This window comes from Misgurnus anguillicaudatus, chromosome 6 (assembly GCF_027580225.2).
Source record: "Misgurnus anguillicaudatus chromosome 6, ASM2758022v2, whole genome shotgun sequence".
In the NCBI taxonomy this organism is placed as follows: Eukaryota; Metazoa; Chordata; class Actinopteri; order Cypriniformes; family Cobitidae; genus Misgurnus; species Misgurnus anguillicaudatus.
Genome location: NC_073342.2, coordinates 837,286 through 968,768, shown reverse-complemented (window position 1 = coordinate 968,768; position 131,483 = coordinate 837,286). Strand labels below are relative to the sequence as shown.

The window sequence follows — 131,483 nt, the reverse complement described above, 5'->3', positions numbered from 1 at the left end:
GGCAAACGGGTCTATATTGCATGCTATTTACAAGATCATGAGAAAACGCCAACATCGCAACCTGGCCATACGTGCCAACCCGTTTGACTAAGGCTGGAGGCCCCACTGTCGTCGTTAATGCAGGTTCAGTGGCAAACGGGTCTGTATGGCATACTATTCACAAGACACAAAAAAGCGCCAAAATCGCAACCCGACCATACGTGCCAACCCGTCTGACTAAGGCTGGAAGCCCCACTGTCGTCCTTAACGCAGGCTCAGTGGCAAACGGCTCTTTATGGCACACTATTCCCAATATACAGCCACCTCCCAAATCGCAACCCCACCATACGTGCCAACCCGTTTGACTAAGGCTGGATGCCCCACTGACGCCGTTAATGCACGATCAGTGGCAAACGGGTTTGTATGGCATACTATTCACAAGAACACGAAAGTTCCAAAATCGCAATCCGACTATACGTTAAGATAAGGTTTTTATTTATTTATTTGGTTGGTCTGTTTTATGACCGCGAGTGCTTTGTTCGGTGCAAATAACTATTTCGAGTTAAGTACTTTTACTAGACAAATTATGCGAATGCTTTGTTGAAGAGAAAAGTTTTAAGTCTAGATTTAAAATTATCGACTGTGTCTGATTCTCGGACATCGGTTGGTAAATCATTCCAGAGCTTAGGGGCTAAGTAGGAAAATGACCTTCCACTTTTAGACACTTTTGATAGTCTAGGGATAATCAAGAGACCAGAATTTTGTGACCGTAGTGTGCGTGATGGATTGTATTCTGATAGTAATTCTCTAAGGTATGAGGGTGCTAGGCCATTTAAAGCTTTGTAGGTGAGTAGTGATATTTTAAATTGTATGCGATATTTAACTGGTAGCCAGTGTAAAGATGCCAGAATTGGGCTTATGTGGTCGTACTTTTTAGATCGAGTAAGTACCCTTGCGGAAGCGTTTTGAACTAGCTGAAGCTTGTTTACTTGATTTGCATGGCATCCCCCGAGTAGCGAGTTACAATAGTCTATTCTAGAGGTCATAAAAGCATGGATAAGCTTCTCTGCGTCAGATGTAGACAGTATATGGCGTATTTTCGAGATATTTCTAAGGTGGAAGAAAGCTGTACGGCAGACGTTGGTGATATGACTATCGAAGGATAAGTTGCTGTCGAACATCACACCTAAGTTCCTTACCGTGGAAGATGGCACCACAGTGCAGCCATCTATGTGCAACGTGTAATCTGACATATTATGTTTGTAGCGATTCGGTTCAATAATAAGTATCTCTGTCTTATTGGAGTTCAGCTTAAGAAAGTTATGTGCCATCCAGTCACTAACATCGCTAAGGCAGTCTGTTAGCTTAGAAAACGTGTGTGTTTCGCTGGGATGTGAGGAGATGTAAAGCTGGGTATCATCCGCATAGCAGTGAAAACTTATGTTATGTTTCCTGATAATGTCTCCTAGAGGTAACATGTATAACGAGAACAGGATAGGACCTAAAACCGATCCCTGCGGTACACCGTATTTAACCAGGGAGTGATATGACTCTTCCTCGTTTACATAAACAAAGTGATAGCGATTGGTTAGATACGACCTAAACCATGCTAGCGCCTGACCACTGATACCAACATAGTTTTCTAGTCTATTGAGTAAGATTGTATGATCTATTGTGTCAAAGGCTGCACTAAGGTCTAATAATATAAGAATTGAGATTTCACCACGATCGGATGTTAATAGAAGGTCATTTGTAACTCTAAGCAACGCTGTCTCTGTGCTATGGTGGGGCCTGAATCCTGATTGGAACTTTTCATATGTACTATTATTTGTCAAAAATGTGCGTAACTGGCTTGCCACTACCTTTTCTAATATTTTCGAAAGAAAAGGGAGATTTGAGATTGGTCTAAAGTTATTAAGCTCTCCCTGATCAAGCTGTGGTTTTTTAATCAGCGGTTTAATAACTGCTAGTTTGAAAGATGTTGGAACGTATCCTATTTCTAGCGATGAGTTAAAGATATTTAGAACCGGGGTTGACACTACAGGAAATACCTCTTTAAGTAGTTTTGTGGGAACGGGGTCTAATATACAGGACGATGATTTGGATGACGTTACTAGTTTAGAGAGCTCTTCTATTGTAGTAGGTTTAAATGAATCAAGATGTTCGTGTGGTAGTCTAGTGTTAAGTGAACTAACGGGTAGAGTGGTGGCTGCCTGTGTAGCTACGATGTTTTCCCTTATAGCCGTAATTTTGTTAGAAAAGAAGTTCATGAAGTCGTTACTATTGTGTTGGAGTTTACTATTGGTTTCTGTTTGTTCTTTGTTTCTAGTCAGTTTTGCAACGGTGCCAAAGAGGAAACGAGGGTTATTATGATTCTCATTTATAAGCTTGCTAAGATAGGTAGATCTGGCGGTTTTAATAGCCTGTCTGTAGTGTTTAACACTATCTTTCCATGCTGCACGCCATACTTCTAAATTTGTGCTTCTATAATTTCTTTCCATTTTCCTAGTTGCCTTTTTAAGAGCTGCGGTGTGATGATCATACCATGGAGCTGGCGGCTTTTCTTTGATTCTCTTTTTTCGAATGGGAGCAACGGCATCCAATGTGTTAGAACAGACATTGTTTAGGTTTTCTATTACAATATCTAGATCATCACAGTTATCTGCATGTTTAATTTGGGTCAGGTCTGGAAGAGTGCTAATAAAGCTATCTTTAGTGGTGGAAATTATTGTTCTGGCTAATCTGTAGCATGTTGTGGATTGAGTGATCCTATCTAGAAGTACAGTGTATGACACAAGGTAATGGTCAGAAACTGCATCACTCTGAGGTGATATTTTGATGTCATTAATATTAAGCCCGAGTGACAGAATTAAGTCTAATGTGTGCTTACGAGTATGCGTTGGCCCTGTCACGTTTTGTCTAATATTGAGAGAATTTAGAACATCCATAAACGCACGTCCTAATGCATCTTTATGGTTATCCACATGAATATTAAAATCACCAACGATAAGAGCTTTATCTACAGTGACTACAAGCTCAGACAGAAAATCTGCTATTTCTTTAAGGAAATCTGCATGGTGGCCCGGAGGTCTATAGATTGTAGCTAAGGCAAAAGAGAGCTGTTTGTGGTTACGATCAGTTATTTCCATATTTAACAACATTAGTTCAAATGATTTAAATTTTAGTTCAGATTTTTGGTTTACTTTAAAAATTTTGTTGTATATTGTAGCTACACCACCCCCTCTCCCCTTTAACCGAGGTTCGTGTTTATAATAATAGTCTTGTGGGGTGGATTCGTTTAAACTAATGTAGTCGTCTGCTTTAAGCCAGGTTTCTGTTAAACAGAGTGCATCTAAGTTTTGGTCATTAATTATTTCATTAACAATAGGTTCTTTATTGGTAAGCGATCTAATGTTAAGAAGGCCGAATTTTAACATTCGAGGTTCATCTTGTAATGTATTGTTTTCTAATTTTATGTTGGTCAAATTTGTACGTGATGTGGCAAGCGGTGCTCTGTATTTGCTTGTTCGGGGAACAGATACAGTTGAAATCTGTTGATATTCTGGTAAGATCGACTCGAAGTTCTGGGATATATGTGATCTAGACATATCATGCCAGCTAACAGACGGACAGTTAAGCTGATCCGTCTGTTTCCTGACCTGGGCCCTGGATAGTCATACTATATCAGAATTAAGAATATTAATCAGATTTCTGGTGAGTATAGCACTTCCTTCTGATGTCGGATGAAGGCCATCTCGGGTTAGGAGAAATGGTCTACCCCAGAAATGCTTCCAATTGTCTATAAACCCTACATTATGCTGAGGGCACCACTTTGACATCCAGCCATTGAGAGACACTAATCTACTATGTGTTTCATCTCCCCGGTAGGCGGGGAGGGGACCAGAGCATATTACATTGTCTGACATTGTTTTTGCAATTTCACACATCTCCTTAATATTATCTTTGGTGATTTCCGACTGTCGGAGTCTGGTGTCATTTGTTCCGGCGTGAATAACAATCTTAGAAAACTTCCGTTTAGCATTAGCCAGCACTTTAAGTTTGGATCTAATGTCAGACGTTCTGGCTCCCGGTATACAGTCGACTAGGGTGTTTGGTGCCTCAATGTTAGTGTTCCTGAGTATAGAATCTCCAATGACCAGGGCACTTTTAACAGGTGTTTCAGCTAGTGTATTCCTTAGGGGATCGAATCTGTTAGAAAGTACCGTAACGTTATGGGTCTTAGATGGACGCCGTGTATGACTATGCCGCCTGACAGTCACCCAGTTAGACCGCCGACTTGACTCTGATGTCGGAACCGAGCCATGTGTATTATGATAAACACTATGCGCGCTCGATACAGTATTTATAATGTTTACATTAGCATCTGATGTCGGAACACTATGTGCGCTCGATACATGTTTGTAATGTTTACATTAGCATCTGATGTCGGAACCGAGCCATTAGTCTTTTCGCTCGATACAGTATTTACAACAGTAACATTAGCGGTTTTGCTATCCTCAACTAGCGTTCGGATGCGCGATTCTAGTTCAGCAACCTTCTCAGTTAATCTTAATACTTCAATACACTTAGTGCATGTAAACCCATCTATGCTAACGGCAGAAGCTAAACTATACATGTAGCAAGTAGTACATGTTACAATAACAAGCGGAGTCTTACCGCTTTCATGCTGGGCGATGGCGTCTTTGTTTACCCGAACGCGCTCCGCGGAGCTGCATCGCGTTGGGGGTTTGGTTGTGGTACGCCTCAGTCGCCTGCGAACGTCTGGGTCCAGGGTGATGTTGGGCATGCTGAATCTGCGAAGGCCGGGCAACGGCTCCCCCACAGCTTCCCGATCGCTTTCATGTTGGGCAATGGCGTCTCCGTTCACTCGCTTACGGTCCGTAAAGCTGCATCGCGTGGAGTACTCGTTTGTCGCATTCCTCGGTCGCTTGTGGACGTCCGGAGACATGGTGAAGTGGGCGCTGTAGCTCGCGTTGGATCTGCTCAAACCGATCAACTCCTTCGTAGCTTCCCGCTCAGGCGAGGACAGGTCAGAAAAGCATATATCAGATGAATCCGCCATTAGATCGGAAAATGCTAGCTTCAGTCGGCAGCGTTTGTTGAAGCTAGCGGGCTATATGCTAACACTGTGGGTGTTTATTAGTGATAAATAGTTTCACGTGGTAGTACTGCTCAATAATCCTCACGGTAAAGTATTCCTAGGTAAAACTTAATATATAAATAGGAATAAGATAGTAAAAAAAAGGCTTTTAGATGAAGAACTCGACGGAGCTCCGATTAATTGAAGTAACACATAAAACATTGAGTAAATACTTAAATTTTAATTGACAGAGTCTTTGCTGTAAGTTTTTAAAGATTCAATTGATTAAAACATTTTAGTTGAATGAACTATAAAGCTAATTGAGCCAACATACTTTTTTATATTTGAGTCAAATTTGGGCCAACTAAAAAACATCAATCTAGGTAACACTTTGGAGACAGAAATTGAGTGAACGTAAAATTTCTGTGGAACTAGTTACTAAAAAATAATTCATTGAGCCAACAATTTATTTTTTACAGTGTAGGATTGAGAATATCAATAAAGCTTAGTCAGCCGAATCACTGATATTTTTCGCAATCACTGAACTATAAAGAACTTGCTTGCGCATGATGTCATAATATAAAACCACTGTGGCACCATATTTGTGCCGATTTGCACCCAAACATTCTACACTGCAAAATAAAAGCTGGATCAACTTTAAAAATAGGCCTACATCAATTGGTAAAGCCGTTTTTCAATTAAAATTTTCTCACTTACTGTTGAGAACATAATAAGGTTAAATGCTTAGCATACGATAACACTCGGTTGTAGACTCAAGAAGGATTCATTTTAATTTGAAATGTTAATTTACTGTAGATTACAAACTGTCCTATGGAAACCCATTGTACAATACAGCATGCAAAGAACACAGACAATACTATACATAATAGAGACAAACATACAGTATATAATGGGCACTCTAAGAAAGAATGTGTTAATTTTAAACACAATGTTTTGTGTTATCCTATTTAACACATTATGTGTTATTTTAAAGGAACACGCCCAGATTTTGGGAATTTAGCTTATTCACCGTGTCCACCAGAGTTGGATGGGTCCATGCATACCTTTCTCATCTTTGTGCGTGCTGGGACTCTGTCTGGCGCGGCGCCCGCTGGCTTGGCTTGGCACGGGGACTGGAGGTGAGTGGCTCCAGCTAGCAAACTGCTCCCAATAAGTGACAAAATAATGTGAACATTTTCCTATTTATGTGTTGTGATTTGTAAAGTCACACCGTGTACAAATAACAAGGTGATATGAGACACACCGATCTTTTAACAGTATACATACTGGGAATTATATTCTCTGAAAACGAAGCACTGCTACATGGGCGGGTTTGCTAGCTGGAGCCATTCACTTCCAGACTTTTGTGCTAAGCTAAGCTAAGCTAGCGGGGGCTGTGTCAGACAGAGTTATAGATGAGAAGGGTATGTATGGACTTATCTTACTCTGGGGGATACGGTGAATAAGCTAAATTCCCAAAATCTGGGCGTGTTCCTTTAACACAATATGTGTCATTTTGTGTTGATTTTGAATTCAAATAAATAAAGGGACAACACAAGATGTGTTAAAATAACACAATGGGCCCTATTTTAATGATCTAAGTGCATGGTCTAAAGCACACGGCGCACAGTCTAAAGGGATGTGTCCAAATCCACTTTTGCTAATTTAAAGACGGGATAAATGGTTTGTGTGCTGAGCGCATGGTCGAAAAGGGTTGTTTCCTTTTCTCATAATGTGCTTTGGGCATAACGTGCAATAAACCAATGAGAATCTTTTCTCTCATCCCCTTTAACCCCACATGAGCAGCTCTGTTGTGTATTAGTTTCTTAGTTTATACAAGTTAAGTTTTGGAATAGGGTTTGTTTCCAAATAAACTGAAAATATCCCACTGACCTTAATTTCTATTTTGATTATATTGTTAACTTCTTTATAAATCACAAACAAACATGTATATATTTCTTTTGTCCTCACTTTCTTAACTGTAGTTCCCTCTCACATTCCTGCCTAAAGGCTCATTATGCAGCTCATTATGCAAGCCTTTTGTTTCCTTAGCTGTCAATCAATCCTTCTCGCACACGGCCCTCTAAACAAAAAAAGTGTCTTACAATTTCTAAATCAATATATTGTTTTATGTGAATGAGTAGGCAGAATGATTTTCACATCATTTTAAAGAAAAAAACTCTGATCTAGATGATGGACTTTGTAAACTGCAAAGCTAAGCGGAGGAAGAAGACCACCAGTTTAAGATTCATGTTAAATAATTGTGTTGTTTTCATTCGTATTGATTTTTTTAAAAAACCTTTAAAAGCCGTTTCTTTTAGTTATGGAAGTAAAAATAGCAGGCTTTTAATTGCTGCAAATGTATGGATATCCAACATCATCAAAAAATTATTTCCAAGTATGTAAGAAAATGTTTGGACTCTAAAAATACTTTATTTGTAACAAACAAGAGATAAAGAATGTACAAACGTGCGGAGAGCCGTTTCAGCACTTGGACAGCGCCATGAGTTTTTTTTAAAGCATTACTTTAAAAATGTTTTTCATCTCACCATATCCACAGGTACAGTGTCAACATATACATTGTGTCATGTCAGTAAAAATTAACTATACTTGTGAATGCTGAATAGTCATTACATATTAAACTAATAGTCCTCATGTCATTGCTTTAGTCATTACATACAAAAATGTTGAACTGGTTGACAAAATCTGTAAAGCTAATTTTACACTGTTTTTTAAATATTTTTTTTCCTGAAAATGTCTCCTAAATTGATCATTTTCTCTCAGTTGAATCTCAACTTTAACTTATGAGAAGGGGTGTGTGAAGTATTAGTTGCAACCAGTGAAAAGCCACTTCTCTACAATCACTGTCAGAGCTGAATTCCATAAACCCCCACTTTACAATCATATATGAACCAAGCAGGATTGTGTATTGTCACAGGATTGTCACAGTATTGTGCACCATTTCTACAATACTGTGACACAGAAATAGAAGGTCAGCCACATGGAAGAGGGGTGAGTGTGCGGGGAGGAGGGGGGCAAAACAGGGAAAGAGAAAGAAGAGGCCAAGTAAGCGGATCCCTGATGAAATCAGGGCTACAATTGTGGATTGTCAATCGGCTGAGGCTGGTCGAAGGGTGCAGCCAAATGTTGGGAGAACCAGTGTAAAATCATTTATTCAAACATTTTGTTGGGGGAACAGGTGTGTATAAATGGACAAAGAACAACCATTGATGTCCCAGGCCAAGGAGAAGAAATATTACAGTTTTTCTCAGTCGCTTTGGTACATTTCTCAGATCAGAATTGAAATTCTCAAAACTCATTGTGTCACTTGTGCACATCAAAAAAGCAGTTTCTCATTTCTTTGAACAAGTTGCAAATGCTTTGGTACATCCATGCAAATGATTATGTACAATTCTCTGCTTTTTCCTACATATTAAGTTGCTTCTGTCATGTTGATCAAAATGTATTAGAATTGGTCTCTGTTGAATAGTCTGCACTTCACACAACATTTAGTCAGTAGTTCATAGTATAAGTCTTTACATGCAAAATGGTTGAACAAGTTGTCATAATACAGGGTATGGTCAAACATATTTCGATACATTTCCATTAGACATTTTTTCTAAATATCTCCCCCCTACTCACCATTCCTAAATCCAATAGAGGAGTTTTTCTCTTCCTGGAGGAGGTGGAAGGTATATGACCGACCGGCATCCACATACCCAAATGGCCCTGCTAACGGCCATGGATGCAGCATGTCATGACATGAGGTCTGCAGAGGGTGGATTCGCCACTCGAGGAGATACTTTCCTCGCTGCATTGCAAGAGATGATATTCGCTGTGATGTAGATGAAATTATGTGGCCAGACAGAGAGGAATGTCTGGATGTGCAAGAATGATTACAGTACTACATGTATGTTCAGTTCATATGTACTGCAATATTGTTTACAGTTGTGTACACCTCTACCCAAAGGGAGTTTATGTTTGTTGTAAATAAGGGTGTATTTTTTCTTTTGCACAAAATTTTGAGGTATGCAGTGCAGTAAAAGTGTGAAACAAACATAGTGTCTTGTACTTGATTACCTCTCTAAATACAGTAATGTGTAACTTTATTGTATTTTTCAAATGGCTGTGCAAACAGTATAGTGCCTTCTACCAGCATTTTCAGGTAGTGTCACCAAGATCTGACTTTTTTGCATTGGAAAACATTTACAGAGTAAACTGTCATAATGAAAACATGAGCCAAAACAAAGCCATTTGACTATCTTGTTCATAAACAATGGTGTCAGGATTTTTCATCTTGATTACACTTTCACTGACATGAATACTTGCTTTTGAGGAATGAACTATCCATTTTGAGCAAGTGACATGCATTTGCAGGTTATCAACTAGGTTTTGCAATTTGTAATAATTGCTTTGAGAACTGCATTAACTGTTGTGCAAATGTAAATAGTGATGTGAGAAATGCACCAAAGCGACTGAGAAAAACTAAAAGAAAACTATATAAGGCCTGCGTGCGCCCTCTTGAGGGGGAAGATATATTGCACGTGAATCTCCTCTGTGCATTTGTGAATTTCAGTCTGTGAGTTTTTTGTATGAATTTGTGGATTTCAGTGTTTGGATCTTCTGTGTGCATTCGTGATTCTCCCGCACGCAATGTGAATTAGCGTGCGTGCATCTTTATTTATTTTGTGCATTATGGTGCACGTGTGTGTACTTTTGTGGGCATTTGTGGGAGGTTTTGGTACTGTTTTTACTCCATACATAATTTAATCATGAACAGTTATAAACAAAGTAAAACATTAAAGGACAATAATTTAAATGCATTGTAACGATATGGCTTGGCATGTGTAGGCTATTGTAAAACAGAAACATGGTTGTAATAGTGAACAGGATATTTTAGGAGCAGATGTTCCACGACAAGACTGCAAGATCATAATGTCAGGATTTCATCTAGGAGTCTGTAAACATAGCTTGTTTAAATGTTAACATGTTATCAAACTCTAAAATGGGATGCAGTGTTCTTCCCACGATCTGTTTTAATCCAGGGTCAAATCTCTCTGGGATTCAACCACTCAAGAGAAACAGCTATGATAATTACAAACACAACAAATCACTACAATATTAAAATGAACAGATAGACAGACAGACAGACACATAGATAGATAGATAGATAGATAGATAGATAGATAGATAGATAGATAGATAGATAGATAGATAGATAGATAGATAGATAGATAGATAGATAGATAGATAGATAGATGGACAGAGAGACGGACAGAGAGACGGACAGATAATAATTTAGTTCAGTGGAGAACACGTGACGAGCGTCGCGCACACTATCTGTCTTCTAGTAAAGAGTCGCGTGCAGAGGGACACAGTCATGTCTTTCGGACGCGCATCACCTGTAGACTGTTACTGGATATCAGGACATTTGACTCAGTTTGCATCAGGTAACGTTAAAATAAAACCATATTTACACTACAACAAAACTTTCTGTTAACTTCGTTGTTTTTCGTCATATAGTTGTATTTACATCACTGTTTGTATCTTATATTCATTTCTAACAGTTTAATAATGTCTGCGGCATGTTTCCTTTTTCATTTCATTATGTAACTTCTTAATTCATACTTAAAGAATTAACCACTTCATAGAAAATATTATGAAACATATTACACATTTGAATATTCACTGGGTTTGATTTATTGTTAAAGTTTGGTTCCAAAACCAGATAACGTTTTTTACATGTTTTAAAAATCTCGTTTTTTGATTATGGATTCCAGTTAACATCAATCAAACTGCAGTTGGTTTGTTTTGATATAAGCCTGCATAACTAAAAAAATACAGCAAAGTAGCACAATAAAACACAATAAAAACTTGTATAAACATGTTTTGACAAAAAATAAAAACGGAGTTATCTCGTTTTCGGAACCAAACTCCTCATATGTTGTTGTTAATTCAAATGTTTCTTTTTAGACACAGACATTTGTGATGTTTATTATCAATATATCGGGTCGCTGCTTTTCCCGTAAAACCAAAAAGATATAATGTGTTGTAAATTGCAAAATAGCTATCAGTCATTTTAAAGAAATAGCCTACAAAATAGAAATGACTCAAGCAGACAAAACCCACACCGATTCAGAGCACTATTTATGAATGAATAAACTAACATTGTTTCTTATCTCCATATAATATGATGCATAGATGTATATGAAGATCTAGAATTTAGCTTTACTGATAAAAACTACTATTATTTACCCAATAATATTTATTAATTATTTATATATTTATTTATGTTTTATGTACATGATGATTGATTGATTTGATCCAAATCACTGTATAAACTCAAAAGTACTAAATTCCAATAAAGTGAAACTATTAACATAATAATTTAATATTTCATATTTATATTTATATTTATAAGACAAACAGATTTATAGGAATAGTTAAATGCTAACTAAACATTCCATCTGTCCTTTGTTTGCTTGGTCATTATATTAGCATATTGCAGCTTAAAACCATTTCTGTGTTTTGTGTCATTCAAACATTATCCTTTCAGAAGTTTCTGCACTGTAACTTGGATAAAAGTGTTTGCCTGATTCATAATATTTTAAAAGACATGCTAGAAAAACATGCCAGCCTTCTGTTTCATAATATTTTTATATAATTATTATGTCTTTTCCTTTATTATGTCTTATTAAATCTTTTTGATTTGAGATTGTTTTCCAGTAGAATATTTGGCGTCATTCATTTATTCTATCACACTTTATATCAAGCGTCTTCAACTATTATGTAACTTACATACAAATGTATACAATATATTGATTATGTACATAAATACAGGTTGGTACACTGTACTTGCATTCAAAGTTTGTAATTATTGACTCCAACCACAAACCTACCCAGAACATCATGTATGTACACAATAAGTACAATCAAATAAACGCTTTAATATTATTGTAATATTATGTAAGAACACAGCAGTTTTTTAATATAAAGTAGGAGTATTATTAATTTCATTTTAATTTACCATTCATTTTATTTTATAGCGCTTTTGATCTAACGAATTTCCGTGGGATAGTCACAGAATTTTTTGCACATTTTTCCGTGGCATTCTCACGGATTGGTTACTCAACTGTTTTGTCCTATTTTCTTACCATTTCCCTACCCAAACCCAACTCTAACCCCAACACCAGGCGACAATTGTTTAAAGTTTAGAAAATATAGGGGCAGTTTCACAGACAAGGATTAGACTAGTCCTAGACTAAAGTAAATGTAAGAGCTGTTCAAACTGAAAACTACTTGCACTGACATATCTTAAAATACACCAGTGCCCTTTGTTTTGCCTCAAAATGCACACAAGCAGTGTTGGGAATGTTACTTTAAAAAAGTAATTAGTTATAGTTACTAATTACTTCTCACAAATAGTAACTGAGTTAGTAACTCCGTTACATCATTATAAAAGTAACTAATTACCAGGAAAAGTAATTACTGCATTACTTAAAAATATTATAATATTTCAAATAACTTGGATGCCCCTTAAAATTAAATATGTTAAATGAATAAAATGGATACTAAAGAGAAACGTCTCGGGTTACGTATGTAACCCTTGTTCCCTGAGAAGGGAACTCATGCTGCGTCAACATAGTGACGCTTTGGGAACGCCTCCAGGTGTGAGTGCGTCTGAATGTTCAAATTCAACCAATAGTGGGGCGTGACGTCACCGGCGGAGTGACGCAGGAGCCGGAAGGCATAAAAGGCGACGTAAAACACGCCCCCACTATCTGAAATATTGCCGAAGACGGCTTACAGGTACACAGGAAGTATGGCAAAGGAGACGCAGCGTCTTGTTCCCTTCTCAGGGAACAAGGGTTACATACGTAAACCGAGACGTTCCCTTTCGAGGGAACTCGCGCTGCGTCACCATAGAGACGCTTTGGGAACGCTATACCCAATCCGCCAGACTACGAGTGCCTGTCTGTGTGTAAAAAGCACAACTAATACCTAAGCACCAAAGATCCAGGAGTAGGAGTGAGATCCAACTCATAAAACTGTACAAAAGTGAGCGGTGAGGACCAGCCTGCCGCATCACAGACATCCTGGACAGAGGCACCTGCCCACAGGGCTTCAGATGCTGCCATACCTCTAGTTGAATGCACTCTGACGGTTAAAGGAGAGGGCCGTCCAGAGGCTTTATAAGCAAAAGAGATCTATCCATTTACTCAAAGTTTGCTTTGTGGCCGGGAAACCTTTCCGGGCCGACCCAAAGCACAAAAATAACTGCTCTGCTTTCCTGAACTCCGCTGTTAAGCTTCCTTTGGCTCGCGTCCTTAAATGGTGGAGGGCAGAACGCCTGCAAGACTATGGGGCGTGGTATGTTGCTCAAAACTTTTGGAACGTAGCCCGACCTAGGGTATAGAAAAGCCTTAAACATGCCTGGAGCGAACTCGAGACAGGTTGGCGAAACTGAGAGAGCCTCTAAATCTCCTACCCTCTTAAGGGAGGTAATAGCTAGGAGAAATATAGTTTTTAGTGTAAGGAACTTCTCAGACACTGTATCCAATGGCTCAAATGGTGCCCCAGATAAACCCTCCACCAGCACCACGGACAGATCCCATGCAGGGATCCTAGAATGACTCGCCGGACAAGCACATGGTGGCCCCTTAGGGCTGGGAGAAAGTGCTTGAGTGCTCTGAACACCTCCAGTGTGTTTATATGCCATGACTGATGGTGGCTGTTCCACAGGCCCTGGGCTGAACGGCCTTCCATAACTGCCCCCCAGCCTGAGAGAGATGCGTCTGTCGTTAACGTCATGCGGCGACAGACTACACCTAGATTCGGGCCTTGTGACAGAAACCCGACATCTTTCCATATTCGTAGGGCACGTAGACATGAGCGCGTAACCCTGAACATGCGAAAAGGATTGCCCCTTGGGGAAAAACCCTTGCTTTTGAGCCACCACTGCAGGGGTCTCATGTACAAAAGACCGAGCAGAATTATATTGGCTGCGGATGCCATGAGCCCCAGCAGTCTCTGGAAATATTTGCTGGTGTGTAATTGACCTAGCCTCCTTTTGTTCACTTCTGTGAAAATGGAGGTGACACGAGCAGGTGACATCCGTGCCTGCATCGCTGTCGAATTCCATATTATCCCCAAAAATGTAATCACATGTGTTGGGACTAACGTACTCTTCTTGGCATTCAGTCTCAACCCTAGGTGTCTCAGATGTGCAAGCACAACATCTCGATGCTGTGCTGCCATCTGTGCTGACTGTACTAATATTAGCCAATCGTCTATATAATTTAGTATGCGAATGCCCTGGAGGCGCAGTGGCAGCATCTACACATTTTGTAAATGTGCGGGGGGATAGAAATAGGCCAAAAGGAAGGACACGATACTGGTATGCCACCCCCCCAAGGGCAAACCTGAGGTAGTTTCTGTGTGCAGGAAGAATCGAAATGTGAAAATAGGCGTCCTTTAAATCTATTGTCACAAACCAGTCCTCGGACCTGATTTGTGACACAATGTGAGGGACCGTCAGCATTTTGAATTTTAGTTTTCTGATGGCTCTGTTTAGGCGGCGCAGGTCTAAAATTGGACGCAGCCCGCCGTCTTTCTTTGGCACTATGAAGTACCTGCTGTAAAAGCCTGTATCCCTGTGTGCTGGCGTAACTGTCTCTATGACGCCTTTTAGCAGAAGGGATTCCACTTCCTGCTCTAAAATTAGGGACTGTTCTGACCCTATAGTTGTACTCAGCACCCCTTCGAATCTGGGGGGAAACTGTGCTCCTTACTACGAGAGGTGGAGTGTTCACAGTTAACATCAGAGGGCACTGAGGAGTGTGGAAACCCATAAACTGCGGAAAAATCCCGCACTCCCCGGGAGCGCATGCCCCCTTTAACTCGTCTGGTTTCACTGTGCTCCGTACTACAAGAGGCGTACTGTTCACAGTTAACGTCGGAGGGCACTGAGGAGTGTGGAAACCCGTAAACTGCGGAAAAATCCCGCACTCCCCAGGAGGGCATGCCCCCCTTTAACAGCTCTGTAGCCCTCTGGTCAGGGCTGTTTTTTAGAGCTCTTTTTCGCTTGAATTACCATCCTCAGATCGGGTTTCTTTTGGGGTTTTTGAGCACGCCAACCTGACCCCCAGTCTCTACGAGGGGGGGCACGAGTGCTAACGCTCTCTTTCTGCACTTGTCTATGCTGATGGGTTTGCGGGTTCGGCCGTGATGAGGAAGCATAAGCTCTCCGAGGATGAAAGGTTCTAAAGGCTGCCACCTGCCTTCGCGCTTCCTGGTGTCTCTCGACAACGCTATTCACAGCGTCGCCAAACAGCCCAGAGGAAGACAAAGGAGAATCTAATAAAACTGACTTATCCGCAGATTTAATGTCCGTCAGATTAAGCCACAAATGTCTATCAGTTGTCACCATCAGTGGCATAGATCTCCCAATAGCTCTAGCTGTCTCTCTTATAACTCTGAGCGAAATATCTGATGCCCTACGTAACTCATGTAACCCATCAGAATCGCCCGCTGATGTCACGGAAAAATGTGGAGATCCGTGAGAATGCCACGGAAAAATGCGCAAAAAATTCCGTGACTATCCCACGGAACTTTAATTCCCTTCAGATGGGGCGACACTCTAAATACTGTCCAAAACTTCCTGCCCAATATCAACTGGCTGTAAACATGTGTCTATAAACACACAGTGTTGTTAGCGGCTTTATAAAAAACAACTTAGAACAAGTAGAGACATAAAAAACTTTAAAAATAAGAAAAGTAAAAATGTACATTAGCATTAATAGCAGTAAAATAATTCTCTGTTGTACTGTATTCAAACCAATATAATCATGAGACAATTAAAATGTACTATTATCCGATTAATGATTTTACTTTGGTGTATAAGTGTGTATTCGTACATGCTAATTATATGCAAAAAGTACAAATCCCAAACGCAGATTGTAGGCAACAGTTTACTTCCTGGGCCTGTTGACTTGGACGTGGTGGTCATTATTATTATCCCGCCCACTTCTGACTCACAGCCAAAGTAGTCTATCTTTTCATATTTAAAGAATTTACTACTGACTAAACCATGACTCAAACATAAGTTTTGAGCAGTGCAGAGTAGCACTTGTTGTTTGTCGTTTCTACGATCACAAATGCATACATGTTTTAGTATCCTTACCTTACCAATATGTTACATCCTGCTAAGCCACACTGGCAAAGTTGATCAATCTTGGTCATTTGCATTTTCTGGATCAGATTTGGCTCATATTAATAAGGTTGTAAAGATGATATTAACTTCTGTCAGTATTGGGAGCTGATCTTCCAAACATGTCTGCGCAGCCATCTGTTCAGCCTTAGCCCTTACAGCCACTGCTCCAGGATAGACCATTGCTCAAGCCTCCCTGGATTCCTTACTGGAACCTTTTTCATCATCCCTTTAAACTTTAATTCTTAGTGTTCAGTTTCTGTTGATCACATTTGAACTTTGTTTTTCTTGTTTGTTTCGTGAATCTGTTGTGTCATTTGTCATGGTCTGTGTCATACTCTTGTCATGTCCATTGTCTTGTGTACCCCTTGTGGAACGATTGGATTTGTCCCTTTGGGCGGTCTGATCCTGACAGCTATTTAAGGCCCCAGTGTAGTCCTTTGCTGAATCGTTTTGGTTTGTTTGGTATTGTTTGATTGTCAGAGTTGTCATAATCAAGTAAGTCTAGTTTAGTTTAGTCTAGTATAATTTCTAATAGTGGGGCGGTTTCCCGGACCAGGATTAGCTTAATCCAGGACTAAGCCTTAGTTTAATTAGGAAATATAACTAGTTTTAACAAACATGCCTTACTTAAAACATTACCTGTGTGCATTTTGAGGTAAAACAAAAGGTACTGATGTATTTTAAGATATGTCAGTGCAAGTTGTTTTCAGTTTTGAGAGCTCTTAAAAGTGTTTAAGTCTAGGACTAGTCTAATCCCTGTCCGGGAAACCGCCCCAGTGTGTGTCACGTCTTAGTCTTGTAATTGTTATCTGTTCCTGTGATGACATTTCCCCCACATGGACTTTTGTGCTATATGGACTTTTGTAGTCCATATAGCATAAACAGGGAAAACGTCTCAAGTTGCAAATGTAACGAGATGCTCTGCGTGATTGCGTATGAAGCAGGTATGTCAAATCAATCCAATGGTCAAGTGACATGTCATGGGCAGGTGACATGGGAACCAGGATGTTATAAATAATGAAAAGGCTTTAGCTAAATTGTGCTGAAGCAATGCATGACAGCATGGTCCCAGGCTGTGACCCTGGGACGGACCACAGGCCTCCGAGTGCCACGAAGTAAGCAAACTACCAGTGGGTCTCTCCCGAGTGACTGCCCACCCAAAGGGACATGGTAGGCTGATATGGCCGCCACATACACCAGTGAACATACACCAGTGAACTGTTAACAGGGTCATACAGGTGTTTGCTGCACCATGAAGTGAACACTCTCCACTAAAGGGCATAAAGCTTCCTCGTGGAGGGAGCTCTGGAGTGAAGAATGGTCTCCACAGTCTCAGCTATGAGTCTGGTCCCCTCAAAGGCCAGACTCACAGTTTCCATAGCTCTGAAACTATGAAATGTAAACCCCTGACTCCATGTTGTGAGGAGGAACATATTCTATGGCTTCCTTGCAAAAGAGAGTTTCTACTTCTCGTTCCCTGGGGGCTGCCCTTGAGAACACAAGGACTTATTTTTCCCTGAAGCCTTCCTAGCCATAATAACTGCCCTGAGGTCTGTTTTCTGTTTGGGGGTTTTCTGAATGTGGCTGTCCGAGCCCCAGTTTCTCTGATAGGGAGCACAGGAGGCAACACTCTGCTTTGAGATGCTCTATATGATGTAGAGGGCTGCTCCTGCCCAGGCGGCCTCCTTGAATCTGTGGCTGCGCTGTCTGTGTCTGTTGCAATGCAAAGACGAGAGGAGCTACAGTAGGCGGCAGTGCAGAGACAGGGAGTTCTGCAGCAGGCTGTGGAACTGATGCCTCCTTCTTCCTCTTCTTTTATCAAGGCTGTGGCACAGAAGCTGTGCCAGGTGAGGTGGGCACTGCGGTGGGGGTGACAGGCTCTGTGGAGAACTCCACGGAGGCCGACTCCCATGACATCCTCTGTTCTGGAATGATGAATTTTATGTCCTCCTGCGTTGCAACTCCCACAACGCGACCCTCTGGGATAGAATGCAATGTAGCTGGGGTGCAACCTTGGCTGAGACCATGGGTTCAGTCTGGTTCATCTTATACCGGACCATGTCTATGAAGCCCAAGGGCTTTAGCATCTCCACCTCTCTGGAGCTGAGAGGTTCATCGAGGCAGCTATTCAAAATTACCTTTAATTCATTGAACCTTGCTTGGTATGCCTTCCTCAAGAAATTCCGGGTGAGGGACCAAACATCCGCGCCCTTCTGCCGCATGCCAAATAGTAAGGGGCATGGCAGCTGCGGTGGGCAATCCAGGAAGAGTCCATTGTCTGCTGGGTTCTATATTGGCTTGTTCGTTCTGCCAGGGATGTGGCGGATTAACCCAAGCGCAGACACGATTAGAAAAATACTGCTATTTATTAAACAAACAAAAAACCCATGGGGGCAAACAACAACAACAAGAAAGCTAAACACTAATAGGGCTAGACTGGACCATATAACACTTAACAATAAACAGGACTAAACTAGACTTACCTTAGACAGGATATTCGCAGGGAAAAAACAAGAACTCTACAATGCAGGAACAAAGTAAAACGAACAAGCACAGAACAACAAACACGGACTTTAAATAGGGAAAAACTAGTAGTAAAAGGATCTACCACCTTTAGACATTTAATTAAGTGACCATAATTTTGCACCCGCAGTTTACGCAATGGATTGTACTCTGATAGTAATTCTTGAAGATACGAGGTGCAGTGCCATTTAAGGCTTAATAGGTAATAAGCAATATTTTTAAAAGTTTGTGATATTTTACCGGTAGCCAGTGTAAAGATGACAAAATTGGGCTTATGTGATCAAATTTCTTTGAGTAAGCACTCTTGCAGCAGCGTTTTAAACCAACTGAGGCTTGTTTACTTGATTTGCATGACACACCCCCAAGTAAAGATTTACAATAGTCAATTCTTGAGGTAATATAAGCGTACATAAGCTTCTCTGCATCTGATGCAGACAACATATGCCGTATTTTTAGATATTTTAAGATAGAATAATGATGTGTGGCAGACTATCAAATGATAGATTGCTGTCGAACATCACGCGTAGGTTCTTGACTGTGGAAGGTGGCACAACAGTGCAACTGTCAAGATGCTGCCAAAAGTTTTGTTTAATATTCATGTCTTGTCATGATGGCAGGGTTCTGGCAGTACCATGTTCTATGTGGAGGCTCATGTCCTTGTGTATCAGGTCACGTGCCTTCAGTGACTTGTTTCTTGTCCCCGCCCCCTCGTTCTCCTGCTTATTGTTAATCATTAGTTCATTCCCATCACCTGTTTCCTTTTGTTACCTTGTTTAGTTTTTCTTATTTATTGTCATTGTTTCCTTAGCCCTGTGCAGGATCATTTTGTGCTGTCTGTGTGTCTTAGTGTGAATTTTTCAAAGTCAAAGTATCCAGTCTAGTCTAGTCCAGTCCAGTCTTTATTGTCACTTGTGTTGTTTAATGTTGTTGCCCCCACGTGGGCTTTTGTTTTTTATTGTCGTAAATAAAGTGTTTTCTGTTGTTCACTGACATCGTCTACGCATGAGTTCTTCTGCGATTCCTGACAGCAACCATCTATAGACAACTTGTAATCTGACATATTTTGTTTGAGCTATTCATCTCTGTCTTGTTGGAGTAATAAGCATAAGGAAATTATTTGCCATCCAGTTACTAATGTTGCTAATACAGCCTAGAAAACTGGTGAGTTTCGCTAGGATACGAGGAGATGTAATGCTCATAACAACAAAAACTGATGTAATGTAATGTTGTGTGATCTTTTGTGTCAAAGGCTACACTAAAGTCTAGTAATATAAGAATTGAGATTGCACCATGATCGGATGTTAAAAGGAGGTCATTTGTAAGGTTGTAACAGCCTGAATCCTGATGGGAACTTTTTTATAAGTACTACTTTTCACTAAGAATGTGCATAGTTGGCTAGTGACAAATATTTTCAAAAGAAAATGGAGATTGTTAAAGGCTCTCTAAGCGAATTCACGCGTTTTAGACCATAAAACATTTTTTGTTACATACAGCAAACATCTCCTCACTATCTGCTTGCTGCCTGTCCGCTGATCAAGCTGTAATTGTGTTGATTTAAAGATATATTAAAATTGTAATAACTGTAGTAAATATGTACTTACAGAAATCATAAATATTCAGGATTTACTTATTGTGAAGTAATATTTCTGTAATTACACCAGCCTGATGATGTTATGAAGCAGTTAAAATTTAGTAAATACAAGATTGCATGGTGTGGGTCGAGTGATCCTACCTAGAAGTACCATGTATGAGACAAGGGAATGATCTGAGAAAGCATCTTTCTGAGGTGATATTTCTAGATCAAGACAATCTCCTGAACTCCAAACCGAATGTCAGAATGGGAAAGAAAGGTTATTTAAGCAATTTTGAGCGTGGCATGGTTGTTGGTATTTCACAATCTGCTCAGTTACTGGGATTTCTACGCACAACCATGTCTAGGGTTTAGAAAGAATGGTGTGGAGGGAAAGGGAAAAACATCCAGTATGTAGCAGTCATGTGGGCACAAATGTTGATGCTAGAGGTCAGTAGAGAATGGGCCGACTTTTTCAAGCTGATACAAGAACAACTTTGACTGAAATAAGCACTCGTTACAACCGAGGTATGCAGCAAAGCATTTGTGAAGCCACAACACGCACAACCTTGAGGTGAATGGGCTACAACAGCACAAGACCCCACCGGGTACCACTCATCTCCACTACAAATAGGAAAAAGAGGCTACAATTTGCACAAGCTCACCAAAATTGGACAGTTGAAGACTGGAAAAATGTTGCCTGGTCTGATGAATCTCGATTTCTGTTGAGACATTCAGATGGTAGAGTCAAACTTTGGTGTAAACAGAATGAGAACATGGATCCATCATGCCTTGTTACCACTGTGCAGGCCAGTGGTAGTGGTGTAATATGTGGGGGATGTTTTCTTGGCACACTTTAGGCCCCTTAGTGCCAATTGGGCATCATTTAAATGCCACAGCCTACCTGTGCATTGTCATCTATCCTCTGATGGCTACTTCCAGCAGGATAATGCACCATGTCACAAAGCTCGAATCATTTCAAATTGGTTTCTGTTCTGAAGGCGAAAGGGGGTCAAACACAGTATTAGTATGGTAATAATAATTCTTTAGGTGAGTGTATGTGTTCTGTCTGTTTGTTTCCTAACCTGTGCCCTGGTTAGTCAGACATTATCATTATTAAGACTATTGGTCAGTTTTTTAGAGAGTACAGTATTTCGTTCTGGGAGGGATTGAGGTCATCTCTCTTTAGCAGGTCAGGTCTCCTCCAAAAATTATTCCGCTTGTGAGTCTTCTCCAGCGTCCCAGTCAGCTTGTGGGTTTTCTCCAGAGCCTCAATAAACTTGTGACTCTTCTCCAGAGGTTAGATCTCAATCCGAGTCAGCTCCAGAAACCATGTCTCCGTTATCAGTTTTGATGCCTGCCTCGTGCCCTGGGAATCTGGGATCTTTTGGGCTTGGCCATGGATCTCCTGGTTCTGCTCTTCATTTCCCTGTTCCTTCTTGGCCTGTATTTCCTGTTCTGCCCTGCCCAGATTACCATCCCTCCTAGAACTGTCACTCCAGATTTTTCTACTGGGACGAGGCCGGTCAGGTCCATCTGGGCCTTCATGAAAGACAAAGACTCCATCCCCACCCTGCCCCACCTCTCTGGGACTGTACCATTTTGGCCCCTTCCCTCCCATTGATGTTTTTGGTGTGCCACTCCATCCATTTATTGTACATACAAAAATATATCATCCCTGCGGCACTCTATCGCAAAAATGTGTGACAATTATTTAGATTCTTAACTGCAGAAGACAATGCAACAGTACAGCCAGGGCCTGAAATTAACACCCGACCACGCGCCAAATGCGGGTCGATTTTGCAATTAGCGGGTAACACTGTCAATCTACCAGCCACATTGGCGGGTAGCCAATGCGAATCAGTGATGCGCGGGTCAATGTATAAACAACCCCCTCCCGACCGACATTTTCAACTAACCCGCCCGCAATTGTTCAAAATAGTTTTTAAACCCGACCGACTGACCGCGGCCAGAATATCATTAAAATATTTGTTTGGGTAACCGGCACCCGCTCATTTCTTATCAACCTGCGCATATCACTGATGCAAATTGAGTGATTCATTGAGGGTGCGACTGCTGTTTCGCAATGTTCATGCGATTGGAAAGAAGATGAGGCACTTCTCTGACTACGTTTGGATGTGCAAGTAAGTATTAAACTGTTGGTGAGATGGGATGTGAACGCAATGCTGACATAGGCTACAGTATAATCGCAGTTTCACAGATGTGTAGTGCTGCTGTGACGGATCAGAACTCTTGATGTGTAAACTTTAGAGAGAGTTGCGCTACTGTGTCTTATACTGTAGTACATTAACATACATTTTGCGAATAGAGTAATAAAAACCATGTATGTGGGGCGTTTATGTGCGCAGTTTGTGCCCCCTCCGTCTCTGTTTAAGGGCACTCAATAGGGCACATCGGAGAGACGCGTTCCTAAAAGCAAGCGTACATAAAATCTTTCTGCTCTTGACAGGGCACATATAAACAAAATGATCTCAACCGTATTCTTATTCTAATAAAACATTTCGTTATGTCTTAAAGTGTATGTATAGAGACTAGAGAGTCAAAAACTGTGTCTGTGCTGGTCTTAAAGAGATAGTAACTCAATTAACCTCCTTAAGTCTGTGTCATTAATGTTAATCAAACAACCTAAGACAACGAGAAATTCACTTTTGTAGCTCTAAAAAATAATTATATTTAATTCATACATTAAAAACAGTGTTATCATTCACTATTCAGGCAAAAAAAAACCTGGCTGGTAAAAAGTCACTGTGGCAGGTGGTCAAAAAAGTTAACTTTAGGCCCTGAGTACAGCCATCAAGAGACATATTTATTATCTAGAGTTGGAATAATTAAGACCTCTTTTTTTTGTCAGAATTTGATTAAAGGGAAATAATAAATATCCAGTGATATCAGTAAATAGAAAAATATGTAGTTGTGAGTAATTGACATAACAATGAAATCTGATTCTGATTATTTTTTTAATAACCTAAAGAGAACCTTCCCAGAACGTTCTCTGCAGGTTATTTAGGTTACCTAACGGGAACCTTCCAAGAACGTTCCCTGCAGATTATATTTTAGGTAACCTAACAGTAACCTTCCCAGAATGTTCCCTGCAGGTTTTATTTTTATTACCTAACGGGAACCTAAATCATTTATTGTTATAAATAAATAAAATTAATAAATTATTGTTCAATAAAAGGTGTATAAATTGTATTATGTAAATTAATGTACATTTTATGAGATGTTTTTAAAAATAATGTTTTATTTCAAATATCATTAAGTATTTTTATGTAATTTATATTTGTTTTTAATATAATTAAATTCATGGTTTATCAAATTCTTATTATGAACAATAAAAGCAATGTAGAGAAAACGTTTGTTGATTGATTATTTATGCACAGGCAATCAGAATGTAGAGGTTAGGAGAATCTTCTGGGAACGTTCCCTGCTGGTTAGCCAATAAAATTTTCTTAACATAAATAAAACATTCCATTTAAATTCTGAGAACGTTCCCGGAACCTAAAAGGAACGTTCTATTTACATTAAGAAAACATTCCTGGCTAATCAGCAGAAAACGTTCTTGGGAACGTTCTGGGAACAAAAACAAACATTCCCAGGACGTTCTGGGAACCAGAAATCGTTTGCTGGGTAATACTGATCCATTTGGCACTCTGTATGTAACCTGATTTTAATCTAATGTCTCTTTATTAACACCCAAATGGTAACACTTTAGGTTGTATTAGTAAAATTTGTAAATGCACTAACTAACTGTAACGGTTTCTATGTGGTGAGGATAAAGGAGGACGAGGAAGGTAGATAAACTTTATAAACTTTAATTATAAAACAAGAAAAGGGCATACAGACAGATAATCCACACTGACACAACGGCATATAACAAACTAGGTTTAACACATTACCAGTAGATTAGACGAGCTATTGAAGACAGGCAGCGCATATATACACAAGACAGATAATTAAATGAAACAAGACACAGGTGAAGACAATGGGAGATAACAAGAACTGAAATTGAATAATTAACAAGATAATGACTAAATGAACATGAGGATGAATACAAGGGAAACATGATTAAAACACTAACAAACCAGAATGATATTGTGAGACTGACATGAACAAACAATATAGTTTTCAGTATGTTTTAATCTTTGTTATTGTTAGTTAGTGTCAATACAGTTATTCATGTTAGTTCATTGTGCATTAGTTAATGTTAGATTTACATTTGGCAGACGCTTTTATCCAAAGCGACTTGCAGTGCATTACAAGGTATACATTTCTTCTTCTTTTATAAGTATGTATGTGTATTTTTTGGGTTCAATCCCATGACCTTTTACGCTGCTAACGCAATGCTCTACCACTGAGCTATACAGGAGCACATTGCAAACAATGAACAATATGATAACAGTTACAACACCTGATTTTGCAGAAGTATTAATATATGCCAAAATTAACATGAAAAATTTATAAATTCTGTAGAAGTATTGTTCATTGTTAGTTTATGTTAGCTAATGCATAGTTGCCCCCCATGCATAATGCATAGCTAACTAATTGTTAAAAAATACAACCTTATTGTAAAGTGTTATCACAGAAATTTATAATGATCAGATACTACGTAGGACATAAGCCTCCCCAATAAAAACAACATTGTTTTAATTTAATCTTTTTTAAAGCATATATGTACAATTAAGTGAATTATAAACATTTCTAAATGTAATTTTTTAATGTTTGCCAAATATAAATGATATGTTATGTTGTTTTATATCTTCAGATTAAACTCCAATCCCAAATCTATTAAAGGACTTCATTGCTTTCCTCACAACTGCCATAATGAAAAATGAGCAGAATCACTCTGTAATAAACAAAGAGCAGCAAGTTATCGTCAGTATCAAATCCATAGATGATATTGGTTATGATCTCCAAGATTCAATGGTAAGTCTCTTTATTTAGTTTTAGAAAGTTAACTCCATGTGGCAACAAGAACAATGTGGCACACAATACTTTGAAATGTCTTGGTGGAAAATCTGAACTGTATAACTAATAACTAACTATAAAACAGTTTGAAGTCATAAAACACAGACATTGTGCTTTTAAATCATGCTTCCTTCCCAACATAATCAGTTTTGGAGCAGCTGTTCGTCGTCTTCCATTGAAACTGCTTCCATTGAAATCAATGGGATCGTGTCGCTCTGCTACTGCTAGTCGCTGCTAGTCTGAATGCAGCTTTAGGCGGCTAGCGTCGGAATCGCCCCACAGTTGCCGCTTTTCTTGGCGCCTGCCATGAAACGGCAGTATTTTTTGGTTCCACGTAACACAAGCATCTGCATGTGGAAAGTTTATGCTCCACCTGTGGATCTGTATGCGGTTTTTCACTTTCTAGACACTCACTCATGACTGCAGCGTCCCACCTGAAAGTTTTTTTTAAAAAGCATTTATTATTTAATTATGCTGTATAAATCATCATGCGTGTCAGTTGAGACACCTTTGTGGGACGTGTTCCCCTGGTTTAGAGGAATTGCAGTGTGGGAAAAATTATTATTTTTTTAAATAATAAATTGTGGTTTAGTCAAAGAAGCAGTTTAGTTTACTCAAGTGCATGACTACTGAAGGTTGTTTTCTTTCACTTGTGATATCTTTCTTTGTAACAACATACATAGCCTATAAATGCATTTCTGACTAAGCTGATTAACCGTAGCTCAGACACACATAGCTGTGCCTTAATCACAAATAAAGTTCAACAAACTAAGGATTAAAAGATCGGTTTTAGCTTGACAACCAGGCTTCATTAGGTTTGATGGTAGGACCGTATTTCTGTCAAAACTGTGATTTTTGCATAAGTATGTGCATATAAAATCATGTGAAACCTGGACAGAGAGAGCACAAGTTACTTGTCTTACATGCTAAGATCTATTTACAGGTTGCTATCTGAAATGTAAAAATACTTTATTAAATAGGCCTTTGCTATTCAACACCAACAAATCTAAAATCAACATACAAAGTATGTTTAGACAAACACCTCATTATACAATGAACACTTCATTAAATAGATGCATAAGACTTGAGTAAGGGATCTTGGAGAGTTTGATGTATGGCTTTATAGTTGAATCTAATATTAGCTCTTGGCTCCTCTTACTCCTCTCAAATATCAACAGGGTTCAGTTCATGACTTTAGGCTTACTTCATTTTGAAAGACCGAAAGCAGAACAGAAAGCAGGGTTAAAAATTAAGAGAGAGCGAGAGCAGGTTGGAGGCAGGATCAAACTGCGATTGGGAGATGAATTTATCTGAGAGTGAAAGTCAAGGGTCTCAACTACAAAGCGTCTGCAAATCAAGGCACTTTTTAAAGGATGTAGTTTTTCATGGAAAATTCCAAGTGAGTGTGGCATGAATCAATGTTTTTTTGAAAACTTCTAGACATATTTGATACCTGCAAGAATGCACACCTGATCCTATGAATTACTGCTATTAATAGCTCTTTCATTGACTTGAATTTGATTGAAATATGAATATATCTACAGCACAGTACAGATTGAATTATACAGATGAAAACATGGCAGGTCTATATTTACTTATGTGTCATAAAGCATGAGCAAATGTTCCTGTAAGATGTAGATCGACACCAGAGGAAATGTTATACTGCAGAACAGGCTCTGCAGTTGCTGGATCACTTGCAGGAGCTGTACAAAAAAAGCTGACCTCATAAATAAAGACTTCAAAAACATAAACTTTTATGTCATATCTAAAACTGACCCAGACCACATGCCTTATGCATATATGTACAGGCATGTTTGTAATATGATGTGTTCGCTATCAATTGCCTTCTTGACCAGCACACACAAATACAATATGTAAGTCTTTTGGCCTTTTTCCTACAAATGATTCAGCAACTGCAGAGTATATTATATACATGTCATGTTAATGTAAAGAATAATAATTGTTTATCCAAGGTTGTACAATTTGAAAGTCATTTTAAAGAAAAGTGTTTGGTTACTTTATTTTAGGGTGTCACTGTATACAGTGTAATTATACATTTAAGTACTGAGTAAGAACAACATGTTATTCGCATGTAATTGTGCTTAATTTACTGGTATTACTATAGTAATTACATAACTGATAAACTGGGAATAAATTCGATTTTTTTAAAGTTGCTTATAATGGACACTTTTGATTTAAAAAATGCATTAGTTTATGCAGAAAGAAGATGGACTAAGATTAGTAAATGTTCTAGAAGGATTGTTAACTAATGCATTTACAAATACAACCTTATTCAAGTGTTAACAAGTTGATTTAAGGTTGTATTTACAGGTATTTTGACATTTTACACTCCCAGAGATACAGAGGTACAAAAGTTGTCACCGTGAGGCGGTACCCTTTTAAATAAGACACATTTTTACCTAAATTTGCCTACTGGTACCAAATCTCTACCTTTATGGTACATATTAGGCCTTTTTTAATGAGATCTGCCCCAGAGACAGCGTTTGTACCTTTATTTCTGACAGTTTATGATCTTACAGTATTACAGTGCAGTGATTCTAGTCAGTGTTTTGAGCAACCCAGCCTGAACTAATGCTTTGACTAATGTGTTACCTTATATTGATGTGAATGTTTATAAAAATGTTAATAAAAGTTTAATTGTACTTTTACTGTAAGATGATACAGTTTATGAAACATTTTATACATGGTCTTGTTTGATAGCATTATGAATATAACAGATTGTTTTAAGCAGTTGACTAATTCACTTGTTTGTTTGTTTGTTTGTTTGTTTTTTATAAAAAATATCCTGTTTATTTCTTTTTCTACTGCAATTCGACATTCCATAGACGTAATGGTTTTAACTATTTATTCTATTCCCTTCCCCTAACCCAAACCCAAACCCCAACAGAAAACTATTTCAGATCAAGAAACATCATTCTGTTTGATTCATAAGCTTGTTTCCTCACAGGGGACCTTAAAATGTCCCCACGAGGTCACAAAAATACTGGTATTCCTATCTGATAATTACGAGGTACACACACACAAACAAACACACACACAGTGACTGCTCAGTGCTGATGTTGTCCCCTTTCCTCTCCCCTCAGCTCCTGAAAGCTCTCAGTCCAGAGGAGAACACACTTTGTCGGCGTGGTCTGTACTTCCAGGATGGCAAGAGACGGGTAGACTACATCCTCACTTACCAGATCAAAAAGACCAGTAGCTCAAGACGGCATACGATACATCTTATTGACAACGCCTTCACTCGTACCCTGCGCCGTGGTCGAGGGCCACCACCACCCAAAAATGACCCTGAAGCAGGCTCTCGTGCTCACAACATGAACCACCACGATGATGACAAGTGTTTACGGCGTGAGGAGTTTGAGATTAACCTGATGGAGATGGGCCTGGAGCTGGAGAGAGAAGAGGAGGTATGTGTCTATTTCTTCATGATTACTTTGGGAACGTGATTGGAAGGGAACCACATTCCCACACCATAGGGCTTTTGTGGGCAATAGATCTGTTTTTCTTTTTGGCTGAGCTCAGTTAAATTCAAATGAGCACTCACCGTGAAAATGGACAAAAGACACATTGTCATGTTGCAAAGCACTATATATGACCACAACACAGTTTTAAGCTAAACATCGACTCTTTTCTCTTTTAGTTATTGTAAAACACACACACACACAAACATCACTATAAAAGTGAATGTAACTGTGTTACTTAAAAAATATGTTTAAATATGTCAAATAACTTGGATGCCCCCAGTATTAAATATGTTAAATTAATGAAATGGACACTAAAGAGAAACCACTAATTTTGTGGCAGCATGTGACGATGTGAGGTGCTTCATTAGATCAGAATAGCTTGCCACAGAAGTGGAGAGACTTCTTTCTTCTCTTTTTTCTGAGTTGCACGGTACATAAACATACTTACCTTTCACCTCAACGATGGAAAAGTAGTGCTTATTATACTTGCAGTGTTTGCGAACGCTACCTTTAAGCTTGTTGTACTTGCCATCAATCTGTCGTTGTCGGTGTGTGTGACTTGGAGGGACTGCTGTAAGAGGACCGGGTTTTCTTTGAGTGGTTTGGGATGGGAATAGGGACCACAGCAGCAGCAGCACCCTCTGCTCGTTGAGAAGAGAGAATGATAAATGCTTTCACATCAGTTTTCAAAAGTCTCCAACCACACCAGTAAAGGTCACTAGATTTATCCTTGTCGCTTTTTTTTTAAATAAGTTCGCTAAAAGGGTCTAGAAAGTTGCTAAATCTAGCGACAAAGTCGCCAAGATTACACCACTGCTCGGACTGTACATGTGCTCAGACATGTGTGTAATCAAACAACATGTGTCCCACCCCCAAAACACACACCAAAGAAAAAAAACAATGCAGGTCTACTGTCTGGTTGAGACTTGAGAGAGAGCCTACTTGAATGAAAATTGCTTCAGTGAGATCAATTATATTGATGTGCAGCATTGTATTGTCAGTAATGGTAACAGCATTGTAACAGGGGGAAACAGTAATTGGTTTGATTACTCTTTACTGAAAAAAGCAATGCCATTATCAACGCCGTTTATTTATAACACTGTTATTCCCATCACTTGTCAGGATCATAAATATTTGGACACATTTTTTGTTAGTTTAGTTGTTATTTAATATGTGTTTAAAGTATACACACTCAGCTTTAATTTAAAGGTATTCACATTCAAATTGGACATAAGATTTAGGAATAACAGCTCTTTAACATGTAGCACCTTCTTTCAAGGGACCAAAAGTAATTGGACAATTGACTTAAAAGATGATTTTTTGTAGGTGTGGGCAAGTCCTTCTTTGTTATTTTTTCTTCAGTTCAGCAGGCAAAAGTTCTGGAGTTGATTCTAAGTCTGGCATTTGCATGCAGACACTGTTGCTGTAAATCTTCATCATGCAGTAAAAGAAGCTCTCCGTGCATTGTTCGATTTTAGAAATGAAACAAATCCATCAGAGAGATAGCAGCAACATTGGAAGTGGTCAACAATATGGTTCAATCTGAGAAATAAAAATGAATACACTGGAGAGTTAAGCAACAATTTAAAAAAACATGGACATCCATGGAAGACAACAGCGGTGGATGAATGCAGGATTTTCTCCTCTCCAAGAAAAACCCATTTACAACATCAGTTAAGTGGAGAACACTTTTAAGGAAGGAGGCATGTCATTGTCAAAGTCTACAATGAAGAGACTTCAAAAGAGCAAATACAGAGGGTTCAACACAAGGTGCAAACCATTCATAAACCTCAAGAATAGAAAAGCCAAATTGCTCTTTGATAAAGAACATTTAAAAAATCCAAACCAGTTCTGAATCTTTTTCCAACCTGTACCAAAATGGCTGGAGGTATAAAGTATGACAAAGATTTGAAACAACTCATGATCCAAAGCATACATCATCCTCTGCTTCGCATCATTTATTACCACCTTGTGCATTATTTTCGAATAATTCAACGTCCCTTCGTCAATTATTCCTCACGTTTATACAGTGCATATATAATGCATTCTAGATATTTAAATATGTTCTTAAAAATATAAAAGGAAAATGAGACATTTGTTGTGGTTCTTTGTAAGTGGTTTCTGCTATAGAGAATACTTTTTCCTTTGAAGTGAACTTTAATTTTTCATCTTTTTATAATCAAACAGTAATATTACACAAAAAAATTTAACTGAAAACATGAAAAAACATAGAAGGAGCCCTTCAAATGCACACATGACTGACAGAGAAAAACCTTTAAATCTTTTCAGACAAAGACTCCTGGTGTCGGCTTTGTGAAGATTCACGCTCCGTGGGGTGTTCTCTGTCGAGAGGCAGAGTTTATGAAAATGAAGATGCCTACCAAAAAAGTTCAGTTTGTATAACTCTCAAAAGACTCACTATGTGCTCTAACATTACATTTGCAGTTTGTGATCAGTATTTGTGATGTTGTGCTGTTACTGTATAGGTTTATGAGGTCAAGAAGAGTAGAGGTGTATTGGAAAAGATCAATACATTTGTCTGCAAACTGACAGATCCCCTTCACCCAAACGTGGATGAACACAAAATACACAACGTGAAGCATCTTTCGTACCCATTCTCCAGAGAAAAGCAACATTTGTAAGTGTCTGCACATAATCTTCACATTGGAATGTTCAAAACACAGCCTTCCATAACATAATAATTCATATATATTTGGGTTTTCAGCGTGAATGTACTGTAGGAATTGATAGAAGTATGCCAAAAAATGTTGTTTTTGTCTTAATAGATTCGATTTGTCTGACAGAGATTCCTTTTTCGATAGTAAAACAAGAAGTTCATTAGTAAGTATAAATTGTTCTTTAAATATGTTGTATTAATCATGGATTGTATCTTTTTTAAGGTTTACTATGTATGTCGTTTTAGGTATTTGAAGTTTTAAAACGAACCAAGTGCACAAAAGCTAAATTTAGCATGGGTAAGTCTCTACTATTAAGAATGTTTGTGCACAAATATTTTTGTGTATTTAGTCACTGTGTTTCATGTTAACAACACAATCCAGTTAATCTACACTGTAAAAAGTTTTTCGTGGTGCTGCTGTTTCAACTAATTTTTTAAAATAGGTTTTACTGTCTCATCTACACAAAAATTGTTTTAATTCACAATTTTCTTTGCTTAATCCCACAAAAAAATAATTGTTATAGTTCACATCTGAATCTCAACAATGGTGACAAAGAAATGCAAAGCTTCATGCTCAATGCATGCTGGGTATGTACAAATTACAAATCACATCCAGGATTCCCAGCATGCACTGCGGTGTGAATAAATTTCTCAAGTATCAGATATTAACCACCATTGTAGTTATTACATTATTGGCTTCTTTTACCACAACAAACGTCTTTTAAACACAAAGGGCTCTATCTTACACCCGGCGCAATGCGCGACGCGTCTTTTGCTAGTTTCCACCCTGCGCAATTATAATTTTCACGTTTAGCGCCGCGTTGTTTAAATAGCAAATGCATTTGCGTCCCCTTTTGCTCCCATGGGCGTTCTGGTCTGAAAACGAGGTGTGTTCAGGTGCATTGTTTGCGCGTTGCTATTTTGAGGCAACTAAAATAGACTCCGCCATTGACCAACAAAAACCTGGTCTAAAGTCTAAAGTTAATGGTGCAATATGTTTTTTTTTTTTTGTTATTTAAAGAGCGCATTAGTATTAGTATGCGCCTAAACGGGACGACAACGCGGGTTTTCTTAACACATACATGAATGCGCAGCAGCACAAAAATGCTTTTAAATATGAAAGATTAAAGGATTGAATGTAAAAGATTATTATTGAGTCTCTTGGACATAATGAGGACTAATTATGAGATGTTAGAAGGCACAAAGAGCTGCTTCACTTGTAGCCTGGTAAGTAAATAAATGCTTTGCTTTAAACAAATGCTTTAATCTGTTTTTAAATGTTTTTTTTTAATGCTACCTCACGATTTATTGTATATGATGACTCTGTACCTGTGGATATGATGAGATGAGAAACATTTTTAAGTAATGCTTAAAAAAAACTGACGCTGTCCAAGTGCTGAACCTTGCGGAGAGTCGTTTGTAAATTCTTTATCTCCTGTTTGTTACAAATAAAGTATTTTTAAAGTACAAACCTTTTCTTTCATACTTGCGAATTATTTTTTTATGATATTGGATAGCCATTTAAAGCAATTAAAAGCCTGCTTTTTTTCTTCCATGACTAAAAGAAAATGGGTTTTAATGAAAAAATAACAATTTCAATACAAGTGAAAAACAACACAATTATTTAACATTAATCTTAAACTGGGGATCTTCTTCCTCCGCTTAGTTTTTCAGTTTACAAAGTCCGTCATCTAAATAGGGATTAGACATAACGCCAGCGCAACTGGCTTTTAAATGGGATTAGAGCTGAGACTCTCATTGGTTTATTGCACGTTACACCCAAAATACTCCCATTAATCATTAAAAAAATAGGACCAACCCTTTTCGACCATGCACTCGGCGCACAAACCATTTTTCCTGTCGTTAGCAAAAGTGGATTTGGACACGACCACTTAGACGTTGCGCTGTGCGCTTTAGACAATGCGCTTAGATCGTTAAAATAGGGCCCAAAGAGTCAAAAGCCATCTTAAACAAACACTGATCACCATAATGGTGACTTTAAATTAAACAAAACTAACATATAAACCTAATAAGTGAATAGTGTTTTCTACAGCAATGTTTAGAGGACATTCAGAAATATTTTGTTTTGTAACAGTTTGAAATGTATAAATTGTAACATTCCTCTAACATTCACACAACCAACCCTAAATTTTTCAAGTGAACGAAAACTATTTTTTGTGTGTAGATGAGACAGTAAAACATTACGATTTTAAGTTGAAATGAAGTAAAACAATTATGACTTAAATTTTGCATTATGGATCCATAACTTAACTATCTTTGTTCATTTAACTTATTAACTTACAAAAACCATAAACTTGAGGAATGTGAGGTGAGGAATACCCATTAGCCCTTGCGCATGAAAATTTTGAATGATTTAATTTTGGTCAAAGAAAAACAACTGATGGGACATATGAATTATCTTACACTCTTTGTAGCATTGTGCAGTTTGTGTGCTTCTGTAGAGAATTAAGTTCATTCATTGATTGACATAGAGTCAGTCCTGAATACCTTTCATTACAAATTGTTATATAAAGTTAAATGACAATTTAAGTTCAGTCTTTATGAACACCACATGAACTTAATTGGTTAAGTGCACTGTAAAAACTCCAAATTTGGTGAACTTAGCAATTTTAGTTCAGTCTATGTGGCCACCAAGTTAAGTGAACTTGAAAACGTTTTTGGGAGATCCATTACTTAATTGAATTCAGGCAACGAGTTTACTTAATGAAATGAGTTCAGTGAACTTATTAGGGTCTTCAGTGAACTTATGATTATAACACAAATTATAAATCAAGCATTAATCTATCATATTTTTTTTAAATATTGTTTAGGAATAACTAGTCTACTGGGCAGCGGAGTTTATACAGCAGCTTATCCATTACATGATGTAAGTATTTTTCTGTATTCTTAAACTTGTTTAAATGGGTAGATGGTAATCTGTTCTTTAGATCTTATTATGTAGCTATTAATCTGTACGGAACTGATTGATTATTGTAGTAACAATCTTATCTAGATGTACGTTCAGATCAGTGTCCAACTTTCTTTGAATAATGTGCATGTAACAGAAGGGCATCCAGCAGCAACACATATTTTTTACAAAATAAGTCTCACTGATTTTATTATCATTATCATTACAGGGTGATGTTGCTGGAGAAAGCGCAGAACCAAACGACAGAAAAGTAAGTTTTTCTCTAGGTCAGGGATGGGCAACTATAATTAAACACACCTGAAGCAGCCAATTAAGGTCTTAACAGGCATACTAGAAACATTTAGGCAGGTGTGCTGAGGCAAGTTGGAGCTAAACTCTGCAGGACAACGGCCCTCCAGGACCGAAGTTATTATTACAGAAATGTAATAAGTAGTCTTCCATTCCAGGCCATATTATGAATTTTATGGTCTAGGATGGAGTGCATGGAGGCATTTATTATTGTTAGAAGTAGATCAGTTTAGCATGTAATAACTATTCCAAACTATGCTAGTATTAGCATATTTCCTAAAGAAATTCTTAGGCTAAGATACTATCAAAGAAAGAAGTTTCAAAATCACTAGGGTTAAGAATGAAACCATATTAATAAGAGCAGTTTGCTGTAATGTATAAATAAAAGTTATAAGTTAAACTGTTATCAGTAGTCACACAGTATGCAAGCCTACAGGCAGGCTGTGGTCAAGGGGTTTAAAAAACTCTTTAGGAGAAAGAATCCAGTGGTAGAAAAATTTCTTCGAAGAAAAAAAACGTGTTAGAGGACCATAATTAGCTAGGAGGGCCAGTTCTGCAATCTGTGACAACGCTGCAATCTCGAAAGGAGGATTAACTATAACTCAAAACTCCTAAGAAGGCCAGACTCTGAACTGTGGTTCGATGCATAAACACCAACAACAAAAATCAATTTAATTCAAGTTTCCACTTAATTCAATAACATAAATTCAATCGAACATTTTAAACCAGTAGTAGAGATTTACTTGTTTTAAATGTAAACATTTCCAAAAAGCCAAACTTAGTATCTTAATTTTGCTTCTCAAGTAAATGTATCTTAGTTTAAGATTTTTGTAGTTCTTTATTTTGTAGTTTCTCTTCAAATCTCTTAGATTCCCAGATCTCATCAGTTCTTTACAGATTAACAGATCTCTTTAGTTCTTTAGTGGTTCACAGATCTCTTCATTTCTTTACAGATTCACAGATCACTTCAGTTCTTTATAGATTAACAGATCTCTTCATTTCTTTACAGATTCACAGATCACTTCAGTTCTTTATAGATTAACAGATCTCTTCAGTTCTTTACAGATTCACATATTACTATAGTTCTTCACAGATTCTCAAATCACTTCAGTTATACACAGATTCACAAATCACTTCAGTTATACACAGATTCGCAGATCCCTTCTGTTCTTTACAGATTCACAGTTCTCCAAATATCTCTTTGGTTCTTCACAGATACTTTGATCTCTTCAGTTCTTTACATCTTAACAGATCTTTTTAGTTCTTTACAGATTCACAGATCACTTCAGTTCTTTACAGATTAACATATCTCTTTAGTTCTTTACAGATTTACAAATCTTTTCAATTCTTAGATTCACATATATTTTTAGTTCTTTACAGATTAACAGATCACTTCAGTTCTTCACAGATTTGCAGATCACTTCAGTTTTACAGATTCATAGATCTCTTCAGTTCTTCACAGATTTCTTCTGTTCTTTACAGATTCACAGATTCGTTCTGTTTTTTACAGATTCACAGATCTTTTTAGTTCTTTACAGATTCACAGATAACTTCAGTTATTCACAGATTCACAGATCACTTTAGATCTCTTTAGTTTTTCACAAATTTAGGGATATCGTCAGTTCTTCTCAGATTCACAGATCTTATTTCCTTACAGATTCATTACCTAGAATCACCATAGCACACATGAAATAAATACATGTGTAAATAAATATTTTCAGTTTCTTATTAGTCAATGCAGCTCAAAATTTTTTAAATGTGTGCAGACACAATAACTGAGAATACCTTTAGAATGATGGTTACATTAAGCTGTGTCTGTTATCTTTATTATTTCAGTTGCTGTATGAAGAGTGGGCCAGCTATAGTGTCTTTTATAAGTATCAGCCTGTTGGTTTGATCAGGTAAATCACAAAGTCCTATTATTCTCCATTGTTGTGGGATCATTGTTAATATCTTTTAGTTATCTTACAGGAAGTACTTTGGAGAGAAGATCGGTCTATACTTTGCTTGGCTTGGGGTCTACACACAGATGCTGATCCCTGCCTCTTTAGTCGGGGTCTTTGTGTTCCTCTATGGATGTGTTACTGTTGATGATGACATTCCCAGGTGAGTGTACACGTCACTTTGAGCTAATGCACTTTTCCAATGGACAAGACTTTATTACATTCCAGATCTTATGCCGTTATTAATATTAATTGTTTTATTCAGTATTACAATTCATTACAATAAGACATTACAATCAAAAACATTGCTGCAATTTTAACTTTATTTTTTAAAGCAACTCATCACTAGCCAAATTAAAAAACAGTAAGATGAAAGTTGATTATATTTAAAGGTGCTGTAGAATAAAAAACTGTATTTATAGTAAAAAACTGGTCGGGTTGCTCTTACATATATTTTAGTCTAGGACTAGTCAAATCCCTGTCCAGGAAATCGCCCCATATGGTTTGTTTACTAATGTGAGCTACTGGCATGAGCCTCAGAGCAGATCAATCAGAGCAGAGCTCAACATTATTATTCATTACCCTTTCATGGTAATAATAGACCATTTAATTCAAAGGGGGAATCCTAGGGTTGTAAATGGACAAGTAAAACGTTTCTGGATAATTTTTATACTTAATAAAGTTACATACCATATCAGAGGACAACTGACCAAATTATTTCAACTTTTAAAACTTTAAGGCAACCAGGAATTTTTGAAAACGTATACATGTGCTAATATGTTCTTCCCATAATGCACAGCACAGCTGACTACGGCATCTAGTCCAAAATTACGCAGTACTTTTATAGTTAGGTTTTTAGATCTCGGATTGCGTTCTAACCATAAACAAACCGCTACAGAGTTCCCTTGAAAGAGTACCGAGACCACCTCCTAAAGGAGGTCTCGGTCCGCTTGTTTGGTCCAGTTTTGGTGCGCACCCGAATTCAAAAGCTGCATTCTCACCTGCCCAAACGAACCGCACCAAGTGAGCTATCGAACTATAATCTATTTATGATGACAATATATTATTTTCTATATACTATATTTTTAAGGGCATGTTTACACAACAACAAATGTAATAAAAAAGTTTTTCTTTGCGTTAAAAAAATTGCATACACACGGAAATGAGAAAACTATTTAAAACGCTGAATTATGTGTGCCAGGCCAGTAGATGCCGCTGTGTTTTTAGTCGCTGAAACACATGCATTTTTTTACAGAGCGATAAATACAAACAATTGCAATGTTGAAAGCATCGAGCAGTTTTGTTTAGACAGATGATGAGGTTAGTCGCTGCAACTTTGTACACTGTAAAAAAGTGCTAGAAGATTAGAAATAATCACTTTTATATTAATTTTGGTATAATCAAAATTATTATTATTAGTAGTAGTATTAATACTTAAAGAATAACCGAATACACAACACATGCTTTGGTGAGCTTCTTAAAAGAAATACAGTATTTTTTGGATATGCTTGTGATGTCCATTTGCTTAAAGGAATAATGTAGTCAATAAATACAATGGAGTATCCATGAATGAGCACTTAGTTCCCCAAAACATCTGTCCTAGGGTCTATTTTAAGTAAGTAAAGTAAAAACATCGTCAATAACTCATGTCTAAGTTAAACACAGTTGCATAACAGTTCATCAACCTTTATCACATTTTTGTCTAAAAATACTGCAGGCTAATAAAGTATGAGTCTCTCATCCTAAGTTTAAACTCTGGATCTGTGAAAGAGGAAGTGTATACTGTGAGAAAGAACATATAAAAGCAAACATCTGTCTAAAAATTCCCTCTGGAGTTTCTCACTGTCAGGATATTATGACAAATTCTGTAAATGACCTTTTGGACCCATTTCTACAGTTTTTACACTTAACCTTGTTTTTAGAATAGAAATAATAAAACAATAAATTTTTATCATGTTTAAATTAGTATCTAAATAAATATTTACTTTGGTATGATGCCCATAATCAGATATCTTTTAGGGTTTGAAACTGCTCAACAGGCTCAATACTTAAAACTATGTGACCTGTGTAAACAAAGCAAAAATCGTTTTTAGTGATTGACTATTTCATAAAATAATGTGAAAAACATTATGTGTAAATACAATCTTGAAATCTTTACTATTAATTGACTAAGATCATGTCAAAGATTGAAATCAATGAAAAATCAATGAGTAAAATCAATCTTTAGGGATTCATTGCAGCATTTTGTATTAATATTTTAAAGTTTTTTGCCCTTCAATTTTTTATGTTTATGTGTTTAAAATTAAAGTTAAATGAACTAAGATTTTAAAGCATAGGTCCAATACACAACAATGTAAGTGATTAAGTTTACTTTAAGTTTACCAATATATAAATCAAAACTAAGATTTCTGTGACTTTATCATTTAAAGCTTGAGTAGATTAGTATTGCATATCTGAAGAGTTTTTAGTTTTATCCGATTTAGAGAGATCAGGTCTTGTGATTGTTTCTGAAGAAGCACAAAATCCCAGAAGTGTCCAGTGGGAGGAGTGAGTCACAAAGCAAGCAACATACTCAAAACATTATCCCACTATCTCTGGATAACTTAATGATTCAATACATGTTCGTTCTGTTTACATTATATGCACTTACGTGCCAATTGCCAACAAAACACACTCATTTGATGTAGTTGAACTTACTGTCTGCAACTCCTCTGCTACCCCAGATAAACAAACTATATTCATTATTTCAATAATGCCCGCCATTGTTGAGTCTTGTTAAAAAAAAAACTGTCGCGTGCAGTGATGTCCGTGACTTCTACTCGAAGGAAGCTAATGAGCGGGGTACCCATGTTCGGAAAAAAAACTTTCTGAAGGAAAGAGAAGGCATTTGTTTGGCCAAAAAATACTCTGTCGCAAGCTCTCATGTTTTTTCACACTTTGCATTTGTTTAACATGAGGATTATAACTCTTTAAGTGTGTTAATAAGCCACCAGAGTGCATGAAGTACCATGTCCCCCCTTTAAGGGGACATTTTACAAGACTTTTTAAAGATGTAAAATAAATCTTTGGTGTGCCCAGAGTATTTATGTGAAGTTTTAGCTCAAAATACCATATAGATAATTTATTATAACATGTTATAACGTGAGCAAAAATGTGCCGGTTAAATGCAAATGAGCTGATCTCTTTACTAAATGGCAGTGCCGTGGTTCGATTAAGGGGCGGTATATCCTTTTTTGACATCATAAGGAGAGCCAGATATTAATGGCCTATTTTTTCACACGCTTGCAGAGAATGGTTTACCAAAACTAAGTTACTGGGTTGATCTTTTTCACATTTTCTAGGTTGATAGAAGCACTGGGCACTCAATTATAGCATCTAAACATAGGAAAAGTCAGATTTTCATGATATGTCCTCTTTAATGAATGTAAGCAAGAAATACACAGCTAAACAATATGTTTAGGTAAATAAATAAAGTAAAAGGTTTTTTTTTTTTGATGGATTTGCATGTGATGTCCATTATATGCACTTTATATTATTAACTTTAAAAAAGGTATATAGGCATGGTTCTCTATCTAAAGAACATAAATTTGCCCTTTATTATTTTATAAACTATTATGCGACACCAATTAAATGAAGTGTTACTGAGATTCAAAATAGTTTATTGGCATGATAAAAATGATCTTGACATTGCCAATTGGTTTTATGCCCAGCTGCACTACTTCCTGAACTTCGGCCGGCTCCTTGTTTCCTGTCTGCCATTGTTGGACAGACTGATTAATCCAGGTGTGTCTGATTATTGTTGTTGTGACTACTGAGGTCAGGCACACCTGGATTAATCAGTTTGTTTGTGACTACTGGGGTCAGGCACACCTGGATTAATCAGCTTGCCAATAATGGCAGACAAGAAACAAGGAGCTGGCTGAAGTTCAGGAAGTAGTGCAGCTGGACATAAAGCCTATTGCATTCAAATGTGAAATAAATATACATGTTAGAAACCAAGGTATAAATGATATCTACGATAATAAATTGGCTGAGGTGGCTTTTCTCTGGGATTAATTCTTAATGCTTTGTAGTGGAGATTTTGTGAATTGCTGGTTTTTAGGTAAGCGTGGAATTAAATGGCTTTTTTGTATTTTAATAGTGGGTACACAGTCCTAATTCAGCTCCACAAGCATTGTTTGGGTTTTTTCGCTGAGCATGTATTTTTTAGATTTCAGTCTGCAGAGTCTCTATTGGGTGTTTATTTGGGGCCAGGTATACTAAACGGGGCATCACAACTCAAAGGATTATGACTGTATAAACACCATTCTAGCATCTATCAATAAAGTTAATTCACACACAAGTTAGGTGAAGGGCAATTTAGTATATCCAATTCAGCTAAAAGCATGATTTTGGACTGTGGGAGTAAACCCACACTGCCACAGAGAGAACATGCAAACACAGAAAGGTCTCCTGACCAAAGCAACTGTGCTCCCCTCTCAACTAAACACATGATTGTTATCAATCATGGTAACAATGAACAAACATTCTATCAAAAAGAAGTTTAAATTAGGGCTGTCAGGTGATTACATTTTTTAATCAAATTAATTACTGTGCCAATTAATTAATAATTAGAGACTTCATTTATGTTTGTCCGGATGTTGCTGTAGTAGACCCTCTTTTGTAGGTGACAGCAGCCCCAGATCACCTGCAAAGAGGTTGGACGAGATGCTGGTGACTATCTTGCAAATTCAATTGATCTATATATTGAATAGCGTGGGGCTTAGACTAAAACCCTGCCTCACTCTGCGACTCTGTAAGAGAAAATCAGTGTTTATTCCCAATTTTAAACAGCAAATTAGTTGTTAGTGTACATTGATTTAATAATGTCATATGTTTTCCTGCCGATGCTACATTAAGTCAACTGAAGTAAAAGTCCCTCTTGCCAGATTGAGACAAAAGCTTTTTTGAAGTCAGCAAAGCATGATAAGCATTTCCTTTAATTTTGGTTGCTTTCCTTGTCAATAAGGTTATGTAGAGTGTACTGTATAAGTGGTCTGATGTGCTGTATTTTAATTGAAAACCAGTTGTCAGTAAGGTAATGGAGAGTCTGCTGTTTAAAATGTTGCAGAAAAGTTTACCTCAATTGCTGTTTACACAATATTCACGCGTTATTCGGGTCAGATTTGTCACTGCTTTAATGAATTGGTCTAATGAGACCTTGGTTCCAGATGTAGGAAAATACACCTGCACTAAAAATGATATTAAAGAGTTTAAGAATGGCTATAGTTTAAATGTGTGATCTGTGTATAAGATCATCTCATGTCTTTACCACATGCATTTTTGGGTTTAAGTGTGGCATAATTTATCCAGTGTAAATAAAGTGTTTTGATCATTTTTAATAGTTGACACTTAGTTTGTTGTATAGACCGTTTCAGCAGTAACAACATAAACAAGCGGCTGCACGTAACTTCCGGTAAACTCCGCTAAGAATAAATAACAACAAAGTTCTTTAAACGTAGTTTATTTATATAACAAGCAAGAGAACAACACATTGGAAACCAATACATTTGTTATTTTCGACGAGGCATTTGTTCAAGAGATCAGTTTAGCAACTAGTCAGACCTTAAAAAAAACGAAACCGGAAGTAAGGTTCGGATCCAGATTTGTATCACCTGCCTCCGATGAAACGGTCTATATGGTGATTTGTTCATGGTTTTATTTGTATTGGTTTGTTTCTAGAGATTGTTCAGTTTCTCTTAATTGGTTTTGTATTTCTTTTTCCTTCTTCGGGTATTTTTAAAGTTTTTGTTTCTCATGGTAATGTTCTCTATAATTCTGATTTAATAGAGTTCTCACTTCTTTTCGAAGATGTTTTGCAATCATTGTCAAACCATTTCTTGTTAATATTGATCGCTCTCTCTCTCTCTCTTTATTTCTTTTGTCAGTATGGAAATCTGTGATCCGCGGAAGAACGTCACCATGTGTCCGCTTTGTGATCGAGTGTGCAGTTACTGGAATCTGAGCACAGCGTGCGGGACGGCTCGGGCCAGTCATCTGTTTGATAATCCTGCCACCGTCTTCTTCTCTATCTTCATGGCGCTGTGGGGTGAGATCAGCACTGTCTTCATGACACAATCACTGTCCCGTTTCACATCTGGATATACACTCTTCCCCGGCTCTCCTTCACTACTGTATATCTTTCTCTTTCCGGCTCATTTTGAACTCTATATCCTTTAGTTCATCTTGGCGTCTTTAACATTTGCTTCCTGCGTGTCTCTGTGACTATAGGCAGATCTGCAGATTTCTGTAATGTTCCTCTGTTCTGTTCAGTGTCGTCTGCTGAGGGATTTTGGGCAGGAAGTCATTGACTTCCACCCTGTTTAAGGGCATGGAGTTCACACAGCAGATTTACAGTGCTTTCCATTTGTTTGCAAAGAGCCTGAAGACAGTTTTGGTCTTTTATAGGTATAAATGTAAGGTACATTGTACATAATGTACCCAAACCTCTTCTTTTAAGAGCCATTGTCTTTATTTCTTCCGTCACTTAGACTCTTATGTGGATATAAGTACTCTACAGATTTAAATTTATGTGTCTAAAGTTCACGTCATCTTCACAATACTGAACGATTCTGAAAACACTTTCGGATCCATCAGAATGCTCTGTTTAGTATACTGCATAGACCAAAAATAGACCAAAAACAAACAAAGCAGTACACAAGAACGCATCCTGTGAGAACAACCACTAACAGTGAGAGAAACAGAAAACTCTATGTAGTCATTATTTACTTAACCTTGTGTCACTTAAATCCCCTAAGGCTTTCTTTGTTCTTCAAAACCAAAACAAATTTAAAAAAGCTTGTTCTCCTTACAATGGATAGTGAACGACTCAGTAGCATAAAAGCTTTATAAAAGAATTGTGTATCACCCATGTTGTATTTTCTAAGGCCATGTTTACATTAATGTGTTTATCCTTTAAAACGCGTTACTTTTGCTACGTTTACGCCTTTCATGTACACTACACCACCGTTTTCGACCCTCATAAACGGATTCGTTCGAAAGCGCTGAAGACCCTGTTCTAGTTTGAGAACTCAGACGTTGTGCTGCAGTGTAAATGAACGAAGACGAAGTCTTATGTAAACGAACAGCTGATGTTAACGTGACAGACATAATAAACATAGTAAACAACCACCTATTATAAACGCTATATCAGATTGTTTTAACATGTATCTTTATAGATAATGTCTGTTTTATATTTATCTTTGAGTATTGTTAGGTTTAAATATTGTTGTAATGTTGTTTATGTTTTGTTTAAATTTAGGTAGCTTCTTACGAAAGATAGACTGTAATTTTAACTGCCATATAGGGCTTTGTTAAGGTCAATATGAAGGGAAAATTGTAATGGGTCAGACATTGTTTTCGAGTTTAATTTAGGTTTTGTTTGCTACTTTAATGAATTTCGTTTCATATAATTTGTCTCTTAATTTTAATCGATGTTTTGTTGATAAGTTTTGTGAATATAAATTAATAAAAACAATAAAATCAACGTCATATTAATATTTAGTTTTGCTACTTCTGTGTTGCTAGTGGAAGACGTGCACGGACATCTCACACTTTTAAAAATTAACGTCATAATAATTTTTTATTAAATAATTGCACACTGAACAGCGACAGGTAAGGGAAGATAAGTTGAAGTTTGCATTTGCTGAAATTTATTTTTGCTTCAAGTTTGCTTCTGTTTAGTACTGTTCACTTGAATGCTTCCTTTTAAAATCATAAAGACCTTTCTGTTTGGTTTATAACATCAACATAAACCTATTAATCAAATGAATATGTTGTAGGGGGGAGCTAGAACAATATATTTTTATAGGTTCAAAATAGTGTCTGTTGTAGTTGCTGGGAAAAATGATCCAGGTATGAATTTTTGTCAATATCGCACACCCCTAGGCTGCATGAATGCGCAAAGGTAAGCTATTATTAGAGTAATAGGTTATTTTACACTTTTATGCGCATGCCCAGTTACGTGATTGGTCATGTTTCATGCGTTTATGGTCGTGTATAGTGTGGATGAAGATTCTTTTTAAAATGCCAGTATAAACGAGGATCGTTTTCATTTTAAAATGCCGTTTTAAAACGCAAATGCTCTAATGTAAACAGGGCCTAAGAGTGTTCTGCATGCATACTAAGGGGTTTGGTGAAAAAAATTATTTTAAGAAAATATTGACCTGTGCTTTTCCTCTTCTTGTGTATTCTCAAAATAATGAAGAACCAGAACATACTGTATCAGTGATGTCTCTATAACAGGAGAGAAGACACAAACTGTGTTGGGTGCATCCTCTCGAATATTTAAATTTCATTTTACTTTATCCAAGCTTCTGTGCAAATGTTTTGTGGATGTTACTGATGTAGTTTTAGTAGTTACGGTAATAATGAGAAAAGTTTGAATGTGAGCTTCCTGAACTGTGTTGTTTGTGTGCATGTATAGAAGAGACATGAGTCAAGATTAGTAATTTTTTAAGCTTTATTTTGGCAGAAGAGATGTGCACTGCAAAAGACACACAAACCAGAACACACAAATGAAACGTGGCTGTTTAAATGTATAATATGTCTGCAGCTTCACCCAAAGACAGATTTAGCTTCTTTCCTCATGCACACATGATTATTAATAATCTCTTTAATGAAAATGTTAATATTTCATCAGATTCTGCTACATTTAGCATCTTTTCTCCTAATAGTTTCTCAGGTGTAATGAAGTCATCTGAGTGTTCATTTCCTTTTAAACGTGAAGCGGAACATAACTCATCCACTATGAATACAATTGGACTAAATGAATTCTGTGTTTCATCTCTTGTGTGTGTTTCAGCCGCTTTCTTCATGGAGCACTGGAAGAGACGGCAGATGTGTCTGAACTATGAGTGGGATCTCACAGGCTTTGAGGAGGAGGAGGTCTGATCACGTGACACTTTAACATACAGTATAACGCATATAGTCATTAAGGCTGTCATTGTGTATTCAAGGTCATTTCATCGGTCTGTAAGTTAATGTTGTCATCCTCTTCTTCCCCCTGGTGTTTATAGGAAGCACTGAAGGTTTGGAACAAATTCAAAACTCTTGTAATCAACTCCAATCTCTCACTATGCTTCCAACATTCCCGCTGTCTCTTACAACAACTTTCTTTATCCACAAATCTTCCTGAACTGCATTGAAATACATTTGTTTTATATAGTCCTCCTGCCGGTGTCTCTCAATAACTGGATTTAAACTTTATTTTTTTCTCTTTCGTTCTGTCTTCTCTTTCTCTTCCTGTTATGTTTTCGTATGTATGATCATGTGTTGATGTGTTTTTGTCTCAGGATCACCCGCGAGCTGAGTATGAATTCAGAGTCATGCAGAAATCCCTAAAGAAAGAGCACAGATCACCAAAGGTGAACATTTTCATTCTGTGATGATGTTTCTCATTGGTGATGCTTGAAATTTAGCTGCCTACATTTCAAAATACTGTTTTAATCTGTTATCTTATGGTTATATATATAACATACGTTGAAATACAGCATCTGTATGTTCCGGTGGTGTTTTATTCTGACACATCTGTCTTCAGGCCTGACTTTACATCTTGTTACTTTGTTTTTTTTTAATTATCATTTGATGGATTCTCAGCGCAACTGTATTCTAATCCCATTTTTTCAGCAGAGCATAGATGCATGTAAATGATCAAGGGCTGCTGACTGTATAGACACACACACACACAGCACGCATATCTTCACAAAATCCTGTAGAATTCAACCAAACCGATAAACTTCAAAACTCCTGTTGTGTTCTTAGGCATTGGATGTTTAGCCATTTTCAGAGATGCAAAAACTATTTTCATGCCTTTGCAGCTTAAATGTGTTTGGTTTCTAGTACCAGTAATTTTACGTGCCTGTTGCTGCTGTCTGTCTTTAAGCGGAGAAGCTTTCTGGCACAAATAAAAACATATCAATTACAGTCACTGCAGTAATGTTAAAGGCATATGCACAGTTTTCACTCTTTTTTACATTGTAGAAACTGTCTATTCACACACATTTGTTTCTGGTATTTTTATCTATTTAGCCAGAGAAAGAAAAGCTGACCTTTAAAGACAGATTTCCTGCATACATGACTAATTTCATCATGATGTTATTAATGGTAAGCCAGTCTCACACTCACTCTCAGTTCATAAGACTTTCTAACTCTCATGTGATTGTATCCATAAAATAAATCACATTTTAATGCACATCAGCGCAGGGAGAACACACTGATGTTTCTTTAAGCTTTTGATTCATGAAATCCACTACAACAGTCTTCTTGTATATCATTACATACATTTAAATAACATAAAATCAACATTGTGGTAAAAAATACCTCTAGAACAGTACTACTCTTTGAGGGCCAGTTTTAAAAATGTAAATATGATGCGGGCCAAACTTTTATCCCTATTTTAACATGATATATTTTTTACTTTTACTTACAAACACACACACATTTATATATATGACCTATAACAAAAAGTAACAAAAACAACATAAGTTATATATTATATTCGATGTTAAATGAGTTAATCAGCATTATATTAGGTCCGTATTTAAAAGTAAATTCTTAATTTTACGCAAAATACAATATCCGTCGTGTTATTCTGTGATCTTTTCTCCTTTTTTTCCCAAAACGCAATAAACGCCATTCCTCCTTTTCTGCAGAATTCAATAAATCCGCTCAACAAATCACAGCGCACCATTCCACGCATTGTAAACAACAATGGCGGCGCGTTGAATACAAAGACTCCAAGTTTTCCTCATCTTGTACTTAGTGATCAACAAACAAACAAAAACAAAATAATACTTTGATGGCATTGATAAACCTGTGGTGGTTTCCTGTGAGGGGAAAGAAACGTAAGCCATCAACATCTAATAATTTACGTGAGAGGCACCCGGGAGATGGAGACTTGATCAGCATCAAACTTCTCTCATGCTCACACTTATATGAAAAACTTTCCATTATTTTACGCGAAGCCAATGAAATCGAACAGAACCAAAACATTTTACAGCTGATTGCTGTGAAAAAAGTTCAGCGACAACGTCCCAAGTATAACAGCAGCAATCTTAATATGACAAAGTGTTTTGGTTAATGACATTAATGTTTAATCAGTGTAAACCACTAGTCAACTAAATAAATATAAAATGGCAAAGATGAATGCACATTTATACATTTTTATAATAAATCTTTGAAAATCAAATTATGAATTTAAATTTTTTATGTTTTTATAACCTAAAGATGCTATGTGAACAGAAAATAGTGGTTTTCATCTTGTCACTTTCTTGGTATAGAAAACATTTTTTTACCGAAATTAGTCAAAATAGATTTATTGCGTTTTGGAACCAAACTCTTCATATATAATCTCATAAGGGTCTCATATCCCTTTAGGGTATGTCTCCACCATCCCACGCCCCCCCCCCCCCCTTGTGGCCCCGAGTACTATCGTTCCTCTAGAGCCCCTGTTGCGCTTCTTGGGGGCATGGCTTGCACTGCCCAACCCATCACTGTGGCTCATCAGGACCATTCGGTTCGGCTATATGATCCAGTTCGCCAGACGGCCGCACAGGTTCAGCGGCATACTTTTCCTCTGTGAGTGGAGAGAAGGCCGCAGTTTTTCGGGTAATATTGATGACCTTCTTTCACTTCAAAGACTGGAGCCCCCCTGGAGCGGCTCTACAACATCAAGTGGCTTTTTTTCATGGACTGGTGCTCCTCCCATGGTGAGGACCCGCAGAGATGTCCAATGTAATCAGTGCATACCTTTCTACAACAAAGGTTGAACAGACATTTGTCCCCCTCAACCCTGAAGGTTTATGTTGCAGCTATTTCGGCCCACCACATATTACTGGATAGGAAATATGTAGGGAAGCACAACCTGGTTTTCAGGTTCCTCGGAGGTGCTATGAAGCTAACCCTCCTAGGTCTAGCCCCATCCTCGCTCTTGGGACCTTTCTGTTGTTTTTTCTGGACTCCAGAATTCTCCTTTTGTGCCATTGGAATCAGTCGAGCTCAGTGCTCTCTCTCAGACGACGGCTCTCCTGATGGCGTTCACTTCTATTAAGAGGACCTGTTAGCTTTCTCTGTGATCAGTGGGTGCCATGAGTTTAGGCTTCTCTCACGTTGTCCAGAGACCCCCGGCCCAGTTATGTGCCCAGGGTTCCTACCATTCCCTTTCGAAACCAAGTAGTGAACCTCCAGGCTTTAACTGATGATGGTGATTAAGCCCTGTCATTCTTGTGTCCAGTATGTGCCCTTCCAGTTTACATGGACCGCACCCAGAGCTTCAGAACTTCTGATCAGCTTTTCGTCTGTTTTGGAGGTCAGCAGAAGGGGAAGGTTGTCTCCAAACAGAGGTTCGCCGGTTGGATCTTGATGCCATTTCTTTGGCATACAGGTCCCAGAATTTGCCCTGTCCTCTGGGGGTGAGGGTTTATTCTACTAGGCAAGGCAAGTTCATTTGCATAGCACATTTAATATACAGAGGTCATTCAAATTGCTTTACAAAGAAATGAGAAAACAATATATAAGAGAACAATATGTAAAAATAAGAGACACACAATAATAATCCTGGGCGCTGGCTAATGGCCACTCAGCTTGGATATTTGCCAAGCTGTGGGAGGGGCCACTCCTAACACCTTTGGAAGGTTTTATAACCTAAGGGGACAGGCAGTCTTATCCCGGGTGGTTGTGCCCTTCCTTTTTTCATGGCACATTTTTCCAAGTTGGGTTCCTCCTTTTCTGGGTAAACTTTCCTCTTTAATTTTTTGAGTTTAGCTGGCTTTGAACTTTATTTTTGGCTAACCCCCTCCCCTTGGGTTTCTTGCTTTTTTATTCCCCTACAGTTTCCCTTAAATGAACCCTGGGTCTTCCCCGTAAGAGCTTTTTGCCATTTGTCTTGAGTGTAGTTGAGCCCTGTTTCGCAGTTCTCAGCTTTTGGGTTATATTTCTCCTCCGTTCATTCGGACCTTCACTTAATACCTCCCTCTGGTAGGTTGTGGTCTCCGTCTGTCTTAGAGACTTTCTAATGCCTGGCTAGTATTTTTACTATTCTGTAGTTGGAGTCTCTTTTTCCAGCTCTCTGGTACGCGACTTCTCTAGTGCACTGGAAGGTTATTAACCTTGGCAGGCTCCCCTGTATGCTTTGCTTATGGGGTTCACCTGGCTAAAGGTTTCTAACACAGTCAATTTCTGTGGCGTTTTTCAGAGGGACCCCTAGAGTCATGTCATCGACACAACGTCAGTTAAGTGACAGAAAGGGAATGTCTCGGTTATGTATGTAACCTCCATTCCCTGAGGGAATGTTGTGTCCGTCCTGCTACATTACTGACTGACCGCTGACTGGCTGTTCCTAATTCGGCTCCTCAGCACTAAATCTGAATGAATGAGCATTTCGGCCTACCTTTTATACCCAGATCTCAGTCACAGTATGCAAATTTTGTTCCCTAATGTTCACTGATCATTCATTGGCCATTTTCAGATAGTATCAGAGTGATTGGTCTTCCAAGGTTGAATTTGAAACTGTTTAGCTGTGCACAATTTAAAGATCACTTGCGATTTATAGATTTATAAATGAAAAATAATAGTTTGATCAAATTTCGGATGGTTTCTATACAGTATTTTATAAATGAGGCCCCTGTCTGTCCTAAAACGGAGAAGAGCTGAGGACACTGAGTTGAAGGGGAATGCCCAGAGGGGGTGGGTGCCACACTCTAAGGTTCCATTCACACTGGGTGTCAGCTAGCCTGGGTGCCAGCCGATCTTAGCCCCGCCCACCACATTTTGAAAAACGGGAAGATCGGTCTGGCGTTTTTCCGTTGAGGAGCTACTATGCGAGTCCCAAAACTGGCCAGTAACGTATCAACCATGTCACCAAAGAGCGCGTGTGTTCAATCTGTTTACAATGAAATGGCTGCCGCTGGAGAATTCAGATGTGTGGAATCTGACATTGAGTCTGTTCTAAAAGATATCGACAGAGCATTGATTTAAAAAGAGGAACAGGGAAACGCGATCAAGGCATTTGTTTATGTTTTCGCCGTCCTTCCTACGGGATTCGGCAAAAGTTGGTCGCACTTATAGAGGACAAAGTTAAAGAAGCAACTGAAATGGGTATCACGGCGATGCAACTCGGCGTGCATGACGAGATGGATATAATTAGCGGTCGTTGCCAGCTTCTTTTCGGAAGCCCGGAATCGTGACTGCTGAATAAGTGGAGGGACATGCTAGGCTCTGATATTTTTCAAGCCAACGTAATGGGTAGCTATCGTCATGGATGAAGTTCACCTAACGTACAAATGGTAAGAGATAGTCTTACTGTATGACTTAGTAAATACTTAATGTTGTGATATAAATGAAATGTTATAAACATAGTAGGTGTTGATGTACGTTCGCTAACTCAGACTTAGTATAATTACAATGATGTTAGTATCATTGTAGCGAAATTACTAGCAGTTCGGTCAGGCTGCAGAAGACGACATTTCAACATAGGTCACACACTCCGTTGCTCTGATTGGTCATAGGTCTATCCAATTGAGTGGAGAGGCATTTTTCGGTTGAGACACGCCTCATAATTTTAGCTCAATGGAGCAGTATCAGACTCAAATTCTGACTAGAATTGAGTATGACAACGTCAGGCTAGGTGTCAGCATTAACGCTTCTCATTTACTTTGAATAGGTGACTTCATGCGTTGCCATACTGAATTGCGGCTCCGTCGGTGTTGTGTCAAACGTACCCACACTGATAAGAACTTTATAAAGCCATCACATGTGCCTATCCATAAAAAGTGTAGTGACCGAATATCCTCAGGTGTCTGACGCGCTGTACAATTACTTCATCCATTCTCCTCGTATTATCTGTGTTTGAGCTTTACATCATGTTTTGTTAAATGTACTCCCTACTGCAGTGGTTCTCTACTCCAGTCCTCGGGCCCCCCTCCCAGAAAATTTTTGATGTCTCCTTATATGAAATAACTGAATCCACTCATCAGGCTCCTGCCAGAATGTTTGAAACGTTTCCCTAATTAACACACTAACAAGCTGATAAACTGAATCAGGTGTTTTATATGGAGACATCTAAAATGTTCTGGAAGGGGGGGGCCCGAGGACTGGAGTTGAGAACCACTGTCCTACTGAATAACTATTTGTCATCATTTATAGATTGGTGTTACGTTCGCAATAGTGTTTGGTGTGATTTTATACCGGATATCAACCAAAGCTGCTCTTGCTATGAGCTCAAACCCGATGACCCGCTCGAATGTGAAGCTGACAGTTAAAACCACAGCAGCCATCATAAACCTTGTGGTGATACTCATCCTCGATGAGGTGTACAGCGCTGTTGCACGCTGGCTCACCATCCTTGGTGAGTCACCCTATTAATACTTATTATAGTTAATTATAAGTAATATATCAATGGTAACGTTTTAATTTCATAATATCTTTGACTTCTCAGAGGTTCCTAAAACAGACAAGAGCTTCGAAGAGCGTCTGATCTTCAAAACCTTCATCCTTAAGTTTGTGAACGCGTTCACCCCTATCATATACATCGCTTTCTTTAGAGGCAGGTGAGTAAGAGATATCCAGAACAACCTCAAAGGTTAAAGAAGCTCAACATACTTTTGCATATAATTACATACATGACATATTTATTCTTATTTTAAGATAGGAGTTATTGATCTGGTTTTAATTAGTGAAAGCTTTTATAACATAAATAAGGTCAAATGTTGATAATTCTGTTGTCTTACAGACTCGGTGGACGTCCTGGAAGTTACCTCTATGTGTTTGAGTCCTATCGTATGGAGGAGGTAAGAAACAAGGAGCATTCAGTCTCTCTGTGAAGTGTGAAGTTTTATATCCATGCTATAGATGATTGACGTTTTTGCACTTGTCAGTGTACTCAAGGTGGCTGTTTAATGGAGCTCTGTATTCAGCTCAGTATCACCATGCTGGGCAAACAACTCATCCAGAACAATCTCTTTGAGATAGGCATACCGTGAGTCTCATACAACTTTAGCCGTATTTAAAGATGACCCCATATGTGATGAATGGCTTTTGGTGTCTGCATAAGTGAGTGTTTCTGGTTTTATTGCAGTAAACTGAAAAAGTTAATCAGGTTCATCAAATCCAAAAGAGGATCTTTCCAAGAGGAGGAATATGAGAAGAAGTTACAGCGTTATGAGACAGATTATTTCTTGGAGCCGTTTGTTGGCCTTACGCCCGAGTACATGGAGATGAGTGAGTCTTTTTTAACATCAGTTTATAAACTAAATAGGGTGAATAACATCCTAATTTGTATATTTAATATTATAAGTGTCACACATATTGTTAATATGTATAGCTTTTAACGTAAGTTGCATTGAAAGAAGACACCTGCCGAATGCATAATCTATACGGATGTTTGTTTCTGCAGTAATCCAGTTTGGTTTTGTGACTCTCTTTGTGGCATCCTTTCCATTGGCACCTCTGTTTGCTCTCCTAAACAACATTATTGAAATTCGTCTGGATGCCAAGAAGTTTGTTGCAGAGCTCAGGCGACCTGTTGCAGCCAGAGCCAAAGACATTGGTCTGTATTTTAACCATCAGCTTCTTAAATCATATAATAGACTTTAGGTATGATCATTTCAGTTGACAGCATTAGTGACATGATAAAGAACAATTTGAAATTGGTACAGGAAAAGTTATAATCATTGTTGTGAAGTATTGTTTTATTATGACATTAGCACGTGATTTTAAAGATTACAGTCAACCTTCATTTAAGTAGTTATGTCTTGACTGAAATAGCTGTCCAGAGGCTGTTGACCAAGTGCAATGACTTTCCTTAAAGATGTTTTGACAGATAGCTGAAGTACTGTATTACATGTTTCACATAATATCAAGACTTTCTTTGCATTAGCTCACATTCCTGATAAGTTGAGAAATTTCATTTTGTGAACCTTCATCTTTCACAGGAATCTGGTATAATCTTCTCAGAGGAGTCGCAAAAGTGGCAGTTATAGTCAATGTAAGTCTAATCATTTGTGATGTGTTTCCTTATGTCAGAAAAAATCATTCAGTGTTTTTCACCATCATTCATTTACTCGTAGTAACTGTACAACCACTGTATAACTGCAAAAAGAAAACAAAGAAAAAACAATAGAAACCATCACTAAAATTGGATTTAATGGTTTTAATGGGAAGTTTATTGGTTGTAATGGTAACTATAATGGGTCTCTGCCATGTGTTGGGTTCTGTTGGTGGGGCCATTAAATCCTACAGGAATAAAAAACACTACATAAAGGAATTTTGTAATCATTTTAATGGTAAAAGTTAATGGTATTTTAATATAATTTCTGTGATGGTTTCTATTGTTTTTTCAGCAGGGAGGACAGTTCATGTGATTGAACATTGGTCAGTTTTGTTTTAATTTTGTTTTCCAATAATGTGTTATTTGCCAAGACACAGTTACTCATTCCAATGAAATATGTTTTTGTAGGCATTCGTGATCTCCTTTACTTCAGACTTTATTCCACGGCTGGTCTATCAGTATATGTACAGTCCAGATGGATCAATGCACGGCTTTGTCAACCACACTCTCTCATACTTTAATGTCAGTCACTTTCAGAACAGCACCTCACCGCTGGAGCCCTTATATCTGGGCTTTCATGTGGACATCTGCAGGTAAAGATCAATAAAATAAAAAATAGGAAGATAAAAAGCTTTATTTATAACCTCAGTTATACCGTCCTGCTCACCATTATTGGCACCCATGAAGTTTATGTACATATTGTGGAATATCTACTGAAGGAAATTTATCAAGTGAAACAACATATTACTACAGATAGCAAAATAGAAACAAAATAGCAAGACCTACAAAGTGTATAAGGGGATCTCCAAAGACCTTGGTATCCCTGTTTCAACGGTGCGTAATGTTATTGAGAAGTTTTCCAGGCATGAAACTGTCAAGAACCTCCCTGGATGTGGGGGGAAGAGAAAAATTGATGATAGAAGTCTTCGAAGGTTGGTGCGAATGGTGGAAAAAACACCACGTCAAACATCTAAAGACCTGAAGACCAACCTGGAGAAGTCTGGTGTAATTGTTTCAACAAGTACCATACGCTGCACACTAAACAAAGCGGGGATTTATGGACGGAGGCCAAGAAAGACCCCATTGCTGAAGAAAATACATAAAAAGGAACGATTGATCTTTGCAAAAGAGAACCTGGACAAATCTCAAAAACCTCAAAAGTGGAGCTTTTTGCCAATGCACACAAACAGTATGTTTACAGACTGTTTTTAAGAAAAAAAGAACACCATACCAACAGTCAAGCATGGTGGAGGCCTTGACGTATCACAGGCATCAGGAAATCCAAAGATAATCAAGCAATTCTAGAGCAAAATGTCTTGCCAGTGCCAGGAAACTTGGTTTGAGGCGAAGATCATGGGTCCTCCAGCAAGATAAAGACCCAAAGCACACCTCCAAAACCAGGAATGGTTGAAAGGGAAAACATTGACTGTTTTAAAATGGCCAGCAATGAGTCCTGATCTCAATCCAATTAAAAATCTTGGGGGGAGCTGAAATCTGCCATTGGAGAAAGGAACCCTGCAAATGTTTGAGCATATTGCAAAGGAAGTGTGGGAGAAAATACTTGCCGAGAAGTGCAAGAAGCTTATAGATGGATATAAGAAAAGTTTGGAGGCTGTCATCGCTTCCAAAGGGTGTGCAACCAAATATTAAGGAGGGGTGCCAATATTAGTGCACATCCTGGTTTTCTGATTTTGCCTTTGGAATTACAATTTCTACTGTATGTTGAAATAACAATTGTTTTTGTTAAATTACTTTGAACCTCCATTTAAAACATGAAGGGGTGCCAGTAATGGCGAGCAGGGGACTCATTTATAAAGCTTGCGCACAAAACAGGTCTGGAAACATGCGTACGCCACTTCCCAATGCAAAGGTTGTGATCTATAAAAAACAAACTTGATAGGCGAATGGGCTTGCAGGGTGGGATCTGATGATGATTCATGTATGCACACTTGCCGGTGATCTGTGATTTATAAAGGGAAAATTGCTTTGTTTTAATATTTTAAAGTGTTTTAAAGTCTTAATATTTTTTGGCGTATGCCATTTTTGGCTTTTGTACGTACATAGATTTTGGTAAGGATTTTATAAATGAGATCCAAGGACTGTAGTTGCATTATTACGTATACAGGTAACTAAAGGGGGTCGCACACCAGGCGTGCAGCTCAGCGCCGCGCCGTTCTAAAAAAATCGAACACATTGTTTTCTATGAGAATACACACACCGGCGCCGACAGGTGGCGCCTGTCTGTGCCGCCCAGCTACTACTCAGGAAGTTGATCAAATCCCTGTCGTGCCACAGAGCGCCACTCACATAATTTAACATTAAATAACATCATATTTGTCCCAAATCAAAACCGATTAACATTGGCTGCTAACGTATATTTTGCATTTTGAAGTAGACGCTGTCTGACAAAGCTCGCGCTATTTAATGTGCACTTCTGATTAACGATACCTCTGAGTTGTTCTAGACGTGACGCGGCGCTGAGCTGCGCATCCGGTGTGCGACCCCCTTAACTGTGATTTAACTCCACTAAATTTAAAGAAATGGTCCACCCAAAAATTCTGCTGTTATTTTCACACCCTTAATTCGTTTCAAAGCTAAAATGTTGAATGCAAAAGATGTTTTGGTAAGGCTGTATTTGAACAATTAGTTCAATGAATGATCTCCCAGAAAAGTCTATAGTGGTCTGTAGTGGTTTTAAACTGAAGATGTTAATAACATCATTGTACTCCATTATCTGTTGGTTCTTTTTTGTAATAACATAAATCGGGCACTGTTACAGTAGGTGAAATCAAGACAAAGATATTGACAAAAAGAAAACTACTGGTGTGATTTAACTGAAGAGACAATTTTGCATATTGATATAATATTATGATAACTTTAATTTGGATAAAAATGCTCATAAAAACAATTCAGCTATTAACCCAGTCTACAGCTCACATATTTTTAACAGTCAACTATTTTATTTTTTGCTCAAGGTATAAAGACTACAGAGAGCCTCCTTGGTCTCCAACACCTTACGAAATCTCCAAACAGTTCTGGACCGTTTTAGCAGCCAGACTAGCATTTGTCATTGTCTTTCAGGTCAGTAATAAGATAGTTCATAGTAACCGTGCAGTAACTTCCTAAATGATTCACACTTCAAATAAACCTCATATGTGAGTCATTTGGATAAAGAAACCCTTAAGAGAGAGCCAGACATAGTTGTTTGATTCTATAGAGGATATATTATTAACCCTCATTCACACGGCACTTTGATCCCAGAAAATACCCCTAAAATTGGCAGACAGGCTTCTGTGAAGGAAGGTATACAACAATACCAAATACAGTTTGCATGTACCCTAAACATTGCAATCTGATTAAAATGTTTCTTTACATGTACATTCTATGTAGCCCAAACCAAATGTCTGCGCAAGCAAACAGCCAGCGTTGCCAGATTCGTGTATCAAAACCAGCCCCATGGCCATTCACAACTAGCACCAAAGCATCCCGATGACTATTCACAGACTATTCAAATGCCAATAACTTTAATTTTTAACCCACAGAAAAAAATCTAATTTGTAAAAACAGTTTAGGGGTCTTCAACCTATTTTGAGCAAGGTCTACAATGGATAAAACAATCTGGAGGGCTACTTTTTTGATATAGTCTATTCATATATAACATATTTTTATATTAACTTTTATATGAGTAATAAATAAATATTAAAATTGAGGCTATTAATAGCAGTGTGCCTTTCAAAAAGTGTCAAAAAGTGCAACTGTTTAGGCCAGTGGTGTCCAACATGGTCTGAATCTGTAATTGCCCCTATAGCACATTCTATTTTGTTGCTTTACGTAATGTTAAGACATGAATGCTGCAGAATGTACAGCGCGTGACCCTGTTATCCTAATAATGCGTGTCAAATAAAACTTGACACTAGCTCTTTTTACTCATTCCCTGATTGGGTCTGTTGTTCACACTATAATCAGTATTAATCTTAACAACTCCCCAAGTGAAAAGTCAACTTAAATGTACAAAAAATGTACTTGCTGGTATATATTTTAGTACTTTTTTGCTAAAAAAAATGTAAAAGTTAAACACTACAAATATACTAATTAAGAAGTATAGTTTAACTTGTGCACTTGAATAAAGTACATTAAATAAAAGTTTATCTTATGAAATACTAAAGACTCATTCTTTGTGGATTAATTGCAATATCAGTGCATGAAAATACATTTACCAAGTGAACTTTAATACAATATATTATAGTGCACTTTTTCCACCTGAAAGATTCGCCAATCACTGTTTCATCTCTTATCTCCTCTTGTCCTGTGTAGAACGTGGTCATGTTGATGAGTGATGTGGTGGACTGGATCATCCCAGATATTCCCAAAGACATCAGTTTACAGATCCATAAAGAAAAGGTCCTCATGATGGATCTGTTTATGAAAGAGGAACAGGGAAAGACACAGCGATCGGAGAGCGGCTTTAAGGAGTCACTAACACGCTCCCGCTCCGTCTCTCACACGCCCTACAAAAACTACTAACATCACATAAAACTTAATCGTTACATTCCAGTGACGAACAATAAACCATATCGCCAGTCTCCACTGCCTTTCCTCCCATACTGTACATTACTTTTGTTTTTTCTAGTGTGATATTTCTTTTTGTAACACTTAATAGAGATTTTCTTCATTCTGTCAGTGAAGTTCATGTTTTCTGATCATAGCTGTGGTGAATTTTTTAATGACAGCGGTGGACATGAGCTCCTCTTCACATTGGTAAATACAGTTTGATAAGAGTCTTGCTGAGCAAGTTATACTTCAACTGTTGATGTGTTTAAAGTTTGCGAACATGTCTTATATAGTGGTCTTATATAGTGACAGTTTAAAGTAACACTATTTATTAGCCCCCCCCCCAAAAAAAAAAAGTATTGAGGCTATCGATTGGCACAATAGCACATTTTCGAATTACATTAACAACAAACAACATGTAATAGTGGTTATACAGAAGTGTGTTTTGTTTCTCGAACAAGTTGCATGTGTAAATATTTTGTGCAGAAGTTTGATTTAAAACACCAAATAGATGACACTTTAATGTCTTATCAGTGCATATAAACACTTCTTAGTCAAATTTATCATTATACATTAATTTCCCAGACAGGGCTTGTTCTAGTCCCAGATTAAAATGCATGTTTGAGCTGCCTTAATTTAACAATCTTAACATATCAGTGCCATTGTCTTGTCTCAAGATGAACACCAGTATTGTTTTTTATGTATTTCCTTAAGGTTCCAGTGCCTTTTGGCAGTTCTCATACAAATACACAGATTTTTACAAATTATAAAAATGCATTTGTCGAAAAACGTTATATCCACAGGATTTTTTTCTTGGCAGAGAGCTTTCATTTAGGCTTATATGATTCAGTTATTGGAGCAAAATCACATTATCTTTATCTACATGATACACATTTGCAAATATTTCATTACACAGTTGTATAATAGTTCATTTTTATATTGCCATAAATTATTTCTACATCTGACACTTTTCATGTTTAGCTTTAATTGATATTAAATGTATTGTGTGCCTGTATTTGATCAAAGCATCATAGTTAGGTTATTGACATCTGATAATCCCATCATTCATCCAATTCATACATATAGTCTGCAATACTGCTAGGATATCTGCAATACTTGTGTATTTTTAAACAAACTGATACTGTACAGTAAACGCCTCAGCTTTATAAAGCAGTTAATGCTCTGTGCTTGGATATTTTTAAGGTTTTTAAAAGAGTAGAATAGTTTTTAAATATTGTACAATGTTGCTTTTTTGAAACAAAGCAAATGTGTGTCAATTTTGAATACTGAGGTAGGCAAAATGTAAATGCCTTGCTTCCTACACTAGAAACACTTTGTATTTATTGAAATCAGCAGCAGTGTAGTCATGTAACTATACAGAACATCTACAATAAAGACTGCTTATTTAATCAAGTGTTACTAATGTTTATAACCATATTCTAAAAATGTTGTTTAACATAAACTTTCTTGCTATAACACACTACAAATGTAGAAGTAATGGCAGATTCACTCAGGTCAAAAGCCCCTTAAACTAGTTCCATTTTAGCACTGTTTGTTTTATGAATCCAGGCAACTCACTTATAAAACGCTGTGTAGAAAACAACCTAAATTTGATCTTACTATCACTTCTCACAAGCGTGTACGTGGGATTCAAAAAAATGAATGTGCACAGAGAAAACATAGGTATAGGTTAATGTCAAATGATCCTGAAATTGTGCAATTCTTGCTTTTCAAGCAGCCATGGCAGCTTATATTTTCAATCACCTGCAGCAATCGGAAAAGCAAAAGTGCGTACGCCTGCTCAGACCCTGATGTGGCACCAAGCACTTTTTTGCATATGCTTACTTAACGATCAAATCTGTGTGTACGCACCCTTTGTAAATGAGGCACCTATGTGCACATGTAAAATTGCATTGTCAAACTCCTGTTGAGGAACAACAGCATACAAAGTTCTGTTAGATAGTGAACTATGGATAAATCAGGCTCTGTTAGGCATGCCGGTTCATGTTAGGAACATAGCTGTTAACGGTTTTACTAAATTTGTACTAAATCTTAATAGTGTAACACTAAAATTATTTTACACTACAACCAAATTATCTGTCTATGGGATTCAAGTTTACCTACTGCATACACAGTTAATGTTATTAGAAAAATAGGTTAAAGATTTAATTTTAAAAGTAAAAAAAATCTATAACAAACACAACAGATGAACTTTTGTCATTTTATTTAGCAAAAGAGAAGGGGGCATTTTATGCAGTAAGCACACAAGCTCCTCCAACACCCTTGATCTTCTCCTCAGCTCGTCTGCTGAAGAACTTGGCCTTCACGATGACCGGCTGCTTGGGCAGTTTTCCTTTACCCAAAACTTTGAAATAGCCCTGAAAAACAGCAAACACATTCAAATTAATAAAACATCAACATTTATACAGGTGATGCAGCAATGTTGATACGTTTGAATGAAATTTTATCACTCAGAAATAAGAGAATTAAAACATCATCCATCCATTAACAAATATAGAGACAGTGAGGGCTAACCCTGTCAAACTAACCCTGACTTACACCACAGAAACAGTTTCCAACAGTTTAAATTGTTTAATCACCCTTAGGCTATTCAAGATGTAGGTGTGACAGTGTGAGGTGTGTTTCTCTAGTAGAACAATAAAGCAGAGTTTTTTTTTTGCTGAAATCATGGTCCTCAGAAACAGGCAACACAAAACTATTATTAGGCAAGGTCCATGATCTCTGAAAGCCAATGTTGACATTTGAAATCACCTAAACCTCACACTCCTACCCCAATAGAATCTGGACCTTCATTTGATAGACCCACCCCACACATGTGCAACCCAGGCAACGATGTTGGTTAGTAGACACGTAGCCAATCAGCAATAAGGTGCAAGTGTGTTTTTGTAGTCGGCCAGACTCCCTTTTCCAAAGCGTTTTTCAGAAATCATTCACTCCACCATTAAATGATAAATAAAACTTGCTGCATGTTTTCGCATCTTTCTCTGACACTTTAAAATGTTTTTTGCATTTAAAATGATTGCGGCATTTGTGCAACTCTCACTCTGCTCTGGTTACTATGTGATCATGTCAAAGACCTCATTGTTTGGTAAAATTTATTCTGCCACTTCACTTGCTCGGCCAAACAACGAAAGAGTTTTTTTGCCATTTTCGGACTAATAATTTCAGTTGCCAAACTAAAAATTAAGCACATTTCTTTAATAGCAGTATTAGTTTGATCTAATTATAATCCTACATATGGTCAATCCAATGTATTGTAAGTGTTATCAAACAAGCCCATATAAGTTATATTATAATAGCATTTATTCTATATATTTCAACCCATATACATATATACACAAATAATAAAAAAAGTTTTTCTGCTAAGCTGATTCACTAAAACAAAATTGTTAAAAAGCACTACAGAAAAACATTTGAACTAACTGAATGTGTCATCAGGGAAAGTGTAGATTACTATTGCGTTGTCTGTATTTGCTTTTTGAGCTTTCAAAGATATGAAACCTGAGGAACCTGCAAAATATAAAATCACCAAAGACCACAGCTTTAGCAGAAATCTGTACTCAACACTATACTCAGTCACCTACATCTTGGATGGCCTGATGAGGACAAAAACGGACAGCAAATTCTCATTGCTTAGTGTACTAAACCCTTAAGTCAAAAACCTAGTCTTGGTCAGATGAAGCCACATCAGATCCATGATCACCCTTCAGTCAAAGCATCATAAAAATGCTTCAGAGAGCAATACTCCCCTTAAACTTTAAATGGAAATCAAATAAACAAAGTTGTCTTGCCCATCTGGCATTTGCCAGAATTGCTAGATGGACAATCTGCACATGCAGACGGGTACATTTGTAGGAATAACCAACAAAGCATTGATTCTTTGTAGAATATGAATACAATGTCATTATAGCTGTAAGCCAGTAGAGAGCACCAAAACAAAAGAGTTTATTATTTGCAATATTTATGCACTCCTAATGACTTAATTTGGAGAATTGTCAAGCCAATTTTAACACTGATTTTTAAATAGTTGCATCTCGGTCAAATATTGTCCTATAACAAACCATACAATGGAAAACTTATTTATTCAACTCTCAGATGATGTATAAATCTCAATTTCAGAAAATTGACCCAGTAGACTGGCTTTGTGGTCAAAGGTCAGAATTAAAGAACTCCCTCAGACATTAAAACCAAAACATGTATGTTTTACAGGAATGCAAGTTTAGTTTTGTGTAATGTATTAAATCACAAGTTATAATAGCATTAGTAAAAGTATTTGTGAGATTAGGAGGAAGAGGACACTTACAGCTTGGACGACATCAATGATGGGTGCAGGTCCATCAGGTTTCTTGCTGTAATTCACTCTTGTCTGCTCACTGACCAGCGTCCACAGTTTATCCAGATTAATTGTGGGGCAGAAGAGAGCGTTTTTCTTAAGATGATAGTGCCTCATACCAACTTTACCAAAATAACCTGGATGACTGCAAGAAAAAAAGCCTCATTCAGAAACATCACAACAAATATACAATGCCAAGTATTAAACAATGTTGGTTGTAAAATGAGAAATCTTTTATCAACACTGGAGGCATAAAATCAAGCTGTAGTATTTTTCTCTCACTTGTTCAGTGGGTCAGTTTTTTAGACACGTGAACACAACATTCAGAGCCCACCGTATTTTATACTCGTTTAACATTTCGCAGATCTTATACCTTTATACACAAAGTGCTTTTAAAATATCACAGGTTTACAAAACTGAATCTAAAAGTGAAATCTAAAGGCTTTTACAATAATATTAACGTTAGTTATTATAACTTACTGACAAAGACTGTATTAACGTTAGGTCGCGTGTTTTGTTCACCATGGTAAAATTGCAGTGTAACGCCAGGGCTGCTTCATTTACAGATCATATTAAACTTGTGTTTACTTATTAACTAAATAATACTGAATGAATATTTACTCACTATTTATCAAAGTTGATTCGGTGATGATGCATGCCACCGGCATTACCGCGACCTCCAGGATGCTTCCTGTGTTTGCCTGTTTAGAAATAAAATTATTAAGAGATGATACGTCACCAAACAAAAAATATACACACATCACTGAAATCCATGCGCGACTACTGACCGATGCGGCCGTGCCCGTGGCTGACGTGACCGCGCAGCTTCCTAGTCTTGCTTTTCTTGGTCGGCTGTGTAAAGATTTACACAACAAATTTTCTCAGTTATTTCTTATGGTATTGTTAATTCTGTAGGTACATTTCATAAACAGTAAATGCAGATCAGACACCACTGTAGTGACACACTAAAGGCGCGAGCGCCGCTACATCTCAACAATTCGACAAATTTATCTTTAACACTGCAAACACATGCACAATATAAACTGACAATTGCCCAAGAACACTCTTTGAGCTAAAACAATACATGAAAACGCTGTTTTGGTGAGATATATTAAAGGATTGAATGAGATTAACATTTAACAAAAGCCAGAGAACTCAACATGAACACCTACCATCACGGCGGAGAACGCAAAGAGGAAGTCATCACTGAAATATCGCGAGATAACGTGTGTGGTTCATTGAGCGAGACTCCAGCGCGAGCGCGCCGCCAGAAGACGGGAGGATTAAACTACACTATATTAAATACAACTTTCGTAAACTTTCCCCAAAGACTGGTGATTATTAAGATAAATGTATTTTGTATAATACAATTATATCCTTTATTAAAATAAGCTGTAGCAAACTATTTAAGTGTGCTAATTAGATAAGTAATACATTTTTGTCGCAGGACACAATATGCTGGGCACATTTCATTAATGCATTAGATAGACTCCACAATAACTTATAAAGGTGTCTATTTTTGATGAATAAAATTAGCTTATTTTATATTGAATATTTCTCATCAGCTGTTTCATCAAATCAAGATCAGGTAAAACGCTAACGTTTGGCTACTGTGTTGAAAAAAAACCTGTCCCATTAAAAACATCCTCGAGGCACCACTGACATGCATTGACATGATTTTCCATAGCCTAATACATTTTCTTAAAAGGATTTTCTTGGCAAATGCATTTACAAAATTATATATTAGGCCTAAATATACTGTAGATATTTAGACATTTTTAGCAGTAGTTGTTGCACTTTGGCAGCAGTTGCATTTTACCTTTTATGTTTGGCCCACTCAGTTTCACATTACTCCTGAGAAGTAGATCTGGAGTTTTCGTAAGGAATTACTTTCTAATTTGTCCAGATTAGCTTTCATTGCACCACTGACATTAAAGGGATAGGTCAACTTAAAATGAAAATTCTGTCATCATTTACTCATCCTCATGTTGTTCTAAACCTTTATGAATTTCTTTTTTTCCTGATGAACACAAAAGAAGATATTTTGAGAAATGATGGTAAACACACAGCAGATAGTGACTATTGACTTCCATAGTAGGAATAAAACATATGATGTAATTTAATGGGTACCGTCAATTGTGTGCTTACCGTCATTTATCAAAACATTTTCTTCATAATTTATCACAATACTTCCAAAATATTTTTTCCTACAGAAGTCAATGGCCACTATCTGCTGTGTGTTTATCCATAATTTCTCAAAATATCTTCTTTTGTGTTCATCAGAATTTTTTAATTAAATTTGTAACATTTTTCTAAACTGATCATCTTAACTTGAAGTTATCCAGAACATTACACGAGGGTTAGGAAAAGGTTTTTAAACCATGCCATTGTCATATACAAACATTAAAGACAGAACAAAACATTTTTAAAGCTTATTTGTGAAATATCATATATAAACGCATACTCGTTTAAACCTTTAAACTCTAAGGATCGCTACCTACCCCAACTTAATTGGTCAAATTACAGTTGTGACCTGGTAATTTTTATAATCGACTGTGATATGTAGTTTAGCTGCGCAGAGAAAACTAGTTATAATCATCACAGGACTGCCAGTGTGCCCCACCCTCAAATAAACTTCTATGCTGATTGGACATTATACTGCTCGAACACACCGGAAGTAAAGATGCTGCTTTTATGGATGCGGGAGGCAGGTGCGTGTGTTCAGCTCGAGGCAGATACAGTTAACACAGCTCTCAGAGTGAATTTATGTTAGACTTAAATTAAAAGATTAATATAAAAATTCGAGTAAAATGAGCTTTTCTACATTTCAAAAGCTGACTATAGTGGCATGTGTGGTGTTATGCGTCGCTCTTCTGTTGCCAAAAATGCTTTTATCTCGAGGAAAGCGGGACGCGCCGCAGACCGAAGGTAACGCATCAGCTTTTATTTTTATTAAAGACATATTCATTTCATTCTATCATTACACACTTTCTGTTTAAATAAACATTACAATAAATGTTTAATATTCTCCATCATATGATAGATTTTTGACAGATCATATTCTGTTGGTATTTTATTTTTCCTAAATCTAAAGTTAATGAAAAAATGCGTATAACGTTAGCATACGAGTACAAAAGAAGTACAGAATCACAACATTAATATATCACGTTACTACTCATTATGTGTTTTTTAAAACACATTTACACACAGCTTTAAGTTAAATGAATAATGTTGTGGCATAATTTAATATTAAACATTTAATGTTAAGTCAGATGTTGTTTTAAGGCTAAATCACAGTGATCAGATAAAAGCTTTAACTTACAGTATATAATGTGTTATGGGTTAAGATGGGTTGCATGCATTACATGCGTTATGTGTTGGTTAAGATGTGTTATGGGTTGAGTAAGTGTTGTAAGTTAGTCCTACCAAAAAGTGTGTGTACACACCAAGTTGTCATTAAAAGGGAGACTTCTGTGTGTTGTTTGTGTAGTAACGTGATGACTGTTACATTTAATTCTGCCATTTATGCATGTTTATTCTGATTATTTTGATTGGATTTTTTTCTATGGTTAGATTACAGAGTAACATTGTGACTGGTCATCATCATGTCTTATCCAGGGCTTCACATGTGTCACTGCTGAGCAATGAAATTGGCGGCCCAAATGATCATCATCAATACTAAAATGTTTGAAATAAGAAGCTCAATTACTTGTTAGTCACGGTTTACAAAAATCTGTCTTTTAAGATTAATAACTGCAGAGACATGATTTATTGGACAGTTTTAACTCTCTTTATCCAGACTTACACGTTTATATGGCAATAACAGCATATACTTGTTAGTGTTAACATTGTTTAAGGACTTTACACAGAAAAGACACCTTTTGAGAGAGGTTGCAACTTGAAATTTCTGTGGGAATCTTTTTGCTGTGTAAACAATCTTTACAGTACTAAACATCAGAGATTAGACTCACTAAACTGAATCTGAGCCCTGTCTGATAAACAAATACACACATATTCACAACAGCGTAACTATCACATAACAAACAAAAAATCATAACTGTCCTTGAAGTTGGAAAAACAGATGCAGGTATTGTTAAGTCACACATGTAATGTACACTACAATATTATTTCACAAAGAATCATTTAACATATTACACCAAGATTGCTAAATTCAAAGTCTTATTACATTTAAAAAGTAAAATGATTTTAGAGTACAAATTTAATTTAATGGCAATTAAAACCAATCAAGAAAGAGTTTTTTTGTTTTGTTTAGTTGTATACACATGCTACTATGTTAATATTTTTATATTTTGTTCTGATGTCACAAGTATTTCTTAAAAAGTTAAAATCATGTTAGTAGAAGTATAGTTTTATCTTGTTTTTCTGCGAGTTTATACATTTGCTTTATCAAAGTTCAACTGGAAATATCTTTGTTAATTTATGGTAAATTTGTGGTTACCATTGTATACAATTTAGCCAAAACATGCAAGTTAGGCAAATTGGAAATGTCAAATTGTCCCTCCCCCAATCTGTCCCTTCTCTGGGTGAACTTGTCTGAATAAACTTGTGTATTAACTGGTTCTCGCCATGAATATAGCCATTGGTGCTGGAATGGCATAAAGAATAAATAATAAAGAAAGAAAGACACAATTTACTCGGTCACCTGACTCATTGCTGCTGTACTGCAAGAGTGATGTGAGAGCAAATAACTCCTTATGCTTTTGATGTCACTGAGACAGTTCAGGATGAATACATGTACCATTACATCTGCTAGCTGAATGTGTTGTGTGTGTCTGGATTAAGATGTGTCATGAGTTAAGATCAGTGAAAGAAGAGTTAGCACATGGATGAAAAAATAAAAACAGTAAAATGCCGCAAATCTTTATCCACATACATGAAACGTTTATTTGAGATTTTACAAAAAAAATTTCTGTACAGTTTATAAATATACAATGAAGGCTAATAATACTAATCCTTATTCCCATGTTGTTGTGACAAACCCAAACTGGGTTTCCAGAACCCCTGGTGGTTTGCAAGGAAATTGCAGTGGGTTTGTGAGTTGATGAAAAACAATAACTTACTTAGGCCTGCAATTAAATCATAAAATGTAAAAAAAAAGAAATTAAGCACTTACTAACAAAATAATATAAATTGCATGTGTCTATTCTGAATGCCATGTGACCATTTTATCAGAAAACTTAAATGCAAAATGGACGTTTTATGCAAGAAAATTTCCAAATAAAGGTCCAATAACAGGCAATAATAGCACTAACTATGTAAAATACTACATAAACTTTAAAACAGATAAAAATAAATGTTTTTAAAGATGCACGTGTAAAGTATTTAACTATTAACTTTAAAGGGTGATGAATCGGCTGTTTATGTTTTATACTGTTTTCTGAGGTCTACATATGACATTCGCATGGTTTTTATATTCAAAAGACATTAAAATCAATAAGTTGTAGGCTATTTGTACCCTGGTTTTGAGGCTAGCTCGAGAAATGCGCGGTTTTGATTGATGGGTGGGCTGCATTGAAGACCTAGATGTAAACACCCACTGCTTTGATTGGATAGCTTTATGCACTGTCATTGTATGTGAGGAATTGTTTTGAAAACCTTAATGTGTAAAAAGCCACAAAAGGTTCTGGGAGATGAAACACATAAATGACAATGCATATGGTGTAACAGCAACAAAGCTTCAAAACCGACGTGACAAAATTACTGTATACAGGACAGTAATCATGCATTAGAATCTAAACCTTATGACGGTAACAATTTACTTTTAACTAGTTTCTTATTAGCTTACATATTGGCTGTTTATTAGTGCTTATTAAGGACATATTAATGGCTTGTTCTGCATGAACATATTGTACATCCCTTAACTCAATCCAATACCTAAACCTAACTACCTTATTAACTATTAATTAGCAGTAAATTCTGAGTTTACTGAGGCAAAAGTCAGGGTTAATAAAGTGTTACCCTTATCACTAACTTTGTGTATTTCTAATGTGCTTGTGAGGTTGCTCATATTAACACATAACGTTACATTTATGTGAAAAAAAACTTTGTTTGTTGAGTGTTGGACCTTTCAAACCCAACTTGCCTAAATTACCGTAAACAACGTAGTAAGCGGGCATCAGTATCTAAATCGTGGCTGGTAAAACCTTATCACTAACTTTGTATATTTCTAACATTATATTACAGTTATATTATGTTGAGTGTTGGAACTTTATTAAACGTTCAATGTTTTTAGTAAAAGCAACGAGGACGTTTTTTAGTTCTAAACTCGCAGGATGTCCGTTATGACCTCTTATATAAAAAAAATCTAGTTAAAATTGATTCATTGATTCACAGCTGCTTTAAAATCGCTGAGGGAACTTTAAATAAATTATTATGGGTCAAGAGGGTTTGACTTACAACATTTTTTTTGAAAACGTCTGCCCTAAAAAAACATGTAAACAAATATGTCAATATATGTAACGTATATAGTGAATATATGTATTTATAATTATTTCCTGTGTTTCTGGTGAAGGCCCTGCCGGACATTTTCCTCCTATGCCGCACAGAGCGCCTGTCTCCGATGAGCAGCATCGTTCTGGCCGACAGTTCTCCAGAGCTCATAATACTGAAGCCATCGCTCGGGCTAAAGGTGCAGGTACAGGTGCGGGCACTGGAGGAAAGTCGAACCTTGCTGGACAGGTCATTCCTATATATGGCTTTGGGATATTTTTGTACATCCTTTATATTCTGTTCAAGGTGAGACGTCACTTCTGGAATTCCTGTTTTTTTAACATATATTTTTATTATTCAAAGCCAAATGTTAATATTTGTACAGAGATTATATTTAACATTTCATTCCTGTTTGTTTTAATTGGTTTACTTTCATGATACTAGAAGTACTTGTTTGTGTTTTTTCAAAGATCACATCCAGAGGCAAAACAACTAAACCCCCAGAGAGCAGATTTTCTGCCGTCAGATCACAAAACATGAAGAGGAAAATTAGTGAGTGTTTGTCTGTTGTTGTCTGTCTATTTGATTTCCTAGTTTTTCGATTCTACTTTATCTAACCTCCCTTTTTCTGATTTGTGCAAGAACCCGCGGGTCAGGTTGGGGCGGTTAAAGAAATTGCAACTTTATTGCGCGACGGGTCATTTAAAACAAAATAAAAAAACTTGTATGTTGCTTCGAATTTATAGCCTATATAAAATATTTGGGAATATATATTTTTTTCATATTTTATTAGGTTCTTTGTTAAGGTTAAATTACGTAGGCCTACGTGGCAATGTAACTTCCCAAACCTTTGGCCCGCTGCCAGCTACAACAACAAAACAAACTGAGAAATAAAAGATGAAAGACGATCTGTGGGAGAAATTAAGGTAGTTAATAGATTAATTTGTTAATAGATAATAAAAACGCTGCTTTGTAAATGTTGAAAATGTTTATCATTATCCTATCTCTATATTAATATGACCATGCTGGTTTCTATGCATCATTAGCATATGTTATTGCCGCTTTACAGGGCGATGTAATCTAATAGCTGTTTCCAGCACTTTATAGCACTTTTAGGCTGACATAAATCCTCTTGAGTCTTTTCATTTACATTACAAATGCTTAGCTCTTTCGCCGCCATTGACGAGATATCTCGTCAATTAAGAGGAAACGCTTCCCCGCCAATTACGAGATTTTCCGTCTTTCCGCACTTCCGCAAATTATACAACCCAGAAGTAGCGCCTCATGTGAAAGAGAAAGAACTCCATGTATGTTTTAAAGATCGCTCTGCATCTGATCTCTATCAAAAGTCCTTAGCAAAAATGGAATTATCTCAGCTTTTTGCTCAAAATTTGGTGTTTTTGAAGAAACCTGCCCATGTTTGAGAGGTGATTACAAGAGAAATAATGAAGGTAGGATGAAACGTTTTTTATTGTTTGAAAGCAGAGGGTCTGTTCTTTCATCTGATATATTGTTTGTTTATATATTTAAAGAAGAACATTTTCTGGAAGGCATTAAACTTTTGTGAAAATCATGAAAAATGCTGGCGCTGGCTGGCAACTTTTTTTTAAAACGCTGGCGGGGAAAGAGTTAGTATGTCTATTTTAATGGTCGCGGGTGCGGGTTGTAAAAATAGATACATTGGTAAATATTTCATAAGCGGGACCCGCGGGTTGGAAAAAAACGCTATGTGAAGGGAGGTTTAACACTGTATATGTTATTTAGTACATATTTTACACAGCTCAGTGTAGTTTTTGATACGCTTTAGCCATTATTTAAACTAAGGTAATCATTTGTTATTTATTTTGCCTGTTATCAGAATTAATCTACTCTAAAAGGACTCTGTTGTTATTAATGCTGTGTGAAAGTTTACCGAAAGTTATTTTTGTTCCACAAAAGCCGTTTGTTTATGTTGTTACTTACAAACAGCACTTTATTTGGCATTATACTTGGTGCTGTCTCATTCACTCTTAGATTTTGAGTTGTTTGTTTGAGTTGCTCTCTCTCTCTCTCTCTCCCTCCCTCTCTATTTCTCAGCTGATTTTGAGTTGGCTCAACTGCAGGACAGATTGAATGAAACAAAGGATGTGATTGAAACGATTATTTCTTCAGCGAGTGTCTGCTCACACAGGTCTGGATATCTCAGTTTTTGTGTCTTTATTAAGTTTATACAGCTGCATAAAAAGTATGTGAACCTTTTTATTATCAATTTCTGCATACATTTGTCTAAGTAACAATAATAAGCAAAACCTCACATACTGCTTAATCCTTCTAAACCTTGCATGAATTTGTTTTAATGGTTTGTGTCATTTGTTGCCAAATGAGTGTCATCCCTTTTCAACAAAGTATATCTTCAATATATCCTAAAATGTGAACTGTAATAGTGCAATACCAGACCTTATGAAAGTGATGGATTTTGTGTATTCAAAACAATGTAATTGTAACTACATCAACAGTAGGGTATGCACTTATGACAGTCAATGGTAAATATTTTTGACAGTACCTGGATATGTACAGACTCACTGACCATAGGGAAATTTCAAGTGTGTGTACCTTCACATTCTCATGGCAATCACTGAATATTTGTGCAGATTAATTAATTTAACTGATTCAATTAATTGGTCAACAAATAAAAACCTAAGAATTATTCGTTTTTGTCCCTGTTTCTGTCATGTGTGAGGGAGGACAGAACCTAATTGCAGACAAAAGACTTTATTAAATAACAGAAAATACCCTCGATGGGGAAAACAAAGGCATTAATCCAAATAATATAACATAACACATGACACTTAGTGAGGCAGGACGAGACAAGAACACACAACGGCGTCAAAAGATGCACAACGATCCAGCGCAAGACAGCAGACACAGTGGCATTAAATAGGGGCAAATAAACTAGGGAATGAGGCCATACAGGTGCAGGATGAATAATTAACAAGAAAACAAGGGGGCGAGGTCAAGACTTAAAGGGATAGTTTACTTTAAAATGAAAACTCTGTCATCATTTACTCATCATCATGTTGTTTTAAACCTGTATGAATTTCTTTATTCTGATGAACACCATTGAAGATATTTTGAGAAATTATGGTAAACACACAGCAGTAAGTGACCATTTACTTCCATAGTAGGAATAAAAAAGTATGATGGAATTTAATGGGTACCATCAACTGTGTGCTTACCATCATTTATCAAAATATTTTCTTAGTCATTTATCACAATACTCCAAAGATATTTTTTCCTACTATGTGTACATTTTGTCTAAGTTTTGTTCATGTTTGAAATATGGTGCAGTGTTGGTGCTGTATCAGGAAATGAGGAACAGAAGTTACTGCACCAGCTGAAGGAGATCACACGTGTCATGCAGGAGGGGCAACTCGTGGATGAAATGCCACCAAACACTGATGACCAATCCTATGCCCATGACTTGAACGGTGCTGCAAAAGCTTCATTTGTTTTATACTCTTATAATACCAACAATGCCATTGTTTACTGTAAAACAGTTTTATAACAAGCAGTCTTATTTTGACAGATTTTGCGGAAGACAGTGAGAATGATGTGAATCAGCATTTTTGTTGCGTTCATTCACCTGACTTGAGATCAAACGCGGAGATGCAAGAGGCGTGTGAAGAGGAGACGTGTGTGGACAAGACAGAAGAAGAGCCCATCACTGAACTCAATGATGAGAAGACGATAGACGACATGTCTCTGTCTGACTCCATGAAACAACAATGTCAAACAGGAAGTGACACAACCCTCCACTCAGTTTCAGATAACAACACCATCAGACAGAGGAACAGAAAATCTGTTAAATAAAGGACATCATGTATAATATCAATAGAGATGTCAGACTAAATATGATGCTTGTTTAGATTGCAGCACACACCTTTCTCTTTTTATTGTTATTTTAAACTACACAATAGATCATGTTTGATGACAGATCAGCTTTATTAGAACAAACAGAGAAATAGAAAAGTGGTTCATGTTGACACATCGCTCTCAAATGAAATATACGTCACACCAGCTGTGTCAACTTTATTTAAAAGCATTATGTACTGATCTTTAAATGTATGCTCATCCTTATCCCACCTACAGCCAGAGGCTGCAACAACCAGAAGCTATGGAAAAATATGAGCTGGGTGTCTTTAATAAACTTTTAATATTTCAACTGCCTGCCTGGGTCTTGTATAATCTTATTACTCACCATATTCAAGCCATATTCATCCTCTGTTTAAATACAGCAGCACAATCAAATGAATCTAATCACCAAAATGCATAGCTGATATCTTCTTCCTTTATTACTTTACGCCATTCCAACATCTATGGTTATATTCATGGTGAGAACCAGTTAATTCATACACAAGTTTTATTCAAGTTGATCCATACACAGGTTGAGTAAACCCACACTCAAAAAGGAAGGTAGAACATGCAAACTCCATATCTGATATCAAAAACTTACTACTAAATTCAGACCGAAAACTTCTAAATGTAACAATTCAACTTTTGATGGATGTACTTAATCTGGGTTTATCATTTGAATGCGACATTTCAAATACTTGTGAAAGTGCGTTTTTCGTTTATGTGAAAACTACATGTTCTCTGGGTGAAATACTGTTACTGACTTCACATTTAAAAAGGTCATATTTCTTTGTTTAGATTCTGCTTCTTCAAGTATAGATGACCTTCTCGGTAGTCAGGTGAAATCACGTAGTGCAGAAGTACTCAAGAGGTTTATTAAGACTGATTGAACTGCTTTTAAAAATATAGCACAGTGCAACTTTACCCATATTCCTGGAACAGTAAAACATCATGTGTGGTATATATATAAATTTCCTGCAGTGTTGAGTGTAACTAGTTACGAAGTAATTTACAATGGTGGATTTAACATCAACATATAGGGGTGGTTTCCCAGACAGGGATCTTAAGCCAGGACTAGGCCTTAGTTTAATTAGAAAATATAACTAGTTTTAACAAACATGCCTTACTAAAAACATTGTGTGCATTTTGAGGTTAAGGGCACTTGTGGTTTTTTCAGATATGTCAGTGCAAGTTGCTTTCAGTTTGGACAGCTCTAGCATTTATTTTAGTCTAATCCCTGTCCAGGAAACCGCCCCTTAAAGTCTAAGGTTAAAATGCATTTTTTTATGTATCCTTTTTGTGAGTTAATAAAGAATAATAATAACACTCGTGTGTCGTTTACAATTTTCACTATTAACTGGTTATTAGATATTGGATTTTTATTTGTACTTAAAACTTATTCTGGCAAAACCTCATTCAACATCCTTAATATCCTACCCAATTTCTACCAATACTTAAACTTAACAGCTAAATAGTATATTGAGGCAAAGTATAGTGAAAATTGGACCTTAAAAAGTGTGATCAGAATAATTTATGTACACCTGCATGTTAAGTGAACACCTGCTCTCTTTATTAAGGGCCCTTCCAGAAGTCTGTTAACAAATTGTACATATACTAAGGTCACTAAGAAAGTGAATTCCCATGACATGTTCTTGGGTTACGAGTTCTCAGAGTCAACATAATATTTTTATGAGCAATTAAAATACATTTTCCAATCAAAAAATGTATTGCTTAAAAAAACTATAGTAGACTATATAAGTTGCAAAACCCTTTAAGTGCATTTGACATGTTTTCTTGTAAATTAGCATTTTTTTTATTAGACTCTTAATAAATTATGCCAACAAACCAGTATTTCTGAATGGCCTGAGGCCGGGATTGAGCGGTTATGAAGCGAACGTATTCGATGAACGTATAATACGTGCCGAAAGCACTCAATTAATATCATCAATCATCATCTCATTTTTGACAGAGGTGCATGGCATTTAAGGGGTTTGCATCTGAGCTCCTTCATTTATTATTAAAAAACACACAATCACACATAGAAAGAAAACAAAATGACTTTTTTTCTCTTTATTAATCAAAGAGTTTCACTGAATAATATGTAATCTGTGATGGGAAACGTGTCTTATTCTAGTTCAGAAATCCAAAGCTAATCTTATTAACTGAATTGATAATAAAGAAGTGATAGAGAGAAGAGTTGAGTCGATGACTCAGTGTTCCATGGGTTCATCAGGTACAGCAGGAGCGGCTTCATCTGCTGGCTGTGCTACCTGTCATCAGCAAATATCATCATCAGCTGTTATTAACACTACTATACTCATTACATTTTAACTTGGTACACAAGCGCTAGTACTGTTGACATTTCTAATGGTAAATGCTCCTGTATTAAATGTCTCACCCTTCTTTGGGGTCTCTCTTCCAGACCCTCAAGAAAGCGAGCCACATCAGCATCATCATAAATGGTGAACTCCATCTCCTTTCCCACAATCCCAATAGACACATTCTAGAGAAAGACAATGGTTGTTTGAGCAATCAGGAACCAATGAGAGTAGGTTAAAGGGGATGAAATAACAAACCTTTGTGGTCAGATCCTGTTCGGCAGGTAGAGTTTCACGCAGCGCACGGAGACCATGCTGAACCAGATCATTCAGATTGCCTGACAACCATAAGACATGTCTGCATTAGCATGTTTAAGGCATAGAGTATTGAAATAATGCTTTTAGTTAGAAGACATAAATGTACAATCAAGGAATGAATCCATGTGTCTCTCCAGGTATGTGCGGGCCGACTGCGAGCGAGCGCCGATCGACATGGCTTTACAGTCAAAGTAATTTGCTGAAGGGCATGTCTGGAAGATGTGCGGCCCCATTTCCTTAAATTCAGAAATATTGAAAACAGTTCAGCATACGGTGTTACTCACATAAATGACATAACCATCAATCTCTGTACTTACATCATAACCTGCAATCAGCAGCCCGACTCCATACGGCCGTCTGCCGTAGCGCTGGGTGGGAATCTGAGTTTCTACAATGTTCGCTCAAGAAAAATGATGGCTATTCTTAACACAGTTAAACTGAACACAAATGCACAAACAACATGAAGTAAAAGTGACGAACAAAAGGATACTGCTTCCAATGAGCGAGACCAGCCTAGACACAGGTAGAGGTCTATCAAAAACAAACCTAGAATCCAGACACTCCTGACGCATGAAGTTGCTATAAAGTAAAAGAGAATAAACTGTTAAAGACATTTTCATGTTTTTGTCTGTAAAACTGCTTTCTTTACCGACTTAGCATAAGTTGAAGAAACCTTTTGACTGGAAACATAAACATAATTCAGTCTTTCAAACTAGTGTAAAAGTAAATAAGTAGAAATGGTTTGAATAATTTTTACAGTTACTGAGATAAATGTGGCATTGGAGAGAGAGAGAGACGTTATTTGCGTCTTTATCGATTTTAACGGTCCCAAGTAGCAGGAAATACCTCACAACATATATCAAGCAAACAGATTGAATGTTTCTCACTTACCAGAGGAGTCTGGCATCTGCAGTCAGTCCTGCAATAGAAATGCCAACATGATTGTCCACATGAAGGATCTTCTTCTGATGGGCAGCAAGTTCAGACTGAGCCCTCTAAGAGACAACAAATCATACATAATTACAAATCGTACACATTTTAATGATAACAGAAACTTTCATATATGTATGATGATTTATGTCCATGGTTTTATGGCGTGTGCTGTGTAGTTCAGTGTAAAAGTGTTGGGTTTTATGGTGCGTGTGTAGTCAATATATTAATCTCCCAAGGTTTTTTTTCCTCCTAGGACTTTTTTCACTCCTGACTAAAAAAGTCGGGAGGTTTTTCAACCCCGAGGAGTCAGTTAGCACCCTCTTCTATACGCTACATTATTAATACCCTCGCTTGTACAGTTTATTCATAGCCGCTGTATTTTGTTACTTATGTTGTCTGTCGATTTTTTCTGTGTTTTCCCCTGCTTCTATTAATGTAAAGCTGCCTTGAAACAATTACCAATTGTGATAATAAAATTTAATTGAATAGTGTAGTTCAGTGTAAAAGTTTTGGGTTTTATGGTGCGTGTGTAGTGTAGTTCAGTGTAAAAGTGTTGGGTTTTGCAGCGCTTATGTCATGTAGATTACCTTCAGGGCCACAAGTACAGCATGAGTGCGTGATTTGAGTCCTACAGTGGCTGAGCCCTGTTTCACTGCTTCCATAGCATACTCAATCTGATGAATACGACCCTGAATGCACAGTAACACAAGACACAATAAATCATATTATAAATATGATTTATAAAATGATAAATGACAGATAAATGACAACACACGTGTGTTTACATTCAGTGGTGTCACAAACTCAGTCAGCTTTTAAAGAGTGTCTTTAATGTTTACCTGAGGACTCCACACAGTCACATCATTGTCATACTGGTTTCGAAACTGTGAAAAGAAATAAATGAAAACTGTAACTTCAATCACATATAACTCTGAATTAGTGTTAAATCTTGGACTCGCGTCATCGTGCATCACTCGCGGATATACAAAATGGGTAAAAGGGTGGGTGAAGCTGAGGTGGCTGGTTGCTGAGACCACGCCCACCTAGCTTGACTCTAGTGACAGCAGTGGCTGTTCAACCATCACTCAAGTGTCCACACTCTTAATTATGCAGAACTTAACTTAAATATCACTCACATGCAAAGTAGCAGCATTATAAACGCTATTCCAGAAAATGTCTATAGGAATATTTATATCACTGTTCTTCAAATTGTTTCAAGTATTTTCAAGAAAATAAAGAATATTTGGAATGATTTTGTTTAACAGGTGTTTTTTTTAAATGCAAGTTATAAACGACTCATAATGATTTTAGATTGATAAGGATTTCCTACTGACCAAATGCCGTAGTACACGCACAAGCTGTGCATGAGAAACGGAATCGATTCAAAATTGATTCTGAATCGATTTCAGAGGCATTTTTAATGGGACACGCGATTAATCATTGCAGCCCTATTAAAAAGGTTGCCGGTAGCTGTTCATCTGGTCCACTGAACATAAAGGAACAGTATGTAGGATTGTGGTCAAAACTGGTACTGCAATCTCACAACTGGTGGCCAATACACAACATGACAACCAGTTGAGGGCTACAACTCCACTTTTTAAATGACAATATCCTGGCCAGACCACTGTTGTCAGTGATATAAGTATTTGAAATGAAAATGATTTCTTAATGTCTAGTGGCATATCAGGGCCATTTTATGATTTTATGATTTTATATATTGATATAAATTTCTTACATATTGTTCCTTTAATGGAGACAATAACACAGCATATTAATAACATTTCTGTGCAGAGTTAATCTTGATATACATTAAACTCTTGACCCTGATGAGAGTATTGTAAAATTTCAGAATTAGAATTTAAAATTGCCAATTGTCTTGACAAACGATGAACAAAATGTATATACAATTACATTTGAATTATTATTTTAAATAAGTGACACTTAAATCTTTCTTTTTTTGGTGGGCCAGTATAAAACAATTATTTGCGTTGAGCCTGACTTAGTATTTTTTTCATTTTTACTATAAAGCAACTTTAATTTCACCTACAGAGATGTTTAACACTAAATAAACACGGAATTATCATTAATAGAATAGCACACAATTTATTTTTTTTCAGTTCATCAAATACTACCATGATTCACACTTACAATTTTATCTTAAATATTAAAAAAACGAATTATTGTTATATAGTTTGAGCAGACTAACCCAAAGCCTGACTTGAGTTCAATAATAAATCTCTCTTATTCAATATTTTACTATTATATTATCTCTACTGATTAACTTTTTTTTAAACACAGTTGGTTTAGTGATTAGATGTAAAGTGATGCTAAATGTGATGAGATGTGATGTATGGTTTAGTAAATCAGTGAAAAATTTGATGATGGGATGTGATGTATGGTTTACTAAAGCAGTGGTGATAAATGTGATGAGATTTGATGGTTTATTGGATGATACTGAATTAATGTTTTATGTTCTAAGGAAACATGAAATCGAAACTTACGGCCTTAACCGATACAAATAACCAAAAAGACATCCATTGAGCAATATTGAAAAGAAAACTTGACTAATTACACAAACAGGCGATTGTATATTGACAAACGCCAGGGTAAAACAGCAGTAAATAATAAACTGAGTTTTGTGTCTTATTGTGCGACTTTCATTGAAGCGAGCACGAGCATTAAGTTACGCTTACTCACGCTCACCATAAACTCACATAAATTCACTATTACAACCAAATAATCATACGCTCATACTTTCAAATCTAACTACATCATAACAACATTAAAAAAAACATTCGATCAGTTAAACTAGTAGAAGATGCTCATTTCTCACCATATTTTCTGCAAAACAGTCAACTATATGCTGGGCGCGCGATGATTCAGCTCGATTTGTATTCCTCGGTTAAGAAGACCAAACTAATCGAGCAGGTATGCGAACCATAGATAGATGCGAACTGTTTCACATCTACAGCGCCACCCGGTGTGGCGAAACTTAAACAACAGTTTATTTGTAATGCGGAATAATTATGGCCATGGCAAAATTTACAGCTGAATGGCGAACTGCTCTGACATCTGTCTTTATTACTTTATAATAAAGTGTAGAAATCCATGTAGGCTATAAACTTATCTGATGAAATGAAGGTAATCACATGAAAAATAAATAATGTATAATCCTACAACCACAACAATAATATGACAAAACATATTTGTGATATTTTAAGGCGACCAGATTTTTAAAATGAAAACCGGGGACATTTTCAATCGTCAAAATATTATTAAAATCTTATTTGTTGATTTGTTCAATGCAAAAAAAAATCTGCCAATAGGTTAAGAAAAAATTTCTTGATTTTTTTTAATTAAGTGTAAACTTATTTCAACTTTTTTTTCTTACCCTATTGGCAGATTTTTGTTGTTGTTGTTGTTCTTGTTGCTTGTTTAAAGCACAAATTCATTAAAATTTTATATTTATGGTCTAAATACTAGACTTATTTTGCACATGAAGAAAGTACATCCTGATTTAAGAATTTCTAGGTATTTGAACAGAAGTGTTTCTAAATAATTTAATTGAGCAATTTCTGTAAATATTTTTTTTTTCTTTTATACAATGCAAAGAAATTACATGCTTAAATTCAAAAGTACTACTTCAGCTAGAACAAGAACAGAAGGAATAATAACAAATGCTCAGTGCTGTGATCAGTTCACTTCATTGGTTTATTACTTTCATTTAACATAAGTAATTAGTATCTTACTCCACGATTACTTTGACTGTTTTCATATCTTATTATAACTTGATGATTACTTGATAAATGTTGAATCTAAATGTTTTGTGTGAAACTAAATATTTAACTCAAATTCAAAATGCAGATAACCAGAAGTGGCAAAATTAAAGCTTGAGGAGGTCAGTGTGTGTTTATAGCATCGTGTCAAATAAGTAACAAATAAAAACCATCTCATCCGATGAAATTGACCCTTAGACATAGATTATCATGATAAGAACTACCTAAAATAACTAGAAAATGCACTTCCAGAGGAACCGCAAAAGTGTGCTTGCTCTGGTGCGGTCACTAATGTGATTTGTGAAATGTAACATTTTAAAATGTTTTTTATCTTGTGCATCCTCACATTGGAGTCCCAAGTTCATGTTCAAAGTTTGGTTTTCAATACGTGAAAGCATCAATATCAGAGAAAGCTCTTATATACACTGACATGTAACATGTTTACTTAAAACATAAGCATTGGACTCGTGTCCATTGAAACCCGTCATTACTCCCGCTTATGATTAAGTTACAGGAGAGGGACTCGTCCACAGACTATACCCAGCAAACATTGGTGCGACCGCAACGTCGTGTCCCTGACCAAAAATAGTCGCAGTATGACGGCACAAATCGGTGAATATGTAACACAGAACATTTCATAAAAATGCATTCAGATACATTTGTACATGTCTATAGTTCTATGGGGTTGCATTTATAATTGTTACTTTAAGTCATTTGGCATGATAGTAATGATTTACATTGCAGATGTAAAATGGTAAATACTGTTCTGTCTTAAAAGCTCGAGTAAGTTTGATTAACTTCCTTTGCTTTTGTTTTGTACAAAGGAAAACCAGAACCTAATCCAAATAAAAATAAACAAGCTGTTAAAAGGACTGTGTCCTACCCAGATCCTCCTCCAAAATATAACCATTCAAAATCCAATCCAGGTAATTGCCTGGGTTTGAAAATACACTTAAACAAATGGGAGATGTTATTTGTGGTGTAAATATCATTAATTACAATTTCATTTTATTTACAGTTGAAGATCAACACAAACCAAATGAAGAAGTTGCAGATTCTACAAACAATAAAAAAGAAGGTATGGCAAACTGTAGATATGAATTGTGTAGATATGGCTTAAACAGTCTACAAATTTGTTAATATTCTAATTTGTCATATCTCCTTGTTTGTGCTAAAGATGAAGTTTTGTGTCAAACACACTTGGATGAGACGTGCCTGACTTTGTCTACCCTACATTAAGTTGTACGTTTTTGACTGCTTTGCTTAATACTACGGATAATAATCATGCTTTCAAAAAAGAATTGTATATATTTTGATATGAAACTCAAAAATGTATATAAATTGTTTTGGTGTATTTTGTTGTTTACACAGGTGATGGCACACTTCATGACAGTAAACATCAGTATCAAGATGGTGTGATTGATCCATACCCTAGATTAAGCTGTGACACTGATGCTGTGTACGTTCTACTGATGCTTTTTTTGTGCATTCCCACACTATACAAACACATTTATTTTAATATTTTAATATTTTACACTGCTAGGTATTTTTAAAAATACATTGCGCATGTGAATGTTTATTGTACTTATTGAAATTACATGCAAGGTGTCATTTGTTTCGCAGGGTCACATAATGAACAGCCATCTTACAGACAACCGAAAGAGGCATAGTATTGTTTTCTTGTGTATTGTCATAAAGAGGATTTTTTGTAATCATACAGTTATGGTGCTTTTCATTCATTAATGTGTCCTTTCTTACCTTAAATAACTTATCATTCTTTACACCTTTTGTTTTTATTGTCTATATAGTATTGTCTACAATCCCAGATTCTGGATTGATGATCCAGTACCAGTGGGCACCCCAATCCCAGAGAGCATCCATCTGAAACCAGGTGATGATGATTTACTACTAATCAGGGAATCTGCTTTACTGACGAGATACGCATGATATCGCATGCGATTTATCGTGCATCACAAGATTTCACATTAGTGGCAACACATCTTAGAGTATAAACATTTACATTTCTCTGAATCTGAGTTAATAGTTACAAATACAGAGCTTATAATGTCTGTCTTTGCAACCACAAAGACCTAAAAGTACAGCCAGCTGATTTCATAACTGTAGTATTACACTGTGAAGTGATTTACTGTTAATATTTTACACTACCATATATTTAACTCTATTTGTACAGGTGAGGTAACACAACGAAAAAATTACCGGATGGAGAAAACCTGATTCTTCACCTATGGCCTTAGCTTCAAATACAAGAAGTAAGAAATGCTATATGACTGTTTTACATTATGAATACATCAAAGATGTTGATAACAAGGTGATCTGCGTAAGTTGTGACATAAAGAATATGTATCTATATTTACATCTATCTTTCTATAACATTATATTGTTTTCACATTTAGGTCCAGCAACTGTCTGAGTTGGTGGATATTCTGTCAGAGACTGCATGAACAACGTTATGAATAGGTATGTATTTCTCTTGATTTGTGCATAATATTTAAGGAATATATATTGATTACCACCATAATTAACCCAGCTATTTATATTACTTTAATTCAGGATTTAATCTGTCACACATCACTTGTTCAGAAGTTTTAATGTTCGTAGTGACCTAAACAGTTAGCCATACTGAAATCAAGAAATCAAAACATAATTTCAGTGTAAGCCGTTACTTGTCACCCAAACTTATGGATGAGGATATAGTTCATAGCACTTGTTACATGGTAGATGAAACAAGTGAAGTTGTGAAGTGTTAACACATAGTGTATGTTTAAACATTGTATGCAATTGCTCATTACTGTTAATTATGTTGGCTTGAAAAAGCCAACATATTGTTATTGCTTTTAAACTTATTATGTTGGCTTTGAAAAAGCCAACATATTGTTATTGCTATTAAACTTATATCTTATTATTATGTTGGCTTTGAAAAAGCCAACATATTGTTATTGCTATTAAACTTATATCTTATTATTATTATTCCGCTTTCTTCTGAGACTAAATTTTAAACACTAACTCGTCCTAGAGCTTTCAAGCTACATGCACCAAATTTTCCACGGACCTCCAGACTGGTCTGACTTAGTGTGCTATATCTTTTCTAACTGATCGGACCTTCCGAATTCCTAAACGGGGGGCTCGAACACCCCAAAATTTCCATTGACTTAACATGGAGACAAACTTTGACGGGTCATAGCTGCGAGTGAGAAACTTGTAGAAACTTGTGGCTTACCACATTTAAGGAGGCTGACAGGCTGTGTAAGAACATACATCACAATGGGGTGTAAGCTGTACCCCTGGGGTGTAAGAGGCCCCCAAAATTTCCCATTGACTTATAATGGGGCAGGAAACATGCCCATATAAGGGAATAAAAGCGTCCCAGATGGAATATCTTCACTTTAGAGTGTCGTAGAGACATGGGGGTGGGCTCATTTTACTCAGTCATCCAATAGGTCTCTTAGGATTGCACTAGAGCTATTAAGCCACGCCCCTAGCAACAATTTTGGGTACCCTAGCAACATCTCCCATAGACTACCATTATAAAAAGCCCAGATGGATATCTTTAGACCAGAGTGTCATAGAGACATAGGGGTGGGCTCATTTTACTCAGGCATCCAATCAGTCTTAATAGGATTCTTATTGAGGTGTTAAGCCACGCCCCTAGCAACCAAATAAGAGCACCCTAGCAACATTATAAACAACGCCTTATATCTCTGGATCTGAACATCATAGAGACATGGGGGTTGGGTCTTTGGGTCATGTTAGCTTCATGCTAGCTTCATGCTAAGTCATACTAGCATCATGCTAGTTTCATGCTAGCTTTATGCTAATTTCATAATATATCTTGTTAACTTCATGTTAAATCTTGTTAGCTTCATGCTAACATCATGTTTTCTTTCATGTTAATCATGCTAGACTCATGCTAATCATGCTAGCATCATGCTAATCATGTTAACTTCACGTTAAATCATGCTAGCTTCATGCTAACCTCATGTTTGCTTCATGCTAATCATGCTAGCTTCATGCTTGTTTCATGTTTATCATGCTAGCATCATGCTAGCTTCATGCTAATCATGCTAGCTTCATGCTAGCTTCATGCTAATCATGATAGCATCATACTAGCTTCATGCTAATCATGCTAGCATCATGCTAGCTTCATGCTAATCATGCTAACTTCATGTTAGCTTCATGTTAATCATGCTAGCATCATGCTAGCTTCATGCTAATAATGCTAACTTCATGTTAGCTTCATGCTTATCCTGTTAGCTTCATGCTAATCATGCTAACAACATGCTAGCTTCATGCTAATCATGCTAGCTTTATGCTAATCATGCTAGCTTCATGCTAATCATGCTAGCATCATGCTAGATTCATGCTAATCATGCTAGCATGATGCTAGCTTAATGTTAATCATGCTAACATCATGCTAGCTTAATGCTAATCATGCTAGCATCATGCTAGCTTTATGCTAATCATGCTAGCTTCATGCTAATCATGCTAACTTCATGTTAGCTTCATGCTAGCATCATGCTAGCTTCATGCTAATCATGCTAGCATCATGCTAGCTTCATGCTAATCATGCTAGCATCATGCTAGCTTCATGCTAATCATGTTATCATCATGCTAACTTCATGCTAATCATGCTAACATCATGCTAACTTCATGCTAATCATGCTAGCATCATGCTAGCTTCATGCTAATCATGCTAGCAGCATGCTAGCCTCATGTTAATCATGTTAGCATCATGCTAGCTTCATGCTAATCATGCTAGCATCATGCTAGCTATGCTAGCTTCATGCTAGCTTCATGCTAATTATGCTAGCATCATGCTAGCTTCATGCTAATCATGCTAGCATCATGCTAGCTTCATGCTAATCATGCTAGCATCATGCTAAATCATGCTACCTTCATACTTAAACATACTAAAAGCCAGATAGCCTACTAAACTAAACTTCTGTCAAACCGTTTTAAACGTTCAAGCTACGCTTTTTCAAGCCAACATAAAGTTTGTCTTCAAACTTTAATATCTAGTTATTATTCTTCTTAGCACCCCAAAATTTCTGACACTAACTCGTCCTAGAGCTTTCAAGCTACATGCACCAAATTTTCCACGGACCCTAAGACTGGTCTGACTTAGTGTGCTATATCTTTTCTAACTGATGGGACCTTCCGAATTCTTAAACGGGGGGCTCAAACACCCCAAAACTCCCATTTACTTAACATTGAGACAAACTTTGACGGGTCATAGCTGCGAGTGAGAAACTTGTAGAAACTTGTGGCTTACCACATTTAAGGAGGCTGACAGGCTCTGTAAGAACATACATCACAATGGGGTGTAAGCTGTACCCCTGGGGTGTAAGAGGCCCCCAAAATTTCCCATTGACTTATAATGGGGCAGGAAACATGCCCATATAAGGGAATAAAAGCGTCCCAGATGGAATATCTTCACTTTAGAGTGTCGTAGAGACATTGGGGTGGGTTCATTTTACTCAATCATCCAATTAGTCTCTTAGGATCGCCCCAGAGCTATTAAGCCACGCCCCTAGCAACAATTTTGGGTACCCTAGCAACATCTCCCATAGACTACCATTATAAAAAGCCCAGATGGATATCTTTACACCAGAGTGTCATAGAGACATAGGGGTGGGCTCATTTTACTCAGACATCCAATCAGTCTTAATAGGATTCTTACTGAGGCATTAAGCCACGCCCCTAGCAACCAAATATGAGGACCCTAGCAACATAATAAACAAAGCCTTATATCTCTGAATCTGAACATCGTAGAGACATGGGGGTTGGGTCTTTGGGTCATGTTAGCTTCATGCTAGCTTCATGCTAAGTCATACTAGCTTCATGCTAATCTTGCTAGTTTCATGTTAGCTTCATGCCTGAATCATGTTAGCATCATGCTAATCATGCTAGCCTCATGCTAACTTTGTGCTAATCATGCTAACATCATGTTAGCTTCATGCTAATCATGCTAACATCATGCTAACATCATGCTAATCATGCTAGCATCATGCTAACTTCATGCTAATCAAGCTAACATCATGTTAACTTCATGCTAATCATGCTAGCATCATGCTAACTTCATGCTAATCATGCTAGCATCATGCTAGCTTCATGCTTATCACGTTAGCATCATGGTAATCATGCTAGCATCATGCTACCATCATGCTAATCATGTTAGCATCATGCTAGCTTCAAGCTAATCATGCTAGCATCATGCTAGCTTCATGCTAATCATGCTAGCATCATGCTAACTTCATGCTAGCATCATGCTAACTTCATGCTAATCGTGCTAACATCATGCTAACTTCATGCTAATTATGCTAGCATCATGCTAGCTTCATGCTAATCATGCTAGCATCATGTTAGCTTCATGCTAATCATGCTAACATCATGCTAACTTCATGCTAACATCATGCTAATCATGTTAGCATCAAGCTAGCTTCATGCTAATCATGCTAACATCTTGCTAGCTTCATGCTAATCACGCTAACATCATGCTAATCATGCTAACATCATGCTAGCTTCATGCTAATCACGCTAACATCATGCTAGCTTCATGTTAATCATGCTAACATCATGCTAACTTCATGCTAATCATGCTAACATCATGCTAACTTCATGCTAACATCATGCTAATCATGTTAGATCAAGCTAGCTTCATGCTAATCATGCTAACATCTTGCTAGCTTCATGCTAATCACGCTAACATCATGCTAATCATGCTAACATCAAGCTAGCTTCATGCTAATCACGCTAGCATCATGCTAGCTTCATGCTAATCATGCTAGCATCATGCTAACTTCATGCTAATCATGCTACCATCATGCTAGCTTCATGTTAATCATGTTAGCATCAAGCTAGCTTCATGCTAATCATGCTAACATCTTGCTAGCTTAATGCTAATCACGCTACCATCATGCTAATCATGCTAACATCATGCTAGCTTCATGCTAATCACGCTAGCATCATTCTAGCTTCATGCTAATCATGCTAGCATCATGCTAGCTTCATGCTAATCATGCTACCATCATGCTAGCTTCATGCTAATCATGCTAACATCATGGTAGCTTCATGCTAATCATGTTAGCATCATGCTAGCTTCATGCTAATCATGTTAGCTTCATGCTAATCACGTTAACATCATGCTAATCATGCTAACATCATGCTAATCATGTTAGCTTAATGCTAATCATGCTAGCATCATGCTAGCTTCACGTTATCATGCTAACATCATGCTAATCATGCTAACATTATGCTAGCTTCGTGCTAATCATGCTAGCATCATGCTAGCTTCGTGCTAATCATGCTAACATCATGTTAGCTTCGTGCTTATCCTGCTAACATCATGCTAGCTTCATGCTAATTCATGTTAGCATTATGTTAGCTTCATGCTGACATCATGCCAACTTCATGCTAATCATGCTACCATCATGCTTACTTCATGTTAATCATACTAGCATCATGTAAACTTCATGATTATCATGTTAGCATCATGATAACTTCATGTTAATCATATTAAATCATGTTAACTTCATGCTAATCATGCTAACATCATGCATACTTCATGTTAGTCATGCTAATGTCATGTTAACTTCATTCTTATCATGTTAACATCATGCTAAGTTCATGTTAACTTCATACTAATCATGTTAGCATCATGCTAAGTTCATTCTAAATCATGTTAGCTTCATGCTAACTTCAGGTTAAATCATGCTAACTTCATGATTAATCATGTTAACTTCATTGTAAATCATTTTAACATCATGTTAGCATAATGTTACTTTCATGATAAATCATGCTAACTCATGTTAAATCATGTTTACTTCATGATTAATTTGTTAACATCATGTTAACTTCATTGTAAAGCATGTTAGCATCATGCTACCTTCATGCTAAATCATGGTAGGTTCATTATAAATCATGTTTACTTCATGATAAATCTTGTTTACTTCATGCTATCTTCATGCTAACTTTATGCTAGATTATGATAGTATCATGCTAAGGTTATGCTAAATCATGCTAACATTTTTGGTTTCATTAGTGTCAAACTTTTGTAAAGTCAGGTAGTATTTTATGCCCAAGTTTGCTTAATTACATATGTAGCTGCGGTCATGTTCTTTTTGTCCAGGGGATTGCATCTTCAATATACGGTTTAGTGGAGTCTTCAATTTATTTACCTCTAATATTTTACACGGATAAAATCTTAAACATATGTATTGACTCAAGCAACAATTATTCACAATAACTGTTTTCTTTAAAATATAATTATATATATGATATTTAAATTTACATATGTGTTGTTGCTGCATACTACAGTAGCACTTCCAGTTTCACAATTGAAAGGTGTCTGGTTTCATGAGCGTTTCTGTCCCCCCTTGCAATTCTGTCCCCTTAGGACCCCGTGTGATTCCTTTGGCTGAAAGGACTCCCCATGGGTAGTTTTTTAGCGCCTTATTACAATTCCTTCAAAATTGTGTTATGTTTTATGTCGTTAAAACGTTGTTAAAATTAGAATTTATGTAAATTATGTGTTTCATGTAGTATATAAATGAGGCTATAGGTGGTGAGATCTACACATTGCTTGTGTCATTTTATTGTTTAAATATTATATACTATACCCTTTCCACTTATGTACTGTGTAAAGTTAATAAATTACTTATACAGAACATGGTTACTACATAGTTGAATCACAATTAAAATTATAATTTATGAGCCATGGTTACTAAACTTTTACTATGAAAACATATGTATGTTAGAAATGTTGAAAATTTATTATTTTAGGGCAGATGATGACACTTAACTACTGATATGTCTGCAACATGAATATTAGTTTATTATATTATTTTTGTAGCTTTTATTTAATAAGTATTTTGTATGCTTTTATTTTATACAAAGTAATTAGTTTGCTAGAATGCTATATTATATCAGGCAATAGTGTTAGATACCAGTGGGGGGGGCTTGTGGAGCAAAATTGTAAGGGTGGACTAAATTGCTCATGACACCAGACATCTTTTCACATGCGGTTGCCATGGTGAATCATAATATCTGAGCTCCTTTGATAATGAATTTTCATAGACTCAGAGTTGCTTAAACTAACTCTTTTCAGCTGTTATGAAACCGAAAACGTAGAGTTTCTAATCTCAGGGTAAATCAAATTGGAGTTCAAGTTTTAACTCAGAGTAGGTTGAACCACTTTATTTAAATGGGCCCCTGGTATTTTGGTGCATTTTAGAGTAAATTTTTAAATAATTGTTACTTGTCTACAAACCTTATGGCTTAGCACAAACCTATCTCTCTGAACTACTGACTGAATATCAACCTTCAAGATCTCTTCGGTCATCAAATCAGGCTTTATTGTGTACTCCTAAATCGAGGCTTAAGTATAGGGGAGATTAAGCTTCTTACATTGCAGCTCCCAGGCTTTGGAATGCCTTTCCAATTAGCATAAGACAAGCTCCACCTCCACCTTTCAAAAGCTTTTGATTGACATTGTGTCATGCATATTATTCATGTGATTGTGCGATTTTATGTTCATTTCTGTTTTTTTGTGTTATTTGTATTGTTTGTTTGTTATTTTTAGTATGAATTTGATTACATTGTCAATGGCACATCAGTCGACAGCCATTGTTTTTAATTGTGCTATACAAATAAATTGTCATCTTAGCAACCACATAGCAAGACTATAACAACCTCCCAACGTTCCCTTAGAAACTAATAAGCAGCACCCTAGCAAACAACCTTTAAAACCACATAACAACTGTATCATGCTTAAACATGTTATCATTATTGTAAAACAAGCTAACAACATGATAAAATATGTTGCCCTTATTCAAGGTGTTTCATGTTGTTATTATGCTAAAACACAAATGTTAAAACATTTTAGCTTAATATTTAAATGTGTTTACAATCATTGCTTAAACACACAGTTTTATTGTATGAGAGGTTAAGATATGCTGCAAAGAAATATTAAAGAACCACAAGAAGTAAGTTTGTTTAAACAGTGATTTATTTGTATTGATACACACACACACAGAAATTTGTATATGTATATTTGTGTATATTAAAGTCATGCATTTGGCTTGCTGTATGTTTTCTATAAAATGTAGCCTTACAGATTTAGAGATGATTCTCAAGTGACCCACATTTGATTGTCCAGAATTGTTTTATCTCACACTCAAGTGTGGCAACAAAAATCAGAATTGCCTGTCAGGATGATGTGATCGAGGAGCTGGTCATGAGGATCTGGTGGATTTTTGATTGAGGCAGCTTGTAATGTCTTACAGCCCCTCCTATTTGATGCTTTTGGCCCAAAAAGCATCATATCCACTCTCTTGATCCATTTCACACCTGCCTGCTCGGGCAGGTGCCCAGGGCGGTGATGTCCTGCCTTAGGTTGCCCTCCGCTGGCCAAAAGAGAGTCTTACCCGTCATTGGATCATCACCTCATGCACCTGGTTCTACTCCATCCCATTTGGCAACTCTTATCATGTAGGTGTTTTGGGGTTGGTAGTGGGGCACTTGAGAACCAGCACAGCAAATCTGTCTTAACCAAATACAAAAAAATTCAGATGCATGAGTCTTTTTTCCATTTCCATTTTTATGTTTTAATGTGTTTATCATGCTTAAAAACATTATAGTATATGTTGCTGTTTAAATGTTTAAATCATGATAGTATATGATAACTGGAAGAGTATGAAAACTGCGTGTGTGTGTGTGTGTGTGCGTCTGTGTACGCACATGTGCATACCTAGTTATGTTAAGAGGACCAAATGTCCCCATAAAGAAACAAATAAAAAAATTTGTGTGTGTGTGCACAAACATGTGCACAAACACTTGGTATTTACGTTGTGGGGACCAAATGTCCCCACACAGATAAGAATGAATGAAAATAGAAAGTGTGTGTGTGTGTGTGTGTGTGTGTGTGTGTGTGTGTGTGTGTATGTGCATTTAAATAGCAGGGTTGCATCATCCCTGATAGTAAATGTGATAAATTGAATTTATCCACATTTATGGAATATGATAACATCATAATATATATCTTGTTCATGTGACAGATTGTTGTTAAGGGACTCTGAAGTGGGTATATTTTATTGGAATCTTTTTAACCTGGAATGTTTTAAAAGCAATGTTAATCCTATGTGTTCTTGCTATGTTGATCAGAATGACGTTTTACAGCTGATAATTTCTTACAGTATCTATTCCAAAATACAGTAGACAGGATCATGATAACTGTAGTAAGTTTGCAGTACTCCTGCTCTGATATGTGAGTGTGTGCTACTAATAAACACAGGATCCAGAAGGGTGTTGTTTTCGGTAGTCCCAGTGTGGATCAGTTGTGTATATCCTTTGTCATTAAACAGTTTCAAAATGGGTTTGTTTCCATGGGACAGCTGGTCTTCATTGAAGTCTCCTAAAATTATCACAGGGTTGATGTTTATGATTTCCAGGGATGTCAAAAGGGCATTTAGGTTAGTCAAAAACACTCCAAGGTTGTATTTAGGTGGTCTGTAGATTACTGTGACCAGTGCTTCTTTGGGGTGTTCTATTTTTAAAACCAAATATTCCAGGTCTGTCACGTTTTGTATGTACATCAGAGGATGAGCTTGTAAGCTATTTCTCACATAAATGGCCACTCCACCACCATTTCTGTTTGCCAACTGTAGATTATTTGTGTAGGAGGTATGTCTGTTGCGATTATAAATTCTGTATCCTTCCAGCTGGAGACACTCATGAGCAGATGAGCCAGACAGGTGTGTTTCAGTGAGACACAAAACATCAGCCAACAAAAGCTCATGATGACTTTTTAAATCATCCATATGACACTGTAGTCCCTCTGTGTTATGATGAATGATAGTAAGAGGAGAATTTACATCATACTCAGTGTGTAGAAGAGGTTGGACATGTTGAAAGTCAGCTTTTGGCATGTTCTCCAAAGAGGCATTTATTTCTGGATCACAGTAAAAATTTTTTTCATCAAAGTCTATGATGTGCAATCCACTAAGCGCTGTGGTTCTGCTTAGTGCAACATATGCCATGCCTGGTTCAAAAATATGCTTCAGAGATACAACAGCACGATCAGTTGTCATTCCTTGAACTTTGTGTATAGTGCATGCAAAAGCAAGTTTCATGGGAAATTGCCTTCGAACTGTTCCCTTTTTTTTTAGCGGCTCCTCTGACCTCTCAATATAAACAATGTTGTCATCTCCACCAGGTGCTTTGTTACGATGTTTATGTCCAGCATTTACATCATCCAGGTAAAGACCAATTAACAGCACATATGGAACACCATCTCGTTCCTGAGTTGTAATTTTTGCCACTTTACCAAAAGTACCATTAACCAGTCCATCTTCCACATCAATATTTCTGGTAAGCATTACTCGTGCACCAATTGCAATCTGTAGTTTGTCAATAAGATCACCTTTGTCTCCTTTAAATGGTGCAGCTTGCTTTTTCATTTCACCTGTTCGGGGATCTTTTTTGTAGTCATTGGCATCAACAGTAATAATATTTGAAAATTGAGAGAATATGGCGGCAGTGTTGTGATTGTCTACCTCTTTATTGGTTGCAAAAATGTGTAATGCATCAGTGGGACACTCTTCGGGAGACAAACGTATCACAGTTTGTAACATGCACTGGTCTGCAGCTGTGAGCCTGTCATGCTTCTGTTTTACTCTTAGTCTGTTGAGCAGCTCAGCATATTCAAGATCCTCTCTGTCTCATAATCTGTGTCAGTGTTATGATCTGAAATTGATCTTTCCAGAAGTCCAACACATGATTCTCATACACACAGAGTGTTTTAGCTCGGCCGAGTGGAGGAAGTTGTAAAAAATCTCCAACAGCAAGAACAGACAATCCGCCAAAAGGTTTCTGGTTTCCTTTAATCTGTTGCAGTCTCCAGTTAACATACGCAAACAACTGTTTTGATACCATAGATATTTCATCTATTATTATAATGTGTACGTTAGAAAAATCTGCCCTGATTTCATCCAAGCTGTTTCCTAGGCCTTGGTATGGAGGTTTTAAGCTTCTTGGGAGTTTTAAAAGACAGTGCAATGTTTTACCAGAAATGTTAAAAGCAGCAGTACCCGTAAATGCTGTTAAAAGAACTGTTGGTTTGGAAATGTCAGTGTGCTCTCTCACGCATGGAAGTTTGCGCAATATTTTAGATGCTTCTGCATGAATAGATTTAATAACATGTGATTTGCCAACTCCTGCTCCTCCATTAAAAAAATATAGAAACTGTTGTGGGTTTTCACCAGAAACACATCTTTTGCACCAGTCTCGCACGGCATAAAATACAGAAGCTTGTGTTTGATTTAAGCTTTGAAACATTTTGCGAATCTGTGCAGAATTGAGCTGGGGAACTTCTATTACTGGCATAGCTGTATTATTGACAGAAGAAGATGCTGTATATTCAGGAATATCATCTTGTTCATCGTTTGCATCAGATGGTTCACGTTCCATTATGCATTCCAGCCTGATCACCTCAGTTGCCGGTGCTAATGTAGTCCATGCATCCTCGACTGGACCGTTCTGTTCAAAATCCTCAATTGCTTGTTCTATTGCCTCATTATGCTTCTCATACTTTTCACGGTTTCCATTTACAATCATGCACACGCGTTGCAGTTCATCAGTGCCTGGAAGGTTTACTGAAGCAAATTTGTAAAATGATTCATATGTTGGGAATCTTGGGGACTTAAGCTGTTCATCTGTGCGATATGGTAGGTAGAGTTTTAACAATGTTCCAAAGTATTTTTCTGGGTTTTTTTGCTCTGAGAAACGAGCAAATCTAATAACAGCAGGTTTACCCCGTGTTCTTTTTTGAATGTGTCCTATATTCTTTTGGAGTGGCAAAACATTTTTACCCTTTTTCTGTCTTCCATAAACAATGCGATATTCACTTGCAAATTCTGCCATGCACATGTTATCAAATTCGGGTCTGTTTGGTCTGGCCTTGTACTTTTCTGGCAGTCCAGTCATCCACACATTCTCTAAGTCAGGGTCCATTGTCTGTAAATACTTTATTGGTAAACTCATCTTTACAGCATTGTCATCTGTGGGTATGAATATGACAGCTCGAGATGATGATTTCAGTTTTAGACTGCATGTGCGAGCAACTGCTTCTTGAGCAGAAACTTCCCTAGATTTGGCATAGCAATTCATGACCTGCTTCATGCTTTCACAGTCAGACATGTTATCATGACTTGAGTCTTTTATTACTTTTTTTAAATAATCACTCATCTCATGTTCAGCTTTTGAAATGTATGAGAGAATGTACATGATACAACTGTATGGATTGATAATGAACTGGATGTCCATGTTTGCATTCCAGGCTCTTAACAGCATTGGATTATAGCCATTAACCCAGCAGTCACGTGGTCGTCTCTCCATGACAATTACATTTGATGTTGACAGACATTGAAAATATTTTTTATATTCTTCATAAGTCATGTTTACTTTTTGAAGCAGCTGTGCTGTGGTTTCAAAACTCTGTGTTGTGTCATTCAGCAGATCCCACACTTTTTGAAGTTGTGCTTTTGCTTGTGCAGTACTGTCATTTTCTCTCTCTTCTGTTGCTTCATTTTCTTCATCAGACTGATCTATTGGAGGAGGCCTGGGACGAGTTATCATGGTCGTGTTCATGGGTGGTTTGGGAAATCCAAATCTACAGTGCTTATTGTTTTTTCTACAGGATTTGGAGTGGTTACGACTGTGCATCTGTACTTCACTTACAATTCTATGCAGTTCGGGGTCTTTGTTTGGGTCTGGTAGTTTACATGAGATATATTTATCAATGAATTTGTACACATCTTCATCTTGATCTTTCTCAAATTCTGGAGAATCTTTCACCCAAAATAGGCAGTGAATGTGTGGAGAGCCACGCTGTTGAAATTCTACTCTATAAAAAAAGTCAATTACCTCACCGATGGGTTGAGCAGGTGACATTATTAGATCTCTTATCAAGGCTTCAACTCGTTTTTCAAACATGCGCATGGCTGTGACTGGGTTGCTTTTAAGAATTTCACATTTCTCTGTCCAGTCTAATTCAGAAAAGTTCACTGTTTCACCTTGTTGTGCTTTAATAGCAGTAATAACTTCTGGCCATCTCATCTCAGCAGCACTAAATGTACAGAAAAATGTAGGTGTGCCTAGTTGTCTTAGCATAGAGAACAAATCACGCAGAGTCTTCTCCCAGTAAGCTGGTGTTCCTCTTAGTGGCTGCATGAAACGTGTTGCCTCTTTGTTGTGTACAAGTTTTTCTAACTCAGATTTATTCTGCAGCAGTAAACAGTTTATTCTACGACCATCACGTGTCATGGGTTTTGCTTTTCTCAACTGAATTGACATACTAGATGTGGCCATGTGCATTTCTGTGACAAACTGTGCAAAAAATATGTAGTTTGTATCCTTTGCACAACGGTTATCTACAGAGAATAACCTGGTGTTAAAGTATCTGCTGGGGGAGACACATTTCACTCTGTCAGGCTCATCAAAAGTGTTTTTACCATCAGGAAACTGCACTGGAAATGCCATAGACTCAAGCTTAGGAATTTTAAAAATGCTTACAGGACTGTTTTTTTCTGCAGGGGCAATACAAAATATTCCATCATCATAAGACAACAAATGTTGACCAGGATCTGGGGGCTGTAGACATGTGTCCAAGACAAGACCCGATTGTTGTTCATTATTAGATTCAGGGCCATCTCTTGAATTGTCAAGTTCATTTTCATTGCTTTGTCGTTCTGTGTTTTCACTTTGGCTGTTGTCGTCAATGTCCATTGGCTCATCGTGTGCACTGCTGTCATTTAAAGACTGATTATACTCATTCAGCATTTCATCTGTCTGGGGAGATGGATTTATAACAATATTTTTATATTCTGAATGCATATCTTTAAGTTTTCCTAAAGCAGATAAAACTTTGTGCATATTCATAGTCTGATACTGATAATGACCTTGGTAACAAAGACGTCTTTTCAGTTTCACTGTAAGCAGCTGTGATTCACTTCTTGGTCTAGGTAAACAATTAACTGTTGTTTCCACTTCAGATGCAACTGAAATCACAGCACCCTTTATAGCTCTCTGTTGGCCTTTAGGAAGTGTTAAGATTTTAGCAAAAGGAATGTACTTTGCAATAACATGTCTTTCTAGAATATTCAAATTGCATAGCTCTGGAGGAATAGGACTAAACTGAAGCTTATTGGCTACAGCAATGTTTGGCATTGTACCTCTCAAAAGTGTTGAATGGCAGCTGTGACAGATCCATTCTGTGTTCCTCATACACTGATCAGTACAATCAGAACAGATGTGAACATAGTTACCTGTCAAACATAGTGAAACAACTGTTGGATTCTTTTGATAGCTTTCACGATCACAGGTGCGCACTTGATTTGAGAAGAGTGCTCTTGCACAGCATGTGCATATATATGTTGGTCCCTGTTTTATAATGTCTCTGAAAGTTTGCAATGCCTTTAATATCACTGGATTCTGTATTTCAACAGGTTGGTTATTTCTGAACACTTGTGTTGCCTGGCGCACACAGTCAATTACTTTATATTTGTGCTGTATGTCTTGTGCACAGTTTATCTTGTGAAGTATTTTGAGTGCTGACATTCTGTCTTTAGCTTTGAATAAATGATATGATTTCTGGCGACACCTGAAGAGTGAGTCGTGTTGATAACGTTTTTTAAACGCGTCCTTTCTTTGTTCATAGAATTTTGAATCTATTTTGCACCGGTTTATGTAATAGTCTTTTTGCCTTTGCCTGAAAATTGCATCTCTTGAATATCTATCAGTTATGTACCTCTTTTGCTTTTCTTTAAATATATCACTATTTCTGTAATTTCTTATGACATAGGATTTTTGTCTCTCTCTAAAATGCTGATCCATTCTGTAATTTCTAATGACATAGTTTTTTTGTCTTTCTCTGAATCGTGCATTACTACTGTAACTGCTGATTAGTTTTCTCTTTTTTTTATTTCTGTATTCCTCATTATTCCTGTAATTCATAATAGCACCAATTTTTTTTTTATTGTTATATTCTTCAGATTTTTTATATTTGTTTTTAATGGCTTGTTTGTGCTTTTCCTTGTAAAACGTATTAGTTTGATAACGGTTCTTCTTTGCTTGGTTATGTCTTTCCTTGTATTCTGTACTTGCTTTGTAATGCTCAGTTTTTTTTGTCTGTTTCCTATCTTGTTTTAAATCCATTTTTTTGTGCCATTTTATCTGGTAATCCTTGCGCCTTCTGGATTTGTTAAGCTTTTTTGATTGTTGATTCAAGTCGGATGTTTCCAAACAGTGATCATTTGGATCTGACAATATAATTTGAATCGAGGAATCTTTTGAGATGTTATGAGAAAGTTTATTTAATTGAACATTTTTGTCTCTGTCCAAATTGTCAGTTACAGTAGTTTGAATCTCCATTTCATCTTCATGTGTTATGTTGACTGGACACTGAACTGGATTTCGGACCTGAATTTGCTGTTGTGACGATGCACATTGGTCATTAGTGGACAGAAACTGAGATGCTACACACGGCTCTATGTTATCAAGATACTCCATGGAGACATCAGTACATACTGTTGTGCTTGTGAATGATACTGGCAGCAGATCAAATTGCACGTTATCGCTTAACTGGAAACACCCTTGAAACAACAGCAACAGTCTCTCTATCATGTCTTCTAAACGTGAAAATGTCAACATTACAGCAGTACCCGTGCCATCATTAGTAGACATGCCATCTGGTGTTCTGCAGTGTGAATCAAAAAATCCAAACCTCCCTGAGCGATCTCTAAACAAAGCAACACAATAAAGTCCACACAAAAACAGGCAGTTGCTGATTTCACTTCTGAGACATTGCAGAGTATTCTCAAGGTTGTCATAGCTGCCTAGTGCAGGTGCATCTCTTAGTAATCCAAACCTCTGGCCATGTTTAATGATGTTGTAAGAGCACAAGTTTGTCTCAAGTTTATCCGGTAGCTCATCAAAATCAAGGAAATTACTCCGAAATTGTCCTTTACTCTGTAGTGTTTGCTTGACAAGAGTGTACAAAGCATCACCTTTCTTTAAAATGTCATCTAATTCCAAACTGTTCAGCTCATTACGTTCGTTGTGCACCGCGAGAAACATTAAGGAATTGCACGTGCATTGTTGCCCTCTCGAATAAATACCGTACCTCGGGTCACTTTGACAGTGGGACGCCGTAACAGAGAGCACGTCTGGGCTTACGTCACTCGCACTTGACACGGAGTTAATGCACAGTGAAGCTTCTACCTTTCTGCGCTGCTTCTGGGCTTCACTTCGTTTACCTTTACGTGGCATGACGATGGAACAGGTGTTAGAAATCTAAAGATCTGTTTATAGCAAAGTACCTTTCGTATGTTAAACAAGTGCAAATTTTCCGGATAAAACCTTAATAACAAATACAAAGACCCACTCAATGAATATTAATGCTTATTATACGTTATGCTAGTATACCACAGTAACAAGTGTCAACCTACTGTATTTACATACACACAATGTAACTGTTATACCGTCAAGCCTTTGTATTTCACTGAATTATAAAATGTTAACTAAAGGCAATGCCAGTAATGCATCCAATTAGTAAAGGCAAATGTTACAACGTGGTAAGATTCAAATATGAACTTGCCAAACCAAAATACTTTACTGATATTTTAATTACCTTTAAATGTACTGCACTCAAATAACAATTACAACAAGAGTCAAACTGTAAATATAATACTGATATATTAATTAGCTTTTAAAGTACAAGACTGAAATTTTAGTAACAAGTCAACAAATTAAATATACAAACACACAAAACTATAGCAATTGAACTGTTATACTGTCAAACACTGTCAACCCCAATATTGTACAAAAATGTTAACCAAAAGCAATATCAGAAATGCAACCAATTAATAAAGGTAAATGTTACAATGTGGTAAGATTCAAAGAGGAACTTGGCAAACCAAAATATTTTAATGACCTTTAAATGTAGTCTATTCAAATAGCAGTTACAACAACAGTCAAACTTAGAATATTTTACTGATATATTAAAGTACTGTACTAAAATTTCACCGTTAAAACAGTCAAGAAATTAGATATACAAACACACAAGACTATAGCAATGGAACTGTTGAACTGTTAACCCCAATATTGTACAGAAATGATAACCAAAGGCAATATTACTAATGCAATTAATTAGTAGAGTATAGACAAATGTGAAAAGACTCAAATATAAATGTAATACGTTTCAAAGATGAACTTCAAAAACAATTTTTTTTTACTGATATATTAATGACTTTTAAAAGTACTGTAATGTGTATTATCTATTATAAGCAGTCTAAAAGACTATAGGAAATTATGTAATTTTAAAACTATAGTAAATTATTGTGTGTGTTGATGGTGTTGATTTCCCAACGCAGTCCTCTAATCAACGTTGCTTTGTGAAGACACTCAAGGCAGCAGGGCACACTGGAGCTGTAGGTAGTTCTGTTCTCACTTTTTCTGTCAAAGCAAAAAGTTAAAAGGGCGTTCTGTTTTGGGGAAAGTCGGTGTATGGGGGTTAGGGCAACAGATTGGTTGGGTGGGGTAAAAAATTGGGTCGTTTTTTTTGGGTAGAAATTGTAGGCTTTGTTTTTTTTAGTTGAATCGGTGATTTTTTTTGTTTCCTGGCAGTTTTTAAGAGGCAAGCTGCTTGGGTATGCATGGCATGTTTTGCAGTGTTTAAATGCGGTTTGGATGCGTTTGAAGAGGAAGCAAGCAAGCAAAGCAGCAACGTTTTGAAATGCGCAGCCAGGTGTTTGTGAAGTAAAAGTACAGAATAGAAGAGAAGCAATGATTTTAGCAAGATAAAAGTTTGAAAGAAAATGTATATAAAGGTCAGGACAGGACATGACAAACAAACACAACACAAAGAGAAAAAAAACAAGTTAGTTACATTCTAAAGTCAAAATAGCACGCATATTACAGAATGATTAACAGTACATACTTAATTGTACAAAACATATTGCAGGACAAAAATAAGTTAAAATTTTTGTTTAAACTCAAAGTATTAAGATCATATTAAAACTACACTCTAATATCAGTTTTTGAAAAGGCTGAATTATCTTGGTTACACAGAATATAGGTCCAGTCTGTATGTCCATTCTGTTAAGGGTGGGGCAGTCAAAAGCTGATGCTCTGTACAGTGTTAAGTGTATGACACAAACTGACTCTGATTTCTTCTTTTAAAATCATATAATATTTTTCATTTTCCATGCAAACTGCTGATTAAATTTAATAGTGTATGTTCCTTCATGAGGTCATAAAGTAACCAGGCAGTGAAAATCAATTGTGCATTGCAGTTACTAGATGCTACCTTTAAACCATATTGGCTTTGCCATTTTGGCAGAAACAAGGATGTGACTACACATGGGTTTGTTGTGTTCAGATTGACTAGACAGCAGGACGATGTATGATCTTATGTTTTGGGCATGTAATGCGCAATATTCTGACAGCCAGGTATGTGATATGTAGTAATTTTTTAATCTGTACAAATTTTATGTTGAGTAATATTATTCAGCCTTAGGAAAATTATTTTAATAAAATCCCAGTCATCTCTCCCCCATTGTTAAAGCAATAGTTTGTCTAAAAATTTAATTTTTATGTTTATCAGCTTACCATCAGGCCATCCGAATTGTAGGTGACTTTGTTTCTTCAGTAAAACACAAATGTAGATTTTTAACTCCCACCCTTCAGTCTCTCAGTGAATATGCATGTGGATGGTATTAAAATTTGATAGAGAAAAATAACTCTGCGGCTCGTGACGACACATCAATGTCCTAAGAGATAAAACTGAACCAACAGGTTGCGAACCAACTTCATAGGTGCATACTGCCACCTATTGTATCGGGTGCACTGCATGAGGGTGCATAAGCACTATACGGGGCACCGATATAGTAGGTGGCGGTATGCTCTTATAAAGTTGGTTTGCAACCCACCCTTAAACACCAAGAAGAAGATGTGTACACACGTACTCCTTTAGGCATAGTGCTGTATTGAAGGTAAAAAAATTATATAAATACTTTTCGGTTTCTTGCACAAACCGATCGTTTCGTATCTTAGGACATTGAGTTGTCGTCATGAGCCGCAGAGTTTAATTTGGATTTGTCTGTACATTCCTCTAAGTTTTGTTACCACCCACATGCATTATACATCTGACAGACTGAAACAGTTGGGAGTTAAAAATCTATATTTGTGTTTTACTGAAGAAACAAATTCACCTACATCTTGGATGGCCTGGGGGTAAGCTGATAAACATAAGATGAATTATTGCTTTAAATGTGAAATATGTAACTGTTACTTACAAAGATGAATTAGATGTCCAATCTAGGAAAAACAAAATCAACAAAAACGACAAATTAGTTCAAAGTAGGCATGACCACATTTACAGTGTATTTAGAAAGTACTTAAACCCCTTTACTTTATTTGCAAATTTGTTATGTTTGCATTAATCCTTTTTATAATTTATATATACCTCAAGAATTTAAAATTACAAATTCACCTGCATCTTGGATGGCCTGGGGGTAAGCTGATAAACATAAGATGAACTAATGCTTTAAATGTGAAATATGTAACTGTTACTTACAAAGATGAATTAGATGTCCAATCTAGGAAAAACAAAATCAACAAAAACGACAAATTAGTTCAAAGTAGGCATGACCACATTTACAGTGTATTTAGAAAGTACTTAAACCCCTTTACTTTATTTGCAAATTTGTTATGTTTGCATTAATCCTTTTAATAATTTATATATACCTCAAGAATTAAAAATTATATTACTTTCCAAAGATAATGCAGTTGTCACAATATTAAACACTGTGGACTGGTTTCACAGACAAGCCTATTAAGCATCTTTAAAAAGCACTCCTTTGAAGAAGACATTACTGGTGTGTATCATAAGACAAATCAATGGCACTGGCATATCTTAAGATGTGTTTTACTAAACCTTGTCTGTGAACCTGGGGGTGTGTTAATAAAAGTCCCATGTCAGATGCAGCTTTTCAAGGCCTAATTAAAATGTTCTGACTCAAAAAAAAAAAAGAATTTAAATCATTCTTATTAATCAACATCTAGTACCCCATAATGACAAAGTGAAACTGAATTTAAGACATTTCTGTAAAATGTTTTAAAGGAAAAAAATAATTTCACATTTACTTAAGTATTCAGACCCTTTGCGATAACACTAGAAATTTTGTTTAGGTGCCATTTATTTGTGTTGATCAACGCCGAGATTTTCTACACCTTGACTCGAGTCCACTGAGATATCCTCACTAAAACCTTATCAAAATGACCTTAAGCAAAGAACAAGGACAACACAGTAGTGGTTTAGGGACAACTATGCGAGAAGTGGACCAACCAAAGCCCTGACTTCAACCTCACCAAGCATCTCTGGAGAGACCTGAAAATGGCTGTCAGCCGACAGTTCACATCCAAACTCACTGAGCTTGAAAGGATTTAAAAGGAAGAATGGCAGAAATTCCTTCAATCCAGATGTGCAAAGCTTGTTGCGTCATTCCCAAAAAGACTCGAGGCTGTACTTGCTGCAAAAAGTGCTTCAACTAACTACCAAGTAAAGTGTCTGAATAATTTCAGCTTTTTTCTTCTTTTAAATACATTTAGACATTTCCAAAATCCTGTTTTCAGTTTCTCATAATGGGGTACTGAGTGCAGATTAATAATAAGGGGGGGGGGGGGGGGGTTATTGTAGTATCAGATTTAGACCAAAAAAAATTTAACTGTGTAGGGGGTCTAAATATTTTAAAAATAAAAAGGTCCACAATTTTCAGTATAATGTCTTTCAAACTTCAGTGTTTCTGCTGTCCTATAATAAGTGGTAAAAATTAAGTCTTGATCTTATTTAGTCGTACCCAAAATGATCTACTTAGTCACATATGCTTCAGAATAAACAATTAATTATATGATATTCCTGTTCAAAATGTTTCCTTTCCTGTGGTATTAATGTAAAGATTGTTAATTTAATAAATTATCGCATCAGGCAACACAATAGAACCTAAACTGTAAAATGCCACCTTCAGAATTATTTTTTTTTTTTAACTCACCCCCTTGTCATCCAAGATGTTTGTCTTTCTTTGTTCAGTTGAATACAACCAGACCTATATTAAATAATACCCTGGCTGTTCCTTGCTTTGTAATGGCTCTGATCAGAGACCAAATGTTTAGAAGCTCCAAAAACTGCATCCATCCATTATTAAAGTAATCAAAATTTAATGTATCCAGTGGGTTAATAAAAAAACAATTCATATTTTGACCTTTTAGTTACAAAACATACCTTAAATAAACAATAAAACATTTAGTGTCTAACGACTGTCAGTTTTGTCACAACTCATGATGAAACACAAGAACCAATAAGATTTTACATACCACTATATTTAAATCTATAGTTGATTTTGTTTTATAAAATTACGTATATGTAACTAATCACTAAAAGTGCTCAGAACTAAACTTTTTCTTATAAACCTTATACTTTGCTTCTAAATACATTTATTAAACCACTGGGTTGTATATGGATTACTTTAATGATGGATGGATGGACTTTTTTGAGATCGTAAATGTTTGGTCCATGATCAAACTTATTACAAAGCAAAAAGGAGCCAGGATATTAATAATTAGAACTCTGATTGTGTTCAGCTGATGAAAAAAAGGCATAAACACCTTAGATGACTTAGATGGGGCTAAGTAAAAAAATCTATCATTTTTATTTCTGAAGGTGGAGTACATCTTCAATAAAGTCAGTTTTACTTTCAAACTAGGAGTGTAACGGTTCTCGGTAAAGAATCGAATCGTCCTGTTTTCCGCCCACAGTTTGGGACGCACGTGCACCCTGTTTAATTCGACCACGCATTTGTATTATAGTTTGGTGAAAAAACGATGCATAAAAAGCTAATGTATGGTTCTGAATAATCTCTGCATGTGTTAAGGTGAGAGTACCTGTCCAATCAACTCGAAGTATGCAAATTTGTTGCCAACCTCACAGTTCATCCTCAGTTCAGCGTGTTTGTGTGTTTCACAGACCTTTTAGCATGGCAAACGAAGGAGAAAAGACGCTAACAGAGTCATCCCCAGCTGCATTTAAGTCTACTGCAGCAGCGATGCTCAAGAAAATGTGGACAAAACAGTAAAATTTGCAAGTGCTGTATGCCTAAGGCAATACATCTAATATGACGAGTCGCTTTACGCGTCATCACCAGGGTTTTGTTGATAGCACACGATCGCAGGTGAGACAGAAACAGCACAAATTGCCTTCTGTGTTTGAATTTTAACAAACCTATCTTCTTGCAAAAAAAACTTGAAGATAGCGGCATAGAATATAAAAAGTAACCCAGTGTTCTAAGCTATTTTATGTTCATATTGAATTGCACAGTAAAGCTGGTATATAGTATAATAATACAAGTGCTCTTAAGTGAAAATGTTGATTTTGGCAGAGGTTAAAAACGGCTTAGATTTTTATTTTTGTAAAGCAGCCTGTTGTGACCAATGTGTACTGAAACTGTGACCCTAAGCCGTGATACGCACCGAAACGTGAGTAATTTGAACCGTTACACCCCTATTTCAAACATGCTGAAATGGCCAAAACTGACAAACAACAATAAACATTGGTAAACAGTATCTGTTACATTAACAGAAAAACAATGTTATAATGTCATTAGGCAATTACTGATTCAAAAGTAATTGAAAATGACTTACCAGTGACGCAATGTGGATGGCTCTGAAAAGAGCCTTTGGGTTCGCTATAAAAAATTGTATGAAATAGGTGCTGTTGCCCAGCAAAACCAGGAATTTGGCTGAGGTCTAGAGAAAATCAAACAGAAGAAAAAGAAATGGTCACTAAATATCTAAATAAAATATGTCACAGCTTGTACATTTAGTAAGAATTTGACATTCAAAAATAATACTTACTTAGCTAAAGCAGTTAAAGTTTTCAAAAGAGCAAAAGAAAGAAAAATTAAACATTACTACTTAAATATCATGTGCAAGGTTAACTGTTCAGAAAAAAAGTATTATGTTGCAACAGAGATTGTTATATAAATGACTTACCACAAAAATGTCTAGACAGCAAAAAAATGATGTAACAAAAGTACAGGGGAAAGAGAAAAAAAACATACATTATTATCAAATCATAAGGGTTGATATGCCAACCATATTCTGTTTACAATAGTATATTTTATAAAGTATATTTTGAGGAATTGCCTCCAACATATTAATAAACGTTACACTAGAAAAAAACGCATGTATTTTGTGTACTTCCCCCTACCTAGGCTCTTTGTTCAAACATTTTTTCGTCTCTCGCAATTAAAATAACAGTGAAGCTAATGCTGCGTTCCAGGCAGGCTTTTAAACTCGTGAGTTACGACCTCAAAACCACGACTCACGACCCCATGCGTTCCAGGCAGCCTGTAACTCGTGTTTTTACAACCTTCTACCGGTGAAAGTGCACTGGAACGGCAGTCAAACCCGTGACTTCCCACCCGTGGACTCGTACTAGATCGATGTACTCCCAGTTCAGAGTCGTGAGTCGTGGTTTTGAACTCCTGAGTTACGGGTTACCGGTGTTGTGTCGAAGTCTGTTCCCCCTATTTTTCCCTTCAGTGTAGTGTTTTTATGGCGTTTTTATCACGTTATAGGTTTTATTGTTTATATATTTAAAGTTTTAATGGCTACTGAGATGTATATGTGTGCATTTCTGTAATGTATCTGTATTGTTCTTAATGGTAAGTCAATTATTTTTACAGTATGAATCATATTATATGTATAATATTTATTTATTTATGTATGCAAACATTACATTTTTAAAACAACCAGTAAAGAAAAAAAAAGAAAAAGACAGGCTATATTTTAAAAGAAATACCCTAATAAAAAACTGTCAAATGTATGAAATATTTAATAAATTGTATTATAAAATACATGATATTATGCCTTTTTAGTATAACCAATTCAAATCTTTAATCTTTCTAAATGTAACTTGATGAAAAAGCTATAAAAGCACTACACTAAAGGGAAACATAGGGGCAACTGAGTTCGACACAATACCGGTTCCCTGGAACGCAGCATAACAGTGTTAATAATGCGGAAGCTCATGGCTCAAGGCGGAGTCCCTAACGGCATCACCTGGCGGCCATCCCACGACAGGGCGCTCGCTCACCCGCAGCACCGAGCCCAATGGTGCAGGTACCCCCAAATGACCACAACTTGCTCAACCTTCCACCGACCCTCAAACGGTTTGGGTTTTTACAAACGTTATTAACGTGGCTATAATTCTGGATGCTTTAACATGTTTCATGAATTTATTTTTTATTTTTAGTATAGGTATGCAGTGTCATAGGTACATCTTTGACGTTTATAACAAACCAAACCGTTTGAAAATCGGCAAAAAATTAAGCAAGTTATGGTCATCCAAAAGTACCTGCATCATCAAAACTCAATGCCACAAGTGAGCGAGCACCCCGTCGTAAGATGGCCGCCAAAATGCGGGCGTTGCACTCAATTGGCCAGCAGCGCGGACGAGCCATCTAGCCTTTATATACATATCTATGTTCGCGCCTACCAAAAATTAAGCAAGTTATGGTCATTTAAAAGTACCTGCATCATTAAAACTCAATGCTACGAGTGAGCGAGCGCCCTGTCGTAAGATGGCCGCCAAAATGCGGGCGTTGCACTCAATTGGCCAGCAGCGCGGACGAGCCACCTAGCCTTTATATATACACTATGTTCGCGCCTACCAAACGTATCTTAAACAAATAAGTTAAGTTACCATAACTTCAAAATGAACGTAAAAACTATGATAAAATATGAAACAGGTCAAAAACTCATGAACAAACAAGGCATTTAAGTAAAGCCTCGCCTGCAGATGTCACTGTAGCTTCGAGTAACGTAACGTTGTTATTCTTCTATAGACGACACCATGCATTTATTATATATAATTGCATATGTTAGTCCACAACTTAAGTGGTTGTTCCTACCAGCCATATAACCTCGGTTAAGTTGATTTTTGTTACCAAAAACAGGCAGACGCCTGAGTATCTGACAACCCCTTAAGTTAACGGTTAAGTTACCTTTTCCCTCACTGAAATTGTTCGGTCGGTCCGTCCGTTTAACGGTTCACTTTAACAATATATCAAACTAAAATCATATAAACAATAAAAATGGGCTTTAGCCACAATTTCTTAGGCTACAATTATTTGAACTATCCGTTTGTTTTTTTCCAACGCATAATTTACCTCAGAAAACAATGATAGCAGAAGATAATCCGTTATATTTCTTTATTGTTTAAACGTAAGTAATATTACACTCATCTAAATTAACAATCGACATATTTAAAATCATCAAATTAATAAATCCACCGTCTGCCTGTGAAATTTTAAGACTTTTATGAGGAAATTTGACTTACCTCAAGAGATAGCTGAGAAAGTGGCGCTCGCTCAGTGAAGGCAAAACCAGTGAGAACCGGAAGCAAGCTCATTAGCTATACAGACTCTCGTCCAAAGCTGTCGTCTCATTGGTTTGAATTAATCACGTGATGTTACCTAATACCTGAATACTAGTCGTGTAACAAAAATATTTCAAAAATATATATAAAATATTATCACATTTGAGCTTTGGATACGGGGCAGACAATATTAAACCATAATATTAAAAATAATAAAACAAGAAAATCTTCCTTAAACAGTGATATAAATGAAAATAAAATAAATATAATGCTATCAATGGCCATATGAACTCATTTGCTCTTATATATATAAAATGCTTATCATTTTGTTCGTTATTTTATTTAATTGATTAACTTTGAGAAATGCCCAAAATGGACAATTCTACAATAAATTGATAAATTCTTTGCCTTAAACAGTGCTTCCCAAACTGTGGGCCGCTGCCCCCCAGTGGGCCGTCGCAGTACTGCGGGGGACCTTGACTAGGCTAAATAAAAAAATCATGTGATATTAAAGCGTATTTATGTATATATTGTATATTTGTTTATATTTATTTCATTTTTTTATTATACTGAGGTGAGATACATTGCTTAAACGTTTTTATATATTTTTTTTATATTTTTTAACATAGTTATGTAATTCATTGCAATAGATTTATGAACTATTTGTGAGCTATGTAGCTTCTGTTACACACTTTTGGGTGGTTTCCCAGACTGGGATTACCTTAAGACAGGACAAGGCCTTAGTTTAATTATGAAATATAACTAGTTTGAATAAAAATGCCTTACTAAAAACATACTGGCGTGCATTTTAAGGAAAAACAAAGGGCACTGATGTATTTTAAGATATGTCAGTGCATGTTGTTTTCAGTTTGGACAGCTCTTATATTTATTTTAGTCTAGGACTAGTCTAATCCCTGTCCGGGAAACCACCCCTTTGTGTTATAATGATAAATACTTTGCAGAAAGTATGTAGTGTTATGGTTTTATATATGAAGAGTTTCGTTGCAAGACGAGATAACCACCATTTTTTTAATTGTTCAGAAATCTTGTTTTTTGGTTGTGCATTCCAATTAATTTCAATTCAACTGCAGTTGTTTTGTTTTGATTTAAACCTTCATAACTTAAAAAATACAGCTAAGTAGCACCATAAAACAAAATAATAACATGATAACATAATAATAAACATATTTTCACAAAAATGTAAAAAAATGGATTTATCTCGTTTTGCAACGAAACTCTTCATTTATTTGTAAAGAATTTTTACGTCATCTTTCAACAGAATATAAAATACTTTCCATAGTTCTCATGATTCACATGAGATTCTTAAAAACTGGTTATTAAATGTTGGTAATGTGCAAAGAGACAATCAGCTTTATTAAAAATATATGTTATACTACAAATGGGGGGGGGGGGGGTCGTGGAGCTTTTGCTATGTTTTTGGGGGGGCTTACCAGTGTTAAGTTTGGGAAGCTCTGGCCTAAAATATTACACAGTGATAAGATGGCACTGATAGAACAGGAATATGCTGGATAAGGTGACTAAAATGGGCAGAAAAATTACTGGATCTGATGTTAAAACCATCTCCAATCTTACAGACCAGTATACCCTCAATCTGGCATTGAGGATACTGGATGATCCATCCCACCCACTTTTCTTAGAGTTCTTCTTACTCCCATCTGGATGTAGATTTCGAATGCCATCAACAAAAACGAAACGTGCCATTACATCATTTGTACCGAGGAGCATTCAGTTACTGAACAGATCAGACAGAGGCACAAAAAATAATTTTTTAAAGACATTTTTAATTAGACATTTTTAATTAGCTATCGATTTATTTAGATATTGGACTTATTGTATGCCATTATTATTGCTATAATTATTGTCTTGTGTTGTTTATGTTTTGGTTTTTTATGTTTGCCATGTCGTTGGATGTTTGTTAATGTGGCTTCCTTGAGTGCAGAACAAATTCCCTTCGGGGCAATAAAGGTTTCAATCAATAGGTACAGACACACTATCATCAGTGTCATTATCCTAGTGACTATTATTTGTGAACCTCTTAAATGGCAAACAATTCACATAGATGTTGCAGTAAAGCACCAGCTGGGAAAAATCAAAGGTCAACATCAGGGTTCTAAATTAACACCCGCCAACCCGCCAAATGCGGGTTAAAATTCATTTTGGCGGGTGTTAATAAAAACTTACTAGCCAGTTTGGCCGGTGATGCATGAGGCATTGCATGCAAGATACATAAAGCTTCGTTCTCGGTCATTTATCCCTCTGGCAGTACTTCCTACATTTCCCATGAACATGCCGTAATGCTACGTGATAATGTTTATACGCCAATTGGCTGCGCGCAGTTTGCAGCAAAACCAGCGCGAGAAACTATGGAAACGAGTGGAGCGTGTCCACCAGAAAACTTAAAGTGTATGTTGCAGGTTAACCACCACTGTCGATTATGGGTACATAAATCACTCAAGATATGTGTATAATTTTTAAAATGTCTCAAAAATGGTCTTAAAGACCACTTTTTTTACGTTTTTGGTATTAACGGTTTTTTTAACGCAATTCTGCGATGACGTCACGTTGGGGAGAAGTGGAGACAGACTCAGCCAGAGCCATAGAGATAGATGAGACATTTATTGCTGTTTAATACTTACGTATATAATTTGGAAATCATATATACATCGTAGGAAATATATAATGTGTTATACTGCAAAGTTACCTTGCTAATTATTATTTATGATATATGTGGAGATAAATAAAACTTCGCAAATCTGCTGATTTGATTCATTCATGTCCTGAACACCAGGCTAGAGATTTTTAAACATCCTTAATCCACACTTACTAGTCTATCAAATAATATCTCAAATATATTGTTTTGTGAAATAAAAGGATGCTTTGTTATATTGTTTATGCGATTATAACGAATCACACGATCATTTTATGCAGCAGCAGTCAGTAGCTGCAGCATACTCGGATCCGACCGCATACATACTGTAATAAACAGGCGTTCGACGGCTTTTTACATCACGACAGACTATGCCATTTGAGGAGGAACCGCTCATTGATCACCGTATTTTTATAAATCCTGTACATGTTTGGACCTGCCGAACAGGTTGAGCACTTTTATATACATTGAGCAGAGAGGCTGCCTGCACAGTTTGACCAGCGGGCTGCGGGAACCGGCCGCACATCACGCCGCCAGACGGTGTTGCTAATATAATTCGAAATGTATAGCTATTATCAGATCGGCCCGGGAAAGTCCCGACTCTCTCGATTGCCATTCCGCTACTGGCTGTAAGAAAGTGAGTGCGTTTGGGTCGCTGGTCCCCGCGAACAGACGTGACGTGCTTCACTCACCTTCCAGGATTAGAGACATGCTGCCAAAACCGTTTGTGCTGAAGATTGCATAAAGTTACACCCATTTCAGGCAGGATCATGGACCCCCTCAAGCCAGCATGCACGAGTATGTTAATTGTTTGTTTACTTTCTACACGAAGATATGCTAACCTTATGCTATCTGGCTGTCTGCCTATCTCTCTATACTAGCCTATCCATCTGTCTGTCTGTCTATCTATCTGTCTGCCTATCTCTCTATCTGTCTCTATCTATCTGTCTCTATCTATCTATCTGTCTCTATCTATCTGTCTCTATCTGTCTATCTATCTATCTATCTATAATCTGCGCTATCAGAACTGTACTTTACTCGTCTTTCTATAGTCTTTCTCAATGCTCTCAAGGCGGCTTTGGTCAATTCTCTCCCCAGCGTGACGTCATACAGTGCGTTGTGAGGGAAAGGAGAATCATTGCAAATTGCTGTACTTTTTCATACTTTTTCGGGTTTTGTGATACCCAACAACATAAAATACAATGGATAACAGTTTAAATGTTTATTATCAACAAGCAAATTGCACAAATTCGTTGAAAAATTTTACCTGCAAAACGCCCTTTAAGGAAGAAGGAGAACGAACAGGCAGAGCACGCGAGATGGGTATAAACGGAGGTCGGAGCCAGCTGCAAATGGGTGGGTAAGCAGCAAGTGGGTGGAGCTTTACCCGCAAGTGGGCTGTACAAACTTCCAGAGGATTTTGATTGGTTTATTTATATCACCTGTAGCAGCTATTGGTTTATGCTCCTCAGTTGGTGGCGCTAATGCGTACGTTTTGTAGCGATCGATCAGAAAACAAAGAAGAAAACCGCTTTCACATGTCAGCGTGTTGTTGAAATGAAGGGGTAAGCTTGCTGTACAGTTTTTAGTTTTGTAAAAAAGCATTATAAGTTCTATGAATTATGAAGCATTATGAAGAAGACCATTTTATAATGCCGTTTGTACGCTGTTTTTAGTCTTGATGTATTAAAAAAGATAAGGGTAAAGTGCATCCAGATACATTTCTGTAGTTTTTTATTAGCACACAAATTACAAAATCTGTAACGTGGATGACAAAATCTTTTCTGCATTCCATTTCTACAATTTGCTCTCCAGATTATGGATTCTGAAGACCATAATAATAAGGTATTGTGGCTGTGTAATTTTTGTACGTTTTAGGTCTGCATTGATTTTCAAATTGTAAATGTCTTAAACGTTTTATAAATGGATTTGATATTACAATAACGTTACAACTCCTAATTTAATTGTACAATGCATGCAATTATTTTAAAACTTTTCATTTTTAAAAGTTTTCATTGTAGTTAATGCCTTTTTCTGCGTAATCCATAATGTTATGTAATGTAATGTAATTGAAACATTTGTTTTTTTTAATATCATAATTATTTTATCAAATGTATTACTCATAACAATCAGTGAAATAAATGTGAAACGCATGTTATTGTGTTTTAGGTTCACTTATCAGTGAAAGATATTTTTTTATGTTCCACATGACTATGATCACAGCTTCTGCTGTAATGTATAAAGTTCTTAATTTACAAGTTGTTGTGTGTTTATCACATCAATTAATAATTTATGGTGTGTTTGATTTCATTGCTAGGACAATGCAGGACAAAGGCTGTCAAATAACTGGAGTGTTTGTCTTGATGGCAAGTACGTACTGTAAATGAGGAACATCGAGATGAAATCAATTGCTGTTACCCATTTAACTTTTTTTGGTGTGTCTTTGCATATTATAGTATGCACTGTATGTTATTCTGGGACAGAAGTTTGACTTCACTGAAGTAAGTATTTATTTTTGTAGCTATATTCATTTTAATATAATTGAAAATTGTACTCATTCATTACTTTATGTACACAGGTAAACATGAAGAACATAGGAAAATGGTGGTGTGCCATCTTGCTTGAAAATTAAGTAAGTGTGAAAAAATTAGCTGTACTTTTAACGTGGTGTTTTAAGAAACTTTTAAAGAAGTGAAGAAATCTTGTTCAGTCTGTAAACTGTTTTGGGAAGACATGGAACGGAATGATTTAGTGACTCGCTCATAACACTATTTCAGTAAAAATATATTCTGCAGACCCTTTGAGTAAAAAGAAGTAGCAAAGTGTTTCAGTGATGATAAAAATCAGCAGGTGTAAACACTACTTGCTCTATCAAACTCCTTTAATAGCTGTTCTTAATACTATTAGGGGTTGGCAAGATTTTGAAATGTTTTTGTATTCAAATGTTGTTGTATTCATTGGTGAATAATTTAAAATTGGACCATTAATTAGATTTTTTTCTATATTTACAAAAGTCTTTACTGTAATTTGTAATCAATGTAATGCATCCTTGCATTTAATTAATTTTGATATTGAACTTGTTCTATTTCTTACTTTATTTGTTTTTGTTGCATGATAATCAAATTGTGCAAGACATGGGAGAAAGAGAAAATGAGCTGTTGTAGCTGGTATTGTCAGCTTTTTATATTTTGCTGATATTTTTTGTCAAATAAAAAATTAATGGATAATTTTATCACGTTTTAATTCTAATTCTCTTTCAGAAGAAGAAGAAGAATGCTCTGCACTCCCTGAAACCTACGGGAAGAAAAAAAATGAACTTGCATATGAAAGTAAGAACTTTGATATAAAACAAAATACATATACTTTGCTGGGTTTCAAATTATGTAACTATAATATTGGTCATCTAATTTTAATTTACTTCATTTCAGCAGACCAAACCGCAGTTGTGCCCTTTGTTTTTAGCAAGGTATGCACAATCAATTGCAATGATGATTTAAAATGTGTATCATAGAACAATTTTAATCCACTTATATTTTTCTTTAAGGATGAGCTGTTAAAAGATGATGACCCTCCATCAAGCTTTATCTTCAAGGTAGTTGAATGTTATATAATGTGCTTTTTTTAAAAATGTAACGGCCTGTGCTAACTTTTCAGTTATCAGGAGCGTTGCTGAAGAACATAGTTGTTCTTCAAGAAGAAGATGCTGCCTACACGACCCTGTCATTGGCTTGCTCAAGGTTCAGGGACATAGTTGGTGATGACAAGTTCAAGAATCAGGCACACTTCTTATGGCTAGAAAGTAAATATTGACATTAAAAAATAAAATGCATAACAAGAACATCATTGATAATGTTATGTGATTTTTTCACCTCGGGTGTTACATGCTGGAAAAAAGACATCTCACTACAAACAGCTCTTCTGGAAGATGTACTCATTCTCCACTTGTTTGGAGTGTGGGTTTGAGTACAAATGCTGCACACCTGGTACTTTTTGTGTAAATTGGTGATGAATAAACTAGTTGTTAGTCTAGAGGAAAACTAAAAATCTAATTTACTTATGTCATCCCTTGGAGTTTAAAAGTTCTGGACACCATTCAATTGACCTACAGAACTGAGAAATTATTCCTAATGTTTGTAAATGTTCACTGTCAACTATAAACCCTAGTTCTTGTGCTTCTTGTGTATCCATCAGGTTATGCTGGGAAGGGAAAGCGAGGTGAACTCCAGGGCATTTATTCAAAAACCTTCCACCCTGGATTTTGCAGATTTGACTGCATGCAGATCAGTTCTAATGAGCTGATATAGTTTCCTTACAAAGACTAAAAATAATAAAATAAAATAAACACTTTTGCAATCAATTCTGAGTGACTTGTACATGATTTTGTTCATTGAAAAAATAATTTAAATGTAATATATGTGTAACACATTCAGAAAAACATTAGTCTGCTATTTAAAAAAAATGCAGTAAAGATGGATGGTAACTTTATTTTACATTAGCCACATGTTTTTCATGTATTTACACATTCACTTAACTAAGTCCAGTTGCATCACATTTTAATATGTTCATTTACTTGATATTGTAGAATATGGAGCTTCAGAAATGTGTTTGAATAAGGCCTACAGCCTGATGAATTTAAACCGCCATCACTTTAAGTGTAAAAAAGGTGTAAAAACGTGACCTCATCATTGACAGTGAGTGGTATTGGACACACACAATAATAAAAAAGCTGTAAGAAATCAGACCATGATGAGGAACGTGATATTTGATCGTTTATTTTCATTACTGTCGCTACTTCCTGCCATTCTCATTCACCGCCGTCCCATTTGCGGCGTGAACTCCTCCTACTTGCACATTTCTGAGATTCCTCCTACTTGCGGCATAAGCTCCTCCCACTTGCGGCGTAAGCTCCTCCCACTTGCAGTCTCCGGGCTGCAGCGATACATACATGGAGCAGGGAGAATAGACTAAAAGACAGCGGTGTCGCCACACCCCTTTACTGGGGCATGTGATCCGGTGTAAATCTTTTGTGCCCAGGTGTAAATCTCAAGTTTAAATTTTAGCAGTTAACTAGTGTATTCCTTAACAAAGATAATAGCGGAAAAACAGATCTATATGCAATGCAGTTACTCAATTTACGCTTGTAAAGCGACGAAGCAGTTGCACTGACGCGTGCACGCATGTATCCACGTCCACGCGCGTCTTTGCGTTCATCCGCACGCGCAACTGCATCCAAAAGGGGACGCCACGCGAATGTGTAATTATAAAACATGACGAGAAGTAAGTTTCTAAATAATAATGATAATCTTATTGTGACTCGATCGTTATTGGCTTCTGTAGATGGGCATCAGAAATGATTTGTGCAAAGCAGGGAAAGGGAAGCAGAAAGGAGAGATGATGAGTTTAAGGGGAGGTAAGACAAACTACATCCTCCCCCTGTCAGGTCTCAAACATTAGAGGAAAAATCTCAGGAAAACCTTTTGTCAAGTCTATAGGATTGCATTGTTGCTGAGAAAATCAACAGATGTATATGTTATACTGTTCTGTATTTTCAGATATGAAATTAATATTTAGTTTACTAATATTTAACTCTATGACACTAATTTACATAACAGATAGCAGTAACTGTGACTGAGATTATTTAGTATAGCAGTCATAAAATGACTGGTTTCTTAAAATATTCTTGTAAAAATAAGTAATTAATCCTTGCTATCATTGTATAATGAAAATATATCCTGCTGTGATTATTACCAAACATTTTCTGCCATGTATGCCTCCAAACATGTTAATAATGTTAGGTATGATAAAGATTATACCTAAATATTTTTAAATACATATTTATCTTTCGCAGTACCTGTTGCACTGTAGAATAGTGGGTTAAGCAAAGGACATTGTATAGAAGTGTTGCACACTTCTTGCACACAGCAGGCTTTCAAAAAAAGTCAGCAAAAATGGGGGCCCCGGTAAAGCTTAATGTCTATTGACAGAGAAATGAAGAAAGCTTACGTTTCATCACAATAATGTTGTCATGTTTTGGTCGCACTCATAATTTCTCTTATTTTCACCGGAAAAAAATTGGCTAGTGGGAATGCTGATTGGCTGGTAACTTTAGAAAGTAACCAGCCACTTTGGCTGGTGGTCAAAAAAGTTAATTTAGAACCCTGGTCAACATCCTATTTATCTTGTCTAAAACATAGATAAAAGAAAAGATGCATCAATATTCACATAAAAACAACAGCAGTGTGCATTAAAGTATACTGTGTATCAGTTCCCAGATGTAAAAAACATGAATATCATTATGCATTACATTATTGTCCGAAAAATGCTGCATAAATGTTTTCCCAACTAATAATGAATTTAAATACATTGAAGTTTCAAGCATCAACACCTTCATGTTTACTGCATACTCTGATCTTGTAGCTAACAATTACATAGCAACTGCATAGCAGCATCCTAGCTAATCATCCTAGCTAGCCTCATATTAAATCAAGCTAGCCCTGCTGAACAAAGCAGCATACCAGCAAGACCAGCATATGTTGTGTTTTGGTGCTGGTTAGCTACTGAACACAAGCTAAACCAGCATCAGCACCAGCATTAGCACCAGCTAAACCAGCACCAAACAAGCAGTAGCACCAGCATCCCATGCTGGTCATACCAGCAAGACCAGCATATGTTGTGTTTTGGTGCTTGAAACCACCAGCTAAACCAGCATCAAACCAGCATAATTTCCATGCTGGTCCATGCTGGTGTGATGCAGTTTTTTCAGCAGGGAGCTTCATGCTAAACTATAGGCTATAGCTTTGTATTAAATCATGCTAACTTTATGCTAAATCATGCTAACTTCATTCTAAATTATGCTAACATAATGTTAACTTTGTTAAATGATGTTAAATCGTGTTAGCTTCATGTTAAGTCATGGTAACTTTGTTTAATCATGCTAGCATCATACTAAAACATGCAAACAGCTAGACTAAACTAAACTTCTCAAGTAAACGTTTATCCTGTGAAATTGTTAAAAATGTTCAGACTCGCTTTTTCAAGCCAACATAAAGTTTGTCTTCAAACTTTAATATCTAGTTGTGATTTATTGACCTTTTAGGTTATTTGTCTAAGGTGAAGTAATCTTACATTTCTTTCACAGAATGATGTCAAATTGTCTTATGGCAAAGTTCAATATGAGGGGTGGTGGACATCTGGAAAAGAAGTCTTTTAAAGGGCACACCTTTGTATTATGTTATTCAAGGTAATTTGGGGAATGTTGATCTAAAAAACTTGTTTTTGTATATTGATGTAATTTTTATTGTTATGCTTGATCTAGGGGACATCACAGCTCACCTGTCTTTATCAGAAATATCCTGTTCATTTTTTGACAATTACACACTTAGTTAAGGGTCTTTCTCAAGGGCACCACAGTGGTACTTTAGAGGGAGGGGACAAATGCTGTTTCCCCCACAACTGATCTAACACTTATTTAAAGCAGAACATATTTTGTACAATAATATATGTATAATATTAATATATAATTTTAGCTGTAGACCATAAAGATTTTGAAAGTAAGTGCATGTCATTTACCTCAAAATTTTTATTGTATTTATTTTAAAAAGAAACATATTCTTCTCTTCCCTCAGATGCTGTGAAGAGGTGGAGCCCAAATGCCACAGACTCGGAAATAGATGCAGCTATGGCAGACCACCTCAAGCACGCTCCAGGAAGAGCTGGGGGTGGTGGATACAAAAAAGGTTAACAGCTGTAATGTGTTAAAGAGAGAGTTCACCAAAAAAGGAAAATTGTTATAATTTTCTTATCCACATGTTTCAAACCTGTATACCTTTATATTTTCTGCTGAACACAAAGATTGAAGAATGTTTGTAACTTCACAACCCATTAACTGTCAATCTTTTTTTTTTTACAATTGTAGTAATGGGTTGTGAGATCTGCTTTGTTAAAAACATTCTTTCAAATATCTTTGTGTTCAGCAGAACATAGAACGATATACAGGTTTGAAACGTGAGAGGGAATAAATGACTAAATATTAATTTTTGGGTGAACTATCCCTTTATAGAAAGTGTTTTTAAAATTGTTATTATAGTTAAATGGTTAAAAAAAATATAAAGTGCTAAATCAGAACATGCTTCTTTTTTGGTTATGGCCACAAATAATGTGTTCTTTAATGTGTTTGTGAAGTACACGTGGTTAAAACATTTTATGGATGTTCAGGTCTGACTGGACCAATTTTGAACCGATTTTGAACCTTTGTGAATATGTGTTAAACCTCAATACAACTGATTGCCTTTCACGATGTTACACAATGGGTGTATATTCATATTCAACTCACTTAAGTACACATAACCAAAAGTTTATAATATGGAACATAACATTGTTTTATTCAGTTTTTTGTCAATGCTAATTATTTCACGACCTCTATTTAAACTACAACCGCCATCTTAATAACTGGCAAACATTAGGCTAGCTTCTTATAAGAGAAATTATACTTTAAGATTTCGTCAGGGCAGTAAAACCAGGTGTATGTTTGTCAGCACGATACGCATACAGTGGTGCAGGTGCTGGGCTGTGAGCGATGGGCGATTAACTGTTACTCGTTTAAATTGCATTCTTGTGTGAGAACGATGACTCGCATAATATTTGAGCCTTTGCTGTATGAGCAAGCACAAAGAAAACATTAGCGTCTGGAGATAACTTTTATTTACAGGCGAGAGTAAACAAGTATGTGATGTTTGCAATCGCATCTTTTATAATGATACCACAAAGCGCGTCAAATATGAGGCATCGTGTGTTTGTGTGTGCGTTTGGACGTCGATCGTTTCACACTGTTTGATGAAGCACACACACTCGCGTCTGGAGATAACTTTAGTTACAGTCCCGAGTAAACAAGTAGATGTGATATTTTCAGCACTCGGATTAAAACTCAACACTGATTGGCTGCAGAGACGGAGTCTCCATAGACCTTTTGCGAGTCGACGTCACAGTTACGTCACACGCGCATGTGGTGGCAGAAAAACAGTGGAAATGAATGAAACACGAGTGAAACGAACAATATAACTCACTAGAAAATGTTTTGTTCGCTGTTGAGTGTCAGAATAGGAATGCCAAAATAGATGCTTCATTTTTATAGTATACCGTCGTCGAAGACACCATTTGAAGATAAACGTAGGTGTTTATGGTTGCAATAACCCTTACGAAAATTAACCATGGTTTTACTACAGTTAAAACTAAAAAACCATGGTTACTGTAGTAAAACCATGGTAACCACAGAATAACCATGGTTTTGACAACCATGGTTAGTGTAGTAAAACCATGGTTTTGCTGATAGTAATCAATGCACCAAAAAACCATGGTTACTACACTATTACCAGTAGAACCATGGTTATTTTTCGTAAGGGAAAAGCCCTCAACCGGACAGACTGGAGTGATGAAATCATCTGAAAATCTTTTAATAATTTGACTAGAAAATAATTAGAGAACATATCCGGTGTTCTTTTGAAGTCTGATCCCTCTATGTGTTTCTTATAGCGTTTTCATCACGTTACGTTTATAATTTATTTAGAAAGATTAAAGATTTGAATGAGTTCATAATATCAGTAATATTACCATTTATTAAAGTTTTCGTATTCTATTACTTCTTTTTACCTTATATCTTAGCCTATGTCTTCTGTTTGTTCTAAATTATGATGTTTACTAATAAATATATAAACATAGCACACAGACACACACACACACACACGATGTAAAGTGTTAATAATATATAAACAGGCCAATACAAATTAATTTGTATGTAAACATTATAGTTTTAGATCAAACACGTAGGCTAAAATAAGGAAGAAATTGAAAACAGGAAATGATGAAATATTTAAGAAATGATATTATACACGTATTGCTCTTAAGTACTTCAGCGATTCATACTGTAAAAATAATTGATTTACCAATAAAGAACAAAACATATACATTACATACATGCACACAATTAGTAGCCAAGCCATTTAACCTTTTAATTTATTTAAAAAATAAACATAACTTGGTGAAAACGTTACAAGAACATTATACTTAAGAAAAATATAGGGGAAACAGACTTCTACAGAACACCGGATCCTTAAAAATCACAGTTTAATGCTAAAACACTTCACACAGCTATTAAGAAGCATTCACTTTCTGCCACCAGTTGGGCTCCGCCCACAAAAAAACGTCATCTCTGTTTGCAAACACGCAAAAGGTCTATCCGTAGCCTGTGCGTAGCTCTGCGTAGCCTTACGTGCAGCTTGCAAAAATTGTGGCGTTGACTAATGAATATTGATGATCTCTGCTCTTCTCTTCAATGGAGCGGGGCGTGGCTCATTATAAATAATGCAGTAACAGGAGAGACGGTACATCTCCCTCTTCTAATACAGTTAACAACGAATTACAATATTTGTTTTCGATTTCACTTAAATCATTTAAAAGCAGACATTCCAAGCATTATGCAGACATTTATCTTTTGTTTCTATCACAAGTATTCGTTAAGTTACAGCTAATTTTTCTGACGCGTTTCTGAAAGGACGTCATTAAGAGAGAGAACAAACGCACATCATGTTTATTTTCTTAATTTTGCGAAAAGCACAACATTCTGTTTTTCATGGGAGTGGACAGAAAAACACTAAACACTTTAACGTTTTAAATGATGTATAAATCATATCTGTAAGTCCAAAATCAGCAGATTTATCTAAGTCTCTTTGCGGAGTGATTGAAAAATAAAGAGTTTGCGGTGTCCGCGCCTCTGTCGACCCAGACTGTGAAATTATTAACGATAAAAGAAAATATTTCACTCAGTGATTGACAGCATAATGCAATCGATCGTGTTCCCGTTCAACAGTAGCTAAGCATACGATTTAGATATATGTATCTTCTTACCTGAAGATTATGTAAATGGCATATACGCAGTCTTCTGGCAAAAACTGTGTTTTTAAATGTGTCATACATTTCTGAAAGTCATGACTGTTTAAATACACTTGGCGTCACATGCATGATTTAAGGTAAAGTGACACTTTTTCGCGTCAATTCACAATCATTTAAACCATGCAGCTGATCACGCGAGCGAGGACGCGATACTGATGCGCGCGGATCCTATGCGTCTTTACAAACTAATACTTTTACAATGTATTAAATTGATGAAAAAGGGAATTAAACTTGTTATTCCATATATCACTGAAATAAAACAAAGGGATTAAAAGATGTCTGAATCATATCATTCCTACCTGTATGTGAAACCGCACTTTTGCATCTTCTGTATCTTCGTAAATAAAAATTAATCGAAACATCCTTTGTGTTGAGCTCTGCTATTTGAAGTAAGTTTAAGGTTTATCATGGAGTTTAGATTTCCTGATCTTTTGCTTCATTAAAGGGATAGTTCACAAAATGAAAATTCTGTCATAATTTTTACATCCTTATGTTGCTCTAAACCTGTACGAATTTCTTTTTTCTTATGAACACAAAAGATATTTTGATAAATGATGGTATGCACACAGCTGTTAACCATTGACTTCCATAGTAGGAATAAAAACAACATAATGGAATTCAATGGATATACCATTAATTGTGTGCTTACCATAATTTATCAAAATATCTTCTTTTGTGTTTATTAAAATAATATACAGGTTTAGAACAACATGAGGGTGAGTAAATGATGACAGAATTTTCATTTTTGGGTGAATCCCTTTAACAGACAGTAAATCAGATGTAAGAAATATAGTAGAAAGATTTAAAATTCACCCTTATTATGTTTACATCTAATGCGATCAAAAGATTCATTTATGCTTTCTTGATACATGGTTACATGTCATTTTCTTTTATGGACTATGGACCCCCTAAAGTAGCTTTGGCCACCCCATTAAAAACATTATTGTTCCGCCACTGTTGAACGGCCCCTATCAAAATTGCATAGCATGTCGGCCTTTGATGTAAAAAGCCACGCCGCAGAATGCCTTTTTATTGCAGTACAGTATTATGTCTCAAAAATTATTTTCAAAGGAACTGTATTCTTACAGTTATTCAAAGATGCACACATTATTCCGCATATGATTTGAATATTAGACGAGTATATAACGGCAATGAACGTCTCATATCCACATATAACTTTACATAACAGCATAATGAAATAAATAAAAAGACAAGGAAGCAGGATTGGCATGTAAATTGTATTATTATTAGCGGAAAAACCGCAATATTAATGATATAAACTCTGAGGTAAATGCGCCAAACACGTTAAAATAAATAGCAGTAACAGTGGAAAAAACATTATTATCTCTCAAACCGTTATATGACAAAAATTATATTTAAAAGGAAATATTCTTACAGTTATTCAAAGATGCACACATTATTCCATATTACTCCCGTTTATGAGCACGTTCATCTCTGGCCTCGCTCGATCTGTTATGTAATAAGTTAGCTGATTGACAGGTGCGCAACTCCGTCTTTCAAACAGGTATCATTTTGTATAGTTACTCATTTAGGAAAATTAGCCATGATTTATTGATTTTATTATTATTATGAAAATGTTTTTTGGGGGGCAGATTGATTACGATTTGTATTACCCTAGTTTTACTACAGGCTACGAGATCTTTTTTTTACCACGGAGGGCCGGTGGTATATGAAATTTCCCGGTAGATTTTTTGGTCCCACTCCGCCCCTGTTTTGACCTCAATGTACGGTGGTACGATTTGTCACTCTAAACTATGCAAAAACCTGATGACGCCTCTGCCACGCGAAGTACTCGAAACAAGCAACAGAAAAAATAAAAATATGTCCAATCATAGCACTCGGCTCATCCACCAAAGTGGGGATGATTGACAAGTCGTATGGCCAATCAGTAACAAGAGTCTGCTATCGACGGAACCTTATAATCCCGTGTGATCTCTGTCCTCCACCCGCTGTTTCTGACAATCTTTTTCAACGGAGAGTCAAGACGTCTGACCCCCTAAGGTAAACTGGTCAGGGTGAATGTGCAAAGTTGAAATAATGATTTAGCTTAATCCTATGAAGTCGACGGTCTCGCGGGATCCGTTTCATAACGTGCACTTGACCGCAAGATGCGCTAACATTACTTCTGATTTGTAAATTAGCATATTTTATAATTGAGCGCTTACAAAAAAGTACCATGCTTTTACCATGGGGGAGAGCATCTAGTATTAGTCAAATAAAAACGGAAAGTTCACTCTCAGTAAAGGGAATCCACATGACATCCGAGTGAAGCGGATTAAATGCGTTCTACAATAATGCGCTCTTGATAATTGTCAATAAAATAAAACGTCATATACAAACCACATCAAATAAAGTTTTATACATGGAGAATATCTCATGTCTCGAGCACCCACGTGATAGGTGCCTATGCCGTACTGTACTGTAAACAAAGCTACAATAAATTAAAGACAGACATACAGTAAACAGCAGAACTGTCACAGTTAGGTTGAATTTAAAGCAGTGTTAAAATACTGTCTTAAAGGGGTAGTTAACTTAAAAAATGTAATTCAGTCATAGTTTACATAACAGTACAGACCGTCCAAACCTTTGAGTTTCTTTATTGTGTGGAACACAAGTTATTTTGAAAAGTGTCTGGTTCCCACTGCTCTCCATTGTATTTTTTGCTAGTCAGGGAAAAACAACAATTTTTTTGTGTTTCACTCAAGAACGAAATCATGACGGTTTGGAACAATATTTTTTATTCACATTTATAATTATTTTTAAAGCAGATTATGGCTGGATGGGAAAAAAGTGAGTGCAATGTGCAGCATGTTACCTTGAAAGTTACCAAGAGGTGTGTGTGTGTGTGTGTGTGTGTGTGTGTGTGTGTGTGTGTGTGTGTGTGTGTGCGTGCGTGCGTGCGTCTGCGGGTGCATGTGTTAAATTATATGTTAAAAACCCGTGTTCTGTCCTTTCGATGCGACTGTAGGCCTACTCAAAAAAAATTCCAAGGTTGGCAGGTCTGCTATTATAAAAAGTGCGGGACTTATGATGACCTGTAGTCATAATAGCCAGCCACAAGGGGTCTCACTTTGACTGAATGTTATGTCCTCACTCATCACGTCATCACTCTCTGTCATCATTCTCTGTCAGTGTCATGTTTGCATGCTTAAACGGCAGCAAGAGCCTATATCCCCGCCCGCCACTGACCAGGTATGGTAACTGTTAACGTTACTGTCGTTCAAAATGTCCAACGAATCAACGTTAGCTGAGAGCATTGGTAGACAGCTATTCAAAATGTTTCAACAATGACAGCAACTGCCTCAGGGCAACCACAGGCCATCTAGGTAAGTATGTTTTACGTAGCATTGGATTCTTGTCAAAGCTAACTTAACTAAACAAGCTAACGGTAGCCAGATTTGCTACTAGCACCAAATGCACTTTATGTCTAGCACATTTGTTTCTGTAAAGCGTAAAACTCACACCGGTTAACGTAAGTGACGCAGTTGGATGAACTCATGAGTAACTTAAATGTGAGTTTAAGATTATGTGAATATATTCTGAGCAGCAAGCATAATTAATTATATAATTTACATTACAGCTAACAGAGTCTACTTGTCACCCCTCAGACCCACATGTGACACTGTAAATTGTTGGTCAAATGGAAATCTGCCTCTGTCCTTTAGTCAGACGTCACCTCGGCTTATCTTACCTGCGGAAAGGATAAGCCGAACATGAGGAGCTTGAACATGTTCTTTCAGAGGAGCTTGAACATGTTCTTTCACTGAATCTTTACAGAAGCAGCATCTATTCTTTCAATCTGAAGGCCAACTTTCTACAAGTTACTGCAAGACTATAATATCCCAACATCAATATTTACACTGTAAAAACATATTGTGAAATTCCGAGTAATTACCTGGCAGCAATTGACAAGTAACTTACTTTAGGAAAAAGCACGGTAAGTTACTTGTCAATGGCTGCCAGTTAACTACTGTGTTTTTTTCTATAGTAAGTTACTTGTCAATGGCTGCCAGTTAAAGGCGGAGTCCATGATGTTTGAAAAACGCGTTGGAAAAGGAGACGGGCCGACTACCAAAACACACTTATAGCCAATCAAATCAAATCAAATTCCGGGTTGCGTATGTGTGGGGCGGGTCTATCAACAGAAGGTCCAGATTCTATTGGGGTAGGGGCGTGTTTGTTTAGGTGATTTCAAATATCAATATTGGCTTTCAAACATCATGGACTCCGCCTTTAACTACTGTGATTTTTCCGTACAGTTAGTTACTTGAAATGGCTGCCAATTAACTACTGTGATTTTTCTATATAGTTAGTTACTTGTCAATGGCTGCCAGTTAACTACTGTGATGTTGCCGTACTGTAAGTTACTTGTCAATGGCTGCCAGTTAACTACTGTGATTTTTCCGTACAGTAAGTTACTTGTCAATGGCTGCCAGTTAACTACTGTGATTTCTTTTCCACAGTAAGTTACTTGTCAATGGCTGCCAGTTAACTACTGTGATTTCACACCAGCAACCACTTGTTTTAGCTATAGCGTCAGCTAACCATATAGTGATGGTCGTTTTCGAAGCACTGCTTCATGAGGCTTTGAAACATTTACGAATCTTTTGTTTCGAATCAGTGGTTCGGAGCGTGTTTCAAACTGGCCCAAGTCACGTGATTTTAGCAAACAAAGCTTCATTACGTCATAACTGTTTCGAAACGTTTCGAAAATCCGATGGTTCACCACTAGAGGGGGGTTGATCGCATGACCAGTGTCTAATATGTTTCGGTGAACTCGGGTCAGTTCTATTATAAAAGTTCATAAAACATTTATCCTTCTGACTAATAACACTGCCATTTTGTCTACTTTTTGTTTATAGACATATTTAATGACAAAAATGTGCATAATTAAAAGGGTAGTTAGTTTTAATGATTTGTTTGCCCTAAATAAAACTAAAAACACATAATATAATTTTAACTATGTATTAATTAAGTTAAATTATTTTTTTAAACACATTTTAATAAAAATCTTGCTATTATTTTGTAAAAAAAAGTGTAAAATGTTTGGACATATCTGCTTTTACACTATTTTGACCAGCAGGGGTCGCCAGCGTGTGTGGTGTTTCGAACAGCTTCGAAAAACTGAATCAATTGGGAAAGAATTGAGACACTATGATCTAATTTAAATAGGCTAAATTACAGAACAATACAATAAGTTTTCTGATTTAGGGGAAAATGCTGCTGTTTCACAGATATTTACTACATTTATTTTTTTACAGTCAAATACATTCAATAAATGCATGCTAACATTTGTAAAATAACATTTTAATTTGGATGACAAAGTATGCATCTTAAAACATCTTAAACTTTTGTTACAAATTACAATCTAAAAATAACTAAATATAATTCAGTTTTGTAGACATACAGTACAATCTGTAAATAATTTTTAAATTATCAATCAAAAGTACACTGTAAGTTTCCTCCAATTCTTATTAAACACATTACTGTGAAGTATAATAACTGAAATGCAAAACAAATTTATGTCTACAATATTTTCACTCCAAAATTAATAGTTCTAGACAGTGCACAGCACAACTATTGATTCTAAAAATGATTCTAAATTCAGAATCCTAATTTTACAGTGAATAAGTAACATTAAAACATGCCCAAAAAGGTCAGTGAAACCATACCACAACAGACAATGTTAAGAGATTGAAAAGCTATTTTTATTTAAATTGCTAGTAATCTACTGGATCCTACGGTATGAATAAACACATTTACAAGATTTACTAAAAGTTATCACTAGACAATCACAGGTGGGAAAATTTGATTAGGGTTGGAGCTAAACTATGCAGTGCTCTGACTCTCCAGGGTAAGATTTGAATAGCCCTGCTATAGATTATGTATCATATGTGAACAAAGTTATAGTTGAAAATTTAAAATTGCTAATTGGTGGTCAATAAGAATTGATGAAAAATATTGATGGCTCGTCTTAAAAAGGGTCTATGCCTTTAATGAACCAACTCTTGTAAAAAGGACAGGAACTTGTTTTTTCTAAAAAGAAAAAAAACAAGCCCTATAAGATATTTCTATGTAAGAAAGAAAGAAAGAGTTGTTTTTACTTGTTTCAAGCAATTCAATATTATTACATCTCCCTGCTTGCAAGCTAATAATTAGCATCTTATTTATACACACTTCACTTTGATGAAACTGTGCAATTAGATTTTTTGTGTGCAGGTTTAGCCACTGGTAAAACTCTAATGGGCATGACTGCTCTCCATTCAGAGGGCTTATGTCTCACCAGCATATGGCCAGTAAGATGATGTCAGTGTAATACTGTTTAAAGTTTCTTTTAGCCTAACATATGTATTTTCTCTAAAATTAAATATTTAAGATTGTTTTTAAGTACATAAACACTTATGTTAGGTTCGTACAAGAAAAATATTTTCTTACATAATATCACCAACAATACTCTTAGGTGGCTAAACAGATCCTATCTAAGCCTGATAGGTCTCAGCTGTTGTCTAAAGTCTGATAGGTCTCAGCTGTTGTGTACCGCAAGCGTAGTGGGCGGGAACAGCAAGTGATTCAAACTATCTTCGTAGGCTAGACCATCTCATTTTAGTTTGCTTCGTTGCGTTTAGAGGCTGCCGCCTTCAAATATCGACCCTTGCCTTCAAAGTCCGAGGCCTTAAGCCCGGAATACACTGCACGATTTTTGTCCTCTTATAAGATCATTACCTTATCACACTGTGCGACATGTATCGTTTAAACTCGGGTACGAGAGGCGTGTAGACTGTATGATGATGACACGGAAGCTTCGGCGGCTGCGTCACACGTTGCGCAACGTCACCAGCATGCGCTCGTGGTAAACAAATACCGGCGCGCATGTCGTAGCAGCAAACACACTGTGCGGTGATCATGCCGAATATCTGACACTGCCAGAAAACTATCGTAGGCTATCTTTGGACGCAAGACCAGGAAAACGTAAGTCTTTGAACCTCTCTCACTGTACGACATAGGACCACCGATGAAGAGCCACGATCACAGAAATCGCGACGATAGTTTCACGATGGCAATCTTTCGTCTGGGACAGCCAATTATCGTGCAGTGTATTCCGGGCTTTAAAGGGATCCAGACCCTGAATTGGGATGCACCCTCAGTTTGTTCAAACTAAACCAGTGAAATGCTCACACAGCAGTCATTGGAATGACAGTCATATTAACCAATCATACTCAAAGCAACATGACGAGTCAGCCAATACAATTGGTTTCAGTGTGATAACAGATTCCACATGGAACTGCCATATTGTAGACAAAACAATAATCATAGTGAACTTTCTCCTTTAAGTAAATAGAAATCTAATTTGTCATTATTAGCATAATACTTGAAATAATACAAAATCAAATATACTTTAAAATGTTTTCCCAACAAAGATTATTGAAGAAATTATTTTCTTCAATTTATTTTGTGTATCGTGAATAAGATTAGACATCAGCATGTTGCTAACAAAAATTGTTGTTGACTGGACTTAAATACATTTATGAGTTTGCAGAATGTAAAATCTTGTTGTTAATATTATTAATAAAGATTAATGTTTTAGTGTTTGCTGGCTTTATTTATGTTGTTATGTTGCTCTGTTGGTTATCTGTTGTATTTAGAGTTATTTTTTTATGAATGATGTTTGATAATTGTCACTAACAATGATTGAGGTTTGTGTGTTCATTGTTGAAGTGCATGACACAGTGTTGCTCCTAGTGAAAGTGCATCACAAGTGAATATGCACTGAACACCAGCTGTTTGAACAGATGTTTCGCCAATGTTTATATGAGTTATTGTATCTTAGTTGCTTACATCTCTAAACAGTCAAACTGTTCCGCAGGCCCATGGACACCCAAAAAATGCCTCATGTGAAGTGGTTTGTTTTAATCCGAATATGTGTATCAAATACTTTACCATTATGTTTATAGTTACCATTTTGTTGTTATTGGTTTTATGTTTTTCTATATGGATATAACCAGTTACTTTACCATTAGGTTTTTATCTCTTTCTATATGAATATAACCAGTTCAGGTATATACATTGCAGTTTGATTGCAGTTTGTTCAAAAAGTGCATGGCGTGGGTAGTAACAAAGGACCTACAGTCCCGGGAATGTGTTTCTATATAATATGAACCATATGTTGCTTCATGTTACAAACCCATGGGAATAGGATTGCGTGCGAAGGCAGACTTAAATACTCTAGTACAGGGGAAAGTTTTTCAGTGAATCTTGGGGTTTTTACAGGACTGCTCGGCTTTTATTTCCTGGTTAATAAAAGTCTATCTTTTGAAAATGAAACCTACTGCTTGAGTATTTTATTCTTAAAGAACCCAGAAAGGGAAAACCACAACAAATGGCACCCCAGATGGGACATGAAAAGAGCACAGAACCAGAGACCACAGCTGGCTTCTCGATGGGCAATACAATCAGGTGGCCACCTAAAAGAGGTAAGCGTTTTGCTTATTCAAAGATTGTATTGTTCACCTGAGATTGCTGGTGGTGGTAAGATTAATCACAATTGCTGTTCCAAATTTAAGAATAAAAGAAGAAATTAATGATTATTAGACTAAATTATAAGAATAAAGGGTTTCATTTTCAGAGGAAACATGTGCATGCACTCATCTGTTTTGTTACTAACAGGACTTGGTAGTAGTAGAACAGATGATTATTTTTATTTTTGAAATGGCTTTGATGATCGAAGTAAATCGAAGCGAATTTTTTATTTTAAGTGAAGAAAACGCGTAAGAGTTTATGCAGTGTTGGACAGGAAGTGGATCTGCATGTCTATTGTCTGTTGAGGAAGTGAATGATGATAGAGGTCTATTGTCTCTTGGGGACAATAGATGTCTATTTTCTGTTGGGGAGGTGAATGACAATAGAGGCCTATTGTCTGGTGAATGACAATAGAAGTCTGTGCCTGTGGTCGGAAGTGCAAGTCACAGAGGTCAATTTTGTGTGGTTGTAAGTGTATCAAAATTGACAGTATACCGCCTTAAAGTGGTATATTTTATTGTTTTAATTAAGATCCACGTTGAGGAGGTGTAGTGGGTCCGTTGTTTTAGTTGTATAACCACGTCGAGGAAGTGTAGTGGTTGTGTTGTTTTAATTAGCATGGTACTTTAGGTAAAGTACAGTTTTATTTTGTTTAATTGTATTTGTTTCTGTGTGAGAGTGTGTGTCTTTAATAGCCTGAGTCTGTGAGAGCAAGTCTGAGATGAGGAAAGGTGGGGGCTGAGTGAGCAGTGGGTGTGTCTTTCTTCTGTGCCTCTGCAGAGGCCACAGAGAGGTGTTGTGTTCCACTAGTGGAGTGAGAGATTGTTTAAAACTGTGGAAAGGGAATACAGTTTGAAAGTATTTGAATGTGAGTAAGAATATAACTATGAATATGATTAAGATAGAATAAGAGACAGTTATAAATGCTGGGTACTAAAGATGATATTTGATGATATTGTGGAGTTATTGTAGCTAAAAGTATAAATTATTATAGTAAAGTACACAGGTACTTCTAGAATCTGAATAATTCATTTAAATGATTGATTAAAATAAATGAGTGTGCTCGATAGGAAAAGTATAGCTTGCACAAAAAAGCACAAAAGTGTGTGATGGAGTTTGACATTATTTGAAAAACATCTTGACACACTGAGAATCTGATTAACTATTTGGGAAAATATATAAATTGGACAAATAAAAACAATAAGTTTGTGAAGTGGTTAGAATGAGAAATAATTATAAAATATAAGGCTTGTTATATTGCAAGAAAAGATCATGGCAGTCACATTAATGGAAAAATTAGGAATAAACAACTATTGTGTGGAGAATTGGAAGATAAGAAACTTAAATGTTCAAATGAGGCAACATCTGATTTGGCATTGTGTGAGAAAAATATAACTAAATAAAAATATAAACTAAAAGAATAAAAAAGAGTTAATTAAAAGACAAAGAAATGCTTGAGGA

General features: G+C 36.6%; 4 protein-coding genes and 3 long non-coding RNA genes across 15 annotated transcripts; 4 read left to right on the top strand and 3 right to left on the bottom strand.

Moving 5' to 3' along the window:
- Positions 1-10,308: 10,308 nt before the first annotated feature.
- ano1b (anoctamin 1, calcium activated chloride channel b) lies at positions 10,309-59,736 on the top strand. Of its 3 annotated transcripts, XM_055191776.2 has the most exons (26): positions 10,309-10,530; positions 25,169-25,329; positions 28,476-28,799; positions 31,146-31,244; positions 31,343-31,494; positions 31,643-31,697; positions 31,780-31,831; positions 34,365-34,420; positions 34,671-34,712; positions 36,587-36,651; positions 36,722-36,856; positions 42,621-42,781; positions 45,536-45,618; positions 45,750-45,761; positions 46,026-46,097; positions 46,762-46,836; positions 51,874-52,075; positions 52,166-52,277; positions 52,460-52,517; positions 52,605-52,705; positions 52,805-52,947; positions 53,123-53,275; positions 53,661-53,713; positions 54,185-54,369; positions 56,752-56,857; positions 58,091-59,736. In XM_055191776.2, exons 2-26 carry the CDS (start codon positions 25,228-25,230, stop codon positions 58,298-58,300), a joined length of 2,808 nt encoding a protein of 935 aa, XP_055047751.1. In that variant the 5' UTR covers positions 10,309-10,530; positions 25,169-25,227; the 3' UTR covers positions 58,301-59,736. The 3 variants fall into 3 exon arrangements, with proteins under 3 accessions (XP_055047751.1, XP_055047753.1, XP_055047752.1); XM_055191778.2 differs by lacking the exon at positions 45,750-45,761 and having other exon boundaries at positions 10,310-10,530; XM_055191777.2 differs by lacking the exons at positions 10,309-10,530; positions 25,169-25,329 and adding an exon at positions 26,573-26,770.
- An 800-nt stretch (positions 59,737-60,536) lies between these two features.
- On the bottom strand, positions 60,537-63,939 carry rpl27a (ribosomal protein L27a). Its single transcript, XM_055191780.2, has 5 exons — positions 63,854-63,939; positions 63,470-63,533; positions 63,307-63,382; positions 62,652-62,826; positions 60,537-60,705 (listed from the first exon to the last, which is right to left on the bottom strand). Exons 1-5 carry the CDS (start codon positions 63,854-63,856, stop codon positions 60,577-60,579), a joined length of 447 nt encoding a protein of 148 aa, XP_055047755.1. The 5' UTR covers positions 63,857-63,939; the 3' UTR covers positions 60,537-60,576.
- Positions 63,940-65,337: 1,398 nt separating this feature from the next.
- On the top strand, positions 65,338-73,332 carry ric3b (RIC3 acetylcholine receptor chaperone b). Its single transcript, XM_055192812.2, has 6 exons — positions 65,338-65,609; positions 69,214-69,437; positions 69,602-69,683; positions 71,208-71,301; positions 72,459-72,598; positions 72,697-73,332. The coding sequence occupies exons 1-6, from the start codon at positions 65,492-65,494 to the stop codon at positions 72,978-72,980; spliced, it is 942 nt and encodes a 313-aa protein (XP_055048787.2). The 5' UTR covers positions 65,338-65,491; the 3' UTR covers positions 72,981-73,332.
- Positions 73,333-75,077: 1,745 nt separating this feature from the next.
- On the bottom strand, positions 75,078-79,538 carry psma1 (proteasome 20S subunit alpha 1). Its single transcript, XM_055192813.2, has 10 exons — positions 79,425-79,538; positions 77,431-77,475; positions 77,179-77,280; positions 76,550-76,653; positions 76,149-76,237; positions 75,976-76,046; positions 75,765-75,894; positions 75,599-75,678; positions 75,421-75,525; positions 75,078-75,292 (listed from the first exon to the last, which is right to left on the bottom strand). Exons 1-10 carry the CDS (start codon positions 79,425-79,427, stop codon positions 75,233-75,235), a joined length of 789 nt encoding a protein of 262 aa, XP_055048788.1. The 5' UTR covers positions 79,428-79,538; the 3' UTR covers positions 75,078-75,232.
- Positions 79,539-81,171: 1,633 nt separating this feature from the next.
- Positions 81,172-118,626, top strand: LOC129433146 (uncharacterized). The gene is made up of 10 exons (XR_012369798.1): positions 81,172-81,293; positions 81,386-81,445; positions 81,545-81,609; positions 81,739-81,826; positions 81,991-82,031; positions 82,176-82,258; positions 82,559-82,637; positions 82,782-82,845; positions 117,679-117,780; positions 118,166-118,626. It is a non-coding gene; the product is annotated as an uncharacterized lncRNA (long non-coding RNA).
- LOC129435499 (uncharacterized) lies at positions 99,342-111,245 on the bottom strand. Of its 3 annotated transcripts, XR_012369861.1 has the most exons (6): positions 107,834-111,245; positions 105,346-105,494; positions 105,133-105,237; positions 102,014-102,035; positions 101,733-101,754; positions 99,342-100,080 (listed from the first exon to the last, which is right to left on the bottom strand). It is a non-coding gene; the product is annotated as an uncharacterized lncRNA (long non-coding RNA). The 3 variants fall into 3 exon arrangements; XR_012369860.1 differs by lacking the exon at positions 107,834-111,245 and having other exon boundaries at positions 105,346-106,988; XR_012369862.1 differs by lacking the exon at positions 107,834-111,245 and having other exon boundaries at positions 99,342-100,077; positions 105,346-106,988.
- Positions 111,853-114,897, top strand: LOC141364224 (uncharacterized). Of its 5 annotated transcripts, none has more exons than XR_012369856.1 (9): positions 111,853-112,105; positions 112,356-112,385; positions 112,858-112,910; positions 112,997-113,041; positions 113,119-113,172; positions 113,673-113,707; positions 113,801-113,869; positions 113,969-114,006; positions 114,085-114,703. It is a non-coding gene; the product is annotated as an uncharacterized lncRNA (long non-coding RNA). The 5 variants fall into 5 exon arrangements; XR_012369858.1 differs by lacking the exon at positions 111,853-112,105 and adding an exon at positions 114,732-114,897 and having other exon boundaries at positions 112,112-112,385; positions 114,085-114,339; XR_012369859.1 differs by lacking the exon at positions 111,853-112,105 and adding an exon at positions 112,136-112,241.
- Positions 118,627-131,483: the final 12,857 nt, after the last annotated feature.

Coding starts and splice junctions, on each gene's coding strand:
- ano1b (XM_055191776.2), top strand. CDS start 25,228: ATGAAAAATGAGCAGAATCACTCTGTAATAAACAAAGAGCAGCAAGTT. Junction 46,098..46,761: donor AAGAGCACAGATCACCAAAG/GTGAACATTTTC, acceptor TTATCTATTTAG/CCAGAGAAAGAAAAGCTGAC. Junction 52,076..52,165: donor ACGCTGGCTCACCATCCTTG/GTGAGTCACCCT, acceptor TTGACTTCTCAG/AGGTTCCTAAAACAGACAAG.
- rpl27a (XM_055191780.2), bottom strand. Junction 63,383..63,469: donor CCACGGGCACGGCCGCATCG/GTCAGTAGTCGC, acceptor ATTTCTAAACAG/GCAAACACAGGAAGCATCCT. Junction 60,706..62,651: donor TCATTGATGTCGTCCAAGCT/GTAAGTGTCCTC, acceptor GCTGTTTTTCAG/GGCTATTTCAAAGTTTTGGG.
- ric3b (XM_055192812.2), top strand. CDS start 65,492: ATGAGCTTTTCTACATTTCAAAAGCTGACTATAGTGGCATGTGTGGTG. Junction 71,302..72,458: donor GCGAGTGTCTGCTCACACAG/GTCTGGATATCT, acceptor AATATGGTGCAG/TGTTGGTGCTGTATCAGGAA. Junction 72,599..72,696: donor CTATGCCCATGACTTGAACG/GTGCTGCAAAAG, acceptor TTATTTTGACAG/ATTTTGCGGAAGACAGTGAG.
- psma1 (XM_055192813.2), bottom strand. Junction 77,281..77,430: donor TGACTGTGTGGAGTCCTCAG/GTAAACATTAAA, acceptor CTGTGCATTCAG/GGTCGTATTCATCAGATTGA. Junction 76,238..76,549: donor GCAGATGCCAGACTCCTCTG/GTAAGTGAGAAA, acceptor TTTACTTTATAG/CAACTTCATGCGTCAGGAGT.